This window comes from Chrysoperla carnea, chromosome 1, assembly GCF_905475395.1.
Source record: "Chrysoperla carnea chromosome 1, inChrCarn1.1, whole genome shotgun sequence".
Classification (NCBI taxonomy): Eukaryota; Metazoa; Arthropoda; class Insecta; order Neuroptera; family Chrysopidae; genus Chrysoperla; species Chrysoperla carnea.
The window spans coordinates 78,393,631-78,537,809 of record NC_058337.1 but is presented as its reverse complement, the minus strand read 5'-3'; the positions used below and the strand labels follow the sequence as shown (position 1 = coordinate 78,537,809).

Genomic DNA, 144,179 nt, shown 5'->3' with positions numbered 1-144,179 from the left:
TAAACGAAATCTAGTAATTGTGTTTACCTTTGTCATTACATATAAGATAGTTACTTTCTGTATATTCAGCTGGTTTTCATCTAATTATTATATTTAGATGGCAAAGATTGAAGAAAAAGCATAGATTTAAGTTAAGCAACAAGAATGGAAATAAAAAAATAACTAAAGTACCAAAGGAAGAAAGGGAAGTAATTTGAACGAATTTATTTATTTTCTTTACATATCTATAATCGATTCGTATATCCATGAGTTGAATCTAACTAATGTCTTCCGTTTTAAATTTGAATTAGTTGAAAGCCGCGTACTTCGGGTAGATACGAATTTTATTACACCGCAAATTTCTTTTATAATTATTGTTTCTCCCAATGTATTTTTTTTTTCTTTCAATAAACAATCTATTGTAATAAAAAATGGTAAGCAAAATTTGTTTTAAATTTTTTCCAAATAAAAACCTTTATTAATTAATTTCTTAAAATTTTAAGGATATAAAATTGCAGCCAATTTGAATCTTTTTAACACGCTTTTATTAGCTTCATACGTATGTTAGTATATTTTTATGTAAGCATGTAACGGAAACTTTGAACATGGTTTTGACCCCGCTCAAAACGTCAGATTAACTCGAATTTTGACAATACAATAATTTAATAGGTTTATTTCATAAGCTTCATTAGGATTTTTAGGAAAAACGATTTCCATATCTAAAAATATATACATTTATTTGCGCTCCCACCATATTTATACTGAATTTTTGATAAATAAATAATAATCTAATAATCTAAAAAACTTAAAAACGCAAAATAAATTATACTTAGTTTAAAAAAACTTAAAAAACACGCTTGTGTAACTAAAAGGTAAAAAATAATTTATTTAAATTCAAAAAAATCATTTTATCTACAAAGCGCTACATTTATAATGTACCAAGGTACGAAAAGAATATAGTTCCTACTGGGTGTCTCACGATATCTCTCATTCTATTTTGTCTATCTTAAGTCAAATAGTTGCAAATAATTTTGATGACAAGGTGAAGCTTTAGTACTACAGACATGGACCGGTTAAATAGACCACTATGGTAACTTTTCTAGTATGATATGTATATTTTTAAAATTAGTTACATAAAATTATAATCCTAAATACTTCATTACATTTGCATTCATCTATTTTTATAGAGCTTTTAAAATTACATGATTAACAAACATGTATCAACATCATAATAACTAACATTGCATCGTGACGTAAAACATCGTTATAGTCAGTTAGTGTATGTACTTGAATTAATGCTGTTTGTTCTAACAAGGGTATTTATTATGTAATTAAAACATAAATAGGTACAGTATGTAGTTCACCCTCACTACATCTTTATACCCTAAGAGCTGAGTGGTTTTTTTAAGTACATATTTGTGGCTCATTGAAAATATTAAAGTTGATAACTTGCGAATGCATGCATGGTAAAATCGACAACCTGAGTGATTATTTATTTATTTAAACGGAATGGCAGTCCAATTACAATGAGAAATAATTTTACATTTGAAGTATTTAAAACAAGTTTATAGTTAAATTAACATTAAACACAATTAAAATAGTTATATAATAAATAATTTTCAGATTTAATATTAAAAGGGAAAAAAAAAATTTTTTAACAAAATCATAGAAGATATTGAGAACCAGAAGAAGCTAAGTTAGGTTAGGTTAAGTTACATTGGCTATCCACAAAGGACACACTTAGGCTCATTGTGATACCATATATGTGTTTACCACCTTTCCGGTGATAATTTCATTTATCAGCTCCTCAATTTCAGAATCTAAGTACACCTCCTTCATGCATATACCATGCACTACACCAACCCATCACAACTATTAATTAAATTAATTTTTTTTTTGCGACGGCGGGAATCAAACCCGCTACCCTAAGCATACCGAAGAAGGAATTGGTTACGCCTTAACCAACTGGACTAATAGGGCGACAACTGGACTACCAGGGCGAGAGAAGATAAAATTTATGTAAAATTTCAGCCGAATTGAATTATGATATGTTATTCCGAATGAAATTTTTCAATTGAGTTACAGAAGCATGGAAAAAATCAATATTGACTAAATATTGCTAGCAAGGGACATGCATCTATTTAGAGACGCGTTCAGTAGATAATTTTGTTTTACCAAAGAAATTTGGAAAGTCAGATTTGAATGGAAGGACCGAGAAGGAACTCGGAAGGGATTAAACTTAGTAAGTAGGAGCAATTAGCTTGAATGTGGATGAATTTGTGTAGGAGAATTAAATTAGACTGTTGCCGTCTTACATGTAACGTTTGTAAGTTGATCCATTGCCTAATATTGTCATAATCATGATCGAAAATTTGGACACTCATCAAGAAAGCTATTCAACGCAATAAACAATTATGAACTCGCTCAATAGAAGTAGAATGCTCTACGTATAACGGATCTCAAACCGACGAATAATACTCTAGAATAGAACGTACAAAAGAGCAATTAGTAGGTTTATGGCATGAATAGTTGTGAAGTCCCTAGCATTTCTGAAAATGAATCATAATGTGTTTGATGCTATCAAGTTTTTTAATTTGCAAGTCTACCAATGCAAAAAATGTTCTTGAGGCACTTTGAAACTTACAATATCTGAAAGTATATTCAATTATACCAGTTATCACCGCCTGGCATTATCTGGTTGGGATTTAAATGGTGACAGGTGATTTTTAAATGGTGACAGAGTACCTACCCGAAAAATATTAAAAATAATAAATGAGAATCAAATACCAATCTGGATTCTTTTGAGAGCGCTAGTTTCACTGAATTTTTAATATTTTTCACTAACAATTCCCAACCTCCCAGGCAGGTCGTGGGTTTCACTATCCACACATTCGCAAGTTATCAATATTTTCAATGTGTCTCAAATATGTACTCAACAAAGCCACTTAGCTCTGTGGCTATTATTATTTAAGAGTCTTTTTATTTTTATTATAGTTTTTTATCATTTTTTATTTTACAACACAGATATGTCGAGTCACATAAGAGCGTGGTAATATTTATAATAATTTTGTCACAATCTCGTCAGTGAATGTTGTATAGTTTACTTAAGCTAAGCTGCAAGTACCAACCAATTCATTATACTTAATTAAGGCTCTTGAGCCTATTGCTCGTGAGCCTATTCACAGTTTTTTAATATTCTTTCTTTGATATTCGAATGTTTATTATCTTCCGTCATTGTTTAAAAAAAGTAAATAACTTTTGAAAATTTATTGGAAGCCTGGAAAGACTTTAAAACTTTAAGAAAAACAAACTATTTTCCAATCTCTAAGAGAACTTCCTGTCAATTCTTTTACGTATTGTGTTTCAATACTTTTTATGTTTAGCTTTTATGCTAGGCGCAAAATATTTTTGCGTAACAAACGCGAATATACACTATCTATGCTAAACAAACCCAACGACTTTCATTTCCTACTTAAAAATGCAAAATAAGTGACAACTCAAATTAATTAATTTAAAATAAAGAGGGTTGGTTGAATTAATTCAACCAAGAGTTGTTAACTATGTTTCATAAATTTTTGTTTAGTGAAGGTAGTCTCTTCCACTGGCAAATGTAAATGGTTAGACTTTTTCCATTGGTATTCATTTGTCCCTCGTATAATTATGGAAAAATGCTTTAGCCAGGATCGCCTGTCTGCTTACATCGAAAATAAAAAAATTTCCAACACCTGTAACAAGAATGCCCCTCTAACAAGAATTTAGCAGCGAAAAAAGTTATTAAATTATGCGTAACTAAGTCACATAATAATTTCGATAAGTATTTTTACAATAACGTGTAAGTTAGTGTAAAAACTAATTATATGTTAGAAATGCTAAACGTTTTAAATATTTATTATAATGATAGTATTTTTTTAAATTTTTCAAGTGGATGATACTATTTTTTTTTTTTTTAAATAGTGATGAGCTTGTGTACTGCATGGTATATGCACTACAAAAATCATTAAATTATTTTTTCAAAACGGATTGGAAAATCAAAAAACAGTAAATATCAACATACGGGTGTCTTTCTTTAAAGAGGTAGAGTATTTCGTTTTCAAATAGAACTACGGGCTTTTGTAGCAGATTTTGGTTCTATGTCGCAGAAAATGCAACAAAAAATGGATAGTCCCCTTTAATAAAACAAAATGATCATAGTTTGACCCAGAAAACACCCTCAGAAAAGAAAACCACCGGTAAAACTTCTTCAGGTTCTATATATTTGTAATCAATCTGAATATTAGCCCATGACTTGTCATGATTGGTCTTGAACAGAATAATTCCTAATTTTCTTATGGACACTCATAATGTTAATTTTATGCTTTTGGTGCTAATACTCCCTGCACCTACATTAAAAACATATATTATTCCTGACAACAAGAAAATTGTGGAGGACGTCCATAAATGTTATTAATTTTAAAGTCTAATCGTTATAACATTCATAGGGCAGAACTCAGGAAATTTACAAATCGATAGCGCCGAGACACGGTATACTCACATTGGAAATCCAATTTTAATCACACATCTCGAGTATTTCGTTATCTAAGAAAGCAATTAGGAAATAAAAATGGAAATAATAATCTACCTGGAGAGAAAGCATCATCTTACCGAGACCTTGCCTGATCTTGACTATCAAGGTCTGTATTGGTATTTATTCAAATCTAGGTATCTGCTATAAATACCAAATACATGAAATAAAACATAGGTTACGATAATGGAAATTAATACCAAACATCCAGTTCAGTTCTACACATAGACATGACATCGTCATTTAATATTATATACTTCAAATATATCTTTTATAAAAATTATAATATTTATTAATAAATTATTATTTAAATATGAATACGTTTAGCGATTCTTCGTAAAATAATATATAGAAATGAAAAACATATTTTTACCCGACTGTCAAAGAGTGGCTGTGTTTTTCGCGCGTATTTTTTATGTATATATGTATATTTGTAAATTTGTCTATACTTCGTATCTTTAAAACGGCCCAATGGATTTCAACATTTAAGGTATCATTATATTTGTCTCAAAAATCCAAGTGTTCGAAATTGCGGCTAGCGAAATTGCCAAGATAGGTGTTTGAAATTGCGGATTTTTGGAGCGAAATAGTAATATGGTAATAAAAAAAAACTGACAAAATCTATCGGGTAAGGTATTAAACTACAGGAAATAAAAAGAGGATTTAAAAAATATAAATAAGTTATATGTTAAAATTTAATTAGGAATAATAAATTGGTTTAAAAATTTTAATATAGTATAAAAAGAAAGTTTTTTAAGTGCTGGGACACTAGAAAAATTAAAAAATAAAACAACCTATTGTGTTAAATAAAAGCTGGAAAGAAAAAAAGAAGTCCAGGAGTATTACATAGCGACTTTAACAATCGAGGCTCATTATTATCTTAGCTGACTCAAATCTGCCAATAATGGGCCCCGCCTGTTAAAATCGCTATGTAAACTACTAGACTTCTTTCTTTCTTTTTAGATTTTATTAAGCACAGTCGGGTTTTTATTATTATTATTTTTTTTAATTCTTAATTTTATTGTATAAAAACCTTTATTCTCAATCATTATATGACCGATATTCTTCCCTTTTACTATGGCTATTAAAATGTTCTTGACAATAATGTAAATTACTTTTTCCGAAAATCATTGACTTCATCATTTCAATCATGTCTTCACAGATATTGAATAATAATAATAATACATTTTATTTTATATCCTCTATATTTCTTATTCAAATGTGATTAAATTGATCTTTACAAAATAATCTTTACAAAAAGATTAACTTTGTCGTTTTTTATCTTTTTATTTAAATACATTTAATTTATTGCAAATAAATGTAGTACCTTAAACATCAAAAGAATCTACTAGTTATTAAATTTTTATTTGAAAAATATTTGTAAAGCCAGAGTAGGTAATCCTATTAATTGGAATTTTTAATATTACCTGTAAAGCAATTTGACTGAAAATTTTGATTAACATAAAAGGCCTGGCCATTGAAAATCACATTTCTTTCTTCTCGTAAATTTCGTAAATTAGACACAAATAGAATAATCGATTAAAATAAATTCGATTTTTTTTTATAATACAGGCAAATTTGATCCAATCTGATAAGAACTTTTTTTGAAAGCCACTAATTTTGGGTCATTATTTTCAGCTGTGATGTCTGTTTTACGCTGGTGATCACTTATGTGCTGAATTCCGGAACCACGATTCCACATTCTGGAAACCTATTGGAGCTAGATTAATTTTGATCACAAATTTGAAAAGTATGACCCTAATTTAGAAGGAAACCTTATTTGGTTTATAAAATTTGATAAAATTTGGATGTAATAGAACAAAATTAAATTTTTTGGATTCTGATGACGTCATACAGTTAAAAAATTCGATTTTTTTTTATAGCACAGGTAAATTTGATCCGATCTTTTTGGAACTTTTTTTGAAATCCACTAATTTTGGGTCATTCCTTTCAGCTGAGATGGCTGTTTTTCGCCAGTTATCACTTATATGCTGAACCAGGATGTGCTGAACTTATGTCCGGAACCAGGATTCCACATTCTGGAAACCTATTTTAGCTAGGTTAATTTTGATCACAAATTTGAAAAGTATGAACCAAATTTAGTAGGATACTACTTTTTGATACCTTTTAATTAACAGCGAATATATTTATAATAATTACAATTTTAATCCAATTTTGTGTGTATTACTCTGTATTATTTACTTTATTTATTATCAGCAAAATTTCGATTTTGGAGGTTAATCAGTTTCTTATGCAAAATACCCCAGTATCATCTAGGAAAGTAATGGGTTGTTTGTTTTCTCTCGGAAACGGCGAGAGAAATCGATACTTTAATTTGATACTCTATCATTTGAATTTAAAAGTTTATCAATTAAATGAACAGACTCTTTAAAGTAAAATGACGAGATTATGGCGACTCTTCTCATTTTGCCTTTACTCCAATGCTAATTATTATCAGTATATGAATTTTCATCAAAATCGTTAGAACCGATCCAGATATATATAAGGCGCAACTTAAATACTTGACAATGAATTATATATTCACAATATTTTAATCTTTAAATCTTTCCAGAACATTAATCACAAATTGATTCTGTTTTAAATAAGTTTTTTTTATTGACAAATAAAGTATTATCTAGCTCGTTTATCGTTCTATTAATAAAGTTCAAGGTATGTTTAGTAATTTTAAAATTTGATACGAAAAGCATATTGTACTTAAACTTTTCACACGCTATTTAACTGACATAGATTTTAACTGTTAAAATATATCAGAGGTTAAAAATTTTTTACTGAATATGGTTAAGAAAGTCCCTAGTATTGTTTTAAACGAATTCCCATAAACAAATTGTTGATTTTTTTTCCCAATTTTTCTGTGTTCCATTAAGTAACAAAAAAAACTGTGTATGTTAGCTTCAGCGCACGACTGGAGTTTACTCATTCAATATTGTATAATGTGCAGTGTGCGTCAGGTTACTGTCAGTTTCAAACAATAGATGCTTTGTCGGTAGTATACGAGTATATAAGTAATACACATGCATTAAAAAAAAAACCAAAGATGCCCACGACAGGTTTCGTACCAAAAACGTAACGACTTCATTCAATCACTAGATTTTTCTCCTCCTATTTTTTTCATACCGTGCGCCTAAGGCGGCGATGGCACCTTATTTGAAAATCGATCTCTTTTATGTTTAACGATTCTCTCAATTCCCCACAGCGTAAAGATACAACTGTAACATAAATTTGTGAATTGTTTGAAATATAAGGTACCATCAAACATGGAATACAGATTATCGAGGCATTTATTTATTAACATGTTGAATATTATAATCTGTGAACGATAATTCCATATTTTCAAAAACTTGCTAGTCACATCGAAGCCTTATTCAAACCAAATTCGAAATTTTAAGTATGGTAATAAATAAAAATTATCGCAGCACGTATCATATAGTGAAATATTTCATCTTTCATGAAATTAAATTAATGAAAATGAGAAAATATGAACACCCACGTATGGGAAAAAAACCTAGTATAGTAAGCTATTATTATATAAAAATATATCACTATTATTTTACAAAAGTAATATATTTATATATGCATTTAGAATTCTAGAAGTGTCCTTTTTTATAATACAGGAAAGACCTCGATGTATGTCTGTTGTTAGTTGGATGCATATTTACACGGTTACATATACTCAGTATTCGATGTCATAAGCTATATTATTTAAATATTTATAAGGTCGAATGGACGATGGTACAGTTTTCTATGTTAACATAGAAAACTGTACCATCGTCCATTCGACCTTATAAATATATTGTTCTAAATATTTATTATTTATGAAGACGTTATAACTACAAAGAAAAAATATTTGTTTGGTAATTTCGAAAAGTTTAGATTTGAAATTATACTGCAAACACCTATTCCCCAAGCAAAATTGTAAGTTTGTAAGTGTAAAATAATAAAAAATAATTTTTTTTTTTATTCTTTAATTTCTCTACATTTTTTGAGTATTCAAATAAAAAGCATATTACAATCAGGGATCGGGCTAATTTTTTTAATCACTTCAGGTGAAGAATTCTCACAGGACGTGCAGAAAAGTAAAGTTGGTTTTTAAAAATCTTTACTAGTATGCAAGATATAAACGTATTAAATTCCTAACTAAGCAAAGAAGAAGATACCCACTAGGGACATTATACGTGGGTATCGCCATAGAGATCACATATAAAACTTTGTTTTGCTTAAAGGAGATGGACAACTATTGATTGCAATCTTTGATAGCTTATATTTTCTTCGTTTTTTAATCAATTTTAATTTCACTTTCAAATTTTTTTGAGATATCAAGTATTGTTTTACATTTATAATAATTATAATTGGTAATATGGCCAATTCGAGATCCGGATTAATTTGCTTTTAAATGGTCCCCTGAGTAAAACTGCGATTATTGTCTTTAATAGCAACATAAATGCAAAACTACATTTGGATTTCTGTTTCACTGTCACGGGTAAAGATGCGATTTTTATGAAATATTGTATGAAAGCTGATTTTCGAATATTGACATCCTCAGTATTTTGTGCAGCTTGCAAATACACCAGGTAACAGTTTACAATTTTATTTAAAACATTGGTTTATCATGGTATTTTCTGCAAAATCATATTGGTGTTAAAAGCATTAAAATCATATAAAACCATGGCAATATAATCAAAAATAAGGTGAACTCTTTTGTTGTTTCAAGTCCGTATTTAAATTGCATCGAGCCTCACTGACAATTATTTCTACAGTGTGTCTACTTAAATTGGCTTTTTATGGAAAACTTTTTTATAACAAGGTTAACGAAAAAAAAAATTACTCTGTATAAAAATCTCTGCTTTCGAAAATATTGTCATTTAGCTATTCACTTTTGACATCGAATTTACAGGGTGCCACAGATTGAAAAAGTTCGATAAGATACTAATGGTCGTTTAGAAATGTAGACCATTTAGAACAGATAATAAAGGAAACGATTCAAAAAATAATTCCCGAGATATGAAGGAGTGTATTTAAAGAATTTTGTAAAAGAACAATTACATGGACATTTATAGACAAACATAAACATTCGATGTCAAAAATTAATGGCTAACCATAATTTTTATAATTAAAAAAAATAAATTAAATAATTTTTTTATTACCTATTAAATAAATTTAATAAGAAACAAGCGTAAACAAACAATTGACTAAGTTAATTGTTAAAATACCATGTATAGACAGTGTTGATTATGCAATTGTTTGTTTTTTTACGTCATGTAAGTAAAGAAAAATTTGCATCCTCGCGGGTAAACAGCGATGTATACGAAAAAAAATTTTTCAAACAAAAGTGGTTTATTTTTTTATAAGGAACATTTTTAACAATTAAACTTTTGTTCCGTCTCTAATGGTTTACAAGATGGGTTCTACGGACCCAAAACCCAATTGACCTATGTTGCTCATTTACGAACGTGACCTCACTTCTCACGTCCTAAACACACTATAAAAATCTCAGCTTGATTTCTTTTCGAGATATCACGTCCACAAACGGAAGGACGAATGGGTGGGCATTCAAACGTACAACTGGAAATGGATTTTATGAACACCTATACAAATATTGCACGTATCATCAATATTTTTAAGCGTTACAAACTTGGGACTGAATTTAGTAAACCTTGATATATTTCATATATACATGGTACACAAAGTTTTCTATATGGAGCCAGTTTAAGTAGACACGCTATTTAAAAAGAAAGAGTAGATAATAATAGATTTCAACAAAACTATAAACGCAATTTATTATATCGTTATTATTTGAGTATAAAATGAACTAGTAATTAAAGTAGGTACTTCAGAATCGAGATTATATGTAGTACATACTAATAATATTTCTCTCTAGGTTTTATTATATATAACACGATTTGTATATTCTATTGTAATAGAGCCATATGAAAGTAATTATCAGCTATTTGATTCATAGTGACATGTTTATTACGCACAGGGTAGGATTAACTCTTTAGTTTTGGTCACTACACAATTACCATACAAAGTTTGACAATCGGCCTTAAAACGGGTTATTGCTTAGCCATGAATGCTCGTTAATGGCGGAGCAATGGCAATTTTTATCGGCCGATGGCAACGAATGGCACCTAGCAGTGGGCCAGATACTATTTTAGTAATGGCCCATTAATAGCATCCAGCAGTGGGCCAAGTGTTATTTTAATTATCGGCCAATGTCCGATTGGCCAAGGATTGTATAGATAATTGGCTTACAAAATTCTAAGAATTAAATTGTATTTAATTTTATCGTTTATTATTTAATAATCATTTACAATAATTTACAATTTTGAATAAAATGTTGATAATATTTTTAATAATTTAAATAAATATCTTATCTTTTTTTAAGTAAGGCCTGAGAACCATCTTCCGACTTTTCCAGCGACATTTTTGCTTTCTTCAGAATCACTAAATTTCTCTATTATCACATTTGAAATATCCAAAGTAAATTAAAACAAGTGAAAACAAACAATTCACCGAGTGAATTGTTGAAATACCATGTATAGACAAGGTTTATGACGCAATTGTTTGTATTTTGAAGACACGTAAGTAAAGAAAGATATCCACTTTTAGATAGCCATATATTCATAACTGATTTTCCCATAAAATACATACTATAAAATTTGTATCTAATTTGCGCTCTCGTGGGTAAACAGTGATATTAACAAAAAAATGTTTCAAACAAAAGGTTTTTATTTTTTATAAGAAACATTTTTTATAGTTAAACTTTTGTTCTATCTCGAATGGTTTACAAGATGGGTCTCACGGACCCAAGACCCAATTGACCAATGTTGCTCATTTACGAACTTAACCTCACTTTTTACGTTCTGAGAACGCTGTAAAAATTTTAACTTGATATCTTTTTTCGTTTTTGAGTTATCATGATGACAGACAGACAGACAGACAGACAACCGAAAATGGACTAATTAGACGATTTTATGAATACCTATACCAAAATTTTGTTGGTAGTATCAATATTTTTAAGCGTTACAAACTTGAGACTAAACTTAGTATAACTTGATATATTTCATATACATGGTATAAACAGCATTATAAATATAGATGCTAAATAAAAAATGATCCAAAATGCCAAAGCCAAATGAAAAGACAAATCCAAAATGCCAAAGCTGTCGAAGCTCAGACAGTAAATGATTTGCAACCACCTATTGAAATAAACGCCAATGATTGAATCGAACATCTACTATATAACTGGCCATCGTTAGGAAACGAATCATCCCATACAAGGATACAGATTATTCTGGACGTATAACATAGATACATGATAGATAATTAAATTAATATGCACCTGAAAATACCTTGAGCTAAAGGATAAGGTAATGGTGTAGATAACGTACTAGTTATCAATGAAAACATACATGTAAGGCCTCTATCATATGAACTACAAATATAGAGTTGAGTGATATGACTTTATTCAATCGATTGGCAACTGCATGTAATTTATTAATTAAGCTCTGACTACCTATCTGTATGCCGACGCAATTCGAATCCTTTGAGCTATCAAACAAGTTGAAGTCACCGCTGCGTATTTACTGTTCGTCTGATGGAAGAATTAAAAGTTCAATTCACTTTTATTTTCATTACTGAAAAACTGATTTTATCCTGAAACCAACATATTTTTCATATTTTCACCGTTAAATGTTTTTATTTCATTTTATGTGATAAACATGAACATTTTACTTTTCCCTTTTTTCATTGTGACTCGATGGTATTGTTATTTATTTCAAATAATGATGTGTTGTTGTAGCTTGTAGTATAGGATTTGTTAATTTACAAAAGCATATAGATAGATAACATTAATTGTAATTTGTTTAAACATTGAATTCATGTTTATGTATATGAAGTATGTAATTTGATAATTAATTATATTTTAAATGTACATATACATTGTCATAACTTAGGGATGATAATCAGTGGCGCAAACAAGAAATTCGAGCTGGCAAGTTTTTGGCTAGATGAATTTTAATCATTAAGTTTTGGCGTCCTAGTGAAATACAAAAAAAAAGGCCTTCGGTCATCCAGATTTTAATTTTACTTGTGTATTAAAAACTGTAACACTGGTTTAGGGTTTTCATTAAAGCTATAAGCTAAATTATGTCAATTTTGTTTCGAATAAAAAAAATTCCGAGTTTTTTATTAGAATAATACATCGAATTTTTGTTTTCTGCTTTTCGAAATAGTAACGACTATGTTAGTTCTTTAACATGAGAGTTTAAGGAGTATTTTGGAATCGTTCTGGCAATTGAAAAAATAAAAGCGAATCCCACGAGGCTTATCTATCATTATCTTAGATTAGTTTATTATTTCCCAATTAAATTTTTTCCTACCCCTCACAATTCAAAAGATATATATAGAAAGTATACCTTTATCTTTAGAAAGTAAATTTTTCCAGTTTTTAAATACAGAATGTTTCAGCAAGTATGAGAAAATTTTAAGGTGGTATATTTTTAAGCCAATTGTATAGTTCATAAGCTCATATTAACGTGACCGTAAACGCTTTGTTTCCTAGGATGGATAAGTTTTCTAATTTCTGTTTGTCACTATAGATTTTTTCGCGAAATTTGATATACACATTATATACATCATTTCATAAAATTTTCTCAAGAATAAGCTCTTTAATTTTTAGTTCATATTTAAGAAATACCTATCTATTATATTCTAAATCTTTTATTCAGACTACTTGTGCACGGTAAGAAATACATGGCGTTTACTACAGTGCTGATATGATAGAGAGACAGATATATATAGTATCTATATGTTAGCATAAGTAATAATAAAGTATTTAATAAGGCTATCCAGCAGAAGTATTAGGCTTATCGCCAACCAGTATCGGTATATGGTGCCCATACTGCATTGACTCCTCCGCCATAACTATTGCTAATTTTACCATTCGCTCAATGGTGAAATCAGTATGGCGTTCACATCAATATTGACACAGTGATATCTACAATAAATTTCTTTCTTTGTATAAGTTGCATTTTTACATTAAAGATGTGGGTTTCCAAATAACGATATCAGTTTAAGGTAGTCACTGTCTTCTTCTTGGTTTAATTTTAAATAAATTATTTCTAACCATACTGCTCTCCTCAATACAAAATTGATTCTAACGCCTCTTATGATACTTTGAATTGTGTGTTATTTCAGATCAATATTATAATGGATATTTTAAAATGAATTTTCTCATTAATTTGACGTAAAGTTGATTGATTAATTTAACACAAATATGTTTATGCTTTTTACTGAGGAAAATCCTGCACTATGTTGGTTTTATTACCATTGGTAAAACAGTAAAAATTTATGTAAACCATTGTTGGATAGGAAATTATGATTTTTGTTAGAAATTAGTACCTCAAAATATTTAATGTTTGAAAAGTCATTACTCATTATTATTTTTTGATTAAACAAAACTGCAAATGATAAAGCAGCGTATCTAGTCTAGAAGCTGCAATGCATATCTATCTGTAAAAACCCTACCTATCTACTGGTTGATAAGTCGCGGAGAATCAAACTTCTGATTACAAGTGTTATTCTATTTCTAACCGTTTATGATCTTCATTAGCTATTCAAGAAATCCGAAGAACTAGATCCAATCTTATGTCAGAATATGATGTCTCCCATCAAACTCTGCCACTTTTGTTTCAGTTAGATTATAGATTATATTTAGTTTCTAGATTAAAATGACCTATACTATATATAAAGAAAAAATTGTTTTCATAGACTTTTGTTTTTTGTAAAGCTAGTGGAAGGATTTTTTTCTGAACGTATTTTGCATCAACATAGAAATCAAAAAGTTTTCCAACTCTGGACCACGCGATGCACTATATGTATGCTTCTATATATATAGTGTCTCCTATGAATACTAAACGAAAATATTTGGCATTTATATGACTTCCATCTCGTTTTTCAGTTATTTAAATATTTTCAATTCCTGTGAAAATTTGGGGATATAAAGTATATATAAACACTCCTGGGTATAGTTACTGCAACTACTTTTCAAAATTTTATCTCAATCGATTAATGGTCGGGTTTTGAAGCCACAAACATAAAGTCGCTAAATTGTATATATGCTTCAGTCAAAAGTACTTTTAATTGAAAAAAAAAGGCAAAAGTACTTTGGACTGCACAGGTTCATCAATAATAGTTTTGCCGGAAAATCATTGGTTAATAGTTCTTCTGACTGTAAATTTTCGGTCAAAAATAATAACTGATGCTTCTGGTCAAAACTAGTTTTTATAAGAGAGGAACCGTCACAAATAACTCGATATTTAATAGCTCTGATCAAAACAACTCGGCACAACCCCATGCCAAAACAACTCCAAACAAAACCGGTTAACCCTACGACTCCGTTCACTCATTGATCAATAGGTTGACCCTACTTTTAATGGGGGCAAGTTATCACGGGTTTGCGGTTTTTTTATCCTTGTGTAAACCTTCTGATTGCGTTCACTTACTGATCCACGAGTTTTCCTGCCTTTAATGAGGCCGAGTTAGCACGAATATGCGTTTTTTTTGCTTTTTGGTAAACCCTGTGACCGCGTTCATTCATAAATCTACATGGGAGTTGTTTTCTTTATAACGAGTAGTTTTTACCGAAGTTGTTTTTGTAGACACTTAAAAATACCTTTATTATTAACAAAGGATAACATACTCATATAAAATGTTTTCTCATAACACATGTTTTATTATTCAAATAAACTAAAAATTTTCCCTTCATTCAATTTATCTGTTTTTTATAGTTCAAATAAATAACCCAACCACCTAATCCAATAAATAAATGGCAATAAAAATGTTTGATTACTACGAAACACAATTGAAATAATCTAATAAAAAATCATTTTATAAGATCCCGTACCTGCAATAATTATATTAACGCAGAATTCATGAAGAGTCTGAAATATATATTATATTAAATGTATCGAGTAATCCAGTTTTAGTTTGGTGCGTCCCATATGTAAGTGAAAACTATAGAAAAGTATTCTAAGCTAAGTAAGTTACTCATATAACAATTGAAGCCAATTTTAATTTCCTTTTTTTGTAATAAGCTTTAAACCAGGTTCCATTTAGTTCCTTCCAAATAAACGATATATTTTAATATAGGATGGATTACAGGATTTGACATTAGTCTTTTGGAGAAACGAACAGAAATTTATACATAATAACATATCTGTGCAAAAAAATTCCTACAAAATAAACGTAATTTTATCTTGTGGAAAGCATTCCTGCAATTCGAAAAATATCGAAACACTTCAGAAGATTGAAATTTTGTTCGTTAAAGATCATAACTGGACGTTAAATTATAAACTTCGATTCACGGAAACAATACAAACTAACGCACCTAAGAGCATTCAGAGTATTTCATTTTGATTTTGAATTTCTCCAAGATTTTTCAGAATTTTCTTCGGTAGGTATGCATTGTAACGAACTAGTAACGGCCATGTTTACAACACAATTCGACACTATTATTTTTAGTTTACTTAGAAAATTGCCATTAATTTATATATGCAGTATTAAGAAAAATTTTATATACCAACGACTTCGGTGGGTATGCAACTCCGTTCTTAATAAAACTGTGTAGCTGAACCTTCAGTGGAGTATCCTTACTAACAGTGATCATTTGTTTGTTTAACAAATAAATAAAATTATTGAATTACATTTCAAACAGTTATAAAAATGTACATGTTTGAAAACTGTAAAATAACTTTGCAGACATAATGAATAATAAAATTATAAAATACTTTCATTCTAATGACGAATAATTTTTTAATTAATATTAAATTATTTTGATTTGTTATCCGTCAATCACTAAATTTCAGTTATTAAATTAATAGCTTTCAACATTTTCAATTGACGATACATAGAAATCTGATCCCAAAGTTTTTCTTCTTCGGGGCTCTGTCGTCTCCGCGTTGCCTCGGTTTGCCCCTTTACTCTAGCTAGTTTTCAGACAAAATAATTTACTAGGATAAGTAAGTTTCCTTATGAAATAAGCAAATTAGAGTTTTTAAAATTTGTTCAGTTTACTAATGATTATTCCCCAATATGACACTTTCATCAGAAAACCTTAGGTAAGGTTAGGTTATTTCATTAAGTAGCTCCTCTATTATTTTCAGAGGCTGATTGCATCTCCTTCATGCATATATCATGCACTACACCAGCCCATCACAAGTATTAATTATATTAACTTTTGTTGTGACGGCGGGAATCGAACCCGCTACCCTGGGCATACCACGAATGGAATTGGTTACGCCTTTACCAACTGACCACCAAACCTTAATCATTTCAAAGTTTTATTTCAACACATTTTTTGTAAGCAAACTCTTTTTTCAAAGACAACAATAGAACGCATTTATGCTACTGGTAACCACAAATTTTTAATATTCTGTACCCAACATAGTAATTGTAATTCAAAACGGAGATTTTTTTTAATTATATAACACGAAAGATGATAAATTATTTTAAAAAAATATTTCAACGGAGTGTTGATTACATGGGTATCGCATAATATAATAAATGTTTTCACAGGAGATATTCAAGTTTTGTTAGGTGATGCGTATGAGATGAATAAAAATGATAACCATATTTTTTTTTAATAACGTTAGAAAAAATTGATAAATAGTTCAAAATAAATAATTATACACAATGAGGTGACGTTTTTATGGTTTGGTTCTCAAAGTTACACAAGATTACTTTGTTTACCACAGATTTACTTGGTTTTAAAATTGGTAGGGTATTTGCACCGTGCGTGCTTGAGTTTTATATCAGGCGTTTTACATGGTTACGATAAACTACTTCATTAGTATAATTCTAAGGAAGGGAATATAATTCTGTAGATAAAATAAGTTTATATTGAAAATTAATATTACTTTTTAAGGTTGTTGTCGCGATATTTGAGTAGCGTCAGAAAATTCTAAATTTTTGTGTACTTACTAAAGACATGATTATACAATAACCCTTAAAATTTGAATCTGATTGACCGTCTAGAATCCGAGATAAATTTAATTCAAACCTCTATATTTAACATGTATGGTATACACTCTTTATACTTTTGCATCAGTTATTAATTTATAAAAAACAAACTAACTGTCAGATATTTTCCAAAAACTAACAGTCTATTAATTGATTTGTTTCGATTCTAAAAAAAAATATAAAAAAATTTTTGACCGTCTAGTTGTTTTTAAAAATGGTTTAAAGTTCAACAATTTATAAGCAAGTATACATAGTAGCGAGTCAGACAGAAAGAAGTAGTAGCGAGTATAGATAGTAGCGAGTCAGGCTAAAGAGTGTTAGGATTGGTGTTGTATACGTACACATGAATATTGTATGTGTAAAGTCTCCACGAGTACAGGCTTGCTTAAATATTATGGATCACTTAGCTACAAGCTCATACACTTTTACAGCGCGCATATTCCAAAATATTTATACATATATTGAGCCACGACAACTACCTTATTAACAAATTTAAATGAGTAATTATGTATTTACATTCCAATTCTGTCTCTTATTTTCACAATTTCTAATACAAGTTTCATAATTTGTTATTTTCAATTATTTTACGTTTATTATACCATTTATACATGTAAAGAATTGAAAATTAGTCCTTACAGTCCCTTTAACGCCAAAATTATCGACTTAAAGCGCTGGCATCGATTTGAATGTCCCTACCATGACTACACACCCAACGAATAAAAATTATGAAATGTGTTCAAACAAAAAATAAAACGATTAATTATCATTTGTCTGTCATTCATTATCTGTTTTTCTGTTCGAAGAACCATGCGAAATTCAATTAATCTAGTTCTGTTTGACTAACGTAGACTATAATTTTATGTAAATTATACTCGAGATCAAATTCATGCTTTAAGTGTTTAACTTTCTATTTTAATGTTAAATGTTCAGATTCTATACCTTTCTCAACTCATAACCATCTTTGCGAATATAATGGTATATATATATATATCACTAATTCCTTTGAATGTCTTGTATATATATATACATATATATATATATATATATATATATACAAGGCATTCAAAGGAATTAGTGATGGGACGATTGTTGAATTTTGTACATTCGAATGTGAATGTTAGCTTTCAAATGAAGCCATCTCAAATTCGAATGTATGATCTTAATTATCACTACATATTATAAAACAAAGTCGCTTTTTCTGTTCCTATGTCCCTATGTACGCTTAAATCTTTGAAACTACGCAACGGATTTTGATGCGGTTTTTTTTAATAGATAGAGTGATTCAAGAGGAAGGTTTTTATGTATAATACATCCATATTATAGTAGAGTAAGGGGTTGAAATAGAGGTTGAAAGGGATATGCTTCAAAAAATAAAAAAGTTGTGCATCGATTAAGCTCAAATATTGACACGATATACAACCAGCTTCAAATATCTATTGTTTTTATCTACTTTTAACCTTCGGAGGGTAGAAGTAGGGTCGGAGGTGTAGCGAGAAAGTGGGAAGGAATTATCGAATATTTACAAATATACCTAAGTGGGGTATCAAATAAAAGAGCATGACGTGTACATTACAAAACTGTTATCCAACGCAAGGAAATGTGGAGGGAGGGGTGCAAGTGGGGATGTTGCCCAGCAAAGCGGGTAGTTCACAGCTAGTTCCTTATATATTATTTTTCTCAATATTTAACATGTTTTTTCTCCCATACCTTATCTTTCATATTCCTTTATCAAATTCCATGATTTACCCCTCATTTTCAAGCTTATCATGTGGGCTTCTGACGAAAAATATACTCACGGACTAAAATTGTACCGCTTAGGAAAAACAGACAAATAATAAATAACTTTAACGAAATAATAGCTAGACAAATAATAAATAATTTTAACGAAAAAATACTGTATTTTTTAAATGAGCTAAATAATAAGTGGATCAGACAGACATGATTCGAATGTAACAGTTTTTATAAATGTTTTCCTAACACTGAAGACATCATTAATAAGTGATTCAGCTACTGTATAGATATTTCAAATGAAACTATTTTCAAAATATGTTCTCCTAATATTAAGTTAATAACTTTTGATTTTTTTCACCATTTTTCTACGAAATTTGTTGTTTTTAGTTACGAGTACAGAATAGCCATGGGTTACGGTAGCCTCCGGAGAGGAATTTCTCACGGGTCGAGCTAGTACATATAGCTCTGCATTATCGTAAAAGCGTGCGTCGTATAAGTCCAATAAAACAAACCATATCAGTATATCAAAAGTAAAATTCAGTTTTTTTTTTAATTTGAGGTCAGTTTACTGTAATTGCATTTGTCTAACATTCAAATTTGAATATCTAAAAATATGAGTAAAGAACATATTAGTGAAGCTTGGGGTTATTTTGCAATTTATGATTCAAAATGATGACGGTTTGTTGTCAAAAACTTTCGCATCGTTTTTTGTGAATGCAAATGCGAATGTTAAAGAATACGCGAATGGGAATGCGAATTTTCGTTCCATCTCTAATAGGAATTTAACGAACATAATAGAAATATAAATATCTGTACCTGTGAGATATGTATACATGGAAATATTGTCAAAATTGCGAAGATATTCATTGAAAATATATTGAATATCATTTCAATGGCAAATCCATAGGTATCTAATGAAATTGGATAGGTAATTTTTGTTGAATACATTCAAAATTACAAATATTCAATTTTATAAAATAAATTTGTATATGAAATTCAATTAAATGCATATAAAAATTCAAATCTTATTTCGTATCTCTTCATAAAGATCATAAAGAGTGGACAACCAAACATTCCTAGTACCTTGTACACAAAAACATTTCCTGTTCAAAGGTGGATTAAAAAAGAACGACGAACAATATTTTGGAGCTGAATAAAAAGTTTTGGAATTAAAATATGTGTAACGTGAGCTTATGACTTTCTCATTAATAGTCTAGGCACACTTAAATATTAATCGATTTCGTGATATAGAGGTTTAATAACCATGTTAAGATTAGCCTGTGAAAGTTGATATATCAAAATTTTATAATTTTTCACTTAGCTCCGAAATTGTAATATTATGTGTTACCGTCTTTATGCCAGGTTGGTGTTATCTCCAAGCAAATTACAATTATATAAAAACGAGTGTGAACAAACAATTGACTGAGTTAGTTGTTGAAATACCATGTATAGACAGTACTGATCCATATCCACTCTTAAATAGCCACACACACATAAGTCATATTCCCATATTAATAGATACTGTAAAATTTGCACCTAATTAGCGCCCTCGTGGGTAAACAGTGATGTTTACAAAAAAATATTATACAAAAGTTGTTTATTTTTTTATGAGGAACATTTTCTCTAACGGTTTACAAGATGGGACCTACGGCTCTTTTCGTTTTTGAGTTATCGTGTTGACAGACAGACGGGCAGACGGACAGACAACCGGAAATGGACTAATTAGGTGATTCTATGAACACCTATACCAAAATTTTGTTGGTAGCATCAATATTTTTAAGCGTTACAAATTTGGGACTAAACTCAATATACTATGTATATTTCATATATACATACTATAAAAAATTCAAGGTATCCTTCCTACCGTTTTTCCTTAAAATTTTTTTGCATATATCTTTTAGAATATTTTAGCAAGTAGTTTTTCCAATTTTTTAAAATTAAGTTTTCCTTCTTTTGGGACCATTTATTAAGTACACGTTGGTTCATTATACGTCATTAAAATTATACTCCTTTTTTTATACGTATAAAATTTCCAACAAAATCCTTTCATTTTCAAAAGTACTTTTATTATATATGTATCGTCCTTGATTATTTTTGTATAATCTATTTATACGCACGCATCCATTTCCCCAAATAAAAACAATATTTATACTTTAACACTTGTAAAAAAATATGTATTTAAATAAAATCCCATGTTGTAATTAGAATAATTAATTCAATTAAAATCTAAAATGATGAACATTATAAATATTTAATCCAATTATATGTCCTTTTAGGCTACATAATTTATTTCAAAAAACAATTCTTAAACAAACAAACAAATAAATATAGCGTCCATTTTAATTTGCTTATGAAAATGAAATGAGACGTGTTTCATTACAAAACCAAAAAAAAGTAAAAAATTTATTTAAAAAAAAAACCAAAAATAAATCTGATTAAAAAAAACATTATACATACATATAGTTAGTCTCTTAGGATTAAATAATGAAAAGTTTATAATATATTTTGTCCGTTGTGGTTGTATATGACTGTGTTGAGCTCTACCTACCGATAACACTTCAATGTAGTTGAATGAGCTATATATTATAACTAGAGTGATACCCACCCGCTTCGCTGGGTTTAAAAGTAAAGATTGATAAAAATTGCTCTCGCTTATCCCCTTTGTATAACACTCGAAATAATGGAAAGGATTGTTTTACACAGGTAAAATATATATATAGTTTTCTATTTTTTTTAATGTATAATTGTCGTAATTATTCATTGAGTATATAAAAAAAAAATGGCCGTGTAATATTTTATATTGACTATTTTTACAGAAATCTGTAATTTATGGTAATGTCAAATGACTACTTTTACAGAAATCTGTAATTTATGGTAATGTCAAATTAAATTAATTGTATTTAGTTTTTATTAATATATCTTTATAAATTATATATCATGTGTTATTCTGAAGTATGAGCTATATTGCTGTACATTTTCATTAAAAACCATTCGCTAGTTTTAGGGTGAAAGCGTAACAAACAAACAAACAAACACGCTAACTTTCGCATTTATAATACATAGAGATATGCACTACACACATATAAAGAAAAAAAATCGTCACGTACGAACTGCAAAAACTAAGAGAATTCCACGTTAAGAATAATTTCATTAAAATGGACATTATTTTCCAAATAATCTCTTATTTGAATCATGATCCTTTTTAGATTGTTATAAAACTTCTTCTACTTTATCTTCTCTTTTTTCTTTCTTATATATTTTTGCTGTTATAAAACTATTCTCTGTTAATGTATGTATATTCAAGCTTCACAGAAAAACAGTTAGTCACAAGAAAGTTGATATTAGTAGGCTGAATTTATGATACTTCTTTTCTTATCGAAATTAGACAAGGATGCAGTACGTCTGGTACCAGAACGCAGTTACATCTACTGCTTTTACTAGTGCGTATTCCTGAAAAAAATTTTGAAAATTACTGATTTTAAAATCATTTTTTTCAATCATTTTTCATGTGCTTTTAGCAATATAGTTTTTTCACAAATTTGACAAAATCTAACTAAATTTGACGAAAATTTTGTATATCCGAAACCCATCTCTTTTTCTTTGAAGAAAAAATTCGTTATCAATAGAGCAAAAAAAGAAATGTAATTAAAAATTTATGCTATTTTTAACCGACTTCAAACAAAAACGGAGGAGGTTATCAATTCGACTGTATTTTTTTTTTTTATGTTTGTTACCGCAGAACTTTTGACTGGGTGAACCGATTTTGATGATTCTTTATCTGTTTGAAAGCTGGTGCTTCCTATTTGGTGCCATTTCATTTTGGTCTAGTTCTGACAACGGCAACCATGAGAAAATCATAAAAGTCTTAAATTATCATTAAGTATGCTCGACAAGAGGGCGAATAACTTAATATCAGTTCGATGATTCTTTTTTTAGTGAAAAATTAGTTAGTGTACTTCAGATTCACTAAAAATCACAAAATAAAAAAAACTTTTAACAAAAAGAAAACCGACTTCAAAAGAAAAATTTTTCCAAAACAAATTAAAATGCACTAAAAAGTAAACAAATAATGGTAATATAATGGAGTTAAAATTATTGTTATTTTTGGAGTCGGTGGCAGCCAAGGAAACAAATCTGACAGAACAGTTTGCTACATTAGCTTGGCTGACACCGACTCCAAAAATAACAATAATTTTAACTCCATTATATTACCATTATTTGTTTACTTTTTAGTGCATTTTAATTTGTTTTGGAAAAATTTTTCTTTTGAAGTCGGTTTTCTTTTTGTTAAAAGTTTTTTTTATTTTTAAAACATGAATGGGAATGAAAATTTTTTTATTTCATTTACTTTATATAATAAGTTTTTACGTTTATTTTAGAAAAAAAAAATTTATTTATTTATTTATTTAATGATACTGTTAAATTTTTGTGTTTTATTATTATTTGTCCAAATATTTAATATATTTGAAAGTGTTTTAGCACTCCGTACTCAAAATATTAAATATAACTAAACATATTTGATAATTTTATCAGCTCTTGTAACCAATTCCGTCCGCGGTATGGCAGCGGGTTCGATTCCCGCCGTCACAACAAAAATTAATTTAATTAATAGTTGTGATGGGCTCGTGTAGTGCATGGTATAAGCATGAAGGAGATGCACTCAGCCTCTGAAAGTAATTGAGGAGCTGGTAAAAAACAGCGGGATCAGCGGAAAGGTGGTAAAAAACATTGGGTATTACAATGGGCTCTATAGCCTTAGTATGTCCTTCGTGGACCGCCAATATAACTTAACCTAACCTATCAGCTCCTGAGTGTCATTGCTGTTAGGTGATTGAAAAAGATGATGAGCCAGCCCATAATAAAGCTAAAAGATTAGAGTCTCTTTTTTAAGGATAATTTAATTGTTGTTTTTTTTTTTTTTTTTTTTTTTTTTTTTTCAATAAACAAACTTAATTATTATTAAACTGAGGTTCGAGGACCGCACAATGTTTACGATTCATTATGAACCTTTGGTGATAGAGGTTAACTTCCACTTGATATACGTTTTTATATTTTTTCAGATACATGTTTTGACAATAAAAACCGTTAAAAAAACCTGGAATAATTTAATAAAATTTTGCTAACGAGTAAAGTAGGTTTGTAAGTATTTGTTATTTTTAATGACTATGAAATTTAATTGGTTAGGGTTAAACTAAGAATTTTTAAACAAGTTTTTTACGGAATGGGCCAAGTGTCCACAGTTGATCCATTCCTCAAGACCTCTTACTCAACTCTGACTTGAGCTTGAACATTGTAATTGTGTATGTATATAGAGTAATTATTGATTTTGGATAATGTCTCGCCATTTTATGACGCGGAAGCTTTACTATTGAAGCTTTTTTTAGAATGGAAAAAATAGCCACTGTGTACCAAGGGCTGCTAGGTCCATTGAACAAAGTTTACCGCCGTATTCCCGACAGTTATATAACAACAACGGCATAGAATAACGTCTTAATGTTGTAAATGCGATACTATGCTTTACGAGTTTTTCCCTTATTTCACTCGCAATACTTTGGAGTGCTTTTTTCAATTCTTCCTGCGAATGAGCATAGTTCTGAACGACAAGACATACTAAAACATTGCTTATTTTTTATTCAAAACTGATTATATTTAATTGATAACTGCCCATAAAGGTCAGTTATAGAATAACAGCAACATCTAGTGACTGAAGTAATAGGAAAAAGTAGAAACGGAAAAATTAGACAAAAACAAAATGACCGAAAATTTTATATAGTCGGAGTATTGTTGTAATTACGAGTTGGCTGGGTTAAGTTTGTCGCCTATAGAAGAGTTGGTAGGGTACGTACCCAAAAAATTTCTTGGGGTTTTTATATTTTGTAAATTTTACTTGTTTATAAATACCATTAAGATTTTTAAGCACACCTGTTTAAATGGAACTGTTTCTTCAAAATAATTTACGATTTTTAGTTTATGAGTCAAATAGAACATCTCTATATAAAAAACGTTTGAAAGTTTACTTTGATTCTCAAAAACAGTGTTGCTTTTGAGTGAGTGGAAAATAAATTATGGACGGAACTTCATTTTTTTATTATTGTGAAAACTATTTGATTTTCATGAGTTTCATTTTACATATTTTATCTACATATTTCTAATAAATCAAATAGGAAAAAATTTAATTGATAAGCTTATTTATTACGGTTATTAGCATTATAGGTTATACAAACCAAAAATAAAGCGGTATTATTGTATGGTTTTTATAATGACTATCATAATGATGATGACTACTCGAAATATATAATAGAAATATATTTCGACAACAAAAATTTATTCGTTTTCCGAGAATAACATTCAAATATCACAAGTACCTATGTCATGAAAATAATAGTTCAGGAGTTGAATTTAACCGGCGTGAAATCTACGGAGGAAGAATTCGATTTTTTTTTTCATTGTAGGCGTATGTATTGTGTTATCCGATATCCTCGTTGATTATGAACCGAGTTTAATGATATTTTTTTTACCTTCATGGTGGCACAATTTAAATTTGAACAAAATGTTCACCCCTAAGAGACCTCCCTCTTGAATTCAGGAATGAATTTTTTTGACAAATTTCTAAATTTCAATTACTTTAGTGCTTCTTTATTAGTTCCGTTTAGACATGAAGAAAACAAATTCCACGCTTAAAAAATATGGCAATTCTTAACAGATTGTTAATACCTGTTTCAATAAATTTCTTTTGAGGAATTATATTTGCACTATACTATAATGAATCTATTTTTAGGTAAGGATATGGTTGACGTCGTCAACTTTAAGACGGATATTAAAAGTCAAACAAAATGTAAGGACGTTTTTCTCAAAGAGCTGTCATAAATTTTGTGTGTACAAGCTGATTTAATTTTTCGGTTTTCTAAACATTTCCAAAATTGTGTACTTCATTTGATGTCCTATGTACTTTTTTGCTGCCTTTGGTGTTTCTATTTTTGAACTTATGGATACAGATTTCGGAGTAAAGCGGCTATGTAAATGCCTTCATTTTAAACTAATTTTCTATGTGTGATTAAGAATCATTATTTTTGTATTCAAATTCTAAAATTACGAGTTCGTCAATAGTTAGAGACAGAGAAATATAAACCGCATCCCTAAATGGAGTCAAAGCTTTTTGAAATCTATGAATACAGCTTTCTTTTAATGTCAGCGTCAAAAATTATGTTTAGACTTCTACAATTTTTTTTAATTTATGTCGATTTTCATTGACAATATCTAGTTCTTCTAATATCCACTTTGGTCTCTAAAACCATTTTCCCAGAGCCTTGTCCATGTTCAGACCTGTTGCTTATTTTTTTATGAATACGTAGTTCACAATAAAAAAAATACGACTGTCTACATTTAAATTACTAAATTTATTACTAAATTTAGTATCTATTTTATTACTAATTTAAATCTATTTTATTGCATTGCTTTCTAAAAGGTACTTTCAGAAATCAAGACGTCTTTATTAACGATAACGATATGATAATAAAACAACAACAATAACAAAACAAGATGGTAACATGATATAATTTTTTTGTTTTTTAGTATATTTCATTTATTTCTTCGTCTAGGTCTATAAAGACCCACTTAATACGACGCAGTATGTCCAATAAGTTCCATAACCATGATGTTAAATCTTCAGATAACTACCGACAGAAGAATAACAGCAATTCTACATCGAATTTCCACCGAAAAGTTCCTTTGCAGATTTTGGATCCGATGTACACAGGTGCTATTAACGAAAGACAACTTCATTAATTTTCATTTGTAAATTTGAAAATTTCACGTTTAATATTAGTCAAATTCAAATTTGAAAAAACTTACAGAAAATAAAAGTTACTGCATGCTGACTTCCAAGATGTTAATATTAACGGAAATATTAACGTTCAGAATTCTAAAAAACAAAATTTGAAACCTTTCGCCAAAAAGCAATGTAAATGCATTTATTCCAAATACAAAAAAAAATTGTATTTTGTTAAAAATTTTCAATCTTTTTCGTAACACGATCGACAGACATACTGTGGATAAAAAAATCACAAATATTTCATTTCTCACTAAAAATACCTTAAAGACACGCAATATTTCAACAAGAATAAAGTGTCGTTTATAATCGTTTATCTTCTTCATACTGTTCCTTCTACCTTCATCCTATAGAATCTTTAAGTGAAACAGAAAATTTCAAAGATTGAATTAAAACTGATAAATTATATATATAAACTAGGGTGTTTTTCTAATTTTTAATTATTCTTCGGCTTGCAATCTCCACTAAAAGAATCACCAACTCCTTGACTATATCTATGTAGAAAAAAACAACTACCGATAAAATTATTGATTACTGCTCATAAAAAATTTTAGTTAATTTTAGAAAATCCATTTTTCATTTATTTTTTTATATAATAAAGTTTTTTTAATCATCTCTAAAATGATATTCAAATTTTATAAATATAAATTCATTTAAAATCGTTTTACATGCCTAGAAGGTTTGTTATGACTTGCAAACTTTTTATAATTTCAAAAGGAAAATGTCAGGTAACAATAAAAATAATTGAAAACTTGATATTTTCAAAATAATGAATATAATATCAGTGTTGTTTATTTATAAGAAAATTGAAATTTTGTTGATGAAATATAAATAAAATTTAAATACATAAATTACATTAACATACTACAGAGACTTCGTAGGATACTGAAGGAATCTTAACTTCGAGTAAATGTTAGAGCGAACAAATATAAAAGAATTAAAATGTTTAGGATCCTGGAGGTGATGGGCAAGACCAACATTCATAGGTCTACTCCTCCTCTTTTAATAATATTTAGAAAGTAAAATTGACTTCAATTGAATTTCTTATCATTTTCGTAATAGCGTTTACTTTCGTAGTAGCGTTAACTTTCGTAGTAGCATATTATGCTAAAGTAAATAATAAAATCTTTGGAAAAGTTGTAACACACTGTTGATCAAGCGTTGATCAAGCTACAGAATTTTCATCAAGCCACAGAGTAACAAATTGTTGATCAAGCTACAGTATTTTAACAAATAATGAAATTTACAAAATTTAAAAAACCCCCGACGAATTTTTCAGGTACGGAATTATAAACTAGCATTTGAAACATATCTAAGAACAATCTCCATTCAATTGGCTTTTTTGTTTAAGCCTTTTCCAAACTGACTCGATTTGGAAGATCATAGCCAATTTTTAGTTTTTTCGGGTACGGAACACCAAATTCGTACTTGAATTAAATTACTACTCTCCATTAAATTACCTTTCAAACAAAACCAAAAAAAATCAAAATCGGTTCATCCGTTTAGCCGCTACGATGCCAAAGACAGACAGACAAACACACATATATAGCCGTCAAACTTATTACACCCCGTTTTTTTTAGTTCGGGGGTTAAAAATAAAATATCAACTGAGAAAGTATAGAAAATGCGAAAGTTTAGGAAAAACTGGTCCAATAACTTTCTTTTTTTTTTGTGTATTTTATGAACTTTTAAAAGCTTAAATGTCTGCAGTATGAAACAACTATAATAAAGTTTCTGTTAAATAATACAAGTAAGAATGTTATCTGCCTTCTTCATACAAAAATACTTCCATAGTATTTATTACTGTCACAACAGCCATAACTGTTTTCAAACTTTGTAAATTTGGAAAATATTTACAACAAAATTGTATAAATTGGATTATATTTATACCACGTACTGCTTATAATAGTGATTAAATATTCACTTTCCAACAAAACAAGTTTCGTATCTTATATAACAACTTCCATGCTATTTATAAGAATTTCGAAAAATTGTATCTTTCAAAGAGGCTTCCTAATAGCTTAAACCTTTTTTCGTTGTTCTCTTTGTAGATTAAATACTTCCACTAAAAATTAGAACCTCGATCAACTCTCTGATAAAAAACGACATTGGTATGATTCCTATGCTGCGTTCGACGCATATTTGACTATTTCCTATGCTGCGGCTGACGCAAGAGTTTGACGTTCATTGCTGTCATACCTGACTGTTAAAAACTAAGGTGAAGTAAAATGAGTGATCGCAATATTCTATTACGCCTATTAATGCTGGAAGAAATTGAAAAGAAGAAATTCTATTGGAACAATTGATGGTATTGCTGAAGTCCCTTACCTTATATAAAACAAGGAAAGATGGAGGTTTCTTTGCAAAACTTATAAAACTTATTTTTGTTAAAAAATTTGTTCCTCGCCTCATAATTGATGTAAATGGAAATGTATGAAGGCGACCGAAGAAAATATGGAGACAGACTTGCTCCAGGAGGAGCGAAAAGAACAAATGATGATGATAATGATGATACATATTTTTTTTAAATTTGACGAGTATATAAAATCACATCTAGTTTCGCGCGTCGTACTTTATCCATGAAAACACTCAATCCTCATTTAGGATGGAATTCCTGCTCCGGATCTGTAGTTCCTACTGCCATCAATATTTATTGAAGTAAGCTTAAATATCTAAAATATATTATGATACAATTTCGAACTTTTGTTTTCTATAACAAGACAAAATGAAAGGTTGTCACAAAGTAAACAAGAAATTATTTGTTTATACTATTTTATATATTATAATAAAAGACATTCTCAAGTTGTCCTTACAAAGTCCTGATAAAACATATTATCCTATTATAAGCTTGTGACAGAAAATAGGTACGCATATGTTAACTATAAAAGTGAAATAAATTTTGTCATAAATATAATAGAACAAAAATATGCCATCTGACAACATAAGACAAAAAAAAATCTCGTATGTACCGGCATATAACGCCTATGTATATACTCTTTTGAAAAAATATTTTGACAAAGTTAGCCTTTTTCCTGTGAAGAATAAAAAAGATTCGCTAGATGGCAGCATTATGGGGTATGGGGGGGAGGTACCTATATTTTGATTTTCCTATGGCAACAATGTTAAACGTAAATTGTAAAAATAAAATTAACGGAAGAAGATGTGTCTGGAGCAATGTAATATAACAAGAACCTTAGCAACAGCAACGCGTTGCCGGGTCTACTAATACAGTGATAAATACTAAACCAAGATAAATACTATGAAGTATGAAGAACAATATATTTCATTTTAGAAAATTTGACTGTACCTTATTTATCTATCTGTTAGGTGCAAGGTTCCTTGGAATGGAATTTGAGATAATAATTTTGATTCTTTACATAGAGGTAAAAAAAAGTACAGCCAGAGAAACACAGGAAAAAATTATTAATAATATTCTTTCTCGTAAATGTGAAAACAAACAATTTCGTAGGTATTATTAGTAGAAAAATATAAGTTTAATATTAAAAATATAAAAAAATCATATTATCAAGGAAATCGGTTATTTTAGATACAGTACACAAAATTATAATTATTATACTGATACTTGGAAGTCCTTATTTACTTTATGTTGTTTAATCATTAGTTTTTGTATAAACAAATAAATTCAGGTAAATTTGTTACTATATGGACTATAATATAGATAAGAGGTGACTTGTCAGGGAATGTTATTTTATTTTGCTAGTTATAGTAAACTATATGGTTTCTAAAATCTTAAGCTTCAAGGTCATTATTTTGATAGAATAATAATAATAATGGTGCCGTTGTATCCTGAATTGCTTTAAGTTCTTGGATATATTGCTTAACAGTCTCTCAATTCAGTGTACCTTCTGGTAAAGGCCATCTCTAGCATTATGCACGGAAATCTGCCACGAGACACTCTCATCCAGTGAGGGCCCATTACAAACTTTAACTTGTCCTTCCATGTCCTTACTTGAGTACCAGTCTGTTACTATTTTACATTTTTCTACATTAGACCTCAAAATATGGCCGGTCCATCTCCACTTTTGGTTGTCGATACTGGTCAAGATATCTGGGACTTTGGTTAGTGCTTTTATTTGCTCATTCCTTAAAAATTAATAGAAAAGGCCATTTATACGATATGGTACAATTGGAGTTTGAGTGGTCCAAATTAACCGGAGTATTTTTATATTTTTAAAAAGATAATAATTTAGTTTATAAGAAATTAATCTCAAAACAGTGCAGCTATGAACAAAGAAAATATTCAGTTGTAGAATGTTATTCCTTATTAAGTTTACCTTCTTAAGTTTAAAACTGGAATCTTCCGATTGGCTTCAATTATGCTTCTTTACCAGACACTCTGAGGTAGTGAAAACAATATTTCATATGAAATTTATTGATATTCTTTTACATATTGGCCATACTCTGATGTTTTCGACCTAGCACCGGTCTGTGAATTTTTGCCAATCCATTAAAATCAGTTCGACTTATGATTTAAATTACAAGGTGAACCAATAAGAGACATGGTCAATTCGTAGAAAACTTGGATAATTCAAACCCAGGGTAAACCCAAAGTCTAAAAAACCTGTAGACCGCTGTTATCACGAATTTCTAGCGTTCATGAAATACGGTTTCAAATCTTTCACTCTGAGAAGCTGATTGATTCTTCTGGTTTTCAGAACTTCAGCCAAAATGAATGTTGTTATATCAAGGATCAGTTGCTGCTTTTATTTCGTTAAAATACCTTCGAATATGTACTACGATGATATGCATTAAGAAATTAACAGTTTTTTTATATCGATTCCTCTTAAATTTCTTCTTTTTCTATTGTGTCCCAGTTTTTAAGGGCTCTTGCCCACAAAGCCCAATGGTTAAAGCCGACACTAAATTAAACCAAATTAGCTGTTTTGAAGTTGGTTTTTTGTCTTCAAAATTATAATTTTTCAATTTCATTATTTAATTTGAGAATTACGTACCTGTGGGTACTGATTTGAGACCACCTTACTATTGAAAATGAATACCCGGGCATATTCACTAGTATATTATTTTATTATACAATGGAAAAAAATTTTCCAATTATTATTTGGCAATATTCCAAACCATATTTTCGATACATTTTACATTTGTAACAATCATAGTAAAATATTATATACCTCTATGAATGGTTTTGTCAACGAAATATTTACAATTTCACTGTATAAAGAGATTCATTGAAAATTGTCTTTCATTGTTATCATTTACAGAGTATCTATCATTCATTTAATACCTTCAAATGTTGACAACATCGAATAAATTCGTAGCTTTTGCGATTTAAAATTTAAGAAGAATTGAATTGTAGTCTCATCGAATTTTTCCTTAACTAAATCAACTTTTCATTACAAAAGAGTAAAAATTGATTTACAAATTACGTTTACATTTCTTTAAATTAAGGTTTTTGATAAAATCAAACACAATAAACAAGGGCATTTTTACTATGTCACAATAGACAAGAATGAATAGAACAAGGATACATTCATTTACTACAAATAGATGAAAAATATTTCGTTCTTTGGAAGTCAATCATTTTTTCGATCGCTTCGAATGAGCAAGTATGAAAAGCAATGATCTTTCAAAACTGTCTTTCATAGATAAATCTGACGCCAGACCAAAGGCTTGCTTCCCCTCCCTTCTTTGACCTTCTTTTAAGGAGGTTTAAGGTAAAAGCCCAAATATCTATTCTTATCTCTTTATATATATAATCGTTGAAGCGTCTGCATATAATAGTGTAATTTCTGAATGACTTAGCGCCCACAGCCTCTTAATCTCTATTCTCCATGTTCTTAACATTATAGGTCGTTTAAATATTATATCGCGTTCGTAGCGAGCTCTGAGGTTGAAATCAGAAGCCAGGCCAAAGACTCCCTTCCCTTCCTTTATTTGACCTCTTTTTAAGAGAGAAAGCCCAAATATCTGAATATATTATTTATAAAGAAACCGTTTTCTTAATTGATTCTTGATCAAGAATTGTGCTTGTGTTGCTAGTAAGGTCTTTTTACGTTCATATTACTTCGTACCGCGTGAGTTATATAAGAAGAACATCCAATATACAAAAGGTAAGTTTTTTTCTGTTTTACTTTATATATTTAGTAACTGTTTTAGAAGTTGAATGGAAGTTGAAAGGTTTCAATGATTAACCATCGCATTCAATTTATATTTTGATACAAAAGCTGCTGTTATTATTTAAATTGATTTTTGTAACGAGCTTGTTTATATGAAATTAATATTATATAACTTTCATAATTTATAAATACTTGTAAATTGGCTAAAATATGGCTGCATGCATTACCCAACAAAAATTGGAAAACACACCGGGCGTACCTACACGAGAAAATCATTAAATTTTATACTTTATTAATTATTAATTAAAATAGTTTAATTTCGGATGAATCCTCTATCTAGGAAAATTGATTTGAAATTTTGCATAGCCATACAGAGTGATAGGTCATATTTTTACTAAGATACTTAACCGAAATTTAAAAGTCAGAATACTACAAATTGACAAATAAGGCCGATACTGAATATTTTGTCTAAAGCGTTAGAAATGGTTAGAGATATCGAAAAAAATTATTGGATTGGTCGCTTAGAATATTTTTTTATACGCACATATACCAAAATAATGAAAAATTAAAAATGCGACTTTGATCATACAATCGCTATATGGTTGTAAAAGATAATGCATATTTTTTTGTATAGTCTTGTCCGCCAACTTTGGGACTACACCCAAACAAATTTTTAATTTATTATAAGTAAGCCATAAAAACAGTGCTGGATTACCCATTAGGCCGGACTAGGCCATGGCCTAGGGCCCACGACGGGCAGGGGCCCCCACGAAAATCTGATTTTCAATTTCAAGTTATTTTTTAATATATAATTTAACAGAAAAAATTATTTTGTTCATTTTATTTCGTTTATAACCTTGGAATGATATGAATAGGCTGTACGAATGCTATGAATACACAAATAACGATTAATTTTACAATTATTCAAAAAAGGGGGGCCCCAAAATTTTATTGGCCTAGGGCCCCCGATGAGATTAATCCGGCACTGCATAAAAAGGATAGCTTTTTATCCAAAATAAAGGTAACTATTCAAATAGCAAAAGTAAATAAGCAAAATGTTAAAAATTTACTATTTTCAATTTTGTTTTATTTTGTCAATAAAAAGTGAAAAAGTCAAACCAAAAAAAAAACCAAAAATAGCTATTCTATTCAATAATCGAGAGAGAAAAAACCATTCCACTGACAAAAACGGAATAATTTCCACGCAATTCTCTGCAGTATGCTACCAAATATTTTACCACCAATTTTTACTCAAACTTGATAATTCGTCCCAAAATAAATACCTTTAGGCATAAATTGATTATATATTAAGGTGAAATTAATTAAATTTAACACAAATTAAAAGTTTCACATTTCTTAATATAATACTTGATATTTTAAGTTTCATCGAACCCATTATATCGACAACTAAAGTTTGTGTACTAAAAGCAGAAGCCGTAAGTAGTGGGTGTTCTACCAGACTCATCCGAATTTAATTTAAAATAAAATATCAAGTTATTTTCAGGGTTTATTATAAAAATGTGGATATACCAAGAAAACGAACCAAATTTTGACCGGGTATTAGAAAGCTAAGCTAGAAATTTTTTTAAAACAACCTCTATTAGGTATAGAGCTTATGTATAAAAAGAGTACCTGTTAAAAACTTGATGCTCTTAATTTGATGCGTTGTATTCACATAAACATGAAAAAACAACAAAAACGCAATCCACTATCCATTATCCACTATCGAAAATATCCATTGTAAATATTAAGCTTTTATTAAACTATAAACATTAATAAAGCAAATATTAACTCGAAGATTTGTTGACCGAACAAACCACAGTCCATATTTTACAACTGTGATAACGCGAAGACGTGTTCTTTTATTTAATCGTCAAAATTCACCATTTTTCGTTCTATATTTCTGTCCGAATATACATATCTTATATTTTGCTCATTGAAAACTTTAATGTGATAATTTGAATAACAGTGATAATTTTCATCATAACTGCCGGAACACAAATTCAGCATCCTTCATCGACTACCCTTAAACATTTTGAACCAATTGTATTGATAATGACTTTTCCTAATAGACACGCAAAAAAAAATTCCACACTAAAACGATTAAAAACCTTTATTTTTATTTTTTTATGATTACTCCAAGAGTTATGTTAAGAGAATCAGAGTAATTTTTAATCAATTGTGGTCTTCCATAAAAATGGAACACGATTTCGAATAATAAAGCATATTGAAAATTTGAGGTTAATCAACAATATAAGAAATTTTTTAATAAAACATACCCCAAATTGCTGTCCCTTCACAGCTTGACCCATTATCGGTTATATTATGATGTAGATACACAAGCATCATCATTAGTTTTATAAACGTACAATAACAGCGGGTAATTTCCAACATGAAAACGTTTGGTGTTTACTAAATATCACAGATAATTATCAAATACCCAAACATCCATTAAGAAATAGTTTTGTAGAGTTTTTCCTCTACTTATTTTATCTTAGTTTCGAAATTTATTGTAACATTACATTTATAAAATTTAAACATGTTACAAGTGAAGACTAACAACTGACTGAGTTAATTGTTGAATTATCATGTATAGACAGTGTTGATTACTGAATCTTTTGTTATTTATGTCATGTAAGTAAAGAAAGATGGTCACTCTCAGACAGCCGAAGGCGTGTATATATAACACGACTGTGGTATCACACACACATATGTGATATTTCCATATAATACATACCATAATGTGCTAACCAATTTTGCGCGCTCACGCGAATGATGTTTACGAAATAATGTTTCAATTAAATTTAGTTTATTTTTTTATTAGGAACATTTTTTACATTTAAACTTTTGTTCTATTTCTATTGCCTGTTTTTTCTTGTCCACGCTATATCTTCCTTATTCCTTAGTCAAATTCCATGGTTTCCCCTCATTTTCAAGCTTTTCGTACTGGCTACTGGTGGAAAATAGACTCACGGTCTAAAAATGTACAGCTAAAGAAAAAAACAAGCTAGATAAATAATATTATTATTTAATTTTATTCATTATATAATTTGTATTTGTTTTCTGTAATAAAATTGCCTAAAAATAAAAATAAAGAAATTGCTGTTGTAGTTTATCGTTGTTTTCACCGTGACTAAAACCCCAGTGAGAAATTTCGCATGTATCTAGAGGAGTATTTATATATTTGTTTAGGATATCATTGTATACTAATTTGTTGTAGACACTAAAACACGAGTACTCACAGTTTTGAACGAATTATCGAAAACTTAATTTAACAAAGAAGTTAGTAACTTATATTCCTTTTAGAAAAAAAATTTCTGAGTATACCAACAAAAAAAAAAAATTTTTGTTTTCTATGCTCAACAATTCTTATATTAATGTCTTACAAGACAAGAAAATTTTTCTAATTCAAAGGTACCTACTAACAAAAAAACTTTTACATTTTTCATTTGTGTCAGTTTTATAGATGAGAAAGGGAAAACATATACTCTCTTAAAATACACAAAATAAAGTGAAAAATGTGCTTGAAGCAATCACCTTCAAGACAAACTTGCTACCCAATTCAAAATATTGAAACATGTTTTTTTAAGGGCGTAATTGTGTGATATAAAAACCAAGAAAAAACGCACAGTACAATTTTATTATAGGTTTTGAATTACATTAATTGATTATGTTTTGCTCACTTGCATATATATAACAGGCAATCTCGGAAACGGTTCCATGGATTTACATAAAAATTAGTAGTCTTTCGTATCGAAAAATCGATCTAGCTAGGTTTCATTTTTAGAAAACATCGTTTTATCCATGTTTTCAGGATAAACTGAAACATTGACTGAAAAATATGGCTCTTTCTGACATCTATTTGTGTGGAGACATTTTAAATGGTTCTTATATTAGTGATAAAATTTGTGCCTTTTTAACTCAAAAAATACCGAGTAAAGCTCGGTCATCCAGGTACTAGATACATAATTCTACAACCTTGAAAATTTTAAATAATGTTTGAACTGGAAACGAAAATATAATTCTAGGATATCTGTCTATGAGTTTATTATAGTTCTGTAAAATTACGGAAATAGATCCGAAAAAATATACCGAAATAGAACGAAATTAAATCGATTTGAATGAAATTTTCTTGAAACTCAAGTTAAAGTTTATTAAAAAGTTAATTTTACATCTTATTATTAAAATTATTAAAATTGAATCTCATAATTAATATTGGAAAGATGAAATTAATTAACGAATTGTGTTGAAACTTGGTAAAGGTCGGAAGGTTCGGATGCATTGATAAGTAACAAATGTTGAAAATATAGTGATTAAGATTATAATCGGAAGTTTCCAGATGAATAATAACAATTCATGTCATTTTTACCTCTTAGCCCTCCCTTAAAGACCTCATAATACTTTCAATCCTGGAAATATCTGTTTATTGAAACGAGCGAATGACACTTAAGTTTCATAATTTTTATGACTGCTAGGATTAGTTTTAAGATCAGTCTCTTTCTAGACATTCAAATAAGTATCTATTTCAAACTTAAAATTGGGGATCATATTCAAATAAGAAGACAATTGTATAAAAATGCAAAAATCATTTTGACCGATACCCAACAAAGCAAGTGTGTCCGTCGTTCATTACCTTGAATATTACAATTTTTAAGGTATGTTTTGAAAAGAAAACTTCTTTTGTCGCGTTGAGGATTTTATTATAACAGTTTCTTAGTAGGGGATAAAAAATCTAATTTGGTGGTTACCATGCATAGATCGTCTGATCCAACCTTCATATGAATCCAATCTTCATATGATCGGCTGGGCACCTTCATATGAAAGTCATATAAACTTCAAATGTGTTTCTAGACTATTTTTAATTGCTCCCCTAATAATTACTGTCAGACAAAGTTACAGCGAAACGTATCCTGTTTAGCTTGTGTGCTAATAATTTTAATTTTTAAAATATTTTAATTTTTCGACAGTTTTCGTTACTGCCTGTCACTTTTATTTCCTAGATCTAATAGGAATTAAAGAGCCAATAATTTATTTTAGGTTGTATCAATTTTTTTGTAACCTAAGTGTACATTTTTATAGTTTTTATGAAAATAGAAAATACATTTTTTGCTGAAAATACAACAAAGATCCATCTCAATAAACATTCACAAATAGACTTTTTTTTATATACATTCGTATTGTAGTTTATTTTTTTTCTTACCCATAATCCATTACACTTTCAAGTGTTACTGTGTAGGTGTGAATGGATGAAGTAAACCTTTAGTGGCGAGCTTGGCAGCAACTATACTGACGAGATTTACTTTTAAAATACACTAGAGGGTTATTCAGGAAACGAATTAGGTGGCCTCTATAGTCACTGTGGTAAAGAAAATTTTCGGTTTTCGCATAAAGTAAGAATGATTAGTATGAGAATAAACTTTGTAATTCTTGTAACACATTGCGGATGTAAAGTATAGGTCACTTTTACAAAATGTAATTTTATAGATCCTTAATTTGTTTTTTTACGTTTTGGTTTTAACTAATAGTTAAAATTAATTATTTAATTTAACTAATGGTTTTAACAACATCTTTAACAGTTTTAAAATTTTGTATTAATAATTTAATTATTTTTTTAAATATTTAATACATTTTTTTAATTCATTATTATATAGAAAAGAGGACGCCAAAATATTAATTGAAATAATAAAGGTAGAGGTATTTAAGAATAAGCGTTATTTCTAGGTTATAAGAATACTTCAGAGCACTGCTTTCAAGTTAAAGCTTATATATTTAATAATTGTTAAAAGCTTATAAAAATCATAATTTATTTGATCCTATACAACCGTATAATCCCATGGAATGAAATTTAAAAGATAATTACGATACAATGACTTTAACATCAATTTAATTTTTTGTTTTAAATAATTTGAACTAAACTTGATTTTAATATAATTTTATTTCAACATGTATAATTTCAACAATTTTCATAAAACAAGGAAGAAAGTAAGTAAGAACTACTTGTTTAAAAAAGAAAAAAAGAAAAGAGGCTTCAAAGTATTTTAAAGCTTTGAAAACGCGTCAAACTTCAATACGATTACTACTTGAGAACAAAATACACTCATCAAAAATATTAAAGAAACATTTTCTAAACACCAAATTTTAATAAAATTTAAAAAAATTGTATCTCTTCGAAAAATCATCGAATTTGGAACCACAATAGCTCATTTGAAAACCTGTTCTTTCTAGCTTTTCCACCACATTGAACGGAGGATTGAAAAGTTGAGAGATGTTATTTCTCAATTTTATAGAAAGTTTAGAAGCGTACCACAACTTTTAAAATTACTTTACAACAAATCTGCTAAAACCACTCTGAAGCTTGTTTATTGTTCTTGAAAACGAGGTATAAAAAATTTTCGTACGGTGTCGGTGACGAATATTCGCTTGCCAAGCGAATAGATAATTCTGGATTTAAAATTATGTATCTTCTGAAGTAATCATCGTACTAAAACTAGTTGCATAGCATTCGAAAACTTAAACTGCAACCTTTAAAGCCTTGTTTTAAAATCTTTTTTAATCTTCCTCCACGGATTTCTCATTCTTTCAACGCTCCGTACAAAGTGGCCAAGGTTGGTAAAAATTTTTAAGTAATAGTTTCAAATATTAGAAAACAAGTATTCAAAGGAGATATCGCGATTCTCAACTCGGTAATTTTTCGCAGACACAGTTGTTTGAAATTTCTGTAAAATTTGTGATTAAAAAATGTTTCTATATTACTTTTGATGAGTAGTATATATTTACAAAATAAAAACAAAAGGCTAGGTTTGTTTATGCTTTTAATGCACCATTTCACCATTTAATGCGGATGCAAAAAAATCATTTTATGTGCCGAAGGAATTACGAATTTGTCTAAAAATAACTAGGAAACGGGTAGCATTATATAGCGGTGTACTTGAATATACAAACCATAGATAAAATAATAGTACCTACAAAACAAACGCTTTAAGAAATCAAATCTTTATTGGCTCTCTCAGAGCTTTAATATTTGCTGATAACTTCAAACTAAATAATATAATCTTCCGCTCTCTTTGAACACCAAAACTTCATTGTCATATTCGCAGATATTTAATTCTCAATACTTTTTTTACTTCAAATTATTTTAATGTTTTAATTAATCCTTCTAAAAACCCCGATTCTAGCATACGCTGTTCGTTATTTTCTAACAAAAGACAAACTATCGGTTTTCATGTTTTAAACTAATAACGACGCGGAGAAGGCTCTCATACTAAATTTTTATTTTTTATGTTTTTGAAAAATTATTTTTCAAAAACACAGAAAGAAAAAGAAAGCAAATTTCTTTCAAATAATAATGTTTTTTTACCCGACTGTCAGGGAGTGGTTATGTTTTTCGGGCGTATCTTGTATGCATATATGTATGTATGTAAATTTGTTTGTAAATTTCATTATTACCTCGTATCTTCCATACGTCTTAATGCATTTCAAAATTTAAGATATCGTTATATTTTTAAACCCAAGTGTTCTTAGATAGGATTTTGAAAAAACAAAACAAAATGGCGGACTTTTGGAACGAAATAGTAATACGTTAATAAAAAAAATTAACAAAACCCATCGAGTAGGGTATCAAAATAAAGAAAATTAAAAGGGAATTACAAAAATATACCTAATTTTAATGTTTAAATTTAATAGGGAATAATAAATTGTGTTAATATAGTATAATCAGTGGGTTTTTTTAGTGCCTGGACACTAAAATATCTATAATAAAATAAATAATTAAAAAAACAAAAAATTCGACTGCGTTAAACAAATTCTGAAAATGATAAAAACAAGACCAATAGTCAACATAGCGACTTTAACAGTCGGAGCCCATCAAAATCTAGACCAACTCAAATCTTCCCAATAATGAACCCCGACTGTTAAAGTCGCTTTGTAATACTAATGGTCTTGTTTTTTATTTATCTTTTTTACTCCGTGCATACAAAAAAATGGAATTAGTCCGACCAAAAATCAAAACTTTTTTGGTCCTTTAAAAGTAGAAAAAATACACCTTACCTGTATATTTTGTTTTTGTTTTTTTTTTTTTTTTCCCTATATTTCAGTACCTCATGTTATCAAGATTTTTTTAAATAAATATTATTTTCAGTGATCAATTTCGGGTTCATGAACTAATGAAAGGTTAATGCTATGAAAACAAACGTCTATCTCTAGAACAATAACAATTAAATTATTTCATTTATTTGAGTATCTTATCCCTTTCATTTTCTTAAAGAAAACAAAGCATATAAACCTTTTCAATGTAATAATAATGACCAAATAACTGTATAATTCCAATTATATTATCTAGAAATAGAATTAAATAGGTCTATATTATTTATTTCAAATGGTTTAGCTTTAGAGGATAATTTTCGGTTATATGAAACAAATATTTGGTTGGTCAAACAAAATACACATGTGGCAAAACACCAGTAATTAATTTAATTAAAGCTTCTTGAATTATCGTAACAGGAAGAGGATTGTAATTGATGATGAAGACATTGTTTTCTGGTTTAGCATTTTTAAAAATACATTTTCACTCGCATATATAAATTATAGATAGATATAGATCAAATAAAGTTTCGGATAGAGAAGAAAGACTAACCACTTTCAGAAACGTTGATTTAGATTAAAAGCTACTTCATTCATGATTAATAGGAAATTGAAATTAATAGAATTTTTCCTAAAACAGCACCACAGAAAAAAAGGCGATATGGTACGCCAATAATTTCATAAAATCACATAATAAGTCTATTTTTGAGTGTTCGTCTGTGTATCTGTGTAGACGATAGCTCAAAAACGAAAAGAGATATCAAGCTGAAATTATAGCGTGCTCAGGAAGTAAAAATTAATTAAGTTCGTAAATGAGCAATATAGGTCAGTTGAGACTTGTGTCTGTAGGACCCATCTTGTAAAATGTAAGAGATAGAACAAAAGTTTAAAGGTACAAAATTTTCCTTATAAAAAAATAATTAACTTTTGTTTTGAAAAATTTTATCTTAAACATCACTGTTTACCCGTGAGGTCGCAAACTAGGTTAGAGCAATATATATGTATTATATCAAGTATACATTTAGTGTATGTGTGTTTATTTAGAAGATACTCTTATTACTCTGTGTGCGAGAGTGGCTATATCTTTCTTTACATACATGACGTAAAAAGCAAACGATTGCATTATCAACTCTGTCTATACATGATATTTCAACAATTAACTCAGTCAATTGCTTGTTTTCATTTGTTTAAATTTTGTTCTTGAGCAAATATAAACGCATTGGCCAGGTAAAACAGACCTAATGTATATGTGAACATGTAATTTTTTAATTTTCACGGTAGAACGATTTTATTTTATAGCCAAGTATCACAATACTAAACAACAACGAAAAATATATGTCTTTAAAAGAGCAAACGCGACAGGCAAGTTTTAGCATGATGTAGGATCTTTTTTCATTTCTTTATATTAATAAATGTATTTAATTTTAAATACAACGTTTACAGGTTAATATAGGTTAAATAGGTTAAACATTATTTATAAACATTAGTGTCTTCAATTTAAATTAACAATATATCGGATAGCTTTTTGCTTAAGAATTTTCAATGAGTCAATTGAATTCTTTATGATTTTAATGTTTTCATTTTGTAAGTTTCACAAGAGCAATACATTTTTGGAAAAAATGTCCATATTTGCTACAAAGAAAGAAAATAAATAGCTAACACGATAAATAATTGTTTTTACACAATTTATAGATATTTAAATTGACTTGCAGATTTAAAACGTTTTAATTAACCAAATTTATGTTTTTTGCATTTCTATTACTCATTTTCCTAAGAAAAACTGATTCCCAGACATAAATTTATAAAATTTTCTAAATTATTTTATCCAATATAAACGATATACCGGAGCTAACTCCCTGACTATAATTTAGAGCTATATAAATGCTTATATAGATTTTTTAAATATTCGAAGGAAAACAATAAAGATATTTTTGAACTGATTTTTCTTTTTTTTCGTAAATTGAAAATTCTAATGATATGACGACATTAAAGAGTAATAATTTATATGAAAGTATCCACCCTAAGGTCGCAAAAATAATATCATATGACGTTTTTCTTAATATTAAAAAAATAAAGAAAATCAATTAAATTGAACATGGATTATAATTCCTTCAGAAATAATAATAATAATTTTTTTTGTAAAAGACCATGAACAGATATCGACCCATAATATACATATTTAAAATGAAGTTTATTCAGGAACGATAAGGTCGACTGATTAGCAAACGAAGCGAAGCACTGCGGTATTCTTTTTCAGATAGTCAAAGGAAAAAAGAAAATAGTCTAAACAAACTTTAAAAAGTTAAAAAAAAATTGTACTATCCTAAAAACATATTCTGAAGCGAATAAATTGTGCTTACTATATGCTAGAAAGAGGGCATACTAAACTTACCCACGAACATCTGGTTACAAAAAGTAACCCAAGGTTACGTGAAAAGTGCAATTTAATTTTAAGTGTTAGCCGTCTTTTACGAGTTGCAAAATGACCGCCTAACTTTACATATTCCTAAAATTCTTCGAAGCTTAAAATCAGTGGAATTATTTGATAAAATGTATAAAGTAAAGGAAATCCAAATACCACAAGAAACTTTATTTTTTTTTAGTATGATTGAAAAAAAAGAAAATTTATTTCTTGTTATTTGTGAAAAATATATGTAAGCATTAATTTGCATTAATGAATAATAAATTATTTTGAAATTAATTCCTTGGTAGTGTTACCAAGTGAAACATTATTATAAGTCGGATGTAGCGAAGTACCATATAATTGATGTGATACATTTTATAAAAAATATCAAATATTCGTTGGAAAATCTATATTTTTTATACCCTGTATATATGTAATACATATCAAGGTATACTAAGTTTAGACCCAAGTTTGTAACGTATAAAAATATTGATGCTACGAACAACTTTTTGATATAGGTGTTCAATATCTGGATGAACAAGCTTTGCTCGGTATTTTTATAGTTAAAAGGGCACAAATTTTATCACAAATATAAGAACCGTTTAATACTCCACATAAATACAAATTTGAATGTCTTGGTAATGTAATTGATTTCTTTAACTACGATATACACCAATAGATATCAGGAAGAGTCATATTTTGCCGTGTATGTTTCAGTTTTTCTTGAAAAGGTGGATAAAACGACGTTTTTTTTAAAACCTAGCTAGATCGTCTTTTCGCCCCAAAAAAACCCTGCATACTCATTTTCATGAAAATCGTACATTTCCATCTATCCGCCTGGCCGTCTATCTGTGGACATAATAACTCAAAAACGAAATGAGATGTCAAACTGAAACTTATTTTAAAGTGTGCTCAGGACGTAAAAAGTAAGGCTAAGTTCGTAAATGAGCAACATAGCTCATGCTTCAGAATAACAAATGTGATATAATTTATAAAGATATATTAATAAAAAAAAAAAAAAAAAAATTACCACAAATTACAGATTTCTGTAAAATTAGTCATTTGACATTACCATAAATTACAGAATTCTGTAAAAATAGTCAATATAAAATATATCACGGCCATATTTTCTGATATACTCAATGAATAATTACGACCATTATACCTACATTTAAAAAAATAGAAAACCATATATATATTTTACCTGTGTAAATCAATCCTTACCATTATTTCGAGTGTTATAGAAAGGGAATAGACGAAAGCAATCTTTATCAATCTTTTCGTTAAAACTCAGCGAAGCGGATGGGTATCACTCTAGTTGGTTTTATAATTTAGTGCGAGTGATTTAGTTTTTAGATTTTGTGTGATTTAGTTTTTAGTGGAGATGAATGAGATGAAAAGTCATAAAATGATGATAGTGTTTTCAATGATATCAGTAATTTATTTTTTATTATAAAAATAATTGCTTAAATTGTTACCAGTTCCTAAAAAAACAATTTATTATCACATTAAATTTAGAGAATATTTAAAAAAATTAAAAAAAGCAAATAAAATGTTTTAAGTGATTAGTTCTTCGAAGTACCTAGTAAAATTTACATAAATACAAAGTTTATTTTATAATAAATAATTAAAATAATAAAAAATAATTATTATTTTAATTATTTTAATTATTTATTATCATTTAGCATGTACTACCAAAAGCCTAATATAAATTCAATTAATAAAGTTTTTTTTTTTGTATAAAATTTTTGAAACATTATGTGAAATATTGTTATGAAATCAATAATAAAGAGAATCCATTCAAATCGATTCATGAATTGTTATTTAAAAATATGGAAAAACTTTTTTCGTCATTAAATTTAATTATCAAGTTTGTATAATGTCGATTTATTATATTTCGATCTGAAGGGAGTATCATTGATTTATATTCTACCTAGCCCTTTTTTGTTTTTCATTTATATTAATATAAATTTAAATATAATAAACGATATAAATTTAAATACGATATACATACGTTCATTATTATGTCAAAAATACTTTCCAACGAAAAGGCATTCCATATCTTGTTTTGGTAATGGTAGGTACTTGAATCATATGAAAATAAAATGAATTTTTTTGTATACCTAACCTACCTATGTTTTTTAAATGTGGAAAACATTTATTTGTTTAAAAAAGAATTGATATTCTCGACTCGGATCTTTATTATCGACACACGATACTTCAACATTAACTTTTTAAATAATTTTAAATAAATTTATATAAAATAAACATATCATTTAAAATTTACTTTCTCATTGTTTTCGAGACAAACTAATGATATTTAACATTTTAACCCAATATATTTTTATAACCCATTCAAGTTGGAGTAAAATTAATGTTAAGGGTTGGATTTTTTATAACAATACTTGCAGATAGCCGCCCGCTTTGCTGGGCATTTAGTTCTTTATCTTCATTTTCGATAAAACTTAGTATATAAGGTAATTTTGACCTTAAAAGTACAAAAATCGGTTGCATTTGATTACTGGTCGAATAGTTTTTGAGATACGGACTAAAATCGAACCGAACATTGCGATATCTCAGAAACTCTTGATTGTAAATTATTATAGGTGAAAACTTTCATATAAACTTTCATCTCCAATTTGATAATTTATAACGAAAGGAACCTGGTTCCTACCGGGTGCCCACAACGAATATATAAAAGTTGGGTAATTTTATACGGTCCCTCAACTCATCTACTCCGGCAGGATTCTGACTTGTCTACAAGTATACAAATAAACACCTATAAAAAATGTTAAGATTTTATTATTCAATTCTAGAAATTAAAACATTTTTTCCTGAAAGGTAAAATTATTAAATAACACACAAAATTTAATACTACATATTAAAACTCAAGGTGAATTGCCTCGAGGTGTTAAATAAAAAGTTTTTCTCAATCCTTTGATAATACTTTACATATTAAATCATCATGCACAATGTTTTATCACAGAAAATTTTTGAAAGGCGAAATATTACACCGAATAATAAAAATAGCTAAATGGGCCCCCTGGGTACATGTTACTTGATATGTATCATACTATGAATTTCAATAACAATTTTTATTATTTTTTATTCCAAGTTTCAGTTCACGTAGGTACTAATAAATATAGGTATTATAGAAATATTTATAATTTTTCTGAATAAAAATATTTTCATAATTTTTCAAATTTTATAAAAGATAAAAAGCGTTGAATTGTTTTTAAATATTACAAATAAAAATACACTTACTACCTAACAATTTTACTCGAAAAATGCTCGAAAAAATGACACGCTTTTAATCCTTACAATATAATATACTAGAGTGATACCCATCCGCTTCGCTGGGCTTAAAAGTAAAGATTAATAGACATTGCTCTCGCTTATCCCCTTTCTATAACACTCGAAATAATGGTAAGGATTGTTTTACACAGGTAAAATACATGTACGGTTTTTTTTTTTTTAAATGTATAATAGTCGTAATTATTCATTGAGTATATCAAAAAAGATGGCCGTGAAATATTTTATATTTTTACAGAAATCTGTAATTTATGGTAATGTCAAATGACTACTTTTACAAAAATCTGTAATTTATGGTAATGTCAAATTAAATTCATTTTTTTATAACAAACAAACAAACAAACACGCTTACTTTCGCATTTATAATATATAGAGATGAAGATTATTTTCTCAGCTCTTAGGTACAATATGACGAAAACTCATAGCATTTTCGTCATTGAATATTTTTTAATAATAATAATACTTATATATAATTAAAACTTTTAAGATAAATACTATTTTAATATGAAATTTGAATCGTTTTTTCTAGAGAAAAGAAAAACAATTATTTTAGTATGGTTAGATGTATCGCACAGAGTGTTCTCTTTTCTTTTCTGGATAAAATTCCCTTACAAGTATCCTCTTGTGTAGAAATAGTAAAATGACCCGGTAAATCCTTCATTGTGTATGAATAATTTTCGGAAGGAAAAGTTTTGTAGGATTCCAATTAAAAATTGCTCCTTAACGTAAAAGTGCAGGTTTTCGGTGGGCAACTCGATTGGATATTGTTTAAACTAATTTTTAACAACAAATAAATATTATTGACCGAATTGCTTCGGAAAAATTTTTAACATACAATTGGGGTCAAAGTTAACAAAAAAATTTTTTAGTCATTTATTTTATATTCTAAGCCCTTCAGTTTTCAAGTAAAAATTTCGTAAAAAATGAAAAAACCCGATTTTTACTATTGTCATCCATTAAATGAAAAAATCAAATTTTTAATATGTATAAAATTTTTATTAATAGTGTAAAACTTACTCAACAACATCCCGCCAAAAATTGTTGATCTAGTTGCATTTTAAGTGTTTGTTTGTTAATTATTAAGAGAGTGCGCGAAAAACCACGCAAAAATAACGATTTTCTTGAAACGAAAATTGAAAAAACGCTTTTTCCAATTATTATCTTGTGTTATCCCCCCAAACATTAAAAATTAGCGAAAATCGGGGTTCTAAAACATTTAATTTTCAAAGTACTTATTGAAAAATCTTATGATTGAATATACTTTTTAATTTTCCGCAATGTTAATTTTTTAATAAATCAATAGGCTTTTATCAATATTAACTATAATACTTTTGAAAATTTATTTGAAATTGATACAAATGAATTCAAAATATTTTCAAATGAGTTAAAAAACCAAGCAAATGAACTCGACATCAGTAAGTATTCTGACGACTTAGAAGAAACAATTGGGAATGAATGTATTCATTTACATCATCAACTTAAAGACACCTGAGCAAAACATATGTAATATATTATTGTATTGAAGAAATCTTCAAGATGTTTATAATAATGCAGGAGAAAGATTCCACCCTGAAAAGGGTAAAAAATTACTTATGTGCAAGCATGAGACAAGAATGACAAGATAGATTTAATGCTCTTGTATTATTGTCTATCGATGCTAAATTAGCGCTAGAAATTCATTATAAATTATATAATCGGCGTTATTTCGTGCAAAACAAAGCCAGGAAGAAAAATGTGATTCAACAAGTGACTATTTAAATAAAATGTTAATTATTTAAATTCAAGTTTATAATTTACATTTAAAATTATATTTAATTTAATAGATTTTTTATTTCAATAATCACTGCTTTAGGAACTGATAATAGAATATTAGGATTAGGACCACCGAAAACCAAAAAAAAATTAATAATAATTAGTTCGTCACAAAGGAAAAAGGACAGTATATCAATTTGTGTCTAGGTCAATATCAAGCGTAAATCCACCACTGATAATATTTATTTGGAAAATAATGCCCAATTATATCAGTCGCTTTAATTGTTTCAAAAATGGTAAACAAAAATAACTGAGATTCTAAACTAAAACTAAACAAAAAACTTAATCATGAGATTCCATAAAGACTTCAGAACTTAACAATACTGTTATAGTTATTGCCTATAAGTAATTATTTAATTAAAATATAGCGAAACATATTAAATGAACCCGTAACCACTGCGTTAGAATTAATTAAAAATATTTTAAATAAACTTACCTTTTAATTATTATTATAATTTGTATTTTCGAAAAAACAATAAAGAAGAATCATCACTAAAGAAAAAAGTAAATAAGTGAAAACAGTTAATTTTCCAATAGAAAACTCCTTATTACACACTTTTCACCAAAAAAAAAAAACACCAATCAAAAGAAATTCAACAAAAAATTCATCTTAAATCCAAAGAATGTATGGAAAACACAATAATCTTTGTTTTAATTATTGACAGAAAACTTTTCACGCGATTGTTGTCGTCCGATTGTTGCCGATTGCGCACAATGTGTAACCGGTAACTTAGAAAAATGTTGTTACTACATAACAATATTCGATAACGTATAGACATACAGTTATAACGCTTACAATGAGTGAACTCCTGATTCGTTCTAAAGAAGCGTTGGTTTTCAACTGAATCTCTGTTATGAAACTTGTATGAAAGTTTACATCCATTGAATAATATCTCACATTCATGGAGCGAAATACATTATCGCACACGGATAATGGTGGAGTATTTTTCACGTCATATGTTAAATTCTTTATCACGTAATGAAAATTTTGTTTTAATTGGATTGTTTGAAAAATTTCTTAAGAATAAACTTTTATTTTTTATCATACAAAGAAAATGTTTATAAGTTTGTTTTTAATCATTCCAAATCACAAAGAAAAATTATGTTTTATTGAATTTTCGATCGGATGGCCTAAGTATTACACAGAAACAACGTCCCTCGAACAACGAAAAGCTCTGAGTTTTTCATTACAAAACAAAAAATTGTTCATTTTGTTAAAACATATCCCCTTCAAGACCCACAATAAAAGAATTTAGCTAAATATTTTTATTGTGGGTCCTGCTGAAGGGGATATGTTTTAACAATATGCATAATATACCCCACGGAAATTATCCTAATTTGAATAGTAAAATTGTTGTCCATTTCTCCCGAAAAATAAATTATTTTCAGTTATTTTTTGTATAAACTAATAAAACAAGTGATTTTTAGTATCTAAAATTTTAGCTCGTCTAAAAACATTTTCTGTGAAAAAGAAAAACGATATAAAATATACAATATTTTTCAATAAGCTTTTGTAATCTATCCATACATATAAAATGCCTGAAGCAGTTAATCCTGAATGACTGACGGATCAACGCATAGCCTAAGCAGCTGATCGTAGAGACCTGAAATTTGAAGGGTGTGTTCTTTGTATGACGTGTGCATCCTGTAAAATTTATCTGAGCATCCGAGAGGATTTTCCGAAATTCTACCCCTAAGGGGCTGAAATAGGGGTCCAAAATTTGTATAAAAAGTGTCATTTTTGATGTCACTACTTAAGCGATTTTAAAAATTATTTCACCTATAGATTGAAGTAACATAGGCAGTATTATAGTTTTTTAAATTAGGGTTCCGCGCCAAAAAAAGAGGAAGTAAGTGAGAATAAAGGAAGACAAGGCTATAACGCTACAGCTTTTGTTTTTTAAGTTAAAATTACTAAGCGGCGCGGGCGGGTAACTGCTATATAATATGTAACCCCAAGTGAAGCAGATACACTTACTCACATATCGAAACAAATTCTAAGGCACTTCTAGATATGCTAGAATGATGTGGATTTTTTTGTGCTTATTCGACGTGAAATTGTTTGAAACTTACGGGCAAAATCGAAAACCTTCAGGTTTTATATTAAGCCCCCCAGGAAAATAAAAAAATCACCCCCCAAAATTACGTTTTTTTCTGTCATACACTCGCTAAAAAATTGCGTTCGCGCCAATCGACCCGAAGTAAAGTCAAATTAATAGAATATTTTCATTACCCACATCGAAACCCCCCAAAGAGTCGGAAGAATCCCCAAAAAACCTTTTCCATTTCTAAACATGCTAGAAACATGCGTTTTTTTTTTGTATTCGATTAAGAATTTCTTGAAGCGTGAAAATTTTTTAGTTTTACTATTTTTGATAAATATTTTGTTAAATTTTCTTACAAATCATTTTATGTTATTTACTGCGACGTGGAGCCAAGCAAGTCTTAGAATTAATGCATTTTTTAAATATTGATTTATAGATCTCCGAAAAAAATTTAAAAAACATGTCAGTTCCTTCGCGTAACTTATAAAACAGTAGAGCCACTAGTAGCTTTAAAGGTGGGAGACTGGGGAGACTTAGCCACTTAATTTTGCCCAACTTTGCCACTTAATTTTAATACCTATCTAAAGGAAGACTAAATTCGGCGTATTAAACAAGCATGTATCGAACAAGCTATTGTAACTGAATTAGCATCCGAACTTGATACGCATTTTTCAAACCGCAAACGCGCTTAAATGTTGCCCAGGCTACCGATAAACCAATAGCTACAAACAAGTCGTATTTTTCGGCAGATGCAAACCTTTTCATGTGGAATTTCTTGTTGAACTTAAAAAAATCAAAATAAAGAAGAAATAATGCGACATTGTTCTGCACTGCAAGAAAAATTAACGGTCAACTTTAAATCTGATATTGATGGAGATTTGTTGTGTGATAAAGTTTTAGGTTTGCAACATTATCTCGAAGACAGTCAGTCAACACCTATCAAAACATTAAACTTTTTGTAAAAGGGCCCATCCACAATTTACTTCACACCAATTTTACGATTTGTTTAAGGTTAGTAATTGATAAATAATAATAAAATCATAACATACAGTCAAAAGCTTACAAATCCTCAAAGTTTCCGAAAAGAGATCCAAATTCAAAATGTTATCTAAGATTTCATATAGGTACGTACCATTTATAATGAGTATATAAATAAAAATTATTTTTTAGTAAGGAAAAAATATAACATGATTTTGAAGACCTAGAGAATGGACTGAGAACAAAATTGACCACTCTGTAGAAAGAAACAAAAGGACTCTGCGGCCAATACCTGTTTCTTTTTTATAGGTTTGTAGAAACTTTAGAAAGAGACAATTACTGACCATACATTCGCTTTATCTCTCTCATAGTTTCTTATCCGTATTTACTACACAGCTGAATATGGAACACTCAGTCCACTCTCTATATGTCTTTAGGTATTTAAAAATCAATTTTACCTACAAGAAGCTAATCGTATAAAATTTAATAAATGTTTTTGTTTTCAATTTTTTGTCCTTTATTTTCAATCAATTGAACAATTTCAATTGTTTTCAATCACTTAGACAGCCTGATGCGCAAAGTACCCAAAGGCCGATAACTCGACCTTAAATTAAGCCACGATTCCTTTTCGTTTCGGACAGATTTCAATCAAGTAAAGATTTATGACATATCTTATATCCTAGTCAAAAAGCGCTGTTTGATAAAGATAAAATATATTAGATATTCCTTACTTGAATAATTTTTGAACAACTTTCCGAAACAAAAGCAAATCAATGAAAAGGTCTATTAACGTGTTTGGTAAATATTCTTAATAAAACTAGAAATAAGTTTAGGTACCAAAAATATTTCGAATTTTCGGAAGCAAAAACTTTTTATCGAATTTCTAATATAACATAAATATTAGTGAAAAATTTTAATATGAGGTCAAACACTATCAAAGTATTGATAAAATAACTAATAACTTTGGTTTATGTTGTGCCATCTACTTGCGTCCATATTAAAAGTATATAAATTATTGCAGTAGCAAATCATCATCCCCTCTTTTTACTATTTATTGAATAATACAAAGAGTTCAAGGGAATCTGATTATCTGATATAAACTTTGATTTAGCAATGAAGTTATTTTAATATTTAATTATACTCATAAGTTAAAATTGCATTAAAAATGAAGTACATTTATTTGATTTTATTAAATTATATTTGCATTTGTGTGTCTTATAAACCAGTAGTATTAATTCATGGTGTTTTAACGGGTAATGTAAGCATGGGCATTATCGCCGCAAGGATCAAAGAGGTTAGGTTGTTTTTCTACTTTGCATTATATAAATATTAAATGCAATATTTGAATTACTAATAATTATTTGCATTTATTGTTGATATTTGTTTAATTTTAATGATGTTATGACGTCACACAAATTTTTATTTTTAATGTAATGCGCTTCAGTAATTGGTAATCATAACAAAAAATAGCATTATATAATTGTAAAATAAAAACAATTGACGTATGAATAGATGAATCGCTAATCAAATTGAATGAATTTTATGTTATAGTCCATATTCCTAACTAAACATTCCATCAAATTTTGCATCGTGGTTAAATTTTACGACAGAATAATTCATTTTACCTAATATATACTGCGAGCAAATTTTCCGTGCTTTAAGATTTGAATTTTTTGAAACCAAAGTAAAGTTTTCTAACCATCTAAATATACTAGTTTGTGTATTCAGAAGGAAAAGCAATACTTTCCCGGGCGACTATTTGGGCCTGGGCCAGCACCTATCCAGGAGAATCTGGATATGTGCTTTTCCTACGAAATGCACAAGCTATCTTATCTGAAATCTTACTCTTAGCTTCAATTTTAGATAAATTATCAAATATAATATTAATCATAATTTAAATAAAATAAAATTATTATTATAAATATCAGATATGTACCTGCCCCTGTATAAAATTTGTTGCTTTTACAATTACAATAAATAAAACAAAAAAATCAAATGTGGTCAAACGTTACGGACAAATTATTTTTTTGTCTAGGGCGGGAAATTTACTTATTGCCGCATTGTTATTTGTTTCATTGCCATGTTTTCAAAAACATGCTGTCTGCTGTAAAACGCGACTTGAAAGTTGCTATTGTACCGAGTTACAGGCACGCAAATCTAGAATTGTAAAAGTTAGATTTATCAAAATAATTTTTGAAAATTTGTATTTCATAGGTAAATCAATACTTAAAACAATCGCATCTATTGAGAAAGATCAAACAAATATACAAATTTTAAAATTACAGGGTACTAATAAACTAGCTAAAAGTATAACTTTGTAATGGCTCGCGAATGGTATCATATGAAATAGATATTTCTAAAATAAAATTATACTTCAATTATTGACAAATATTTTTTATTTAATTGTTCCTCATTAAACGTTTTCTTTAAAACATTAGGTTTTAAACCAGGATCCATGTTATTATCCGATGTGAAAATATTCAATTCATTTTGATTTTAAATTTATGACAAATACAACAAAACCCATTTTTATTAATTTGTAAATCAAACCAATCTCAAAATTTTCTGCATACATTTTAAAATTAATATCATCTCGATAAAGATATAATTCTTTTTGATCTTGTTTTCATCGTTTCCGATGATCACGCATTAATAATCGATTACGATCACGCTCTTTACGACCTGTCAACGTACGACGTCGTGGCATTTTATTGGTAAAATTACAATAAATTAATAAATAACTTTAAAATTATAATAACTATAATTAAAATTTTTTCATTACTTGTATTAATATCACTTAATTTTTTAAGTTATTCTACTGTAGAACTACAAAAATTAATTGTTTATGTTATGTTATCACGTTTTTTGTATTTTTCATTATGACTTTTTTTAATACTTGAAAGAATCTACAGATGGCCACTCAATTAAAATTAATATTAAAAGTATCAAATTATATATTAGTATTAGTTGTAGCTCACAGATGGTGCCACTGTCTCTGCATATATACATACATGTAATAAATAAAAAATACTGTTGTTTTTTATTATTTATTATTTATATAATTTTTTCTAAAAATAATGATTGATAACACATCTAGACATTAATATGGAACTACAACATTTCATTTCATGTCTAAATCTTTTGTATTTTATTTGTAAAGTTTAGCACCAAAAAGTTACATTTAGTAGACCTAGTAGAGGCTCGCTTCGCTCGCCTGATTAAAATATTCGTTTAAATGATCTAATAAATTGCCGTATTTAAATTTATCGGCTTAATTTTTTTTAACTGGATTTACTTTAAAAATTAACATATTTTGAATTTAATAAGGTCATGAATCTATGTCACATTCAATTCAATTATGTAACCAATAATTTTAAATAAACTTTGGTGCAACTTTTTTGTCTGAAGTAATTCTTTTGTTCTAGAAACACCCGGGAACTGTTATTTACAATACAGAACGATTTGCTGGTTGGTCAAGTGTAGAGCCGATGTGGCGGCAAGTACTCGAAATTGGTGCTGATGTAATTAATATAAGTAACTCAAATCCTAATGGAATACATTTACTAGGTATGATAATCAAAATCTTCGAAGTACAATAACCAAATTAGTTCGTTCACTAATGATAAATCAAATGATTTTAGGGTATTCACAAGGAGGGCTCCTCGCTCGTGCCATTCTGGAAACTTTTCCTGAACATAATGTACATAATTTTATATCATTAAGTTCCCCACAAGGAGGGCAATTTGGAAGTATGTATCAACATGTAAGCAATAAAAAGTTTTATGTAAATATTAACATAATTAAATAATAAAATTTTTACTATTTACTTTTTCAGCTGCATTTTTACATTTGTTTTTTCCCGACCTAGTGTGTAAAACTGCGTATGAATTATTTTATTCCAGAGTCGGTCAGCGTACATCTGTTGGTAATTATTGGAATGATCCACATAAACAAAAATTATATTTTAAATATAGTGTTTTTTTACCATTTATTAATAATTTAATTGCATCAAACCGCAGTGAATCATTCAAAAAGGGTATCGTTAAATTGAAAAAAATGGTGCTAATTGGTGGTCCTGATGATGGTGTTATTACACCATGGCAATCTAGGTAAGGCTTAAATTGATTCATGCATCATTTTCTTAAATATAACCTCTAGAGAATAGCAACTAATACAAGAACTTGTGATATCTCTACAGTATAATAAAAGTTGTTCATCAAGCAATATCAGTTTTGTAGACATCATTAATTGCGCAGAAGTAGGCTTTCATCAGGAACAAACTCACTCTTAATCGCAACGGGTTTTTCTATACTCTTCTTTAAAAAGAAAAATTTAATTTTGCCTTGTTACACCTCGGGTGCCTGGAGTAGAGGGTTTCTACCATCACAACAAATGTTAATTTGATTAGTTGTGATAGGCTGGTGTAGTGGTTAATGCATGAAGGAGGTGAACACAGCCTCTCAAAATAATTGAGGAGTTGATAAATGATATTATCTGCGGAAAAGGTGGTAAAACACATGTTTGGACAGTAAATATAATCTAACCTAGCCTACACCGCGCGTGTAGCGCCACTCTTTATCTTGAGAACGAACTATTGTAGAGCTATGAAACTTGCATCAATTTTGGGCAGGAGAGGGGGGTTCTGCTATTTCAAGTTTTTTTTTTTTTTTTTAATATAAAAGTGGCGTAAAACGTAAAGTTCGACAGGACCAAAATTGAACAATTTTCGTTTTAGAAATAGTCTCGAATTCACGTTTTCCCTGATAATACTTCGAATTCGAGTACATTGAAATAGCGTATCTTCAAACTTCTTTGACACTAAAATGAGTTGTGGTAATGCCCGAAATATCCAATGAAACCAAATAACATACCTGCAAATATTGTGTATTTGTAACGAAACAAAAAGTATCGCAGTTTTATTCTTCCTTAGTGCATAATTCCAATTTCTTTGATACTTGACCAAATATTCTGATATTTAAGCTTGCCCAAAACTAAAAACAAATCTCTTTGTGTTACCATCAAAAACCAAAATTTATCTGCATACTTTTCTCTTGATATAACAATTAAAGAATAAATGCCCGCCTGCTAACTGTATTTAGAGACATCTGTTTCACAAATCTATTTCAACGGAATTAAAATATAAGAACTAATTTATTGCATTTGTTTTCAGTCATTTTGGATATTATGGCAAAAACGAGACTGTTATTGATTATAAAGATCAATTAATTTACAAACATGACACATTCGGCTTAAAAACTTTAGATAAGAGTCGGCGTTTAGTTGTACATGAAGTACCTGGTGTCACCCATTTTGATTGGCATATCAACGTGGATATCGTCGATAAATATATACTTCCATACTTAGATTAATTTGAGATGATTTTTTGTAAATAATTTATTTTAAGAAAAGCAAATAAAACATTTATTTATTTTTAATTTTTTTTTTCATTTTATACAAAACAAATTACAAAATAAGTTACTCGTATAAAATTAATTCTGAGATCAATAAAAAATATTTTTAATTAATACTGGGTTTTTTAACATAACATAAAAATGATAATCAAGAAATTATAAATAAAAACACAATTGTCTTAGGCTCATAAAAACTTAAAAATGGTTACCTCTGCACTTTCAACAAAGTGAAGTACCTATTTTTGGTGCCAATATGCACTAAAAATTGTAATTTTATACACCATTAAATAAATTTATTTACAGAATAAAAATTATTTACAATATTTATTATATTAATGGCTTCTTGGCAAATGACATCAATTTCAATAAAACTTGTTGGTTAAATTATTACGTTAAACTAGAAAAGGACGATATCTCAGTGATTCTTAATTTCTGACTTATCACTGAATTCGCTGAATGTATTTGTTTTCGTTTAGGTTGATAGGAAAAATTTAGTTAATTTAAATGAATTTAATGCATCGAAGCAAAAACTTCGATGAACTACAATAAAACCTATACTAACCAGGTTATTAAAAATTATGAAATCGAATAAGGAGATATGCTGGGGTTTTTGAACTTATCATTTTATTAGGGTTTCTTAGAAGACAGCACAGTAGCTACTCAAATGTCCTGTAATTCAGAATTTCCTAACCAAACTATTACCTTTAACGAACAGGGAAAATCATAATACCAAATATAACTCAAGATATTACGATCGCTTGTGTCATTTTTTGAAATTATTTGAAGAGAAATTTTTTTCTTAGTGTTTTTTTTTTTGGTTAAAAATGCGTAATGTTCGAGTTACAGGCTCTACTTGACCTATATTTTCATAAAAAATTATCAAAAAGCATTTCTGTTTTTCATGAAAAAGGTCTATTAATGTCTTAAAAAATACTCAAAAACAAATATAAATACTCGTTTTAATTATCCCAAAAAAACGGTATTTTAACATAGGTACTAAAATTTTTGATGTCTTAATTTTTTATATTTACTAGATTTGTTCAAGGTAGATCTAAAAGCTAAGATAAAAACTGTTTTCAATCACGTGAAAGGAGCATTAAATTAAATTTTTTTTTTCATTTTATATTTGGTTTTTTGACTTAGTAAATAGATCCAAATTACGACACATAACTTTTAAAACCCATAATACAAGTAGCATTAATTACGACAATGTTTTTGATACTGCCAAATAGCCTTTTTTATCAGTAATTCATTATTATTTTATGTAACTATTAGACTAACCATGCATTCATTACTGAAAATGCATTACTATTATTATAGTTTGACAATATTGTACAATTCACCCTTCAGTTTAAGCGCTTTTAACTATATTCTGTGATCAATGACGTTTCACTTACTTCATTATTATCTTTAACAGTTTTTCCTTTTAATTGTCGCATACTTTTCACGAATATGTAGACTCAAATTACAAAAATTTTAATCCGATGAAGTTGCCTTATGAAATACTTTAATATGTTTGTGTAAATCATTTAAACGCACAAAACGTTTCTCACAATAATTACACACAAATGGTTTGTCTTTAGCATGTGTAATCGCATGCTCTTTTAAATCCCCACTTACAACAAAGGAACGATTACATTCGCTACAATGGTAATTTTTCTCACCTAAATGACGTTTCATATGTATACTTAAACAACTTGATTGTGCAAAGCCTTTGTTGCATGTTGGGCATACGTATGGCCGTTCCCCCGTGTGAGTACGCATATGAACAATTAACGTACTGGATCCATTAAATTCTTTATGGCACACTAAACATGCATGACTTTTTTCACCTGTATGAGTCCTCATATGTTTCGTTAACTCATTTGATTGACAAAATGCTTTTTGACAAACACAACACACGTAAGGTTTTTCTCCAGTATGAGTTCTTACATGCGCTATTAAATTACTACTTGTAGAAAATGCTCTAGGACACATTTGACATTGATGAGGACGCTCTCCGGTATGCGTTCGCATATGTTTTTCTAAATCTTGTTGTTGCCTACAACCTTTGTTACATACTGTACACTTAAACGGTAATTCTCCTGTGTGCATACGTAAATGTATTTTGTAATTCCCACTATGCGCAAAAGCACGGTTACATAATTTACACTTGTATGGCATATTACTGGAATGTGTTTTCATGTGCCTTGCACATTTTGTAGCCGTTGGAAATGTTTTTCCACAAGTTTCACACTGAGTATTCCCTTTTGATATACTACGAGGTGACTTGTTTTTCTTTTTTATGTTAACCTTTTCTTCTAATTCTTCTTTCGGATTGATAACCTCTATTTGAGTTTGTTGTGGAATTGGTTGTTCATTTTGTAAAATCGGAACTTGTGAATTTTGAATTTGAGTCGGCGGTAATTGTGTAACCAATGATGGCTGTAAAATGTTGTTTCCACTTTGTGAGATTTGAACTTGATTGACGCCTAGTGTAGGAACATTATACATCGATGGAAACTGTACATGTCCCATTGTCTGAATATTATATGTATGCAAATGTATATGATTCTGCGGCTGAACAGCGATATTCATGTTTGAGGTGGTATAACTAATTTGTGGAACAATTTGTGGAGAACTACTGACAGTCTGTGGGTTAGTATATCGGCATTGTTGTGGTTCAACGGAAAGAGTATCCGACCTTGGCTCAATATTTATATTCGATTGTAATTCAATATTTTGAGGGCATTCATTATATACTTGATTATTATCACAATTTTCGGTAGATGGCGTTTGTATTATCGGCTTTATTTCCATTTGAACTTTATTTTCATTTGAGTTATTTGAATTATTGCTATTATTAATGTATAAACGTAATTTTGCATCAGATTTTTCGCACTGTTTCTTAAACTGAAATGCTATGTGCAATTTTGCTACGCATTTGTTGCATATTTGAGAAGGTAAACCATCATTTTGCCAAACCTACAAAAAATGCAACCCTGTTAAATATAAATATTCTTAAATTGGTTAAGAATTTAGTATGCAAAACTTACCTGAACAGTTGAACATGCCATTATCTTTTTTGATATATTTACTTTGAATATAGACATCATAACACCTTCGGATAAACACACTCTGCATATATTTTCTAAATCATATTCCATTTTTAGTACAGATTGAACACATTTATTGATAAATTAATCAAAATCATTATCTTTTGGAATAATTCTCAAAACAACTACCACTAAAATACACTTTAGCTTTACATCAATGAAGGTTATATCATGTTTACATCTATAGAACTCTAGTTCGGAATGTATTTACTAGAGTTCGATATTTTTTCGAGGTATTGAAAATGTAAGTAGGTAGGTACCTAATAACCTAATTCATCTGCAAATGATTGCCACATATGGACATAAAATTTTATAGATGGATTATTGCAATATATTTCTAAATGTCCATTATTTGATGCCGGAAAAATGTATATCATTGTTATTTTTTAATTTTTGGTAATTTTAGAAACGGAGTTTTCAATTTTACTTCTTAATATTGCTTGTTGTATTAATCCTCGCGAGTAAGTAATTGAATCTATTGCAACATGGCCTCTCGTTTTTGAATTAACCGTATACATACGAGCGATAAGTTAAGTTTTTAATTAAAAAGAATTGAAAAAATATACATAAAGGTAACCAGTATTCGAGCTCATATCTCTTGAATGAATGCCAAAAGACTTATTCTTGATCCGTTGATGTCACCCGTCATATACGGAAAAAAATCTCTCAAATCTGAAAATACTTGCAAAACCGTTAAGTGTTCGATTTTTGTATTTTTTGAGTGAAAATTACCTACTGCATAAAAATAATTTTTCTGTAAGTATCAAACAACGAAATTTTAACGAGTTTTTGCTATTTTTTTCAAATATACTGGAGAAAAATCGAAAAAATTTTTTTGGAAATATTCCATTTCTAGCTACAAGCCATCCAAATCCGGCTGTAGTATAATGGACGTAATTAGGCTAGGAGTTCTAAGTTATTTGCTAATTACCTTCTTAAAATTATTGTTGACTTCATTACTTTTTGGAGTTCGATTGCTACGGTGCAAATAAGATTACTTGCTTCTTGGATTGGGATATAAGAATGGCCTTTGTTGTGAATTACAAAATAAAATACACATAATAGATCATAAAAAGTACTCTTTTATTTACAAATGTCTGCAACAAGTTTTATATTTATGGAAATCTTACAGGTATTTTGGCGAAGGAAGTTTTTTTTTTGTTTTTTTAAATATAATATAGATGTACTTAAGTAACATCGATAATTTACGTTGTTACCTGGCGTAATCACAGCAAACACTTACAAGGATAAGATGAATTTTTTTTACTGACTTGGAATTCAATGTCGTTTTATATGTAAAGAAAATTTTTTTACGCTTAAGCACGGTTGTTATAATATTTTGTTTGTTCAAGCAAGGTGGTGAATTTATTTATTCCTAATTTTAATTAAAAAATAAAAAAAAAAAACTCAAAATCTTTTTCATTATTTTGAATAATTTTCTATACAAATCGTTAATTGTTTTGCATTTCAAACAGTTATTACAAAAGGCGTTTGCGTTTATCCAAATAAAAAGCTAATCGCCACTTTTTTTTTATAGACTTTTTGCTTTTTAATTATTATTAATTTATTAATTAATTGTTTTTAAGGCACTGAAATGATTCCAATATCATTTAATTACCTTAAAAATGATTAAAAATTCATCGTTAGTTATTACAAATATATGTATATTCAGCATTTTTATTTGAGATTAATTCGTTTAAATCTAATTTTTTTAACATAAAAAAATTTAAGCCAAAGGACCAGTGATTGATTTCATAAGGCATTATTTGTTATGTTTTGAAAGGATATATCGTTTAAATTCATCAAAATTAAAATTATTATAATATAGTAGAATTAATAAATACATTTAATTAATCTATAAGTAGTAGTGACGCAAAAAAAAAAAAAAAAAAAAAAAAAAAAACAAAATAAAAGTTTATTGTTTCTTAGTTTTTAAAATCGTGTAAAAGATTGTACATCAAATTTAAATGATAAAACTTAGATACTTTATACAAATATTATAAAGAATCGAAGTAATAATAATTCACTCAAAAAGAGCGAGCTAGCTTTCTTTTCGGATACTTTTCATTTTGAAGGTGCATGTCTTCGGTTCTGTACGAATGGAAATGAATTTAACTGAACTGCTTACGCTTGCGCCTCATCTTTTCTCTCTAAATAAAAACGAACGAAAAATACAGAATCTTACCAGCTACCCAAGTACGCAATACATCAATCATACCGCTGATCATCCCCGTATCAAAAGAACCCTTCTAGATTCATAGGCATTTTTTCAAAGTGAATGCACAATGCTTTATGAAATCTCACACTTGCTTTCGACTTTTGTTATGTTGATTATTGGAATAAATTGTCTTGTATGCTTTTTTTCCTTCATTTTTCCATTAATTTAACGATTATCAGTCATATATATATATATAATATATGTATGTATAATATAATATTTTTTAAGGTATGTACACAACTATTCATCTTTTTTGTTCAAACTGTACAAATATTTATATTAATTAATTAATAAGTGCAAATACAGGTATTTTTTATTCGAAATATTCACAAATTAGATAAATTGTATTTTATATTCTAGAATACATGCAGTGTTCCCCTGTTAGTATTGGCATTTATAAGATTAATTATCCAATTTTTTTTAAAATTGAAACTATCGTTTATACGGTAAATATTCGGAATATCAGCGATCTAATATATTCCCGTGAAGTTTTTAAAATCGTAAAATTATTTTACAGCTATTAAAACTTATTAAAATTAGAAAAAGATCAAATTTATAAAACGCCCAAAATCGACAGTCCTTCAAAAGCTATGAACTTGGATTCATCAAGATTTCATTTACCTTTGTGCAACGGATTTTTAAGAAAATAATAAATGTTTTAACATATGTCTAAAAATAAGTCTTCGAATTTTCATTCAAGTGAATTTATTTTATTTAAATGAGTTCTATTACTGGTGAATTTGTGTCCATAGCACAATAACCGAGTAGACAACCGAATTTGCTTTTGTCTTCAACGAAAATCTTCAGTCTGAGGACAAGAAGTTTGTGTAATTCAGTGAAGCGCTTTTTGGAAGTTGGTAATGATAGTTTTAATGTCGTATGTAGGTACATTATGATTGTACATGTCAACACGAAGGCAATCAAAATTCTTAATTTTCAAAAGCATTACATTGAATTGTGCTTCAGACTCCTTGTCTTCAGGCTGCGAATATCTTCAGGCTATGTTTACTTTCTTAGTTTTTGATTTCGTAATGAATTGACAGATATGCATTCTTTATTTCGTTTGGATGCTGCAACTGCATTGTAATATCTCTTTTGCGCAAGTGTAACTTCGGTACGATAACAAAAACTAAGCTAACGAGCGTAGTCTAGCTTTTAAGTTTATGTAACATGCACTAGTTTTACAAATGTTCATTTTTATCAAATTTTAAAGCCAACGATAGCTTATATTGCATACAATTCTTTTTGCTTATCGATTGTATACCATTTGACTTTAAATAGCGCGTTTAACTAGTTCTCAGTTTAGACTAGTCATAAAATTTACACTGTGTTTACTTGGTGTTGACATTGTTCTCACTATAAATATTTTCATTGAAATATATTCGAATTTAAAAAAAAAAAGTATATAGATCTTTTAAGTTTTTGAACTTTTTGATCATTTCAAACTTTTTCGTATTGTTTTTCCGAAATTTTAGAAAAATTATAAACAACAGTTTCAAACAATACAATTTATAGAGTGTAAATTAAGGAGCCATTCCAAAAATAACTAAACCACAAAAAAAATTTTGAGTTACTTTTTAGGCCAATGAATATGTAATAAAAATACACTAGTATTTGTAAACTGGCCGAGATTCATATGAGCGTATATGATTTTTGATCTCTAAATGCCGAAAACTCAATTTTAATTATCAATAATACAACCAGTTGATGAATTCTATCAAGTAGAAGGACTCCTATATGTTTTATGTGTCTATTGACAGACATAAGCAAAAAATGGTAAAAATTTGCATTCATAGTGACAATTTTTATAGAATCAATTTTTTGCCCATACGAGCGAAATATTATATTCGAGAGACATACCGTTTCAAATTCCGACTCATCCACAAAACTGCTACCATTAATGCATTTATTGTTAATGGCAACAATTTAACAGATAGAAAATATTTAACAATTCGTACACGATGACGAACAGTTGCTATTTAGTATTTTGTATATTAAGGCCCAAGACAACAAAGGTACATCCAACCAAATAATTCCTTACGCTTATGTGTCACATAAATTTCACACTAAACTGGAAAAAAAAATGGAAACAAATTTATTAAATGTTTTGGGAACAGCCCCTCATTTAAATAGCTCTAGACAAAATTTGTTTGATTTTTTAAACTTACATAACTAAAGTCAGTTCAATGCTTGTGACAAATTTATACTTAGATAATAAATATTAATTAAAATTGTGTTAATATTTTTAAACTGATGTTTCATTTTATTTCTTAATTTCACAAATTTATTTTTAATTTGTGTTTTTTTTTTTTTAAATTTTTTTTTAATTTGTAAATTTACAAATAAAAGCTAATTATCATTGTAAAATAATTTTCAATATATTCAATTCCATTTTACCATTTAAAATTAAAATAATTTAATTTTTTTATTCATTTTTTATTTTTTTAACAATTTTTTCTTCTTCTTTTAATAAAATTTATAATTGTTTTAACATTTAATAGGAATTTCTTTTAAGTTTTTAAAATTTGTAACAGGATTTTAAGAAATTTCTTTTATTCAAATTTCAAATTATTATAAATTAATAAATTAAATTTTTAAATATAAAAGTGTTCTTTAGTTATAAAACCAGGAGTAGAAATTTGTGGTACGAAATTTAAATAAAAGTATTAATTTGTTTTTTCCTAATTTTAATTTTGGAATATTTCGTAGCTATTATATGGTTTTTACAAATTAAAAAATACGATTATCTATTTTTAATAAATTCTGGTTCGAATGTTAATTTTTATTTTCGTTATATTTTAAGTACAATTTTATAAAAAAAATACTTAAAGTTGAAACATAATTCTTTCGAAATATATTTTATGGATACGATTTTTGACGATTTCCAATAAAATTTGAAAGCATCTGGAATTAAAAATCACTTATTATCCAAACAAATGAAGATTAAAGACACACAATTCGAGTGACATGTGAACGAAGCCATTAAAGATCTCAAACAGATAGAATGGGGACTGATTATATAGCTATGGGATTTTAATGCTAAGAAAGAATCTAGCGATAGAAAAAAAAACTATAGGTGTATTTCACATAGATATATAATATTTAATATACATACTGGTCTAAGAGACGCAGACGGTATAAGGTCGAACTTCACCCATCTGATTTTTATGAAATTTTATTGGTTTTTAAATACTTCTATCATAGTTTTTCTATCGAAAAGTGTTCATCATGGCTATTTTTAATTAAACTAATTTTAATCAATTTTTGCCATGAACAATTTTTTTAAATGCAAGCCTATACCATCATTTTCGTAATTAAATTATCTTTTTTCTAGGTGTAGTTCCCTCTATATTGACTTAACTGTTCATATGAACTGATCTGCACCGATCTGATTACCAATTGAAATTGGTATCAGAGGAATAAAAAAAATTATTAATTGTTTTTATTTTAATTTGGATCACTATGTTCTTTAAGTGTCGTTGCAGTGTGTCAATGTGCAATTATTCAAAAAAAGTAAATCGCGACTTACATCACATTAAATGTAAAAAGTTAATATAACAACAAAAACTAAAAAGTTTATATAAAAAACTAAGAAAACAATTGCAATTAAAAAATACTTGGGGTGAGTATAAATTATATATTTTGCCATATGACACAGCACATCTCTTGTCTTTTCATTCAATAGAAAAATCAGCTGAGTGTAACAGTTATGATTTTCATTTTTTTTTTATTCGTGGCGCATCATCTTAGCGTTAAAATCCCAACTGGGCATATCATAAACAACTTTTCACGAAACTGGTAAAATTAAAAGATTTAATTTATCCATATTATTTCTAAACACACAGTAATATAGAAAACTCTTAAAATAAAAACTTCCACTCCTGGATTAAACAATCTTTAAAAAAATTTACAATTCAAGATAATTGGAATTATTCATTATGTGCTCTTAATAAATGAAAAAAAAAAATCAATGGATATGTGAATCTGTCCACGAAAAAAGAGTATTTTTTTTTTAATGAAAAATGAAACTAAGGCCCTCTTTATATAAATATATAGATATTATATTAAAACTAAATGGATGATTTTATAAATTAAAAATGATATGTATATATATACAAAATTTGTTGTTTTAAATCGAAATATTCAGCGACATTTAATTTAAAAACTAAAAAAATTTTTTTTGGAAGCGGATTAAAAATTACATTTATCATATTTAGAACACATTTAAAGAAAAAGTTTATACGTTATAATTTGTTTTTTTAAAGCTGTTTTTTCTTTTTTATAATTTAATTTTTTGGTCGTTGGAGGACCTTATTATCTAAAAAAAAATTTGCTCATTACGTTGACTCAAATTTTTTGTTTCTTATCTTATAATCTATAAAAATGTTTTGTTTTTCCCAATGACATTGGAGAATTTTTATTATAAAGTGTGAATAGTTTTTAAAATTATTCATCTAAATGGCAAATAAATTGTTAATTTTATTTACAATTTTTCGGTGACGATGTGTTCTTAATTAAATTCTCGAGTACATTTTTAATTGGATTAATAATATTTCTTCAAAGTCAATTTAAAACATAAATTTTAAATTTTTTTTTCAAATTAAAAATAGAGACAAAATCTATTGACGTTGAAAGGGCATCGTAACTACAAGACTTGGGCCTAATTGACCCATAATATTTCAAGATAATAACGAATAAAAAAATTGTTGATCTGTGTCAGACAATTGCGCGATAAAGAACATAGTTCCAATTACTAAAATAGCATAATATACTTTGACTTAGTTCGAGTTTTTAATGCAATTAATTCAATCTTTAAGGATAAATTAGAAAATTTTCAATACAATCATTTCTTAACAAATTTTATATGGAGAGAATTCGAACAAGTTTCTGCAATTAACATAATTTGTATATGAAAGTTAGAAATCAGACTCTTGAATCAACATTTAGTGGCCTTGGAAAATGTGAAAGTTAAAATTTTATTATTTACCAAATTTTCTGATATAAGACTTTGGGGAATGAAAGTTAAATTAAATTTTATTACCTATATATTAAAAAAAATACTCCGACCAGATACAAAAAATCTTTTATGTTTTAAATATCTTATTTTTTTCAAAATTGTGAATTATTGTATTTTTAATTCATTAAAAATGCACCGAAAATTATAAAAAATAAAACAAAAATATTTTTAATTACAAAATTTTTTTAAATTTATTTTTTATCAAATTGTTTTAATTAATTAATAAGTCAGTAAATATTACCTACTGAGTTTATAACTGAGAACATTATTTTTCTTCGCTTATTTAATTCAAATTTCATGCTGAAATTATAGAACATCTTTGTTTGTGTTTATTAGAACATTCGCAGCATTCAGAATTATAACAGTCTTCAATTATGCTATAAATTTAAATATTAGTTATTTTAATGAACTATTTTACAAAAATCAAAAATTGAATTTGATTTAATTAATTAATTATTTTCCTAAAAGAATTGTTTTGTTTTTTTTTTGTATACAAAAAAATTTGAATCTGATTACAAATTCAAATATTAAATTTTATTTAACTAAGAAAAAAGGAATCAAAAAATTTCTTTTACTAACTAATGAAAAAATATTCTTTAAATGTAAAATAAATTGAAATATAATTAACAAAAATTTCTCGAATGTCCAATTTATACTTGGCTTATGGCTTGGTACAAAAACAAACCAAAGGGGTAGTTGACCAGTTTTTAAGACGATGAAATTTAAAACGTTCAAGAAAAGATCATTTAAGTAGGTATTTCAGAACATCGAAGTATTCTTAGAGAGCACACCAGTCAGGTCGATCACCTGACTCGGGTAAGTAGTATAATTCTAACAAAATTGGGGACAATTTAAGCGCAAAAGAACACATTTCTGATAAATATTTTTGGCAGAAAAGTTGTGGTTTCAAAATGGATTTATAAAACGAAAAGTTAAAATAAATATAAACTAAAGTGGTAGTTGGAATTACGTAGTATAGTGATATAAACTATATTATAAACTAATTTCACCTTTTCACCTTTTTGAAAGAACGTATAGGTACTTTTAATGTTAAATCATTGACATATGGAGGGTAGAGATAAGGAGAACTATCTTAAAAAAGTATCCATCTAAAAACAGCAAATAACAGTTATAAAATTGATCAGAATGGCGCTTGTGTAGCAGGAGGTGTTTGATGTGAAATTCTCTATCCATCTCGAACAACTTGTTTAGATCTTTATCTTACTCTTATTACTTAGAGCACTTCTTTTAAAACTTACACTTTTGCTACAGCAGCGCCACCCTTATTTGCTACTTCTCGATGGGCACTTTTTATATACAGAGATGATTCTCCTTATCTCTACTCTCCATACATTGACACATACCCATTACGCAGTCTGGTGATAGAAAGTAAAACTATATTAAAGGTAAAACGTACACCCAATTCATGTACATTTATCTACTAAACACATAATAATACTTTTTCTGTATTTTTTAAAATATTTTATCAGAAATATTTGATTAACTTCCGCTATTCAAATTGGTCCTGGGTAATTATTTGAATATTCTTTTATATCCAAGATTATATACTATTACTATTACGTCGTACTCATTATACACTCGATGTTGAATAATACCAGGAAAAACTTATATATGACTTTACTGTAAAAGTAAACAAAATATTCTAGCCAGGCTGGATTCAAAAGAGAATGTAGTATTTGTTCATAATATAACTTTTTTGTAAAATATAATCATTTTCAAATCATTTTCGTTTTTAAATAAGAATCACCCTTAATGAGCCATGACAAACTTGAAAAGCATTGGACATTCAACAAAAAAAAAGTATCATACACTCTTTACAAATTCCTGAATTTCCCAAAAATTACAAAAAATTATCGAAATAAATAAAATCCATAAATTATTTTGAGCATTGCGTATGAATACTTTTTTTTAGGTTTGGAAAAATATATGAAATTCAAACATAATCATAATAATAATCGAACTTGGCCGTAGACTAGATGGCATTTAACGCTCGACGTGACGACGCTCTATGTGGTGAATGATAATCTTCATCACGAGCACCTCTATGTTCACTACGCGTAGGCGGTACGACCATTGCGCCACGCTCTAACATACCACCACCACGGTGCTCGCTTCGATAATCTTGACCACCCGATAAATGATGTGGAACATGATGCATAGCGCCCTCATGTGGGTATAATAATTCACGTTCAGCGATTATTTCATGATCTATATAATCATCATATTCTCTATCACGATCTAAACGGGATCTTCTTGAATGCGCTGTGTGATATGATGGACCTAAGGACATTAAAAAACATGTAAAAACATTTAGATTTTTTGTTTAGAGCTTAGAGCTTTTTGAAAAGAGCAATTCAATATATTTGGGTAAACAATTAGGCTCACTTTATTAACATTTAATTTCATTTATGAAAATGACGTCGTGATTCCCAACTATTGAAGAGCCCTTCATTTGAATGAAATTTTTAGCGCTTTAAGTCTCTTTGCAATTTTATTTCGAAAAAGGTCGATTTTCGATTAGTTGAAGTATATATTAATTGGAGTGATTCAAAACGATTCAAACTCATTCATGTCGGTTAAAAATTCTACATGGTTTTAAGTTGAAGATAGAAGTGCAAAAACTTAAATACAACTTTCAAATTTCATACAAATTTTTCTAAAAGTAATGAATTAATTTTTCAAAAAAACAGTGACTTAATTAAAGAAAAATGTTATTTTAATTGTTTTCCAAAATTTCTTCATATTTGTGCTGTTTCAATTTTTTGAAAAACAATTACATGCAGAATTATTATAGGTTTCTTTTGCTAAATCAAAAATGTCTAAAATGCTCAACGGAACATGCATTGCAAAATTGCGTTAAGCTTATTTTTGGCGCATTTTTATTCTGTTAATAAGATGAAAATATGTGATGGCAAAGGACGAACTATGATGGAAAAAATTGAAATTACAAAAGCCAAGTTGAAAAACATATCGTAGCCATAAAATAAAAATCTAGACATTATGACATTAAAGCCATAAAATAAAAATCTAGACACGATCGTATTTTTCAAATCATGACGAAATAGCGAAGTTAAAACTTACTAATTTTAGGTTTTTATACTTGGTTAAGACTGGAACACTTTTTAGAATAAAATACATTGTGGTAATACGACAGTAGAAAATATTTTCGAAGATATTTTATGCTTTTGATTGATGAAATGAAAAATGAAAACATCTAACTAAGAAACAAAAATCAAAGGATTGCCTGTAACCTACGAACTAACTAAGAGTTGTCATGCGTTTTGCCGAATCGTTTAACGAGCGGGTACTTACGAAAGTAACACATTCACAAGAAACTACTGTGAATTTTTTTTTAAATTACAACAAAGAATTCAACTTATTTTTGAGAACGAATAAGAAAAGACTTTATGCACAGTAATTTTAATGTGGAAATTGAAATTCTGAAACATGAATTCGTCCTGGGCTTGGTAATGGTAGTTGCACTTGATTGACTGGAATGGCTATATTGATAACAATTTTATACGAATAGAAGTAGAATAGAAGCACGAGATAAAGCACAGTTGAAGCACAGATGTGTAGCAGTAGTAGAGAAGAAACCAAAAGTTTAAATAAAACAAAAAGAAACAAAAATATAAAATAAATATTTACTACATTCACAAAAAAATTCAATAAAACAATAATTATTTATAAAAATCGTTAATATTTCTTTGGGTAATAGGTAAATAATTTTTTTGAGTAATAGGTAAGAGTATTGGATATTATTTTCAAAACTTCAGACAAAATCCTACTACCAAAGATTCAAAATACCTCTAAAAATTATTACAAATTTAGTAATAAGTATTATCCAGAAAGTTCAAATCAAACCATAAAAAAGTTTTAAAATGTTCAAATGACGCATATATTATAGCTTGGCAAAAACTCTGTTCAGTTCTCTGTTCATAATTTTCCAGTACAAGTAGGTACAGGAAAATACATGAAAATACTGTACCGAAGTACAATGGGGAGAAGATAGTGCAGGCGCGGATCTAGAAATTTTTTTCGGGGGGGGGGGGGGAGTCGTAGGATTTTTGTCATTTTTGTTTTTCAATAAAATAACAAAAAAACCAAATAAACAAAGAAAACTGAATTTCTCCAATGAATCAAAAACAAAATCAGAATACTCGCATGCAAAAATTCGTCTAATTTGTTTTTCTTAAAAATTCGATTTTTCATGTGTGTTTTCAAATGACTTTTTTATTGTATTTTGCAATTAAAAAAAGGAGATAAGAAAACAAAAACCAAAAAATAAAAAACAAAAAGTGGTAAGTTAAAACAAGGATTCATTTGACAGATACACCAAGGTAGATATATTGAGATAATATTTGTTGACATTTGAAATTTGAGTTGTAGGTAGCTAAATGGGACCGAATTGTTTCAAACGGCGGTGGGCTCCCAGATTCGGTTGATCTCGCCCTTGATGAGTGTGATGAAGAAGTTTATCCAGCTATTTTCAAACTGCTTTGGATTTTGGAGACACTTCCTGTTACAGGAGCCACTGCAGAAAGGAGTTTTTCAACTCTCCGTCGCCTTAAAACTTGGTTGAGATCAACAATGGCAGAAGAAAGACTCACCGGGCTTGCGTTGCTACACATCCATCTTGACATCGAATTAGATATTGATGCGATCATTAACAGATTCGCAAAACAAAGTAGAAGATTGGATTTTGTGTTGTGAATGATGATTTTGAATCAAAATGCAAAATTTTTGATTGTAAAAAGGTTATATTATAACAGATGATATTATCTATAAATATATAGGAGACTTTCTATAGATATAGATAGTCACTCATCACGATATCTCTGGAACTATAAGACCTAGAGACTTGAAATTTGGCAGGAATATTCCTTTTGCCAAGTAGAGGTCAGCTAAGAACGGATTTTACGAAATTCCACCCACAAGGGGGGTTGCGGGGGTGTTCATGAATAAAAAATTCATATTTTTCAATTATGGCTTTTAATAGTTCAAAACTTGGTCAGAATGTTTTAAATTACATTTAGAAATTTTTTTAACCTTCGGAGGGTAGAAAGGTGTAGCGAGAAAGTGGGAAGGAAATATCGAATATTTACAAATATACCTAAGTGGGGTATCAAATAAAAGAGCATGACGTGTACATTACAAAACTGTTATCAAACGCAAGGAAATTTGGAGGGACGGGTGCAAGTGGGGATGTTGCCCAGCAAAGCGGGTAGTTCCCAGCTAGTATGATATATAGCTGCAATCCAAATATAGAAAAAATGATAAAAAAATCACTATTTTGTGAGAAAATGAGTCAATTTTTTTTGATTTAGTCATATTTTAACTAATTTTTTCAGAGGGCGAAAAAGTAAGTTTATTTTGTTTGTTTGGTTCGTTTCCGGTTCTCGAGTTTGCCAAAACTAGAATTTGGTTTTGGTTTTTTTTTTTGTTTTTCGGTTTGTAAAATATTGATTCAGCTCTTTTTTTTGAAATGCGGGCTGTTTTGGGGGGGTCATGACCCATGTGACCCCTCCCTTGGATCCGCGCCTGAGATAGTGTGTGTTTACATATCTGGTTTGTAGCTTTAATGGAGTTGGGGGATGGCTAATATATATTCACTACAATTTTAAGCCGAAAATGCCTTTCTTTTTTTCCTAAAATTCAATAGCTAAGCAGTTACGTACCAATAAATTCTAAATAAACAAAGTAGTTTCTTCTTGAATGTAATAGCTTATGAATCAATTAACAAGCACTTTAACAATTTACACTTTTAGTTATATATTTTTCTAATCTTTAAAAATGGTACATGATATACGAATAAATTTGCGGTTTTTTTGAAATTTAAAACTTTTCTGAAAGTTTTGTAATTTTTAATATTGATACGATTTATAAAATAACGATTTTTACAAATAATTATTTAATTATTCATTTAAAAATAATCTGAAAAAAAAAAAAATCGATCGTGCTAAAAATAAAATAAAATTAATAAAAAATAATACAGTAACCTGAAAATTTATCTATTAAACACATATTTAGAGGGCCAAGAAAAATGGAAAATGAAACAACACAACAAATTTAAGTTTGGTATATCTCAATCAAATGAAATTTATGACTGATATTATAGACAACTTAATAATTTGTTGGAAATGTACTGATACTTCCAGAATAACCTGTAAAAATTTTCACAAATAAAATAAGAAAAAAAAAATTAAAAAAGAAATTGCAAAGTCTTTTTCTATACTTCGAGAACAAAAGAAATACGAGCTGAAGAATAATAAGTTTGTGATTTCTATTTGAAAAGAAAAAAATTGTTTAATCGTACAAGTCTCAAAAATCTCAATATAAACCATATTAACATTGCTAAGTTTGTATTGAGATTTCATTTTAACAGTTTGAATTGATGGTGTGCTAGATGTTTACAAATTTTGCATAAATTATAGAATAACAGTACATATAAATTAGACAAAAGATCAGCCCTAGTAAATTTTTAGTCCTTCAAGTTTATTCTAATTATTGAAAATTAACAAAAATTATTTTTTTTAAATAAAGACATCTGGTTTCTCACAAGTTTAATTTATTGTACGTAATCTTAATATATATATTTCTTGTGTGCGTGTGTATGTAATTGAACTCCTCCTAGACGGCTGGACCGATTTTGATGAAATTTTTTGTGTGTGTTCGTGGGGATTCGAGAATGGTTTAGATTTACAATTTGGTCCAGTACAACTGTTTTTGAGGGCTCCGTACCAAAAAAATGAAATTTCATTAAATGGTGGGAGCGCATATAAATCATATCACATTATTTTACAACTTACTATGTGTACTATGTATTTTTAATAGTATTCAAGTATTGTCAATAGGCATTTATTTGCGAGCGCAGCGAGCTCTACTATCAAAGGTCAGGCCAAAGGTCGAAGGTCAGGCCACTCCAGTAAATAGGAGTTAAATTGGGGTTTAGCGGACAGGCTAAACGTAGTATAGGTATTCATGAATTGGAGTTACGTTTTTACGGGACAACGTCCGTCGGGGCCGCTAGTTCCAATATAAATGTTCAAAAATTTTAGGACAAAATATTAACAGTATGGTAAATCTACCGGATTTAGATAATCAATTCAGAAAATTTAAGGAGAAGGCTAATTTTTTCAAATAGGTTTCAGTCTTTATTTTGTTTTGGGACAATTTATATCTACGTTGTTTTCTTGGGTGACGTTTTCTTGAATATCTCTGCTTCTATTGATCGATTTGAGACGAATAAAAAAAAGAATTGTTTGTTGTGCATTTCTGAACATAAATTGGAAATTTGAATCTTTTTCAGGTTTTGAAAAAAAAAACCGTTCACACTATCCGAAAGTGCCTAAAAAAACTGTACTTTAAAAAGTTAAAATTTATGATTTGCTTGTACGACCTATGTGAAAAATATTGTCTCGCCAGCATAATGAAAAATATTCTAAAATCAGCCAATTCGACTAAATATTATACTGATTATTGTGTCTCTGGGGAACATTTTATGCTTAGTGATAAAAGTTTTAATCAAAATCACCAATTGCTGAATTTCATGTTTGTATATAGTTAATCTGATCAAATGTCTCAACTGGCAGAATAAAAAACAAATCTCCGAATTGAACAGAATTTTTTTTATATCATTTGCAAAAATATTGCATATCCATAGAGTTAAATCTAATACACAATCAATTTTTACTTCAAAATATAAATATAATGCAATTTTACTATAAATCAAAATTAAAAACAATGCATTGCGCTTGTTTGAAGCGAATAACAAAATACGTTCTAAATAATTAACAAAAAACAAAATGTGATAGAATTTTGTAATACATATTTTTAATTTAAAAATACCTCTAGCATCATGTTGATATGCGTAAGGATCATGATGCCCTGAAATTATTTTTGGGGATACATTAATATATATTCCTTATACAACCTCTGAACTTCATTTATTGAGGTAAAACAACAATAATTTTTTTCAAGTGAATACTAACCAGGTGGTGTTGCAGCTAAACGATTGCCTTGCATTTCAGTACTGGGTGATGGCTGTGGTGAAGGCTGTAGTGGTCTAGGTACTGCTGGCGGTACTGTCGGTGCTACAACCGGTGGATGTGTAGCTCTCCAGTACGCCTAAAATAAATCAAAATTTTTTACAGTTTTTACGATGTTGGATTGATGAAATTTATTCATCTAACGCAATTTTTTTCAAATTTTGAATCAACGGTTCGAGTCTGTTTATTCTTATTGCTGTTATTATTTTTCACTCGTAAATGTTTACTATGCCACTGCAAATCTATTGATATAAAACTTCTTACCATCATGTAAACCACATTAGCCATGATCATACATAACCATAGAGTAAACCAAGACAGTACGCTGGAAAAGTAGCATACTATTTGGGCCTAAAATATTTATTATGTTTATTTCAGGAATAAATTATGGTTTGATGTATGGTATTAAAAAAGCGTCCTTGTGTTTTATGCAAAAAAAATTCGGAGTAAGATACAAAAAAATTATTGCAGGTATCGTAGGACACCCGATAGGACCAATATTTTATGTTTTAACTAACAAGCACTATGTAATAAATTAACAACTTTTGAGAATAATTAAATGAAAAATCATTTTTAAAAAATAATTAAAGGGATGACAGTAAAGTTGTAATTAATAATCTTTATTAAAAAAATTATGAAAAATTAAATACAAACTAGCAGCATTAGTATTAATATTACATATCGCAACATCCCACATAGCTTAGGGGCGGGCGCACCTGATCATCACAAGTCTCAGATTTATCAGTCTAGTCCCCATCTGCCAGAAGTGTAACGTGCGATAACGTCGATCCAAAGCCCGAATGTAAAACAGAGTATGAAAATTTGGTATTTTATATAAAAAAGTATAAGTACTTTATACTTTACCTCTAAATATTCAGCAATATGCTCACATGCATCTTCTAATTGATTTTCATCTAAAATCACATCAAACATTTCTGGAGGACATTGTGATAGTTTATCAGCTGCTACCATTTGTACATTTAAATGACGCGCCTGACTTTTACCACGTGATTTTATTAAACGTTGTAATACTTTTGGACTTGAAATTTTTAAATAAACAATTGTTGGTGCTAACGATGTTTTGGCTAATTGTGATGGATGATTAATTGTATCACAATCTAATACGACTAATTGTAATGTACGTGCTAATTCAAATATACGTTCAATTTCAGCTTGTACTTCAGCTAAACATGTTGATCTGGAATTCGAACGTTCCATTATTGCACGTTTGGAAGGATTATTTAATAATGAACGTTTTGCTAATGATATATCAGCCATTACTCTTGTTATAATTATCCTAAAATGAAAAAAAAAAAAATGAAAATATTGACCATACCTATGATTTAGTAAAAATATTGGCTTATATTGTTTTAAAAAATGGCATATATGCTTATAATTCAGTTTTTTAAAATTAATTTTACTGAAAATAATTTACAAAAGGTCCACCATGTAGTCTAGTCAAGTTCAAATGGGTAAAATATAGAAATACTAGTCGTAAAAATACGTGTGATAGTTCGTTGGATTCGGAATGATTGAAAACTTTTCGTAATCGTATTTACTATAAGGTGCATTGACTTCAATGAATGTTTCTCACGGAACCCAAATTGATGATCAGATATGATTTGTAACTCTTCAATATAATTTTTCATTTATTAAAAATAATTCGTAGAGCAGAGACAATGTTTGGTAACAAACTGGTTAGTCGGTATGAATTAACTCTTTGACGGGTTTATCTGGTTTAGGAATTAGCATTATTTGTGATATCTTGCAAAGACAGGGAAAGTAGTCCAGTCTTAAGATAGCATTGAAAATATACTGAATTAAGATCATCCCGTTTTAGCAAGCTCGTTTAAAATCCTAGATATTATAAGATCAAGTCCATCATGTGTTTTTTTACAATTTAGTGTTTCAATTTCCGTACTTATTTCATTTCAAGAGAAATATTCGATTTGTGAAGATAACAGCAGAGAGAAGCTTAAAAAAGCTTAAAAGTTTCTTCTGCTGGTGTACCTTGTGATTTGGAAAAAACTTTCAAATCCTGTGCATATAAGTCAGCCTTTTATTTACAACTTTTTTCAATGGTATACATGTTGTTTTGGAAATTGTAAATCTAGTTTGTTGCCAGATTCTTCTTAACGTACGCTTTTTTCGAATTAGGTATCTGATGTTTTGTGGAATCCTTTGGGCTTAAAGCTTTTGACATCAGGAGTCGATTCTCTGCCTGCTTTTCTGTCATTAATGATATTTATATTTTTTCATTCTATTTACACTTTCCTTGTTATTTTCTACTCTCTATCTCCTGGACAGGCACCTTATTTTTCAAATAGAAAATTTGACCCGAATTACATAAAAGTTTGAGCAGTTTTTCGTTGACGAAAGAAGTCAAAAGCCCTAAAAAATCACCGATTCGGACTATAACGGACATTAAAAAAAGAGTCCCAACAATAATTTTATTTCGTGGTACCTTCCGTGAGATTCATCGTATTATGTAAACTTTATAGAGCTAGGTATCATAATTCCAATAGAGCTAAAAATCAAATCCGATGTAAACAAAATGAGAAACATATTTCCCGACAAGAAAAAGCTATAAAAGGAGTTTTTCCCCATCGGGTTATTAGAAGATTGCGTTCGACCCACACTCTAAAGTCGGGAATTTATGAGAAATAACTTTAAAATTAAACAACCAAATTGGTCTAAAATTTTAGCCCGCCTAGGGCCGATGTTTGGAAACGACGACTCAATATGAAACCGAAATCTTCACTAGGCTAATAGGGGGTACTTTTACTATATTTAAGGTGCTTAATAAAGTTTTCATGACAATTGCAAAATCCAGGATGGGATCTTTAGCAATAACTTGCTTGGTATTGGTAATCCTAGTCCCCTCAAAACTAAATTGGTACAATTATCAGTTCAATTCAATTCGTCTGACATAACATATATTGTGAAATAACGCTTTTGCTATCACTTATTTCTGTATTAATTGGCAAAAATCTTTCTTCAATCGACACGATGTAAAACAATACAAGCCAAATAAACATGGTTTATGTATTAAATAGTAAACTTAAAAGTCAAGAATGATACAAACCTGCCTTCGAATCTATGCTTTAAGAAATCAAACAAAGCTTTTTGCATCATATCAGTAACTTCATAGCCTTTTAATGATGGTCCTACTAGTACAACAGGACGCATTGATGGTACGACATCATATGGTGTTGTAGTTTCTTGTTTTTTAAAAAAAGGTTTTCTTTTTTCTTTTGCTGGTGGTGTTGTTAAAGTAGTTTTCCCCGGTCGTGGATTACCCACTGAATCTGAATCGTCACCTAATTAAAAAATTGTTATATTTATAAATTTAACAAATTTGTAAAAACAGGGAAAAAAGTATGTAATAACAATACGATTTATGCAGTATACTTGCCACTGGCAGACTGATGGTTTTCAAACGGATTTAATAATTGACACATTCTTAATGAGTGTTCGGGGGGTGCATTGCCAGTAGCAATATTACTACATAAATCGAATTTCCTTTAAGTAAATAACAGGTTTTTCAAATTCTATGAAATTTACTTAAAGAAATCCGTTATTCTACAATTATATCATGCATAAATAAATTATACTTTGTTGAAGTCTATCCGCAGATATCATTCTTTTTCAACAGTTTTCAAAACGAATAAAATGTTATAGGTTGCCTACAGTTATCAATGGCTATTATAGTCACTTAATATTTCTGATGTATGTTTTTAAAGAAAAAGTCCATAACAGGTGCTAAATTTACAGAAATGGGTACGCAATGTGTCAATTAACTTGCACGGGCAATATTAACGAATATGACTGATAACTTTATTCGTGTGCGTAAAACTATTGAAAAAGGGTGGTATCTGTAGGAACTATTATGATTAGTTAATTTTCTCTTGAAATCTAGAAATTATCTAAAAGTTACTTCAGCTAAGAATTCGAAGTACCTATACTAAGTTACAGTAGGTTTAATCAAATAAGTACTGTTCAAATTGCTGCTTTTTTACATTTGACATCGTGCAAAGCAATGTAAATTGTCATTCTATTTCTAAATCTTACATATAGTCAATAAATCAACTTTAATATTAGCGAGTAAATTTTCAAAACTGTTTGAGATTTAATCAGACTAATTAAGATTTTGCGTCAAAACAATGCATAACTTTGTTGTTGTTTATTTTGTTGGTCTGGATCAACTATAATATTCGTTTCGAGCAAAATCCTCTAACATCGTTCGCGAAAATACTTATGACTTCTATACCATTCATTATATTATTATTTACGGGATACATTCAGCATGTTGTGAGGGATCCCCAAAGATCAAAGGTCTCAAATAGTGGCCGTTTTAATGCTTCTGAACGAGATATTAGAACCTTCGATGTGCTAAGGACGTAAAAGGTGAGGTCGAGTTCGTAAATGAGCAACATAGGTCAAGGTCCTATGTAAATGTAAAAATGTTCCATATAAAAAAATAAACAACTTTTGTTTGAAACTTTTTTTCGTAAACATCACTGTTTATCCGTGAGGGCGTAAATTAAGCGAGAATTTTATTCGCAGAGAGCACACCGTATGGTCGATAATCTGAGTCGATCATAGCGCTCGATGCGGACAAAATTTCGTTAAATCATGCTCACATAATGGGTGCGTTTAGCAGAAAAAAGCGCTAGGATGCGCTTGTAAGCAAAATGGCGATTGTTAAGCGGTAAGCGCTGTCAAATAGTAAATAGCTATATTCCTCTAGGACGCTAAGTTAGCTTTAACCGGGGAACCTAACCTAATTTAAATATATGTTTGTAAATTATTCATATTAAAAAAAAAAACTATCTCTATAGGCGGATTGTGTCAGCGCAACTGAAGTTAGCAAACATGTCCTGGCCGAAAACTGTACAGTTTGTTTTTCAGCGTTAGTAAGCGCTCTCAAGCGCTTTTTTCTGCCAAACGCACCCATTAATTAATGTTCTATGAGCATGATTTAATGTTACCGACAGATGTCGTTTTCATCGCGCTCTCTACGCATAGTATGTATTATATGGGAATTTCAGTTATGTATGTGTGGCATGTGTGTATGCATGTGTAAAGTGACAATGTAATTAATTGTCTATACATGGTATTTCAACAATAAACTCAGTCAATTGTTTGTTTTCATTTTTTTATCCATCTTATAATTAAAAGTTTAGTTTCCATTTGTTCATGACCGCAAAATTCGAAAAGTATAGTTGATGATTTTACTCGAAATATTTTACGTTGCATGTATACCACAGAATGTTTATATACACCGTGTTCTGTTATTAACTGTAGAAACCTAACTTCTCAAAATAAGCTCATCAAGAGCAACAAAAAATCTCTTTTCCAAATTTCGATCTGAGCCTTAATTTGGGAGCTACAGGTATGACAAAAATTGATAAATTTGATTATTCATTGACTGTCATTGGATAGCCAGTAGCCAATGATAATCAGAAGATATTAGTAAATTTTTTTAAAATAATATTCAACTGAGGTAGGGATTTTTAGAAATTATAAGATGATTTGATTCGATTATATTATTTTGCAAAAACATTAAATTATTGTATTTAAACAAACAAACTATGTGACAATGGGTGTGGTTTGCTTGCTTAGGTCCAATGATAAATTGTTTACTTATAATTATTATTATTTTCTCAGAATAATAGAATAAAAATATTTAAATTATAAAAAGTGGGACAATTTAATAATTTTTATACATTTTTTGTTTTTTATTATTCTGAGAAAATAATAATACTTATAAGTAAACAATTTATCATTGGACCTAAGCAAGCAAACCACACCCATTGTCACATAGTTTGTTTGTTTAAATACAATAATTTAATGTTTTTGCAAAATAATATAATCGAATCAAATCATCTTATAATTTCTAAAAATCCCTACCTCAGTTGAATATTATTTTAAAAAAATTTACTAATATCTTCTGATTATCATTGGCTACTGGCTATCCAATGACAGTCAATGAATAATCAAATTTATCAATTTTTGTCATACCTGTAGCTCCCAAATTAAGGCTCAGATCGAAATTTGGAAAAGAGATTTTTTGTTGCTCTTGATGAGCTTATTTTGAGAAGTTAGGTTTCTACAGTTAATAACAGAACACGGTGTATATAGTACAGATGTGACAAAAGTCGGCTAATAAAGGAACTTTCAATTTCCTAAAAGCGCTCGCATTTTGCAAAACCTCTTGTAATGTGTTTCTCGGGTGTCAAATATCATTGGTACCTAAGGCATGAGTTATTAATTAAACTGTTTAAGTTAATTTCATACGACGAATTTCATTAAAAATTAATTGTTTATTTACAAACAGAAATATTTGCGCAAATAACTCATGCTTTACTAATGATATTTGAGAACTAATAATCATTTTACTTTATTTGTAACATCTTTAGCTGTACTAATACTTTGTATCCTGAAGTTTTCACGGGATCGAATATTTAAAAATAATTAAAAAAAGAATGAAAGTCATATAAATGTGAAATATGTTTCTAGACTATTTTTATTTATATCCCTTATTATTAATACCAGAGAAAGCAAGCGAAATGGTACAGGGTTTATTAGCTAGTATGCTAATAATTACAAATTATGAAATTTCTTTCATAATATAATTAATTTAAAAATTCAGAAAAACACAGTTATTCCAAAGTTTTGACTGCCCTTGTGTCCTTGACTGCCTATTATTTTTTCATATGCACTTATTCCTCTGTACACGAATTTTTTTGGGTAGAATAGAGTTCAAATTAACTTTTAATTGTTGTGCCTGAAAAATCTCAACAACAGTTTTTTTGGGAAATAAAAAATTTCGATGATTTCTCTAGCCAATTTAATTTTGTGAGGGAAGTTTATAAGTTTTGTTCAAATAAAGTGAACAAAAAGATTTTTTTTTTTTTATATTAGTCAGTGAATGGATACAAAGCCACTTTTTATTTTGCAAAATCAATCTAAACAAATCCGAATAATTTTTGCATATCGATTATAACAATTAAACGAAAGTTCGTACGAAGTTCCTTAACAAACTCGCTTTTAGGAGGCCAAAATACTCAAACTATATCATATAAATCCATTAAAATAATACGGGGAATTGAGAAGCTTTCGCGCCCGAATAGACGAACTGCAACAATTATTGAATTCTAGATTGAAATTCTTCTTTTTTTTGTAGGTGTGATTTACATAATTATTAAAGCTACTCGAAAATTTAATCAACATTTGCATAATAAAATTCACATGCTTTTTATCAATTTATTACTGGATTACATTAATATTACAGTGTTTTTTTCTTTTTTGATTTAACTATCAATTAAAATAAATAATTATAAATAATTAATTTATTTTTTCCAGAGAGTTACCTTTTATATCCCTTTAAATGAAAAATTTGTTTTTAAAGTTTTATTCCATAATCACTGTAATAAAAATGTGCTTAAAATATTTTACTTAATTTACTTGGACTAAACTAATTTTTTTGCTTCGGGGTTATAACTACTTGAGTTTGAGGATTGAGTAGAGTTTAGGATTGGATAAGGATTATTGTGTTGCAATGAAATAAAAATTATAAAAGTTAATAATGAATTGACTACAAAATAAATCGAAAAGTAAATTTGAAATAAAAATATGATTTTTATACATAGTAATTTAAAGAAAAAATACATTACTTTGTTAAGGAGATTATGTTGAGCTACTGACAATATTTGTTACCTAGATAGGGGCGTAATTTAAGAAAAGATTAGTGTTGGTTTATGTGAAGTTAGAAGTTTTATTTCATGCAGAATTCATTAAAAGAGTATTACTTCTTTTCGCAGAATGAGTTACGAGCTTTGGATTTTACATTACTTCAAATTAGATACGTTTATACAATGTCAATCATCGATCCAATTAACAGTCTAAAAACAGTAAAACTAAGTAAAAAATCAGTTTGATTATATTATTTTTAACCGACGAAAAAAAAAAAGACAAGTTTTAAATATGGATGTATGCGACATATTATGTATTCGGATTTTTAATATCGTCATAAATGTATCACGACGGCACTGATTTTAGATTTTTATTAACCTGGAAATGGGATGAGATACATGACGTAATACAAAAATGTAATAACCTAGACACTAAATGTTTAGAAAAGAGTAATCTTTTCTTACCTAACATTTATGGCAAAAAAATTAATCGTTTTACGATTGTATATATCTAATCAGCATCGTCTGTTTACTTTGGTGGTGTTAGGTTAGGTTATATTGACCGCCCACGAAGGACACACTTAGGCTATAGAGCCCATTGTGATACCATATATGTGTTTTACCACCTTTTACCACTGATAATTTCATTTATCAGTTCCTTAGTTATAGAAACAGCACAAAAAGCAGCTGCCTTCTCCAAGACATTTCGGCGCCTCTGTGCGGTTATCTCACTCGATGTTAAAAATGCCTTTAACAGTGCTTCGTGGCAGATCATTCTTAATGAGCTAAGGGTGAGGAAAATTGATGAAAGCCTTATCAGTTTAATAGCGTCGTATCTGTCGGAACGGGAAATAATACTAGAAGCAGAAGGAAAGGTCACAAAGAAGGAAGTCAGTAGTGGTGTACCACAAGGGTCTATACTAGGCCCAACCTTGTGGAATATCCAATACGACAGCCTACTGAAAATGAAACTTCCTATAGGAGTGGAGCTAGTGGGTTTCGCTGACGATATAGCTATGACTGTGGTAGCAACCAACGAGGAAACTCTAATGAATCACGGAAATACTGCCGTTCAAAGAGTGGTCCAATGGATGGAGAAGAGGAAACTGACAATAGCACCAGAGAAAACCGAAGCAGTTCTCTTAACAACTAAAAGAAACGTTGGTCCCATTGAGTTTGAGGTTCAAGGGGTCTCAATCCGTCCAGGCAAGGTTTTAAAGCAGTTAGGTGTTTGGTTGGACACCAAACTTAATTTTGGAGTGCACCTAGACAAGACTATACAGAAAGCCGAGAGAACCATGTCAGCATTATCGAGCCTCATGCCCAATTTGGGAGGACCCAGAGCCTCCAAAAGACGAATATTGTCCAGCGTAATTCATTCTCAATTACTTTACGCAGCTCCTGCCTGGCAACAAGCGATGAAGAAACAACACCTGCTGAGAAAGATGGTGAGACTGCAAAAGATCATTTGCATCAGAGTGTGCAGCGGATACCGGACAATTTCAGCTGAAGGTGCTGGTGTTATATCAGGCATACCCCCGATAGACCTATTAGTGGATGAAAGACTTCAACTCTATGAAGGTCGGCCTACTGAAGAAGTCAAAGCTAGCACAATGGAAAAATGGCAGAAAAGGTGGGAATCTGGGATCCATGGTCGCTGGACATGGAATTTAATTCCAAATATCAAAAACTGGATCGAAAGACCACACGGAGAGGTGGACTACTTTTTGACTCAAGCCCTGTCCGGTCATGGTTGCTTCAAAAAGTTTCTGTTTGACCGAAAAAGATCCGAAACCGATAAATGCCCTTACTGCAATCAGATAGATGACGCGGAACATACACTCTTTTTCTGCCCTAGATGGGAAGCAGCCAGAGAAATATTCCAGAGGAAAACAGGGGAGACTTTCACCTCGCAATCCATGATGAAAAGCTTGCTACTGTCACGAGACGAATGGATAAAGGCCTATGAAGTAGTGCGTGTCATTATAGAGACGAAAGAAAAAGAAGGCAGAGAGAAAACCTGATGTAATTTTAAAGACAGTACTCGCATTGAAGTAATGCTAACGCGGTTCCAATGCGAACTACTAGATTGAGGAGGGGTTTTAGTCGGTAGGAATCTCGACACTATCCACGAGGATGTCTTATGCAAGATTTCCCCTCCTCCTTACAAAAAAAAAAAAAAAAAAAAAAAAAAAAAAAAAAAAAAAAAAAAATTTATCAGTTCCTCAATTAAGTTAAATTAATTTTGTCGCGACGGCGGGAATCGAGCCCGTTATCCTAAGCATACCGCGGACGGAATAGGTTACTCCTTAACCAACTGAGCTAATAGGGCGACGGTGGTGTTGTTCCTCTAATATATATAAAATGTTTAGTTTTTTCCACTAACAGAGCTGAAAGTAGTAAAGTTCCATAAGCTGTGTATAATTGCCCTACATTGATTTTGACTGGTCACCGCTGTGGCCAAGAAATCACTCTGAAAACAGTTTGTAAACAGGCAAGTAATTTTGTCATAGCAAGTAAGCTATGCACAGCATTGATGTTCAAACTCATCATTTCTACATAATGATTTACTTTAATAGGTTTCATGTACGGGCTTGTCTGCCTAACTCCAATAAACGGGAGTAACAACCTTGTTTTCTTCGAAAAATATGTATTGTTTTCGTTTCCATAAATATTGTCTCGAGCGAGCATGGTAAAATGAACGGTTATTTTTTGGATAGTTTTATATATTTGCTTAAATAGTTTCAGAAGTTTCAACTTTAAAAAGAGTTGGCCAATTTCGAAATGAAATTTTGTTGTAAAAAAATACGATAATAATTTTCATTTTACTCCCCTTTGCCTTGAAAATTATTGTTTTAAAAGTAACTATTATTCGTGCAATTCAATACCTATAGATAAGGCTGATTAACTAAAAACCTCTTTTAAGGCTGATTAACTATAAACCTTTGCTATAGCTTAAATAGCTCCAAGAAACAATAACGCCGTCCATAGTCCAAGTCCATAGTCAAATATTAGAGATAATAATTAATTTAGGGTTTGGTGTTGAGTACATTTTTACAAAAATAAGCTACAGTTGTTGTATTTAAGTAAACCAAATATACCGCAATAGTTAGTTATACACACCACAAAACAAATTAAAAAAAAAAAAATAATAAAAAATTAAATAAAATAAATCCAAAACAAGAATTAAAAAATTTACACTAATGACTTACAAATGGGAAAAACATCAAGAGAAAAAAACACATATAAAAATTATAAACCGATAAGAAAAAACACAACATAAAACACATAAAAATCCTGAAAAATTTTTTGCCAGTGTTGGGAATGGACATACCAGGTGTGGGAGGGGTGCTACCTCTGGACACGTCGTTCCCTACAGCACCTAGATTGCTGCTTGACGAAGTCTTACTCGAATACAATTTTGAATTCCTGGCCTGACTTTGTTGCAGACGCAGGTTCTCCAATTTCACCGGGCTTGGTATAAATCCAACATCACAGCCTTCTTTGACCAATCGTCCAATCCACCAATTGTTATCATATTTTTCCTAAAAAAATTATTATTTCTTTATAAAAATTCTTTGAAATCCGTTTCTAGTGTGTCTTATAATAACTAAGTTTTAAATTTCTTTTTAAAGTTTTAACGAGGTAGGGAATGATGTTTCGAGTATCGAATCTATAACGATGTCAAATGATTTTAGTGCTTTGGCCAACTCAATTTTTAATAAATATCCTGATTTTTGAGGCTTCGCACATACCCACAGAGGTGAAGCGGCGAATCGTTAGATAAACTAGAGTTTTATGTTTTTTGAGCTAATAACTAAAAAAATTTTAACCGCCGAAGATATTTTAAAAGAAACGCTGTTACAAAAGTGAGTCGGGCTAAAGCACCTAAATCAGTTCAAATCGTCCATTCGTATGTATGTACATACATTTTGAAGCAGTTATCCTCAACCGATTGAGCTGAAATTTTGTATACACGTTTATTTTGGATCATCGCTTCCACCATATTTGATATACATTTGATTTTTAGTCTTAAATTAAAACTTTAAATAATAAATACTTTTTAGAGCACAAGCTTTTATTGTACTATAAAGTAGAAAATAATTTTTCTATAAGTCAGTCATACATGACTATTCGAGTAAAAGCTTGATCGCTTAATATAAAGTTGCACGAATCCACCCGAACAAACATAGATACATACAGTGAGGTACTTCGAATTATTGTTGACATTTAATATTGAGAGCCTCAAGCTTTTATGAAAAGTCATGGATGAGTGACTTATAGAAAAAATTATTTTCTACTTTTTAGTGCAATAAAAGCTTGTGCTCTGAAAAGTATTTTTTCTTTAAAGTTTTATTTACATATCTAACCAAAATCTTTATGGTCTTATAGAAATTAGTATGAAAAATAGATAGATACATTCTGAATTAATAGTAATTTACCTTGATATGTAAAAAATCTCGTACATCGAAGGAGATTGCGCTTCCGTGTACGGGAGAATCATCGTCCAAGGCGCCGTCGTATGACACATTGGTGCGAACCGCAAATGCGACTGGCTTACCCTAAAAATAATACACATTATACACATCAAACAAATTAATTTTTTTAGAAAGAATATGTGTATCATACCCGTGCCTTCTCCAGCTGATTAAGCGCCTGGCGCTCCTTCTCCCGCCGGAGCGTCTCCTTTTCCTCGTCCAGCGACAAGTCGGACGATGGTTGTGAATAATTTGAGTCTGCTGATCCCTGTTGAAAAAACAATATAATTACCAATGGATATAATTTAAAATGCTCAAAATAATAAGTTGGCTAAACCAAACTAAATAGCACTAAAATTTGTACCTATTTGAAAAATTCATATTTACTTGATTTATGAGTCTTTTCCATCGGAGTAAAGATGATATGACAGTAAACATGTTTATTTTTGGTTATTAAAAACATACGAAACTTGTTTTGCTGTGCAATCAGAGTGTGGACTGAAATACTCTGGTTTAGAAATTCAATGAAATATTTGTTTTTTTATTATTCATTGCATTCATAAAAATATTTATAATAGTTCGTTCATTGATGAATACAAATGTGTTTGTGTGAACAATGATTCCCTGCATGCCTTTTTTGTTTGAGAAAATAATTAAGTCGTTTCATTATTTATTAATTTGAAAATCATTAAATGTCGTTAAGGATGTTCCCTCGCCAGTAATAGAAAAAAATAAATTAGTGGATAAGGATCCGAATTTTTAGTATGTTGTAGTTAACGATACATATTATTAAATCAAAAAAAAAATTGGGTATCTTATCGATCAATTAAGAGAGTTTTTATTAATTAAAAATACACTAAATAACATACCATCCTCATATCATGCTATGTTATTTAGTGTATTTTTAATTAATTAATTACTCTCTTAATTGATCGATAAGATACCCAAATTTTTTTTTGGATTTAATAATATGTATCGTTAACTACATCATACTAAAAATTTGGATCATTTTCTACTAATTTATTTTTTTCTATTACTGGTGAGGAAACTTCCTTAAGCAGTGAATATAGCAGTCATAAAAAGGCTAAAATTTTAAACAAACCGCAGTGGTCTATTGAACGACTAGGTAAACCATGAAAAAGTGTACTATTTATTATAAAACATTTCATTCGGACTTTTGAACAGTACTGTTGTAAATTACTATGATTTCTTAATATCTTATCTCCCTGTAAAGCGCCATTTGTACTTGTCAATAATATTATCGTCTACAGGGTGCCTCTAAAGCATACATATGGAAAACTTTTGTATTATATTTATAAGATTTACGAAAAGAAGTTATTTATTCTTTATAAAAATCTGTTTTCTAAAATATTAATATTCACACTTGACATCGAATGTACAGGGTGTCCATCATTGTAAACATTCAAACCGAATGTTAATGATCGTTTAGAAATGTAGATCATTTAGAACAGATAATAACGGAATAATTCAAGAAATCACTCCCGAGATATGTAGGAGTGTATTTAAAGAAAGGAGTGTATTTGCAAAGATTAATTACATGTATAGAACGCGAAGGTGGATACGTTGAGGCAAAAATTAACTGAAGATAACTGTCTTTACTTACGTCAACAATAATCATTTTGACGTAATGTATGAAAAATAATAAAATCTGTATTAATTATTTTGTTATAAATGTTTCAAATGAGCAATAAACATTTTAAGTACGATATGATTGGTTAATTTGGATAATAGATAACGTGTTTTGCAAAATTTTATTTAAAATTGAAGTGGATAAAAGATTCCCTTCGTTAACAATTCATTCCTAAGCAGTTATCTTCAGTTCGTTTTTACCCCAAAGTATCCACTTTCGTGTTCCATTCATGTAATTGTTCTTTTACAATTGTTCAAATACACTCCTACATATCTCTGGAGTGATTTTTTGAGCCGTTTTCCTTATTATCTGTTCAAAATGGTTTACATTTCTAAATGACCATTAACATTCCTATCGGATTTTTTCAATTTGTCTAAACTCTGTACATTCAAGGTCAAGTTTGAATAGCTGAATATTAATATTTTCGAAAGCAGAAATTTTTTATACAGAAATAACTTTTTTGCGTAAACTTTTTAATTAAAAAGCTTTCCATATGTAGCCAACTTAAGTATAGACAATCTGTATATTAAAATGGGTTTTATCGATTTTTACTTTTGATTGAAAGATCCCATTGTCTCGTATGTTTTATTTTTGAGTTGAATATATATTATATATATATATATATATATATATATATATATATATATATATATATATATATATATATATATATATATATATATATATATCATAAAATTTTGTACTCATCATTGAAATCTTTTTTTTTGTAAACAATGTAAAAGAAACAATTAATCGTGAGAATAATTCACTTTTGTAATTCTTGAATCAAACTCATTTATCCATCCCTTGTTAATAAATCACTAAATATGAATATTTCATTATTGTAAAACTACAGCTTTTTAATATCAAAATAATAATAAAAAAATTGTAGATTATATACTAAAAATTGTCTACATTATTTGACTATACAATTATTTTGTTTGAAGTAATTGTTTCAAATTTTACAATTTAAAGCCCTTAGGGTTTATAAATTTTATACATAAGTTTAAAGTTTAAGCTTATTTTAGTACAAAATAAAAAGTATAATAATAAAACTACAAAAAATAAAATTTTTGTATAAAGTAAGTAGGTCATAATTTTTACTTAAGAGTATTGGGGAATTGTTTTGAAAAAATTATGATTGAAAAATGTTGCTCTATATATATTATAAATATTCCATTCATATAATAAATATATTATATAAAATTATCTTTGTATGTTATTCATGTTGGGAAGAATGAATGCCTGAATGCCTCACTGCCAATTTATGATAAAGTGGCGCTACACTAGCTTATTTTTTAACTACCCACAAGTATAAAACCAACTTTTAAAAAAGTCACTAGTTCACTTTAAATGACCTTTGGTGGGCGGAAAATTGTGCGTTTGTACTCTAGGTACAATTTGATCCCTCAGTTTAAAGTAAAACTCAAAAAACAGAAATTTCCATGTTCAATTCAAATTTCGCGCTTGTAAATGGCCATTTCTTTTATCCTCACTCCAAGGAACCAAATGACCCAAAAATTCGTGATTAGCGCACAAAATTAGCCCTTCGAAAAGTACTTTCAGCCATTGGCAAAAAAAAAAAATTTCCTTGAAAAGGTCTTGATTTTGACTACCAAGAGACTGGCTAAAGTAAAACAGTTACGATTAGCTAATTTATACTGGGAATGACTAATATGTAGACTTTAGATCTTTTTTTCGGTACTTTTTATGGTAGACGTAGCAATTAACAAAATTTTTTTTTTATATCTAGTGAAATCTAGTGATGAGCCACACAGAGATAAAATTATATTGGTGGTGCTTCTGGGTTCATATTAATTTTGCAACTGGATAATGGTGAAACCAACAAGATTTAGAAATAAAACTATCGGGGGATAAAACTTTGAGTTATTAAAATTGATGGAGGTGTTTTATATTTATTATTTATTCAAAATAGAACTAAAAACTGTTCCTAGCGTTTTAGTGTTAAAGCAAAAACTAAAAACATTCTGTTTTTCTAAAAGCATTCTCTTTTATTTTTGAAAAATATGCAATGCAAAATAAAATATTGTAGCATTTATCTAGAACATTATCAAACTAACAAACACTGCTGATAACACATCTGAACTACAATAATGCACAGCATAAACACTAAATTGTGTTAGTAAAGTCGCTACTGTTACTATCAACTATAGTACTATAATATTCGACAATTGTGCTACTATTTTATTCTGCGATAATATCTAAACAATGTATTAAATATTTACGGAGTGTCTAAAAAACATGGTTTGTTAACATAATACTAAATCAATAAAATTTTTTGAATTTATAAAATTTTCTTTTTTTTTTAGTTCAGATTCTTGATTCAAGGATAGGAAAGAACTCTTAACAGAACCCAATTCCACTCATAGTTTACAATATAAATCTTGACCAAATAAAATTTCTTTATTTCGAAAATTTCCGCTAAAATTCACATATTATATGAATTAATTTCTTTAAAATTGAATCACAAATATTATTGAATTAATTTTGCCATTTTGCCAGTGAATCCTTGAAAAAATTCAAAAAAGTTTATGAACTTCGTTGTTTTACGATAATTAGAGTCCGAATAAATATGGGTATTTCAATTGGTTTCTCAAAAATAATTCACCAATATGGCTTTCGATTAGCTTAGGATACCATCATATTTCGATGGTGAATCATTTTTCGTTAAATAAAACCCATCAAATTTTGAAGAAAAATATAACCATTTTCAATGTTGGGTTATGTTCACAAAAGCTAATATCCATACTTCGACAGTTTTAAAACAATTCAAAAAAACCAATTTTTTATGACTTAGACATGAAATAGACAAGTTTTTATTTCATTAGGCAAATGCAGATAAAATAATGCGTTTACTTTTAGAAGCACGCTGTATGTCAGTAGTTTAATATACAAAATATATTATCGAAGGTTTTTGTCAACAACTAATGAAATTTATTTTGCTTTGGGAATTTATTTTAGACAATTTTGTTAATACATGCAATTTATTAAATTCACTAAGTATAAATAATATATTATACTAATATTTCTAAAAAAGATGTGTGATAGATAAAATAAAAAAATTGCTGTAGCAACATTGAACGCATGCAAAAAATAATAATAATTACTCATTGAATAATTTTTGTGTATCAGTATTTTCAGGTTTTATCTATAAAATATTGTTATTTAGCCAAATTTCCTCAACTTTAATAGTGCTTATGCATATGGAAAACTATGTTATAGAATCCGATATTATTGTTTTGTTAATTCTGTTAGTAAAACGGGATATATAAGGTGTCTCCTCTACCTGGTATTTAGCGTTTTTAATTTTAAGAATTTTTCGACTAATTTTAGGAAAGTTTAAATTTTTCCAAAAATTAAAATTATAGGAAGTAGAGTTTACTATAACTTATCGTCTGGGCCTTCGGTAAGTTTACTACTTACAGATATATTTACGTTAAACGTTCTAGAATATAAAGTTTGATTTTTTTAATCTTTGAACTCATAGTGTTAATTTCTTTGTAAATTGTACTTATACTTACATAGATATTAAATTTTACTTAGTTAACGGTAACTAACGAAGTTCTAATCGTTAATGGTCTGCCAGATTGAAAAACAAAGGTCAAAGGACTTTTCGTAAGAAAGTCAATATTTCCTTTTGGCCTGTTGAGGGGGGAGGGTCAAACGGTATTAAAGGTTATAACACCGAAAACGGCTAGATCCAAGATAGTACACTCTGTTGAAATTTATTTTTCAATGAAGCTCGATTCGAATGAAATAGTACCGAACATCATACATTAAAGGGTACTTATTTCTTTGGCAATTTTTGCTTTTTTGCTTATTTTAGATGAAAAAGGAAAGGATTTTACACTGTTCTCAGTATATGTTTCATTTAAGGTAAGATTATCTCATTCTATTAACTGTGGAGAAAGTCGGTGAAGATATAATTATCTAATTCCAGATTCTATTCCACAATGCTTTAAGCACGCTTAAAGTAAAAAAAATTTAGCTAACAGAGACTGTGAAGGGTATAGAATAAAATTTAGCTAATAGAAGATAAAATCTAAAGTTACTGAAATATAAATAATTTTATAATTTTTCTGTTTAATCAATGTTTAAACTAAAATGCTATATAATTTGTTTTCAACTTAATAACAGCTTAATAGAAACAGGCGATTTTTCAATTGAATTTAAGTTAGTTTTTTTAATCTAGAAATGTAAGCAATATGTTCATGTATTTATTAATTTTGAAAAGAAGACAGGATTTTTTTTTATTTTCATTTAAATAGTGTTTGTATTTCTCAATTTAATGAGTATCTACAATGAAATTTGCTAATAAGTACATATTATTTCGTTCTTAAAAATCGGTAAGTGTTCATTGTAAATAGACACTTAAAATGGGAAAATTTCTTCTGAAACAATAAAAAAAATTCTGAAACTATGCATTCAACTTTTGTGAGTGCCTTAAATTAGTCTATATCAAAATGATATGGGAGTACCTACATTTTAAATTAATATTTTCCTTGAAATCTGTATTACTACAGTATGGAGAAAAAATATCAGTTTTATAAGTGTTTAAAACATATTTTCAAAAAATTTTCATAGAAATATGTGACGGGTACTCTTATAGTATTTTAACAAACCCATTATTTGTGCTACTTACTCTTTTATACTTGAGCGAAAATGAAGTGGAGACTCATGAGTCAGATTAGAGCAAAGAGGTTATGTATAATATAGATACTTAAAAGCATTGCAAACGCAATAAGTGAATTATTGACCGTTAAAAAAGAGACCGAAAAAAGGGAACGAAGGCAGAATACGCATACTTTAGGTCTTTCTCTATGTTATTACTTCTATGGATTAGAGTCACTAATTCTCCCATGAAGGTATTATAGAATAGAAGGTGCAGTAACGTTGTAGGTACTGCACTTCGTCCGTAATACACATTTGTCATACAGTCAGTATTCCACAAAAAAAAAAAAAATACAAATGATTTTTTATGTCAATACTGTGTCAATAATCATACAACTAGTAACAAAACTAGTAGTATTTTATTTATAAGTGCATTTTGCTTTATGAATTATATTTAAGCTCATGTTGAAACCGCCATATTGGTACTACAAATTTGGCCAAACAATAGATATGGTTTTATGTTGAACTTGTTGAATGTAACAGCTCCTCCTTTTTAATACCTCCATGCATTCTACAAAAATAGTTTAACCAAGCTCAATGTTTCAATAAACGTGCTGAATGTAGTCTAAAAATATCGTAAATGCTTTATTTGTAACTTTTGAAAATTGTCTTCCATGACATTGAAACAGAAAAGGCTTTCTTCCATTGCAATTTTTTAGTAATAATAATGAGGTATTTTAAAATATCGGCAGCTTTGTTACTACAACGTTGGACACGAACAAAGTTTAACACTTTTCTAATTTGAGTGACCTGTATAGAAGCTAGCTGTTATTCTCATGAACTACAGCTGTTCCCATCTCATGAACTACAGGTAGCAGGTAGTAAATGATGTATATGGTTTGTTAAAATACCATAAATCTATCGACTACTGGCTCTCAGCCTAAACCCTAACTTAATATAGGGGCACAGTTTCATTCATTCAAAAAATGTATTCTATTTTTGGTAATATAAAGGTTTGTAATTAAAATAAATGAATCTCTTATTAATTACATTTCTAGTTTACATTAAACCTCATAATTTGTATTTAAAATGATTTTGAATACCTACCAGAGCCTTATATTTGGACATAAGTTAATAAATAAATTTCGCCACGAATAACTTTTTATGTGAACATGATACCCATAATTTTGTGTGTGTTGGTGCACAGACAGTCATGCAACAATAATAAAAAGAGAAAACGGCTTAATTAAAAGACACTAAAACCAAAAAGAAAACAGAAAAAATAAATTACACAGGCAAAGAGTGTACGGGTGTGTTTGTGTGTGTGAGAGTAAGACAGTGATGTGTGCATTTAAGAGTGAGATAAAGAAATAATATAGTATAACAAAAATAGTATAAAAAAGAGAACCATCATATCATAATTTATACAGAGAAAAATTCATAGTAAAGTGAAAACTCGATAACTCAAACTCAAACCTCGTTAAGTCGTTATCCCCAGTAAGTCGAAAAAAATGCCATTCCCTTCCGCTGAACCTCTAAATACGCAGTATCTCGAATTATTTAGACTTTGTAACTCAAACAAAATGTAACGACCCTGCGAGGTTTACATATTTATACTCTGTAACTCGAATTTCAAATAGTAGACTCTGTTAGTCGTAGTTAGTAAAATATAATGACGCCGTAGTTTTTAAAATAAAATCGCGCCTTTCTCAGTCAGAATTTTAGCAATTAAATCCTCTGTCTCTCGAACTATTTGTTAAGTCAAAAACGCTTTTTCATTTCTCTTGATGTTCGAGTTATCGAGGTTCACATAAAATCACCAAGATTGTAAATTTAGTTCGGAGATTTTTAATCAGGAAATTTATTTATTTTTAACAAAATATTGTCACCTTATTAATATCAACATATTTAAGTATCACATCGGCAATATTTGTTGGAATTAATTCAAGAAATATATTTTTTTAAATGAAATATCCTCAAAACATTGCTACATAAGGACGCATTATCGCAATGATGTTTAGAGGATATTTCATCTGTTGCTTCTTAGATTAGAGAAACAAATGTTTCCGTGTAAATGTAAAAATCCAATCTTAATTAGGGTAGAACGAAACAGGAAACAGCATTTGAAAGATCATTTATTCAAAAACCATCAGTCAAGAGGAAGGAGTAATTTCATTGTCGGGACACTAAATAGCCGAAAATTATGGAACTATATTGCATTTTGATTGAAAGAATTATTTCACAAATTTATTGAAAGAAGTATTTTACGTGCGTAGAAAATAAAATGTGTTCGCTAATTATTTGGCTTAAGTTTCGGACTCACGATTCCTATATGTTTCACTAAACATTTTAATTTATCAAAAAACTTGGTGAATGATTACATTTTTTAATTTTTGGATGACTGTTACCTTTTAATGCAAAGGTTCGGCGTTTGGAAAAGTAAATATAGGGTGACCCATCTCGTATTGAGCTTTTAAATTCGAAATAAAAACTTATTTTTATCACAGAAAATCGAAACTCTTTATTTAAATAAAAGGAAATTTTATGCCATTTATGTATTATGATGTTTTCGACAGATCAAAACACAACACGTTGTGTTGACGAATATTCCCGATTTATACCGATGTTCAAATTTATAATACATGATTGCGAATCGTTTTTCTGGTGTTTTCTTCAACACAACGCGTGTTGTGTTTTAATCTGTCGAAAATATCATTAGAAATAATATTGTTCAAATATAAACCACGATTACCACTTAAATTATTTAAAGTTTATATTTAAACTACGATCTCGAAGAAAATAGTCAACTGCCCTCTTGAAACGTTATAAATAAAATTTATCCAATTTCTCCATTAAAAAATTACAAAAATTTTCCAATAGGAGGGTGTAAGGAGGAGCCTTAATTAAATCATAAAAAAGAGTGGTATATAGAATTACAAACTTAATGTCAGATAACTTATTTTCTATAATCTGTCTTCTATAACAAATGATTATGCAATAATCTTTTTCAATATGTTTTTAACGCTGGTTACTTGAAAATCACTCAATATTATTTTATTATACATTTTGTCATATGCACTACTATTAAGATGTCCTTATTTCCCTATGAAAATATTTGTTTAAGTTGTAGTTAACGCCCTAGTAACCTCAATAAAATTTGTACTCTACTATTTATAATTTGTTTATCGAGACAACATCGTCGTCGACATAGTCTATGTAGTTCGAAGTTATCATGTCTTGTTTGTGTACATAAAATAAAAATATATTGAAGAATTTGTTTAGTTGTTTACATCATAAAATTTTTAAAATTTTGTTGCAATTATTTAAAAAACTTTGAAAATTTCTAAGAGTTGATTAGATAGGTTTTTCAAAAAAGAATCAGAAGATCAGAATGATTTAGAAAAAGAGGAAACTTTCTTTGCAGTATTTGAATGGAAGCTCGTTATTAATATTTTATATTTACTGGCAACTTAATCTCCTGAAATTATATTTTTCTTTAACGTTTGTTTGCATAAAGTGATTTATAATTTTTATTTTCTATTTCGTAATTTTCCACAAGCTACACTTGACAGCAACTTTGAGTGTTATTTTATATCCTTCAAGTTGATAACATTTTTTAGCTCAAAACGCGTATGTTTTTTTATTCTGTAGTATTAAAAACGTTCTTTTTTATTCACAGGAAAATAGAAAATTGATTGAATCTCTTGAATGGCCAATTATTCCATGTAGGTATATATGAAATATATCATAGTATAGTAAGTTTAGTCCCAAGTTTGTAACGCTTAAAAATATTGATGTTATGAAAATTTTTGGCATAGGTGTTCATAGAATCACCTAATTAGTCCATTTCCAGTTGTCTGCCCGCCTGTCCGTCTGTCTGTCCGTAAGAACGATAACTCAAAAACGAAAAGAGTTATCAAGTTGAAATTACGACTCGTGTTTAGGACACAAAATGTGAGGACGAGTTCGTAAATGAATAACATTGGTTAATTGGGTCTTGGGTCCGAAGGACCCATCTTGTAAATCGTTAGAGATAGAACAAAAGTTTAAATGTAAAAAATGTTTCTTATAACAAAATAAAAACTTTTGTCTGAAATATTTTTTTGTAAACATCACTGTCTCGTGGGTAAGAGGGCGCTAATTAAGTGCAAATATAGTATATATTAATATGAGAACATCAGTTATGCGTGTGTGGCTATTTTAGAGTGGATTTCTTTCTTTAATTACGTGACGTCAAAAAATTATGTCACCAACACTGTCTAAACATGGTATTTCAACAATTAACTCAGTCAATTGTTTGTTTTCACTTGTTTTATTTAAAAAACTGTCGACAATTGTGGTCCAAATATTCAATAAATAATTTTGACATATGTTGTGAAAATAGCATATTCGTTGTGAATATACTTGGATAATCCAGACGATAGACCGTTACAATACTATTACGTGAAAAACAATTATCACAATACATAGCATAAATTCAAAATGATGACACAACTGCAACGGCGGAATAATTATGTATACAAGGAATTTGGCACATGTTTATGTTCAAAAAATGTTTAAATAAATGTATATATTTAATACTACTTAACTTAATCTTCTAACTATATTACTATAGTTATTTAAGTGTTTTATACCACTAAATTAATTAATAAATTTTCATAATGTCTACTTATTATGTTGGTTCAAAACGATTAATGTTTTACGCAAATAAAATATTTTAAATTATTTGATTGTATTTTATCCATATAATTTATTGTAATTTTTGTTTTCTTAAATCCTAGTTTGGAACAACTTCTAAAACATTCACAGACGTTCTAATACAATGTAGCGGTTGTTAAAGCTATATTTAAAATTACACAAAGTGCCAGAATTTTTTCCATGTCAACATAGAAAATTTAAATAAATAATAGTTTAAAAAAAACTAAAAAACACGCTTTTGTAACTTGCTGACCTAAAGGTAAAAAAAAAAATTTCTTTACATTAAAAAAAATCATTTTATCGTAAAAAAGCGTGGGATGCTAATTTTCAATTACTGTAAATATTTTACAGACAGATATTGGTAAAAGTAAAGTCATTATAAAATATCTTAGAGAGCACCCTACGTTTTTTTACGATAACATGGTTTTTTTGAATGTAAAGAAATTATTTTCTACCATTTAGTTCAGCATGTTACAAAAGCGTGTTTTTTTAGTGTTTTAACTATTATTTATTTTGTGTTTTTAAGTAAGACTCTTATTAATTTATCAAAACAGTTTAAATGTGGTGGGAGCGCAAATAAATGTGTATATTTTCAGATATGGAATTCGTTAATTCTGAAAATCCTGATCAGGATAATCAAATAAACTTATTAAATTATTGTATTGTCATCTAACCTTGATAAGTATGCCAAATTTCGAGTTGATCCGACGTTTTGAAAGGGATCAAAATCTTGTGCAAAGTTTCCGTTACATACTAACTTACGTATGATACTAATAAAAGCCTGTTAAAAATGAAATTATTATTATTAAAAATGTTTTCCATCATATTTTTCACTTATAGAAAAGGATAGTGCTATTATGGTGTTATAATATTCTCTTTTTATATTACTTACACTGAGTGTAGGGACTAGTTCAGTACACAATTACAGTTACAGTTAAAAAGTAGTTTTAGTTATTTGAAATGAATTTTTGGAATTGTAAGGAAAAAGTCTGATTAAAGTGAAATTACTGTGGATGTTTCCGATAAAGGTTTGATGACGAAGGAAACTAAAATTTTAATCTTGACTGATATTTCGAATTTCTAGAAATCACGCAGTACACTCGCTTTATTTCTTCTGTTTGAGATAGCACTGTAATACTTTTGATGCACATAAAAATGTCGAAATCTTATCGTCTTAAAAATTTAAACATTTGAATTATAAATTTCTAATTATTTTCATGTGGGACTTGTGGTAAACGTGGCAAACGTTGATTCTTATTTCGAAAGCTTCTTAATGAACAGCATTTTAAGACAATATCAAATTCACGATCCATTTATTTATATCAAAATATTTTGAGGTCGAGTTCAAATTATTTTTGAAAAAACATTGTCTTTTTACGCCGGTTTATGTCTTAATAAAACACAATCTATTTTTTTTTTGTTGAATGTTCGCGCGCGCGATATTAAAAAATATTTGCGTGTAGATTCAATGACCTACCTTCATATGAAAAAAGTTTTACGATACATATAATTTTATTTAAATTTCTTTTTTTTTCTATTTCCATCATCTTTTTTTGTATTTTTATTTTCAAAAACAAATTTCTATTTTTGGATTTGTGTAATTTAAATATTTTGTGAATTAAACACGTTCTATTTAAAAAACACATACGATAATAATAAAGGTAATGGTAATAGTTTTCCTTGGAAATTATAATATAATTGTCATAAAATAATCACTCTCTTATTTACAGTTAAACCTCTTTTGAACTTTGAACGAAAAACAGCTGTTTTGTAAGTTAATGACAAATTAGCTATTCATTTATATATGGTATTTAAGAAAAGTTGTCTAAGCAATAGCAGCCATTTTGACCTACATAATATGAGAAAAAATCAAAGAGGTCATATATATATATAACGTAGAGGCTTAATAGCATAGGAAACGCAATAAGTGAATTATTGGCCGCTAAAAAATAGATCGAAAAAAGGGACCGTCTTCCCTCTTTGTCTCACAGCCTATCAAAGCGCGAATATTAATAATTAGAATTATTGTATAAACACGTGCATGTCTGTTTTCATAGCGGTAATATAAGACAGACGAAGACAGCTGTATGCGTACTTTTTTTAGGTCTCTCTCTATAACGATCAACCGTTTAGAGGGCCACATTTCGGTTCTATGTTATTACGTCTATGGGAAAAATAGAGATCTTGGCTGAAATAGATTCCTGAACAAATAAAACACTTTATTAAGAAAAATACGATAACAAACAGTTTCCACTTCATTTGTTAATTATTTTTTGTTTTGCAAAACAATTTTTTATCTTGATTGACTTTTAAACCGACACTATTTTCGTTGTTATATTTTAATTGATTGAATATTTCTGATAGCAAAAATCAATTGATCATTAGATTACATAGGTAGGTGTATGTATACGTAAACACAATCTTGTTTAAATCCATTTATATTTGGTAAACAAATAGAATTAACCATTTACATTGTTATTGATAATAATTATTACAATATACATTTACTAGATGTTCCAGTATTTATTGTCAATATTACTGATATGACTAAGAACAAATGCATTTAACCTACCTATTACATTCATAACATCACTCCACTCTTTTCCTTCTATTAGACGATGGAGAGAGGCATTTAAAGAGTAAAATATTTCAGTCTAGAATATTAATGTTTAAAGCTTTTGTCGGAAAAATATTTTCCAAATGACAATAAAAAACTATTAAATGTATGTGCAAAAGCAATAATGTTGCTGTATTCTTAGGGACGAGGGATGGGTTTGTAATGTTATCAAAAACAAAAATCCTTAAAAGTTTCACAAAAATTTGCCCTCGAACGATTTTTGGGCGGGTTTTTTGATAAATTTTGAAGAAATATGTTTTTTTTTTTTTTTTTTTTGGGAAAACTGTTAATTTTTGCTGATAATATTAAATGGGATAGTTTACGTTTATTCAAAAACACGTATTTTGAGCGCCTCAAGCTTTTGCAATAGTCATGTATGAGTGGCTCAAATTATTTCCAACTTTTTGGTACATAAAAGCTTGTCCTTAAAAAGTGTTTTTTACTTGGAAAATTTTTAGTAAAATTAATTACATTTTATATTTTATATTAATTGTTTTTTCATTTGTATAGAAAATCAATATAAGTTAAAAAAACGAGGAATATTTTTTAAACTCCTCTTGTTTAACTCCCAAGCTAAACTACAGTGCCTACTCGTTCTAAGTCTAGGGTAGGTCCAATCTAGAGTTCATATGACCGATTCAAAACGTTAGAATTTTACTCCGGTCTCAATCCTTGCTAGAGCAATGTATGAAAAGATATAATCTTCAGATATCTGATTTATATTTACTTCTAAATATAACAGTTAGAATTTTTTTTGTTATATCGGATTTATAAAATCTTGGTCGCCATTTATTGTTGATATATATCTAAATGGCGATCAGCTTAAATTTACAAATCAGAATTTCGTTAAATTGATTTTATTTGAAGTTAAATTGAATGAAAATTATTTTAAAAAATGACTTGAAATGTTGTTCGAATGAATCGTAGCAATGCGGTGGATTGCATCAGGAACAAAATTCTTGGCTGTTGTCCGGGTCTATAAGACGTGAATTGGCTTAAGGTTTGATATTGTTTTAAAGTTAAACCAAACAATCTGTTTCCAAGTAAAGTTCCGTTTGTATTAAGTAGGTATCATTACTAATGAATTATCTAAAACATTAATCCATTGATTTTATGGGGTATAATACTGTGTCCAAAAAATAAGGTGACATTTGAATTTAAACTGCGCGCGTTTGTTGTGAACTATGAATTCCTTCCGCCCAGCCAAACAGTCATTAAAGAATATTATTTGAACGTTATGCGTCAATTGCGCAACGCTATCCGCCTAAAAAGGCAGGAATTGTGGAAAGACAATTCATGGTTTTTACACGACGATAATGCACCATCTCATACTACACTCATAATTCGTGATCATTTCGTCAAAAACTCAACCCATATCGTTCCGCAAACACCGTATTCACCTGATCTGACGGCGTGCAACTTTTGGCTGTTCAGCAAGCTTAAAAGACCGCTTCGGAGACACCGTTTTGATACGATAGAGGAGATTCAAGCCGCAGCGAAGACGAACTGAAGGATATCCCGGAAAGTGATTACAACCAGTGTTTCGAAGATTGGAAAATCCGTTGGCATAAGTGCATTGCATCGGGAAGGGATTACTTTGAGGGGGATGCAATTTATTTGGAAGAATAAATAAAGAATTTTCAAAATAAATACAATGTCATCTTATTTTTTGGGCACAGTATATATTGTAACTTAGAATTCACTTTTCGAGTTTCACTGCGTTATTAAGACTTTTGTGCCATTAAAATATAGGGCGATTTTAGTTATGTGTGTTTTGAAAGCGATTAAATGGTAAGAATCGTGCATTGTGTTTAAGTGTTTATCTGAAACGATAGATATACCTACCATTGGCAAACCTTTTACAATATATTTGTATAGAAAATATTTTTACACTTGGTACTGGCAATAATACAAAACAGGAATTGTCTAGTTTTAGTTGGTTTATGTAGGTCATCCCCTACGGGAAATCACCTCACTGACTGTAAATGTTTATACCCGGTATGTAATATAAGAATGACGGCAAAATTTTACATGGAATGGGGAGAAGGATGTTACTACTACAATTCACTCGACTCATGTTGGTTGAAGCATGAATGAGGTATATTGAAATACAGAAGATTCGTAAAATACTAAAGACGATATTTCTTATATTGGTAAATGACATGGCATCATTTATGTAGAACATATATCCGAATAAAAATATATGTGTTCGTAAGAGATTTGATTGAGAAATTAATTATTTTATTAAATTGTACTTCTTTTAGAAAACCCATTACTAGATAAAAAAGAATAACCCATTACTAGATAGAAAACAAAACAGTAGAAACAATGTAAAAGCTTATGATTCACTCATTTTGTCTCGTCGCATCACTATCTGAGACTAACCAGTGTTCGATGACAGAGCCCTTAAGATACAGTATTCTGATCTAGAAGAAATCGATTTTTGTGTGCATATTTTTGATGATCCTTAAAAATATGTTGTTTTTTTTTGGATTTTTCAAAATTCAAATTATTTTCGGAAATGCAGTGGAGTTTCTGGTAACGAAGTTAAAATTGATCACATTGTATTGCGCGCTTCTGCTGCTTCAAAGGAAGGACAGCTCGGTGTATCACAAATAACTTTGCAAGACTTATAATTCACCTAGCGTGACGATAACAACTTTTTTCAATTTAAATCACCGTTTACAACGTTCTTGCAAGCATCTCCACTCGAAGCAACACACTTGATGCCAAGTGTTTTTTTTTTTTTTTTTTTTTTTTTTTTTTTAATGGCTCCTTAATTAAGTAGGACCTAACTCAAATGGAATCAGACATGGCCTTTTTTGCAATGTATTTTTCATGGACTACCTTTATGATATTTAATTGAAACCTACAATCCCCTGAAGGCAATAAAAACTGTCATTTTTTAAGAACTCTCCGTAAAATGGGATACGTACACCAGGTGACTACTAACAGTATTATAAATGTAGAATAAAGGAACTGGATTAAAGTCTTCGCCTGTTGTAAAGTTAGACTTGTTGAGGATGTTACCTAGGATAACATTATCATTGAATAAAAATCAATGAGCTTTTTGTTTTTTAATCATAGTTTATTTTAATTTTTAGTTTAGACACAGAAAATTGGTTTAAAAAGACAAAATGCCTATGAAATTTAAGAGTTTAAGACCAACCAAGTTGGATAGATATTAATAGATTAGTGAAAGAAAAAAATCTGGACAATAAGTTAGGCAATGACCCATTTTTCTTAAGGAGGATAATAATCTTATGTTAAATTTGGAATTCTTAAAAATTTTGTATGAAAAAAAATAAATATTCTGAAAAAACTCTCCAAAAGAGACATGTATTTCAGTAATATCTCTTTGTGAGTTCAATTGACAATAACATTATTCAACAATGATTTGATTTCCATTATACTATTTGTTAGAATCGAAAATAGAAAAATATTTAACATAAAGAAAATTATTCTATCTTTGTGTACAAAATAAATGAAATTATGGATGTAATATCATATTATATTCAGAAATAAATTTACATGTGAAGTACCACGTTCAATACTATCTGTCATTTTATCAAAGATAGGTATATAAATTTCAATTTTGGGACATTTTGGGAAAAGTGTAGTACCTAGAGCAACCTGCCTTATCTAGGGCTCAAAATATCCTAGAAGATAAAGCAGTTTAAGTTCAGAAATGCCAATTTCGTTTTGACAGTTAACAATTCGCTTGTTTATGCGGTCGGCAAAATCGGTTTTTATGCAAAATAATTTTTGATTAAAAATCATATATTTCTGAGCTATATTTTCCAGAAGTTGCATGCCTTCGAATGAGCTGTATTCCGAGTGCCTTTTAAAATGAAACAAATTAAAACTGTCTATTTAGATGTGTGTCTAAATAATAAATCTAAAAAATATATTGTCACAATTCTATGACTGTAAAATAGATTTTTTGCCGGAATTTATTCATATGCATACTGAATGTATGTATATATTTATATATAAGAAGTGACCTCAGTTGATCTCACTACATGAGCTTTTTAAATTGTGAACTTTGCAACTATGCATAAATAAAACAGTAAGTTTATATGATCTTTCATGGCATAGTTGGCTTAAAAATTTAATCAGTTTTTTCTATTAAATAGTAGTAAAAATATTGTGTTTTTAGGTACGCTCGAGATACATTTACAAAACTGTATTACCAGAAATAAACTTTACCTATTTCGATTTTAGTTGTCTTATTGATAAATGTCGAAATAATAGTCACACAAGCAATTTGATAATCTGACAATCTGGAAATCAATCGCATTCCAGTTTTTTCTCTTTAAAATTAGTAAAGAAAGCATCTGTTTTTTTTTTGTTCAAGTTGGCTGCAAAGAGTGGGTTCATTATCTCGAAAACAGGTCAATTGTCATTATAACACATCTCTTAAAGTTGTGGAGTGGTGAATGCACCAATCTGCTTGCATATATATTTTTGGATTACTGAGGATCTCAGGTAGACGAAGTAGTCAATATATTTCTCTTATACTTTTTGCCTTGCAAATTGAAAATAGATATTGTTGACAAGAAAACATATTTGCAACTTCAACTGCCTTTAGAACTCGGTCTAGCTTTAATCTTGTTCTCGTCTACAAATTGTAGTTACAAGATTTAAGATGTCGTTTGAACATAATATTTCATAAAACAATAGAGACATCGTTCAAGAATGAGAATGAATCTTATAGGTGTTCTAGGATTTAAGTAAAAAAAAAAGGTAGACTCGTCAAGATAAGCCAATGACAATCAAATACTATATATAAATAAAAACAAAGTGTTCTATAAATGTATCATAGCAAAGAAAAACTTCAAAGAAAATCAATAAAAGTCAATAAAATTTAAAATGAAATTTCAGACTTTTTTGTGAGTGATACGATGTTAATAGTTCAGCGGTCAAAAGCGATTCGCAGGGTATTTGGTGTAATTTTTAACACAAACTTTTCCTTAGTATTTTGATCCGCTGGTTCCAGGTTCTGACGGGGTATGCTAAAGTGGTATCATAAGTTATTTATAGCATTTTATAAACAAGTTAAACTTTTTGCAATTTCTTAAATTCCTGTTTTCATATTTATAAAAGTTATTGCAATATACAGGCAATTCTTCTTATAGAACAAACCTACTGTTTGACAGCTAATTTTAAACAGAATATCTTACAAACAGGATAAATAAGAATTAAGCATCCCTGGAGCAAAATGGTCATAGCCAAGGGAAAGCTTCAACGGATCTTTGCAGCCATATTTGTAATATATATATAAAATTAGCTGTCAAACAGTAGGTTTGTTCTATAAGAAGAATTTCGCGTAAAGGCTGTACGTGACGCATCATTGCCTGTATATTGCAATAACTTTTATAAATATGAAAACAGGAATTTAAGAAAGACTACAAAGACTATTAAAAAGTAGTAAGAATATTGTGTTTTTAGGTACGCTCGAGATACATTTACAAAACTGTATTATCAGAAATAAACTTTACCTATTTCGATTTTAGTTGTCTTATTGATAAATGTCGAAATAATAGTCACAGCACAAAGAATAGACTTTGTAGTAAAGAACAACATGCTTTTCGAGAATGATTTGGTACTGATTTTCTAGATATGTAAAAAATAAGGTAAGTTATGGCAATTTTATTGTAAATTTTGGGTTTGATATTGGTACAATTAACCACTTCTATCATCAGTAACCGATTGTGGAAAGTGAAATTTTTAAATAGAAAACGATGCAACAATTTGGGAACTAAATTTCTCAAATATTAGTTCTATTTTTCATGAAATTTTTTTCTCTATTTTGGTGTGTTTGTTATATGAGGAATTTTAAATTTTAATGAAGCGAAGGGTGCAAGAAATATTATTAAAAAACTTCATTCAATTCAAGAGCATTTTATTCCACTTTGATTGATCATAATGAAATTTATAGCAAAATGTACTTAAGTCAGAATTGTATGATTTTTTATAGTCTAGTACTGTATGATTTTCATATGGGCGACTTATGATGATAATGAATCGATAATTTTTGGATTGGTAAAAAATCGAAATCAACTGGTTCAGTAAATAATCAAACAACACCAGAACGTCACGTTGCCTTAATCTGAAGTCTGATCCAGTACGCTTAAAGGTTTATGCAAACAATTTCGTCGATGATACCGACCTGGATTTATTGAATTTAATTTTTGAATAAGCGCTGTCCAGAGAAGCTATGTAATTTGGACGACATTTTTATATATTACATAAAATGGCATGAGATACTTAAAATAAATTAATAATAATTAATGCAAAGCTTGTTCAATTTAAGTTTTACGCGCAAGCACTTTTAATGGAAATCCTTTGATGTCCTTTGTAAAATTATGAAGCATATTTTTGCACCACTTTGTGCTTACTACACTGATATAATACACAATATTATATGTTAAAACTTTTCTTCATACACCATAAGCGTCGTTATGTCGGGCGGTGGCCGGCGTCGATTGTATATAGATCAATATAATATGTCTCGACACGACGCGTTGGCACGAGCCTTTTTTATACCTAACATTGACGCCTCAAAGTCCATATAGATACGAAATATCATCACATATATTTAACTACAGTATGTTTATTGTATATCAAGCGATTTCTTCTTTTAAATCACTTTTGATTACACACTTTGGCAATTTGTATGGAATAGAATACCTACAGCCCAAATGACGTGAGGCGATACAAATATGTTATATATTTCATAGTCTGTTATTTAGAAAATTCGTTTTTAAATGATTAAACGTAATCAGAGGGATTGTGTTAGTTAATTCATATACAGTTTTCTTCTTATGTTTTCCTAGAGATCCGGTTACCCCGGTTTTCTTTCTAAGGGATATTTTATCGAAGAACTGTACACAAATAAACCTAGCATCATTCTTATGCTTTCCGTTGGACAGTGTAAATTTTCATTCAAATTGCCGAAGTCCATGTTATGTAATCAATTAATAAAATAAAAATTCGATAATAAAATAAAAATTCTAAGATTTTATTTAGCTTGACCCGGTGTCGTTGAAGTTGGTTCAAAATTACCCGGCATGTTCATGATTCCTAATATTTGTGAAAGCACTTATGTGTAATTGCCGTTCTCCTCAGTAAGAGAAGCCAACTGTGTTTTACAGGATTCAATGCAATTCTTAAAGTAATAGGTAACTTTGACCCACTTTCAAATTATATCTAACTGTTAATATCAAAAGCTTTCTTTTGATCGTTATATTTCTAGGCCCAACTGAAGGGTAGTCCCTGAACTCCAAAGGATTTTTTACCTAGTTTTTGGCTTGAGATGGAAGGTTGTTGATTTTCAATAGAATTGTTCCGTTTAATCGTGATATAGCTAACCTTGCTTTGTTTGGAAGCTGGGGGGTCCTATAATTTTGAAATAATTTTTTGTAGCTAGGTACCAAACACGAAATGACATTTGCTAAAATTGTGTATGTAGACATCGTTTTATGAGAGAAAAAAACGTGGGATTTTTAAATTTCAAATCCCCCGATTGCTACGTCCAGGGATTAAAAGTGTTAATTTTAGATTCGGTAAATTGTTTACCATAAAAAAGGAAACTTTGTATGAGTCGTTCATCCTTGTGGTTCACTCGAAATTTGAAATTAGTGATTTCAAATTTTTGATTTTGACTTGAAAAAATACTGGTTTTTGTCAAAATTCATATAATTTTGTTAATCAATATTGAGTTTCTGAGATATGTTCGCTTCGATCGATTCGGTTTTTATCGAAATTGGAGAGAAAAAATAAGTTCTCAATTTCTTTAAGGGCCATTTTTGCAATTTTCATTTGAAAAAATCGAGATAATCGCAAAGAAAATTTTGTTTTGGAATTTGATGAAACTCAGTGGAATGGGTAATTTTGATCCAAAAAGTATAAAAATCAGGTTAATTTAATGATTGGTTGCAGAGTTTCTGAGATATCGCAATATTTGAATTGGTTTTAATCCGTATCTCAAAAACTATTCGACCAGTCGTCAAATGCACCCGATTTTTGTACTTTTTGGACCAATTACCTTATATACTAAGTTTTATCGAAATTGGAGATAAAAAAATGTGTCGATTTTTTTTCAATTTTTTTAAGGGGTTCGTTCCTTTTCGATATGATCGAGAAAATCGCAAAAAAAATTTTTGTTTTGTAATTTGATGAAACACAGTGGATGGGGTAATTTTGATCCAAAAAGTATAAAAATCAGGTTGATTGATTGGACCCATAGAAAGTTACAATGTCAGCAAGTATCATGAGTAAAACTTCATTTTCAAAAAAAAAGTCAGAATTCCCCACCAAAACATTAAAATCCATTAAAATTGTGAACAAAAGGGTGTATAAGTGAGGGCTATATCGTGATAGTCTAAACGAGAAATTTCAAAGCGGGCGGGCATCTGCTAGTATTAGTATATATGCCATATGAGGAAAAAACTTACACATAAACAAAAGGTACACATTAACAATAAACTTTACTTATCTTTTAGCCATGGCAGAGGCTAGCCTGGTAAACCAAGGCTTAGAAACTAATGATGGCCCAACTTTGGGTAAAGAACGGCAAACGAAGTTCTTTTTATTAGACAAGTATCACTTATTACATTTTAACCTACTTAGTTGTCAATATTAATAGTACAATTTTACTGTTGTTTTAAGTTGGAAGGTTTGCAGTTTAAGTACAAAATTAGAATATAGAATATATACGTCGGTTTCATGAAGTCGAGGCCCAAGTAAGTTTTAATAATGGGTTGCCCCAACTATTAAAAACCATATAGGTACTATTAAAGCATTGAATTAATACAATATTCCTTTTTCGATCGTATTATTGCATTTGTCATTAGTGCCACGTTTGTTTTACATAAATTTAGAAATTCGCCAATAATATAGTATTTTTGATATGTAATAAAATCCATTTATTTATTATTAATGTAAACATTTATAACAAGTCAATCAAATTGGCATACAGACAAATATTTGAAGTATTTTTCTACGAACGAAAAATAATATTATCAATTTTATTTTGACGCAATGAATGAATATTTATAGTCTGTTTAATTTAATAGGAACCTTTACCAATTCAATTACAAAGTTTAGGCTGAACGAATAGTAACGTCCACGATTTAGTACATTGAGACTGAATAGGTTAGAATAAAAAAATTAATAATATTTGTTGAGTTGCTCATTATAAGTTGTTTTCCAAATTAAGCATATACTTTCCCCTTCATTCTATATAATATGCTGGATGATAAACATGTATTATGCTATAAAACTTTGTTTTATAAAATCAAAGCTTTGTATTTATACAATGCGTCGAATTTAAGATGAAGACACCCTCATAATTTCGTTATTTATAGGAATATCGATTTGAAATTATGCCAGTCATACAGCGTGATGGGTCATATTTTTTAAGACTTATAACCGAAATCATAAATTCAAACTCAGCCTACTACAAATTGACAAATAGCGCCGATTATTAATATTTGGCCTAGCATCAGCGATGGCTAGAGATGTCGAAAAAAACTATTCGAAAAAGTTGCTTAGAATGTTTTTGTATACCCATATACAATTTGTCCAGTTTTTATATTCAATAATAGTACACTAGTTATAAAAGTTTATTTTTTAATTTTATAGCTAATATGCTATGGAATGTAAATACTGCACCAGTTGATAATTTAATACTGTGATGTATTCTAATATTTCCATAAACTAATAATAATTTTGAGTGTGAACCAAAATAATTAAAAATTAAAAATGCGAATTTTGTCATGAAAATTTTTTCGAGTAGTTTTTTACGATATCTATAACCATCTCTGACGCTAGACAAAATATTAATGATCGGCCCTATTTGTCAATTTGTAGTAGGCTGAGTTTAAAGTTAATATTCTGGTTATGTATGACTGTGAAAAATTTCAAAAGGATATTCCTATGTAAATAACTAAAATGTGAGGGTATCTTCATTTTAAATGCGACACACTATATATTAGTCTGGGTTATACATACAAAATTCACGAATACTTAAATTTTAGTATTGAAATTTTCAATAGATACGTCATTGAAACCATAATAAAAACACTATATATATTATCAAAAAATTTTAAGAATTTTTGTTTTGCATGCATGTAACTTAAGCTTAGCCCATTTGGGCTTTACTATAATTTATCAAGGAACGTTTCAGTATCATCATTTTTTCAGATACAAGATGATCGTCCAAGAACAATAGATATTTAAACTGTTTTTTTAAATTTTTTTTTTGGTCTTGCTGATTATCAGTAATAATCAATATTACTGATAAACATACTAAGAATGTTAAAGGCAACTAACTTCGCCTGGATACCAAAGACTCTCGCAAAGTTGGGGAAATTGAAGGAGATAATTTTTTTAATAAAGTACGCTTTAGATATAAAAATTAATTTTATCCATATCTTTGTTAAGTGAAGTTGTTAAATTTATCTAAAACGCTGAAATAGTTTTCAACGGGCTAAACAAGATTGTGGTGCGTGCTTCGTCGATATATTCGTAGATAAAAGAAAACGTAGTTTCACATTTGAAGGAAAATCATATTAAAAAAAACTACATTTTAGATGTCTTTTTTACTGATGCAGATACTACTCACGATTAGTTTGATCTGTAATACAAAAAATCAGCCACTGTAATTTTAGTTTGAATTCTTTTATTCTTATCATTGCGAATTTAAAAGACGTCGATAAAACGTTGTCGACCTTCCTTATCAATTATCCTAGGAAAAATTTTGTAAATTTATTTACAGTCAGCTTAGAGATCTTATTTGTAAATTAACTTGTATCACAATTCACAACTAATCACGTTATTGTAACTTTACAATACCTAATGACAATTTTAGTTGCTATTTATTATTAAAAAATTCTGATAGTGTGAGTGCCATGTTTTCAAGAAATCTTTCTTAGGAGACTTTCTCTTTACTAGATTTTATAACTTCTGCAATACTGCTTTAAACTTTGAATTCGAACATAATTATTTATTCGTGATTAAGCGCATGGTTAAAATATGAACTTTGCCATGACCATTAGTGCCGATTCGGTCTCACATGTTATGATGAATGCTTTCTATGTAAACGACGTATACCCTATATAACATACATAAAGTGACGTCAGAATGACGCATCATAATCGGCACACTGGCGACACATTTTGTGATATAGAAAAGCCGTGGTTGATACGACGGCGGTGTCAGTTGGTCAAATAACAACCCTATTATGTATCAAGTACACATGTACTTACACCCAAACGAATATATTTATGTATTTTCTCATTTCTCTACGTATATACGGTACAGACCCAACTAAATTGAATTTGTTTGATGTGTTTATTATGTGTAGAAATTAATCCCTTATTAAGAACACTGTTTTTTTAACTGATTTAGACATGTTTAGTGTCTTTTAGGAATGTCGGTTACAATTATAACTAAATATTTATTTTTTAAATGTGATTTGTGGTATTCATATCATGCTTAGATTAGGTTAGGTTATATTCGCTGTCCACGAAGGACACACTTAGGCTATAGAGCCCATTATGATACCATTGTGATATATGTGTTTTACCGCCTTTTCGCTGATAATTTCATTTATCAGATCCTCAATTGCAGAGGCTGAGTGCACCCCCTTCATGCATATACCATGCACTACACCACAACTATTGATTAAATCAATTTTGTTACGACCGTGGGAATTGGGCCCGCTACCCTAAGCATACCGCGTACGGAATTGGTTACGCCTTAACCAACTGAGCTAATAGAGCACTATTATTTAAATTCATGTCTAACTGCAATAAAATTGGCATGAATTTCATATAGGTAGAAGATTTTCTGTTTTTTTATAATATATAATTCTTATTTTTGCGGGTCTTTGCATTTAGGACGTTCTCATGGAAGGACCAAATATCGTAAGACAAACATTTCATAAGATCATCTTTAAATCGTGTATAAGAATTCTGATTAATGTCCTTTATAAGCAGTTTAAAATTCATAAATTTAAGCAGTTAAAAATTTGCATTTTTAACATACAAATCCTATATTGGAGAGTTTATAAAGAGATGTTTTATTATGTCACAAAAGTAACTTTCTATCGATTAATTTGGAAAACTAATATTCATTAGTTAAAAACATGACAAATTTCCCTTTACAGAAAATTAAAACAAGCGGAACTCGTTTTTCCATAAAATATATTTAAAGTGATGAAATGATTGACGTTTGTGTATTATTTCTTCTAAAAGGGATTTCCTAAAAATCTTTGGGCATCAATATTTCAAAAACTTTGGTATATTTCAAAAAATTTTACTTTTGATTTTCGTCTCAAATCATTTCGAACGATCTTAATATTTTATATTGATTCAATGAAGTTTGTTTTTGGGTTTATAGGCTGATATCAGATGATGCATCAAATGCGCGTATTAGCATACACTCTAAAAATTAATTGTGCGAAATAAAATGAGTTCCCACTATTCAGATATATATTTTTACTATTGTAACCCACTACCTACTACTATAACGATTAAAAATTACTGACGATTATTGACGGGTCTTAATGAACGAAAAGTGTTCAATATTCAAGCACATATAGTGTGCTTCATTACAAATGCTTTAATATTTACTCACCTTAGAGCTACGATAAAACCTAGCAATTCTAAAAAAAAATTGCTTTGGAAAAACTAATGTGAGTTAAAATCAACGCCCTTGTGGCCTCAGCCTTAGTTGTAAAGCATCTCGATTTCTTAAATTGGAAGACAAGAGACTTATTCATACCAAAATTCACAACACTTGAATCACGGTTTAGCGGATTCCTGTGATTTAAAGCAAATAATTTGTTTGAGTGTTATATCAAAATACTTATCTATAAAAAAATCTTACCTTTTCACGTGCTTATCTTAACAGAAGAGTTAAATCTAAATGCATTCATAATTTAATAATCTCTAAATGCATTCATAGATAAAGTATTTGTACAGAAATCCACGTGAATCACTATGATGGTTATTTTAATCAAAGTGACAGGATATTTATGTTTGGTTGGGTAAATTAACAATTTCGAAAATACTTTCTGGATTTAAAAATATTTATTTAAACGATCAATGAAATGTGAGTACTACGAATGTCGCTCATTAATTTAAATACTATAAATCTTAAACTATTTTCGAGTTTTAGCTTTTGTCAAATAAAAAATTATAAAATTTGAAGAGACACGCTAAATTTTTGAATTGAAAACTATTCTACTTACGCGTTAGACGATTTTGGGTCGGATAAAATCTTTTGCATTCGCATTGGCCATGCCACGTGCTAGGAATATAGCTACAGATAAAAGGGAACCTAAGAAACTAATTTTTTTCCAATCGAAAAAAAAACACCTATGTGCTTACAGCTTTAATAATAATTAAAGGTGTACAATTCACTGTTGACTAAGTGATTATGATCTTTAACTACTTCTGATTAATGTTCATAGATTCATAGACTAATGATTTATTTATATACCTTGTTGAAAATCAACCTTAAATAAAACATTTTTTAAAATTATTATTACTATAGTTTTTATAAACACGTTAGTAATTTCCATTTACAACTGATGAAATTTTAATTATTCATACTATAATTAATTAAAAATTTTTAAGTTATGTCAATGCTTTAAGTTTTCGTTTCCGTCGACAGTCTCCATGACCGGCTATCTTTTTTTTTTGCTGAAATGGTAAACCCTTCAAAGAGTCTTTGAACATAAAGTGCCAATGAACATGGAGGAGTCTTATTGCAAGATGAAGACCAAGATCAAGACTTGATGTACAAACTGAAATCAGAGCTATGCGCAGAAGAAACTCTTGGTCTTATTATGGTCTTACTCAGCACTTATATTGTCTGTGAATGCTTGCTTAAGACAATTTTAAATGAAGTAAAAAATTATGATTCTACTATTTAGTCTCGTATAGTATAAGTAACATCGATTTAGGTTTATAATATACATTTCATTAAACATTAATAAATAAAACAGTATATATTTATTAAACACCACAGTGATTTTGAAATGAACGTGTGGTATTGCAAATAGAATACAGGATGTCATAAAAGTAATACGCAAAATTATTTTAATAATTTGTTGGCTTGCAAATTTATAAGTCTACTTCTCAAAATTAGTGGTTTCTGTCGTAAAAATTAGAAACAAAATATATGTATTTAAGTCGTTGGAAACTAAGACATCAGTGTTTATAAAAAGATAGACTACATTAAAACTGTTTTGATGAAACTGATTTCACCAGACTTTAATTAAAAAAATAATACAATAAGAGGCTAATTATTTCATAAACTGTACATCACTGCTTAATCAGCTCTTATATATGAATATATATTGAAGGACTAATTTACGTAACTTTCTTGATTTGATTATACAAACGAAAATTGTCGTTATTAAATATTCAGTTTTCCTAAATTAGTGAAAGACAGACACTATCGTTATTGTAAGAGCAGCAAAAGGAATAAGAAACAAATTCACGCTTCATGCAAGATGAAATTTCTATAAGCCCCACATAAAAATTAAATCGCTATTGAAATATTGAAATATCGATATTTCAATAGGATTTTTATTGAGTTTCAGCTATTTACACAGCTTATTCTTGTTTAATACTTATGGCCTCGTTTTAACTTTGGCTTTATTTCGTAGTTTTAAAGAGTAAATCAAAATACTTTTATCGGCTTCGACTCAGATGAAGCCGATTAAAACCTTCTGTAGAATATCCTAAATAAGATAAAAGTATTTCTTAAGTTCTATTAAGTTTATCTTGAAGTTTGAATATGAAATTAAATACACTATTTATGTAGGACCTTGTACATATATATGTGAAAATATTTCGATTTTGTACATAATATTAAGGTTAACGAACTAAAATATTAACTAAGAAATATAAGCAGTGGAATTAGTGAATCTCCTCCTTCTATTTAAAATGGCATTAAACGCTAAACAAAAATAGAATTTTATATAAAAACTTTTATTCGTTATATACAGAATTCATAGACTATCGATGAGTCCTTTTAACAACTACACATTTTTACCATATGATATATCAACACGATGCATAAATTAGAAATTCGCTTTTCAATATGTCATAAATTCTCGGTGTAAATAGATTGTAATTTATTAATTTAGAAATATATTCTTTGATAAAAGTAAAATGTTAATTTCATTTTTTTAAATTACCTGTAAAATAACTGTCGTAAATGTGATGTTACACAAAGTTTTAATTAATTCTACCATATTATTTTTATGAAAGCTTTATAATTTATTTAACTAAACTATAAAAAAAAGGTACAAGCTGCAAGGAAATATATTCTTAACATGGCAGCAAATAAATATTTTCTTAGTTCAAGAAAATTTTTAAATAATGAATTGTTTATTTTCTTGAATTAAGAATTGACAACATTCACTCAAAGAATATTTAATTGTTATATCAATACAATAATATTTTTATTGTGTAATTTTACTTTTAAAACATGAAATGTGTGGAATAATAGATCTGAATATGTAGAAATTCGTACTCTGGCTTTTTAAATACTTTTTACTTATCTGAAGAATTGTTTATTCTTCAGATAAGTTTACTTATTGTAGAGCTTTATTTTTTCGAGTCTCATTATAATTAGATAGACGTAATATAATAAATTAAATAATGTTAATAATGTGACATTTCTTGCCATAACGTCAAACAAATGAGTAATAACACTCTAGCAAATCCACCATATGACTGGTGGGCACCAGTTACTCTTTTCACTCAGTAAGGTCTCCAGGCAGATTTCATATCCTCCCATGAAAGTAAGCTAGAGAGGTATGTTCTGAGGTGAGAATCACTCAGTTTAAATACAGAGTATCCTACCAATCATTTTTTTTTTAAATTAAAACATTTATCTAGGAAAAAAGTTTATAATGTAATACAAATTTAATTCATTTTATAGCCTGAAAAGCAAAGGTCTTTTGTTGATGAATATAATTTATTCAATCAATCTAGGAAAAGCTTTGCCTACTCTTTGCCAATATAATCAATAAAATTGAAACCAAAGCCAATCCTCATCATTGGCATGTGTTTAGTAAATTATAGGGATCTATAAATATTATATATATATATATATATATATATATATATATATATATATATTATTTAATACAATAAATATTAAACACAACATTTTAAAAAAGCGACATACTTTCAAGATTATACCCTTAACATACTTTTGTTTGGTTAATAAAAAAAAATTAAAATTTCTCTTGTAATTCTTATAATTTCAACAATGTGAAACAATTTTCTGTTTAGATTTTAAACAGATTGACACTCTGTATTTCAACTATTTTTAACAATATCCGTCTTACTTTGGATCGATACCTTTCTTGTTAAAAGCCATGAAGTGTATAAAAAAGTCAAAGTCTGCCCACCTATGCTCCATATACCTATTTTCAAATACTCTTCATCCAGCAAACCTATATCACTCGTTTCGATACTGTCTATAGCCGGTCGATGAGTATAACAAAGTCCATCGAAATTGAGTGCTTTAGTGTAAGGATTTTGGAAAATTTACCCGATGCACTTATTCTTATTCTTTCGAACGAGACCACTCATTCACAAGTCGTTCCTTTGTAATGATACAATATAAATGCATCGAGATTTTATTTGTAATTTACTTTTACGGGCATTTCTGATTCGGGAAAATAACTGTCTGTTATATCGCTATGTTAAACAGTCGATGAAATAATAAAATCACATGTGAAAGTCTATAAATTTTACATTTAAATGTACGAAAATTAGGTTAGTTTCGTGAACTCTGTTGCTACTTCAAGTAATAAAACAAATCAAATTACAGTCTAGTTAAATGTATAAGGTGCAATTTTGTGTTTCTTGGTTCAGTTGGTTATATGCTCAAGAATAATAACCCAAAACTTGTTCGTCTAGTAAAGAAAATAGCTCTAGACAGTTAGTACTACGTTAATCTCAAGAATTGGTCATTTCAAAAAACAGATTTAAGTTTTACACCAGAAATGAAGAATCCTTAGTACACACAATGCGTACAAAGAAGCGATCAATATTCATCGATGTAATTTAGTTCCCAACTTTTTGGTGGCAGTTTTCGTAGAGTAACGTATGGTTTTGTATAATAGACCCCACTTACTATATTTGAAATGTAATATTATTCGAGTGAAAAAAGCCATTTAATACTTCAGATGAGGAATTTTCACTTCACGAATAGAAAAATGAAGTTGGTTTTTAAAAAATCTTTCTAGTATGCAATATATGAACGTTAAAATTCCTGATTAAACAAAGAGCAAGATACTCACTAGTGACATCCTACGTGGCTATCGCCATAGAGATTAAATATAAAACTTTGTTTTGTTAAAAGGAGTTGAATGCAATCTTTGATTGCTTCTACCTTCTTCGTTTTTTAATCAATTATAATTTCACTTTCAAATTTGTCATGGTATCAAGTCTAGTTTTATGGGTAATATGATCCATTCGACATCTGGATTGTCCTCTATTTTTCATACTTTATAGGAAATAGTATACGATAAATTGCAATGGAAAACCATTAAATTCGATGTAGTTAGTGCCAACTCTAGTTAATTTAATATCCTTAAATTAACCTTACTTACTGCCCTTATTTGACTCCATATAAAACATATAAATTTAAAAAAAAAATGCAAACATGTGTGTCAATTTCGAGATTATTTGTCAGTTGTTTTGTATTACTCACAACCCATTGCTCTGCCAAACACAAAATATTTAATATCAGAAATTTGAAATATCAGTTCACTTCTGTCAGGGCCTCTTTATTTTCTTCTTTCAAGTAACATTATGTAGGTATTTTGTATTTAATAATATTTTACAAATATTATATATGATATTAATTATAACATATTATTATATTGGTTTTAATTTTATTATAGATTTGATAATTAATCAATGTGTCTCTCACCTGTGTGAACAACTTGTTATATCCCTGATTACAGGAATTATATCCTATCATGTTACGACATCCCGGTTCACTCTTGTGCACCATTAAGTCCACTAAAGTCTTATTATATTATGTATGTGTGTAATATAATGAATAATATAAGAGATTATTTACTAAATTAACCATAGCATAATCATTTGGAAAATTTTATAGAAGATCTAATTAGATAGTGAAAATTTTATATTGAATCTAATCATGTTTTAACTATACGATGTTGTTTTTAGTTGCAATTGATTTTCACATTCGAGAAAAACAAAATAAAAAATAGAAAAAATAACTTAAAAATAAACAGTGCAAAAAATAATAATTAAAAAATTAGATAGGTTATGTCATAATTAATTTTCTTTTTGTGGAAAAGTGTGTGAAAATTGTCATAATTTCAATGAAGAAAAAATGACCTTGTTGTAGGTTAGATTTACCTTTGAAAAAGTCTACATGAAATAAAAAAAGAATGAAGCAAGCAAAATTTTGAAAAACTAAGCTAATTTAAATTCTAAAAGAAATTTCTAAAGCATGTCACATACGAATTTGAGAGACCTCATTACAAAAAATAAATGAAAAAGAAGCTAAAATAAAAAAATTAGAGAAGAGTTAAAAAAATGAAATAAAGCTCACTTTTATATCAAAATATTCAGTTTTTTTACACAAATCACGTATTACAACCATTAACCAAAATTATTGTTTTTCACGTCACACAGAGAAAAAAGCCAAAATAAGCCCAAAAAATGTTATACACCACCACCCACACTTAAAAATAAAACACTACCATGAAGAAACGTTTCGAGATTATTCGATCACATTACAAACACCTTTATAATTATCAGTTTGTTTAAAAAAAAAAATATGACTTATCCTTTGACGAAAAAATTCTATATTTACAAAATAATGTGTCGTCTGTGTAATAATAGGCAAATTGTATAACATTACTGTATTGCAGATTGCCACCACTATAGGCGCTTTTGTACACACATAGATTTACTATATATGTATATGTATGTTACTATAAACCTAACCTAGCAAGAAGCAAGTTTACTATTTTAATATTGTAAATGATGAGAGAGAACTTTGGTGGTTTGGAAAATTTCACCCTGACAACGTTCACCAGCAAAACGCGAACGCGAAGGGGTGAATTGTATATGTGTATGTGCTTTCACACAATTTAGTATATATCTATTCTTGTTTAACATTATGCTGTTTACACGCATGCGTGATTATCGATTTTTCTTTTCACATACTTCGTTCGTATATTTACTGTGTTCGTAGAGTTTGTGTTTATAAATTCTATACTTTACTATAAAATATAGTAAACCTTTTGCTATAATACTTGGACCATTTCCTTTCGGAGGTGTGTCATATGAAAAAAGGATTTTCGTAACGTTTTGTTTCGCATTTTGTGTCAATGAAGTTCCTTAATAATTAATAATTACACTATATATATATATATATATATATATATATATATATATATATATATATATATATATATATATATATATATATATATATATATATATATATTTTTTTTTTTTTTTTATAATATCGAGGTTAAAAAACTTTTGATACCTAAAATTTTCTTCACTCTTTCAACTGTGATTAATATATATTCATTCAGTAATGGAGAAAATTTATGTTTACCCAAAATATACTCGGCATTACAAAAATTATTTGAATGTTTGTAGGTTTTCGTTTTGGACTACGAAGGCGAAACTTGTTCACCGTCCCCCACTTTGTGTCGAGAGTTAGAGGGATGCGAAAAGTTATGATATTCTAAAAACTTTGAAAGCTTTCTTGTCATACAAAATTATTAAGGAAAACTAATTCGAAATCTTACACATTTCTCTTTTGAATATGCTTTTACGCATCCTCCTAGAATCTTTTTAACCAGGGTACAAGCCAGCTATCTAAGACACTATCCAGGACACTCGAGTTCAAACACTTTTTACCATTTCAATAAAAACTTGTTTTTTAACAAAGATTGTATAGAATGTACTTTTATCCCTTTTCGTTCGGTATAAGTTTTTATACCCTGTATTTATAAAATATTTCAAGGATTATTAAATTTAATACTAAGTTTGAAACGCTTAGAAAGACCTACCAAACGAAAGAACGGAAATTTTGATACCGTGTTCAGGGCTAAAAAAGTGAATTTGAGTTAAAATCTTTTAAATACCTTATAAATAGAATAATAATTATAATAAAAGTTTGAATACAAAAATTGTTTAGAAAAAATAATCATCTTTTGTTTAAAACACTTTTTCGTAAACATCATAGTTTTCCGTAAGAGTGCGGATTAGGTCATAACTTTAAGTTTCATATTGAATTATATCCAAAACTATACAGCAGGTTGTAAATTTGTAGGTAGCGTCAAATAGTGAGTCTATTGATTTAAATTTCATACTATTTTATTCTACATAAATATTTTTGTTAGTTATTTAATTTATAAAAAATACTAGGTCTGATTTTTAAAAATGTGTATAAAGGATATTTCAATAATTAACTGAATCAATTGCTTGGGAGTTAAAAGCGCATTTTAAGTTTTCGAAAACAATAAGTTTTTATTGAAATGATATTGAAGATAAGTTTAAGGGTAGAATTTGTTTTGACAGTGTGTAACTTGATTTTAAAACATCTAATCAGACTCCGTAAAGGTAAATCCTAAACTGCGTCAGCTGAGAATACTTTTAAAAAAACGATAAATTTTTATTAAAGTGATAAAAAAAAGATTCAATTCGATAGTGTCAAGAATGTTCGTACGAGAATGCGTAAAATCACATTCGACAGATAAATGCGTAAGCTTTCGAATTGTGTTTAATTTTAGCGCCCCATGTACCCTTTCAAAGTTCTTAGAAAATTATAACTTTCTTGTCCATTTAAAGCTGTCACTTCGTATTCCAAAACTAAAAGCAAGAAAATAAAAATTTATTTACTGCGAAAAACACACCTGATATTAAACATTCAATTGACGTCCATAGATTTTAAATAAGTCAAAAGTGTATTTTTAATATAAATTTCTTATATTTATAGGCCCCTTCCGCTGTTTGGTACATATTTTAACTGCTTCAACTTTAATTAATAGTTGCTATTACATATATATTGTAGATATACAGAGTGGACCATAAAACCATAAAATAACAAAAGTTGCAGAGTTTGGTGGAGGACATCATGTTTTGACATCAGATTGGTCCTAGTGGTCCGAGTTGCTTTAATTGTTAATTAAGATTCTAAAAGGTAAGAGATAGAATAACACTCTAAATTATAAAGTTCATCCTCATAAAAAAATTAACATTGTCACTCAATAATTTCGTTTCAGTTGTGTTCCTCTTAATACAAACTAAGGAGGTCAAAAGGTGATAAATATTTGTATGAAGGCGATGTGAGCGGATAACTGCCAGTAATATATCCACAAGGTGAACTATTTTTATCCATAGGTGTTAGATAAAAAATGTTGGACTCATAGGAGGACAGGATAATATTTATAAATTTGATGGATGTTTGCGTTTTTATAATGAGGAACAGCTAAAAGTTCTAATTTAAGGCGTTTTTCTATGCCTGTATCAATAATGGCCCGGTTAATTTTGAGATGTTCGTATATGAATCGAACATTTTTGATTCTAAAATTTTTATATGAATTAGTTGTAATACTTGATTTATGAGGACTATATTCGCTAATTCTATATTTCAAATATATATACAGCTATATAATATATATATATATATATATATATATATATATATATATATATATATATATATATATATATTTAAATATATATATATATTTAAATATATATATATATTTATATATATATATATATATATATATATATATATATATATATATATATATAATATGCTTTTATAAATATATGTATGTGTATACATAGAATATTGGGAAAAATATATCAATCTAAATAGAAAAATCATAATCGAAACATGAAATAGTCATTAAATTATAACATAATAAAAATAATATCATAGTACTATAATTTATAAACAGTACAGACAAGTATTTAAATGTATATGGACGGAATGATTGCATAATAACTGCATGTTTCATGTTAACAACTGCAAAAATCTTGGGGGGGGGAGCGTTGGGAACTATATTTAAAGTTTAAAATTAATAAATAAACAGTAAGGCGATAATGATGAGAAAGGAACCCGCAGGATTATACAGGAAAAGGCTTTTTGTGAAACTTCGAAAATATGTTGCGAAACAAATTCGCCACATATTTAACCCATAAAAACATATTTAAAATCCACGAATCTCAAGAGTAATTTTTAAGTACGTATAACTTTTTTGCAGAAAAGCTAGTAGCACAAAAACTATTGTTACTGGAGCATGTGATAGAGCTGGATCTAATAACTGACTCTTTTAAAATACAATACATACATTTTTTACATTTGGATTTTCGAAGCTTTCATTGAATTTTATAGGAGTCACTAGCTATCAGATCCAACTCAATTAGCTATGAGATCGAACTCAATGAGATGCTCAAGTGTAACAACTTTTGTATTGATGACTGATTTTTATAAAAAATAGTGAAAAATATAACCGTGTAGTTCCGACAGCCAGTTGGCAGCGATGGTCAAAGTTGTGGTCAGTGATTTATTGAACATCCTATATAAAACTATGTGTTGCTCTTTTCGCAAGTGAAAAATTGGAAGAGCAAAGTCGCAATTCATGCTCATCCGTGTTCCTTACACTATATCACTACACTACGGGTGTGTTCACCAGTATACTGGCCAGTGCTCATGACGTCAGAAATAGCACTTTATTGTACTGGTATACTACGCCATATTGTACTAGTAAAACGGGCATGATAGTGTACATGTGTCCACCGAGTGTTTATGCAAGAAATTTATTTATTTATTGTTCATTAAGAAGGAATAATGGCGTCTAAAAGAGACTTACTCGTAATTGACGAATAAAATAAGAATATTTATTTAAGAATATATATACTTGCACTGGCCAGTATATTTCGGAACGAATCACCAGTATGACGTCGGTTTAATTCGTCATTAGCACTGGCCAGTATACTGGTGAATATAACGGAACATACCCTACGTATTATAATCCGCTAATTTAATCCCAGTTTTAATTTATTCCTCCGGTATATAATATTCGAATATTGTGTGAATATTGAAAAACATATATATATTTTTTTTAATTTCTAATAAATAGAACATGTACTTAAATAGATTTTTACACAAGATATAATATTGCAGAAGACATGATAAAATTTTACAACACTATGATAAGATCACTATAATATCATCTATCATATTAATCCCGTGACGTGAAACACAAATTTATTTTAATGTAACTTCATTTTATTTTTTTTATATTTAACTCCATTTCAATGTGTACTGAGGAATGGCACCAAAGTAGACCCGTTGCTCTGGATTTGCTTGATATAACTTCGCTAAAACCTCGATATAACTTCGCTAAAACCTATTAGAAATATTTTCTAGCTAAGAATCGCCAAAATTTTAAATATTGTTCGGAGGAAATATTCCTTATTATAAGCTAACTTCTCACCATTGTGTGAACCATGACAATATCGTCCAAGTGGCCATACCACTAAGCGATGTTTTTAAAGATAGTTCAATAACTTTTGTGTTCTTATAGAAAATTCTACTTATCTACTACTGAAAAATTATCTTCTACTGATAATTTCTTTAAAGGTGTTTGAATTTTCGTTAAACGGAAGCCTTACAGGGATTTTAACCACTTTGTCGCCGCACTTTTGTGTACTGTCAATTATAGAAACGTATATAATAAAACTTAAAATGCTAATAAAGTATGTCGGCACAAAAAAAAAAGTAAGAAATCATTGCTTTAGACATTAAAGTTAAAAGTGTGATCGACCTTACCGACATTCCCGTAGTACAACTTAGAAAGTGTACACTACCGTCGAATTACTCCTTCATTATCGATACATAACTTGGTGTATTGGACTTACTTGAATAAGTATATAATATAATATATCGTGCATCACGACACTCACTCTAATAAGGTTCAAGTATATAATGTGAATGGATATAGTCTTGAGATATCGCTGTATAGGGAAATGCAATTAGTGGTACCTAAATAGTATTATATACATTTTTGTTTTGGAAGGAACACGACTAGGACAAAATTATTGAGTGATAAGTTAACAAACAGTTTGTAGTACCCTTTAATTAGAAGAAGAATGAGAACATATTTTTTGGGGTTTATAATTTTAATTAAGAAACGCAAATGCTAGACCTGCCTGTGGCACGTTTTTGAGAGAAAAATGTTGAGCACAATCTTTCCCTATAGATAAGCGTCGATAATACTAATAATATTAATAGTTATTTACGATACTAGTAGAATAACAGCATTGTTAACGTACGTCTGCGAAATTTACACAATGAGTGCATAGTACGAGTTGGAAAGTCGCAGAAGTACGTTAATAATTCGTTATCACATGTGTGTCGTACAAAACTTTATCTACGCCTCTAAAATGTGAAAATAAACGATAATTATTATTTAAAATTTGCCATGGCTTATTGAGAAAATTAGAATATTAAAAGTTACTATAGTAACCGAATTCATTACTGCCCAAGTACATGAATTCATTCCCACACTAGGGCGGTAATGAACTATTTTTCCCAAACATACTGAGTGAGAAAAGTACTTCTTTTCTCGTGGGCATACATAAAGCATATTAACTCCCTGTGCTTCCAACATTTCAGTTTTTAAAATGTGCTAAATTCTATTGAACGGTGAGCCAATAATAATACGAAATTTTCATTATTTTAACCGAAACCCCGTTAGAACGCGAAAAAACCCCGAAAAGTTTGTAGCCGTGGATAAAGGGTTGAGAATGGAATTCAATTGTACAAAGCAGCACCATATGTCAACCCTATCGACAATTTCAAACTGCGTTTGTAATAACTGTGGCTGCAAATGAAATTTGGTTTAAATTTAAAAAAAAAATCGACACAAGTAGGGATTGTCTACACGTTTTTGCCAATGATTTTACTTTGTGTAATGTTTTCATGATATTCATTTGACGTGCATAAGTAGTTCTATTTGATATGCGAATTAACTTGTTCCAATCATAATAAAATTTCTTTCCAATAACAAAAAAACTCGAAGCCACTCCCAACTCCATCGCCTTGCCACTTATGCAGGCTAGGTTAGGTTAGGTTATATTGGCTGCCCACGAAGGACACATTTAGGCTATAGAGCCCATTGTGATACAATATATGTGTTTTACCACCTTTTCCGCTGATAATTTCATTTACAGCTACTCAATTTCAGAGGCTGAGAGCACCTCCTTCATGTATATAATACCATGCACTACAGCAACCCATCACAACTATTAATTAAATTATTTTTTGTTGCGACGGCGGGAAACGAATCCGCTACCCCGGGCATACCGCGGACAGAATTGGTTACGCCTTAACCAACTGAGCTACCGGGGAGACCACTTATGTTGATACTGGTCCAAAATTTTATGTTTATTTTACGCATTCTATTTCAATGTATATGTTATATAACAATATGTACATCTAAAACCCTGCAACAAGCTCCCTAAAACTACACAAAAAAATAAATTTATAGCCATGTTATGAACAATTCAACAACAAAAATAACAAGCGCATTAACAACAATATTGTCGTCATTGTTGTTACATATAAAAATATTACAACGTGATAGCGTGTTAAATACACATAAATAATCATTTTAATTGGTGCATGAAACGGATGATGATGTTTTTGGCGACACAAACTTAACGAAGACACAGTACTTACTACGAATGTGAACGTAGCTGTTGTAGGTACTATGAACAAACTTTTATTCATAAATTTTTGTGTCTGTTTTGTTATACATGTTATATATTTTATGCTTCGAAAAATGAATTTTCAAAATAAGTTGGGGGGTCTCAACGAGTTAAAATTTTAGGGATATGTTTCTTATTCGAAGATTTTTCATATTTGGTGCAGCCCTACTCAATTCTTGGTGCAATTTAAAATTTTCAACCCCCATTTTACCTTGGCGTACCAAGAGGTAGGAGATGATCGGTATCCGTGTTATAAGGTAGCTTTTCTGAAAAATCAAAATGCGTGCTTTTCATATTTTGATATTTTTGTTTTTAGAAAAGTTTTTTAGGTGGATCCAGACTTTTAGCGCATGTTATGTGTGTTTAATAGGTCAATGCTATCAGGGTGACAGTTCTACCGATTCAGCCATAATTGTCAATTATTTCGATTTGCCAATTAATTCATAAGCAACTGCCTGTAGAACAGTATCTCTGAATGGTTCATAACAAACACTTTGACTTGTATGCCAAATCTACTAATTTAAATTCAGAATAATTCATAGTAAATGATTGAATATATGGAAATAAAAATTCTGTATAGACATTTGACTTGATTTTTTATTGGACTTGATGATGTCTTCCGATAAGGTCATATTGTTTAATAAACGTGTATACTGGTAATTTATGGTGAAGCATCCTAACACATTAGGCATGTTGTCTAAACTTTTTTTATCACTTCAGGTGAAGATTTCTCACTGCACGGGCAGAAAAGTAATGCTGGTTTTTGGAAATCTTTAGAAGTACTAAAAATATGAACGTTTAAAATTCCTAATAAAACGTAGAGGAAGATATAGGTTAGTGACGTCATTGTCTGATAGTACCATAAAGATATATATAAAATACATATAAAACTTTGGTTTGCTAAAAGGAGATGGATAACAATCTTTGATTGCTTATAAATTCTTCGTTTTTAAATCAATTATGTCATTTTCAAGTTTTGTCATGGTATCAGTCTAGTTTGACATTTTTATGCGTAATATGGCAAATTCTATCAGGCAACTATTATCAAAAGCTTTTTATCATTTCTTTCAAAGTTCAATTAGTGAATAATATTATATTTTTGGATTTTTTTAATGTAGGTAAAAAGAAATGCACGCTTAAAACTTGTGCCTTATCCCAAGAAAATTTCGGAAGGAAGGACACAAAACTTTCGAGACTTGTTCACAAAGTAATTCTATGTAATTCGTTCTGAAAACTTTTTGTAATAAACTAAAAATATTACAGCTGTTCCTCTTTGGCCCACCTCCCCTTATATGTAAAATGAATTTTTAATGAGCATAGTACTGTGCATGACAAAAAGCAAAACAGATGATTTTGTTGATAGTCAAGTTTTTATTTTATAATATTCTTGTGTAACAAATGTAAATATAGGTAAAAGAAAATAAAGACAACAGTCGGAAAATTTATAGATAAGTTTACGAGTATACATTTATATATAGGTATATATACAGTAGATAGATAATACACGTTTAGTAAATAACAAAAGTTTTATTGAAAACTCAATGTGTGTGCAATCTGCAAAACTACTGCAATATGCAATGAAAAATCTTTTATACAGTACTGAAAATTGGGTGTTGTTCTTTATGAATAATTTGTTTTGGTTTAATATTTAGTTTAATTTTATTGTCTACTTTGAATTTATGTAAAAGTCTGAATCAGAGAGAGTTCAAAGGAACGTGATATTTCATTGTTGGATATGTTGAACATTTCGATTTCGAAGACCGGACTTACTATAATAACTTCCTATATTGGGAAGTTAATAATCTAACTGAGTAAACAAACACCTTTATTACATTTAAAAAAAAATTTAGTAGACATTACAGTTATAGTATTATTCTCGTATTGCTAACAACCCCCCGCCCGTTTTTTCTGAAATAACACTTTAAGGGTATTTCATAAACAAAAATATATTTGTATACCATATATATGACATATACCAAGGTATACTAAGTTTAGTCTCAAGGTTGTAACGCTTAAAAATGAACAAAATTTTGGTACAGGTGTTATAAAATCACCAAAATAATCCATTTTCTGTTTGTCTGTCTGTCTGTCGTCTGCCTATCGTCTGTCCGTCTGTCATCACGTTGACTCAAAACCGAAAAGAGATAATTTATATAATAAAAGAAATTTTTATAGCGTGGTGAGGACGTAAAAAGTGAAGTCGAGTTCGTAAATGTGCAACATAGGTTAATTGGGTCTAGGGTCCGTATTACCCATCTGGTAAACCGTTAGAGATAGAGCAAAAGTTTACATGTTTATCAGAAGTATAAATGTTCCTTATAAAAAACAAACAACTTTTGTTTGAAACATTTTTTCGTAAACATCACTGTTTACCCGTGAGAGCGCATTGTATAGTTTGTATTATATGGGAATATCAGTTATATATGTGTGACATGTATGTATGTTTAATGTGAACCAACACTCTCTTTATATGGTATTTCAACAATTAACTCAGTCAATTGTTTGTTTTCACTTGTTTGATTATAACTTTTGATCGGTGATTTTTAATCTAAATTAACCTGCAGCTCCAAATCAATTTTGGCTATACTATGGCTTGTTTATTATTTAAAAGAATTACTTATTAGATTGTGTTTGTTCTGTAGGTTGGCAGAATGTAACCAATTTAATTACCAATTCAACGCCCGACTAAAATATAAACGACAAATTTCTGCTGTCTTTGATTTAATTACAGATTAAAATTTATATTAAAATTTGAATCATGAATATCATTTTCACATGAGATTGTTTTTAGAGCTAGGCCTATTATTGATGACTTTTTCAAACATTTCCAATACTGTATTATAGCATATTTTAAACATGTATTAATATAATGTTGTTCTATTAAAATAAACATTACATATTGTTACAATTTATTCAAGTTTTTCTTATTATTATTCTCGAATATTGCTGTAATTTTATGTTATGGTCGTACGTTATGTTGTTTTGTTCCACATAAATACATACATACGTAAGGGAAGGTGGGACAAGATGATTTCCTTAAGAGAGGATGCTTATAGTCGCATCAATGAATATTTTTACTTGGGAGCCCAAACTGACAATCTTTGCTATACATGGAACACAGTAATTTGTGGGTAATTTGGTATAATGCAGTTTATGTTTTCAGAGTGTTCAGGGATAGTAAATTGAACACGAATCAACATGCTTTCAAGCCAAGTTTTACATTTTAAACTTAAAGAAATTGATTTCTGAATTTTATACGGTTATCGTATAACGTTTCAAACAATGTTGAATATTTTACGAAATTATAAATGCAAAAATCATTACGTTAAATTCAATACGAAAAAAGTTAGCCTCATTGACACATAAAATTTCTTTCATCAGTCTACGAGCCAAGTTTTCCTGAAGTGTGCGGAGGCAAATTCCCATACTTTACCTAAAAATTATCCATATAGTTTTACTCGATAATACCTTCTTATGCCACCTTCCTCTAGAAACCTATATACAGATTATTTTCTGCAGCATAAACCTTTTTAACTACTTTTTATACATCAGTAATTTTTAAGTCTAATATACATAATATGCAGGTACGTATCATTTTCAAAACCGAATACTTCCGTGTTTGTAACTGAAGATTTAGAAATCATCTTTACACAGCAGTTTGTATTTCTAATAGAAGCAGGTTATACAATTTTGTTTTTAAATAAATGCGAGCTATCAAAAATAAATAAACTCGTGCTATTGAAACCGTTGCGAGACTATAGACACGAAAAATATCTTGTAAAAAAGTTTGAAAAAGAAGATCTGTGAAAGGGATCCCTAGGAAAAATCCGAGTAAAGTAAAATAGGAACAAAATAATTGTTATAATTTTGAGAATATTTAGTAGGTTATATATGCTTTTTTTTAATATGAAGCATGAAAGTCAACTCTTTATAGCTTCACCCAACATAACTGAGCTTTTTTCCCAAAGATATTCTTCAGCGACTATTCTTTCCTAGAAATCTTTCACTAAAGTAAGAAAAATTTTCCGTAAAGATTGAACCGTAAGGATCACATTCACATGAATAGCTGTTTTTTCTTAAAATTCTAGTTTATACACTCGTTCAAAAAGTCAGAAAATCTTTCACTTATGTATCTTATATATTATTTCTCAAGCCAGTTATTCGACCACATGGCGATATCTACTTTATTCCTTTATCAAATTCTTTGATTAATCCCTCATTTCCAGTGCTGGATTTACACTAGGGGCAGTCGGGGCTAGCGACCAGGGCGGCAAATTTTCTAGGGCGGCAAAATTTGGAAAGTGAGAAAACATTTTCTATATATCAATATATAAATAACTAATTCTTTTAAATAAACATTTGATCTTTCAAGAAATATAATTTATGCATTATGTATCAAATTAAAATTTAAGTGAAAACTATTAAAATAAAATTAATTTATTTCCATAAAGGTTTGAACAAATAAAATTTGATACTTTTTTTTTTCTGGAATTGATAAATTAATATAGTTTTTTTTGAAGAATTAAAAAAATTTTTTTTTCTCATGTTTATTGAGAACTCTAGACATAAAGCTGAAGATTTGCTAGTTGCTGTATTATCTGTTCTTCAGTTTTTTTATCTTGATCTCTCAGATTGTCGAAGTCAGTCATATGATAACGCGAATAATGTATCAGGGATTTATTCGAGCTTACAGGCAAGAATTCATGAAATTATATCTTGCAGAACATGCTCCTTGTGCTGCTCATTCTATGAATTTAGTTGGAGTTCACGCAGTAGAATGCGCCCCAGAAGCTGCGTCATTCTTTCATACAGTACAAACTTTATACAACTATTTTACTGCATCGACGCATCGCTGGGAAGTCTTACAGTCTCATACTGAAAAAAGAATTGCGTTAAAAACTTTATCTGCAACCAGATGGTCAGCTCGTTATGAAGCGGTTCTTTTTTCTGCAATTAATTAGTTATTCTAATTCTTAAAAAATAAGATATCAAAACTATTAAAATAAAATTTCAGTCATAGGGCGGCATTTTCTTCAGTGCCCCAGGGCGGCAGAAATTTAAATCCGGCCCTGCTCATTTCAAAGTTTATAATGCTGGCCAATGACGAAAAATAGGAAAAACAAAGAAAACAGGCTAGAGAAATAATATTTAAATAAATTTTGTTCATTTTGTAATTTGTATATCATATCTGTAATAAAATTGCCTATAAATAAAAGGAAATGATTTTTCTAGCCTGATTTTTTACGGATACCGTAATGCGAAATTCCGCACAAATCGTGCGAGTGTTCCATATTATTCTGTGGTAAATAGTAATTTGTTATAGAAGTAGCTTGACTTCTCCTGACATTTAAAATGTAACTTTTAAAAATTTTATTTTTGTTAAAAATAAAATTTTTAATGATTTAAAAACAATAGTTTATCATTTGAAGTCACTGTATGGTAGTAATGGTATCTTAGTAGAAGATGCTTTGGCGACAGAATGAAATTTCGGTAAATAAATATTTGACTATTTACAGAGCTTTTTGGAAAATAAATAGGTCTATTAATTTTACAAAATTGATCAAGATTATCCATAGTCGAAGATATGAGCAAAATGAAGTTTCCATCAGGGACTTGAGCTAATACTTATTTTTAGACAATAAATCGTTTAATGAGCTGTACTAAGTAAATTATTATTTTGCTGTAGCTACTCAAGGTTTTTTTTCTCTACTTTTTAAGAATGAAATATTTTCTATTTCACGTAATTAGAATTTTTACGATAGATCTAGTCAAATGACTAATTCAAAATTTATTTTATGCGTACGAAATATTTAGTTACAGATATTTAAAAACTCATTTCATCACTGGTATTAATTCTGTCATTAGGCAACATACTATGTTTTGAATACCGGCCGGCATATTTACAAACAAAAAAAACTGCAATGTTATATTTATGCAGAGATGAAAACTTTAAAATTAACATGTTTATTTTATGTGTATGTTTTTGAAAGTAAAAACGTTTTGTTTGGAATTTGTTTTATTACAAAATAAAATATACATTTGCATTTTTTGTTTAAAAGGATTCAATAAAGTATAATAGAAAGTCAACTAGCCATAAGGTAGGCAAATATTTAGCTCATCATTTAGCGATGAGCGAGACCAACAACAAGAACAAGACCATTGTAGCCTTGGTCTTGATTTTGATCATTCTATCTTGATATGGGTCTTGCATTATTTATTTAAGTTTTGGTCTGAACATGCCCTAGTCTTGCGAAAATGCTGAATGGAGTTTGCTATTTTCACGCATAAGAATTAGAAACCCTCTCTAGAAATATATATGATAATTAAATAATAACCGTTGCCAAATATCATTTTTTACAAGTGATTCTTTATGAGCTGTGTTTTATTTTTGGATGAAAACTGTTTCTATTTAATTTTGTTTTAATACATTTTCTAATTAAATAACTACAATCAAAAGTTTTGAAATAGATGTTTAAAAAAATGTGTTGTATCAATTTGTTTGATAAACAAAAACTCATAAAATTTATAGACATTTGATTAATTAATGACACATGTTTAGTAAATTGAATGTCATTGTCGAAACGTTATTTCTTATGTTTGTAAAATATCTTCTTTTTAAACAAAAAATAATATTTATTTTGAAATAACTTCAAACGAGTATGTAAAACAATCGCTATACACGTTATATTAAATTAAGAAACTGTGATTTTTTTATTTCTCTACCCTTTTTTCCTGTCCACGAGATATCTTTCTTATTCCCTTATCAAATGCTATCATTAACCTATCAATTTAAAGCTAATCATTAACCTCTCAATTTAAAGCTGCTTGTCGACAAATGTACCATTTAGGGAAAAACAGGCTAGACAAATAATATTAAGATTTATTTTGGTTTATAATGTAATTTTTATATCATATCTGCAATAAAATGGCCTATAAATAAAAAGGAAGTAAATTACTGTTGATATTTTGCATCACTAATTAGCTTCTTTAACCCACGGATATCTGCGGGCTATATATCATAAATTTGAGTGTTTCATTTTCTCGCTGCTACTTTTAGGGGAGGGGGCTGAAAGTGTTAAAGCAGCGAAAAAATTGAGGTGAAATTTGAGAACTGTGCGGATAATACTTTGATAAGTAACAAGTAACAAGTAAGAGTTTCAAATATTGAATGAGTAGAACACTTCCAAACGTAAAACATTGTAATATTTAATTAGAAAAGTATTTATTTCAACCTTTTTTCCACATGTAATCTTTATTTATACCACAGTATTAATTTAAAAAAACATGGCAGGGCTGACAAAAATGTACCTGTTTCGAGAAACGAAAAACAAATTTTATTACTTGTCAGGCAGACTGAACACCCGGATATATTCATTCAATCCAATCAATTGTACTTTCCAGATACATCCGAAGTAAAAGCAATATAATGAAGCACTTTGACTTCTTCATCCTACGATCTTTAGGGTTGTTAAATTTGTGTATTGAAATTTTAACAGACGGGTGGAATGTTGCATTTAAAATCGATTACCATGCGTCCTGTTTTATTGTTTTGCGCTGGTGTATTTATGTCTCTCATCTATTTTCTCATGAATAATATAAGGTAAATTAACAAAATTCAAGCATTGAGTATTTCGGCATCTTCTGTATTGTTAACTAAACATGTAACTGACCTTATGAATGCAACCCAAAAACAGCGTAATGGTAACGGTTGAAACAGTCCACAAATTCTGGTTTTTGATAATGGAAAGAGGTCATTCTAATCATGTGAATTAATTTCTCCGGTTTGCTGTCAAATATCTTCAAACATTTCAAATAGGTAGGTACGAAATGTTTTCAATTTGAAATTCAAATTTTAACTTCTTGTTTTATCGAATTATTGAATTTCTAAATCATTAATTTTACTTATGATTCTGTCTTTTTGATAAGTGATAAGCTTTTAGTAAACATTTTTTAATATTCAAAACAAAAATATGAAAAAGCAGAAAAACTAGTAATTTCATTGAACGGACTGGACGAGTACATTACTAGTATTAAATTATTTATTTCTAGCCTACCCTTTTCAGAAGCCAAAAAGTTTGTTTCAGAATCACGACTTAAAAAATACGAACGTTTTTTAAAATAACTTCTATAATTAACCCTGCATTGTTATAATTAATTCTGGACGGTAGAATTAATTTGCGGATAAATTTTAATTGAGGCGTTTCGAAATTAAATTTAAACTAAGTTTTTTCAATAAATGTCAATTATCGCACGGATGATAGGTTACATCGAAATAAGCATTTTGATACAAGAATTATGTGTATGGAAACGGTCTCTTTGCAGATCCACGCGTCAGCAAGGAATTTTTGCGCATCACTACGGATTTGTGACGGATTTCTGATGTCGAACAAACACTAGAATTTTTGTAATTAAGTATAGAGAAGCATTTTGGTAAGTTTTGCTTTTTTATTAATAGTTTTCGAACAGTTTCTATACCTCTTCAAAGATAAAGAAAAAATTTATAAAAATGTTTGTCATAAAACTCTCATGAAAACAATTCGGCACAAATTCCTTTCGGATAAATTTTATTTGTACCGACTACAGGTTTTGTTGAGACTAACAATTATTGGTGATTATTGATGGTGAATTAAAAAACATGCGGTGATTGTTGATAATTAAATTTAAAAAATGACATCTGCATTTTAAAGTTTGTAGCTTCAAAGACGTCTGTTTCCGGAGACATTGTGCCGAATACTGGTTTCGCAGTAATCATAACTTGTTCTAAATATTTTTGTTAGTAATATAAAAGTCACTTCATGTTAATGACACACCAATCATTGAAAAAATAGTAAATTTACCCTTCGATTTCGTCCTAAATTAAACGGTTTATAATGATCACGTCTAACAGCTCGTCTAATATGCGCCATGATTGAATTTTAATCGATTGAAAATAATGTGAAATAAATAACCAAAAAAAACGAAATAAATATGAAAACACCACTGGACACATACACATACACTCTCACTCAAATTTTCCCGCTTGTCAACTGATTTTAAAAGTATTAAAATGTAAATTAAGTTTACTCATTGGGAGTTACTTAAAAAAAAAGAACCTTGAATTATAAAACACTAATAAAAAAAATTTTATATCTATTTTTTTTTTGTACAAATTATTTAGGAGAAGTTTTGGATTTGATCCAAAAATATATCGTTATTTTTTGTTCGTCTATCTTATACTTGACATAAAAAAACTAATCAATTCGAATAAATCACTTTTATTAATTACGCAACAATGGAGGAATGTTTTTTCGGAAGAACACAATAATTATTAAAAACATAACAATTTTGACAAGATAGAAAAAAAACTTGTTTTAAGTAAACGGCGATTTCATTAACATACCGCACGACTAATAGACTAGTAGAATGGGTTGAGAAGTAGAAACCGTTTTTATTAAAAAGAAATATAATTGAGAGTAAAGAGGTTCAACCTTAGCCCAGTTGAAGCGCTAAAAATAAATTTTTAATGTTATGTTTTGTTTGTTCGTTCTCTGTTCCACTCATACTCCTTCCATCATTATTTGAGAGTGTAGTTTGATAATTTTGTATTTAATGCTCTATTCACCGCATGCTTCTCGAGACATTCAGAGACGTTGTGTTACGTTAGACGTTACGTATAACATAACGACATTACGGATATATTCATCTTTGTTTGACTTGTTAATTTTTTTAAGATACTTTAATAAATGTGAATAATCTAATTCTGTATTGTTTTTAATTTTTCTAAAGTGTATTTTTTTTAAACGTTTAATGGATAGTATAATAGTACTTTTTTATTGAATAATAATGAAAATATTTGAAGTACCTACATGAAGTTTAACTTATAGTAATATCTGAATGACCGAGCTTTGCTCGGTATTTTTTGAGTTGAAAAGACACAAATTTTATCACTAATATAAGACCGTTTAAAATGTCTCCACACAAATACCAATTTGAATGTCCCGGTTATATATTTTATTTCTTTACCTACGATGTACACCAATAGATGTCAGGAAGAATCATATTTTGCAGTGCATGTTTCAGTTTTTCATGAAAAGACGGATAAAACGAAGTTTCTAGATCGACTTTTCGCCCCAAAAAACCCCTGCATAATCATTTTCATGAAAACGTTAGAGGCATTTTCAAGATCGTTGATATATAAATGTAAATACAAGAATTGCTCGTTTAAATATATAAGATAAAAAAAGGAAAGGCTTGAGCTGACTTGTTAACTTGGAACTAGGAGGTTACAAGTTCGAATGCTGATGGAATAAATTATCATTGTATAGATAAGAACTATGTTAATCATGTAACCGGCTTTTAAGGTATTCTGAAATGTATTTGAATGGTGGCTCCATATAATGAGTTTAATGGAAATAAAAATGGTTTAATAATTGAAGGTTAAAAAAATAGAATGAAGAATATCCACTTTAGATCTGGATTCCTCCATAAATGAAAAGAAAAGAAACACCCAAAAAAAAAAATTAGAAAAATGAAAAATTAAAGATAAAATTAGGCTTGATAACCAATATCAAGATTTAACCAATTTATCAACTACTTTCTACCAGTGCAGAAGTGTATGAAAAATTTTGGCTTATGACTTCATTAAAAAATTATTATAAGAAATAACACTGCTTCTAGCAAATATTTGTTAGAAATGTAGGTAAATGAAATATTTCTGCTGTCGAAAAGTTTAAATAAAATATGTCGATCGCTTCACTGCGCCAGACATCAACAGGAAACAAAACACAATATGAGATATCTTGGATGTCCGTATTTGAATAAATAAGAAAAATAACTCAACTCTCTTGTCGTATTGGGTACTTTCATCTTAGGTCGGTATGCTAGAAAGAATAAGAAAAAAGTTTTTATTTCGATTTTTTATTTATGATTTATTAGGCCAAAAAGAAAATGTATTTGTTTTATTGAAATTAGTATGTGAAGTATTATACTCACAGATGCGGTTACCATGAAATATAAGAGATCTTATGCCGTATGGCTGACTGTCTATAATATTTGAATACCTGGAATAATGCCAAAATTTATAACCCAAAAAAAATAATAAAAGAACTATACAACAGAAGCAATGAAAGATATACCTACTTCGTTGACTAGATGAGCTCGTAAACATCGATTAAGTGTAAAACATGCTATGTATGCTAGTTAAATAAGCAAAATTCGATTCGATATAATTTGAATTAAAAATGTTTAAAAACGAGAATTGCAGGAAATCGATCTTCTCAAGGTTAACTCAAAATTTTAATAAAAAGAATAATTGGATGGTGTTGTTCAGTTAAATTTTAAACAATCCATGCAATTTTCGAATTAGAGTATCAATTTTTTATTTAATTTGATTTTATCACTTTAAATAACATGATATTTATCCGGACTTAGAAAGGATTTCTTATCTAATCGCAGGAAACAATCACTGGTGTGTGCAGCCTATTACTAGTGAAAAATATTAGGTAATGTGATATGCAAATACCATATGTACTTTTGTGATTCATCTGTTTCGTTAGATATCTCCAACTTCCTGCTAAAATCAAAATCGAAATGAATTTTAAAATTTAAATAAATAGATATACAAATCTGTATAGCATGCAACTTGCTTTCAGCTCTCACATCTCCGTTTTTATATATGACATATAATCCTTAGATCTACGTTCGGTCAGCATGATAAATCAAAGCCGGCCTCAGCTGTCTTTGATCTCAATGTTTTGTAGGTGCTTATTTAGGTTTATACCACTTCTTACTAGAAGAATGTAAAAAGGAGTAACACGCGCTTGGAATTATGCATAGCCTGTCAAATTTTTGTCTAAGCCTTTGGGTTTTTCGAAAAATTATTTTGGAAAAAAGTTTTTGGTATTTTTCTGAGAAACAAATTCTATTAACGGTTTGTTAGATTTAGAGTTACTTTTGCTTTATCTGCTTTTCTACGAGTTTTCTGTATCTCTCACAAACTGTTGAAAATAGAAGAAAACTTTTCTCGAAAACACAATGAATTGTTCAGAAATTCGACACGATATGTAAAGTTTCTAACGCCTGTAGCTTCACAAGGGAGCGTTTTTCCGTACAAATGTTCCTTATGTTAAAAACAAAGCACCCTATATTATTGACCTTTAATTCTATCACACACTCTATAATAGATCTATTATTATATTGGATATGACGTCGGTGATTGGCGCACTTCTTGTAAATAATCAATGAAGATGCTTGTTATTCTGCCTACAACGCCATACTCTGAATTATAATGAACACCTGATTTTAGTTAAGATATAGTTTCTTTTTCTTTCAGCCTACATAATTTTATTAATCAGTTATTTACTAAATAAATATGCTAAAATTAGTCATTACATTTGTTTTTATCATTAAAAATTCATAGAAACAAACCATAAAATTGTTTACAGAAACCACCCACACTGTCGTAATTCTCTGTGAAAGAATACTTCTTTGCCGAACTAACTTGACTTGACTAATTGATTTTTTATACGTTTTGTGTTCTTAATGCCAACTGCTACTTCTATGATTATTTTCGCGTCCCTTTTAGAAAAATGAGAAAAACATATTTTAAAATAAAGGAAATTGAAATTTTTGACTTCAGTTTTGAATTTATAGAAATCTTAATGCAAATTAGTTTTTTGATTTTATTCTTTTCTACTAATCTTAACAGAAAAGTGCTGGCTTAAAAATCGAATCTATATAAGTAAAAATAAATGTTTGTGTAATAATATTTGTGTTCTATGAGTTCCTAAGTTATTGATTAGATTGCTCGATTGTGATGAAACTTTGCTAGGATCTTCTAAGGACGCAAAAGTTAGGAATGAAACCCACGAGTGTTGCTTCCCTAAAAAGTTTATATAAATAAATTCTGAATAGGGGGCTACAATCGATTTCACCATTAAAAGTTAAAAACTATTATAATAAAATTATCGCTTAAGGTTTTTTAGCGACTATTTGGATTCTTATTTAAAACATTAGATAGAATATCTCTTAGCTGGAAATCCCAATAGAATTGATTAGTATTTGAGTGGAGGAATTATTGACCATTAATTTCAAAATTTGACTTCATATTTAAAACCTATAAAAAAGAAGATTTTATAAAAATGATTTTTCACCATTTTATTAATAAAAATATCTTTCTTATGTACTTTATGTGTGAACACATTATAATAAAACTTTGTATTGTGGCATGAAAATTAAATGTTAATTAAATAGGTAAATCGGAAAACAAAGTTAAATAAAAATAATAACAATAATTGTATTGTAAAGTTTATATTATGACATATTTCAAACAATGTTTAAATAATTATTAATAAAAGAAAATTAAAAATATGGAAAATACAATTATTGGAAAATTTAATATTTGTTTTTAAAAAAAAGAAATATTATAAATAATAACTCATAATGTCATTTTCATATTCTTCTTGGTATTTATACTTGTTTAGAGTTAAACATTATTATATACAAACTACGAAAAGTAAAAAGAAAATTTTGTTCGTTTGTAATACGAATGATTTATGTACATATTTCATGTTTGTCATAATATTTATATACAGAGTGTAACAATAATTTTTTTATTTTTTTAATATCAAAAATCGAATTATTGGATGTAAATTATTAAAAATTTGTTTGATATTTTATAGTAGATAAGTTTGACAAAAATTGTGTCGTTACTTCTCATTATCGATAGTGCTTATTATTGGTATACATCAGCTCATACTAATGTGATAAAATCCTTTTGAACAACCCTGTTTTTGGAATAATTAATTATAGAGCCTCTTTTTATTTTGGTGATCAATGAGTTCCTTATGTAAAATACAGAAGCACCAAGGAGACGGATGAGTCAGATAACTTTAGTTAAGCAGTACGATTATGACTACTCTCCTCTATAAATATGCTACTGGCTATAATTAAGTATTTTTTTCTCTGAAACACATTGTACTCATTTACATTATGCACATAAAATCTCGAAAGGAGTTTCTTTCTGTTTTTTATAATAATTATAAAACGTTAAGCTTTCAAAGAAATTGCTATCATTCGTTGAAATCATAAGTAGGAAAAACTTTTTTAAACGAACATATATAAACTGTTCAGCGGTGTCGGTTGTAGCTAACTATGTATATATATATATATATGTTTATATATATATATATATATATATATATACATACACACATAATTTTTATAATGTTTTTAACATTTTTACTATATAAAATTTATAATACCTCCGTTTCGTTTAATGTAATTGTCGGTGTGTGTTCAAGTTTCTATGAAACGATCGACTTGTTCATTTTGTGACATTTTAACAATAAAGTTTTTTATTTTTTAGTCACAAAAGTACAGAATGATTTGGAACAGATATCTTACTTATATAGTGGAGAATTATTTAATGAAGTTTGATTAAGGGTTTTTGGAAGTCTTTTGATGGAAAAGAATGAAATTTTAATATTTCTCTCAGTAAGTTTCTTGTAAGCAAACTTATTATTAAGCAGTCATTTTTTGAAATTAATATTTCATTATACAAGTAAAATTGTCATTATGGTGGAAGCGCAAATAAATTAGTGTTTACGAACAAAAAACAAAAAGATAAAAAACGCTTTCTGAGATTAGTTTTACTTTAACTAATTTGAAAGTTAATGAAATAAATAAATTTTTCTAGATGCCCTAATTTAAAATTAGGTATAAATAAAAGAGACTTTCGGATGTATCAGCAAAATGATTAGAAGAAATTCACGTCCGATTTTTATTTTTACTTAATTGAAATTTTTTCACACTCGGACTAAATTTTTGTATTGAATTTTTTTGTCATGAGGGTTTTCTTCGCGAATTTTTTCCAGAAAACCAACACATCTAATAGAAAGACTATTATGATTTCGAAAAAAACGTCAAGTAGGTCTCACCTAATAATTGTATGGTGTATAAGTTTGTTTTTATAGAGCAAGAAATTTGACTACCTCTAGCCCCTACATGGCATAATGAAAACAATTACTAATATGTACGGTTTTTCAAGAAATCACATCATCTTCTCGAAGGGCTCGCGAATTCTCTGCGACGTTCTCAGAAACCGAGCGGGATATGAGTAAATTGGCTTCTTGATTCTATAATTATCTACTTGTCCCTATAATCAAGTATCGCCAATCTCCTCTAACCCGTTTTAATAAAAAATAAAGTAGCTTGTAGTTATTGTACCTTGCACACTCTGTCCATATATCATGTGCGTATTATTGTATCAGTTTTTTGTATTTAATCGTTGTTGTATGTAACGTAATAAGCAACACAACACAATATTATAAAGTTAACTACATGCAATATTATAATTTCAAATAGTAATTAATTATAATCGTTTGAAGGTACCTGAATACAATGGTTACCTATATTGAAAATATCCTATATTTTAATGACATTAAACAATTTTTTTTGAATAAAATTATTTTTAAATTTTTGGTAATGTAACTTTTCTTTATTTTTGGAAGGTAGCAATATAAGGATATCGGAAAGATTCATAAAGTTTTTTGAAAGAAGAGGAAAAAGGATAGCTTCCATATTAGAACATAATTACATAGAGGTTTTTACGGAATATCGAATATAACCGAAAAACGGAAATATTTCGAAAACCTCATGTATTAGAAAAATTCTGAAGGCAAATTCGAATACAGTAAAATTTTGTCGACCAGTGTTATGGGTTTTAAAATCTATTTGCTGTATTCTTACAAAAAAGTAATGGATTATTTATTTAAAAAAAAAAAAAAAAACGTTTACACACATTGTGTACAGGCGAATAAAGTACACACAATATCCATATCGGCCCAGAAATCGTAAAATTTTCATTTCAATTTTCCAAACGAATACAATAACTACTGTCAGAAGTTTTATAAAAATTAATTCATTTTTGTATGTATTTGCGCATTTATAAAATGAAAAGTAAAAAATGTTTTCTAATAAAAATAGCAAAGTATAATTCTTTTGCGTAGCTGAAGAAAATGTACATAAAAAGTACATGCTAAAAATTGATTGTAGGTTTAATATTTCTTCACTAGATGGAAGCAGCACATTATTGTGTATCATACAAACCACTGCTGTTTGAAGTGAAATCTCTATTCTATTTGGTTGTCTTCTTTGATAAATTTCTGTTAATATTTTGTGTATTTGCCGATGTGTGTCAGTAACTGTCTGGTCATTTTAGTATTAATTATCTAAGGGCAGTTTTATTAAAATGTAGCTTTTCTGTAGAAAATAAAATCAACGAAGAAAAACTATTGAAAAAAAAAACAATTCTTAAAAATTTGTGTTTAGTTTTTTTTAAAGCATAATAATATAAAGCAAAATTGAATTGACAAGGAAGTTATCCATAATAAAATTATTCAAATTTTTGCCTAGACAACTTTTCCCAACAATTTAATGTGAAAACTAGTTTAAAGATAATGAGGCGTTGGTGAAAATCTACTTATATCATCATCTATTTCATTCAGTTTTGAAAATGGATATTTATTTAGATTTTAGGTGGAAACGCTGATAACTAAATAAGACGTATCTGTTTATTACAAAACTCAATGTGCCTTTCGCTTCCACCATCACAATGCAATAATCATTTTCATTTGATTGGCGTACTAATGAAAATAAATAATAAATAACAATGCCTGGATCGATTTTTTAACTTCCCACTATAAGAAGTTATTGTAATGGATCGAATTTTCTAAATCGAAATTTTCAATATATCTTTACGTTTCATGGTTAAGATAAGGCACTAACACTAATTTGGAGAAGATATCACGCGAACAAAAAATGATATCGACATTAGTGAGGTGTCGATCGATGCGTATTAAAGGCAATATAATCCGAAATGAATTTCATAACATTCACTCGAGCCGTTTCGAGTCAGGCGAGCTTTTT

At 28.9% G+C, this 144,179-nt stretch overlaps 3 protein-coding genes across 7 annotated transcripts; 1 reads left to right on the top strand and 2 right to left on the bottom strand.

The window, feature by feature from the left end:
* The first annotated feature begins 52,938 nt into the window (after window positions 1–52,938).
* On the top strand, window positions 52,939–57,266 carry LOC123305145 (lysosomal thioesterase PPT2 homolog). The gene is made up of 5 exons (XM_044886773.1): window positions 52,939–53,156; window positions 55,288–55,429; window positions 55,504–55,611; window positions 55,698–55,971; window positions 57,033–57,266. The coding sequence occupies exons 1-5, from the start codon at window positions 53,028–53,030 to the stop codon at window positions 57,229–57,231; spliced, it is 852 nt and encodes a 283-aa protein (XP_044742708.1). The 5' UTR covers window positions 52,939–53,027; the 3' UTR covers window positions 57,232–57,266.
* A 1,192-nt stretch (window positions 57,267–58,458) lies between these two features.
* Window positions 58,459–60,419, bottom strand: LOC123305285 (zinc finger protein 2 homolog). The gene is made up of 2 exons (XM_044886961.1): window positions 60,309–60,419; window positions 58,459–60,237 (listed from the first exon to the last, which is right to left on the bottom strand). Exons 1-2 carry the CDS (start codon window positions 60,417–60,419, stop codon window positions 58,750–58,752), a joined length of 1,599 nt encoding a protein of 532 aa, XP_044742896.1. The 3' UTR covers window positions 58,459–58,749.
* A 9,128-nt stretch (window positions 60,420–69,547) lies between these two features.
* Window positions 69,548–136,327, bottom strand: LOC123302830 (voltage-dependent L-type calcium channel subunit beta-2). 5 transcript variants are annotated; one of them, XM_044885924.1, is made up of 9 exons: window positions 136,112–136,327; window positions 87,999–88,115; window positions 87,812–87,931; window positions 86,704–86,914; window positions 78,758–78,992; window positions 76,537–76,969; window positions 75,616–75,751; window positions 75,473–75,511; window positions 69,548–69,904 (listed from the first exon to the last, which is right to left on the bottom strand). In XM_044885924.1, exons 1-9 carry the CDS (start codon window positions 136,178–136,180, stop codon window positions 69,597–69,599), a joined length of 1,668 nt encoding a protein of 555 aa, XP_044741859.1. In that variant the 5' UTR covers window positions 136,181–136,327; the 3' UTR covers window positions 69,548–69,596. The 5 variants fall into 5 exon arrangements, 4 of the variants coding, with proteins under 4 accessions (XP_044741859.1, XP_044741862.1, XP_044741868.1 ...); XM_044885927.1 differs by lacking the exon at window positions 136,112–136,327 and adding an exon at window positions 88,235–88,375; XR_006535561.1 differs by lacking the exon at window positions 75,473–75,511 and adding an exon at window positions 73,624–73,788 and having other exon boundaries at window positions 69,788–69,904.
* Window positions 136,328–144,179: the final 7,852 nt, after the last annotated feature.

What these genes read in the sequence shown, in the direction of transcription:
- LOC123305145 (XM_044886773.1), top strand. Translation starts at nt 53,028, where the DNA reads ATGAAGTACATTTATTTGATTTTATTAAATTATATTTGCATTTGTGTG. An exon ending in TCGCCGCAAGGATCAAAGAG is followed by an intron (nt 53,157 to 55,287) that starts GTTAGGTTGTTT and finishes CTTTTGTTCTAG; the next exon opens with AAACACCCGGGAACTGTTAT. An exon ending in TAATGGAATACATTTACTAG is followed by an intron (nt 55,430 to 55,503) that starts GTATGATAATCA and finishes AAATGATTTTAG; the next exon opens with GGTATTCACAAGGAGGGCTC.
- LOC123305285 (XM_044886961.1), bottom strand. Translation starts at nt 60,419, where the DNA reads ATGGAATATGATTTAGAAAATATATGCAGAGTGTGTTTATCCGAAGGT. An exon ending in TGGCATGTTCAACTGTTCAG is followed by an intron (nt 60,238 to 60,308) that starts GTAAGTTTTGCA and finishes CATTTTTTGTAG; the next exon opens with GTTTGGCAAAATGATGGTTT.
- LOC123302830 (XM_044885924.1), bottom strand. Translation starts at nt 136,180, where the DNA reads ATGGCGCATATTAGACGAGCTGTTAGACGTGATCATTATAAACCGTTT. An exon ending in GAGATTTTTTACATATCAAG is followed by an intron (nt 86,915 to 87,811) that starts GTAAATTACTAT and finishes TAATTTTTTTAG; the next exon opens with GAAAAATATGATAACAATTG. An exon ending in AAGCATAGATTCGAAGGCAG is followed by an intron (nt 76,970 to 78,757) that starts GTTTGTATCATT and finishes TTTTCATTTTAG; the next exon opens with GATAATTATAACAAGAGTAA.